This window comes from Aplidium turbinatum, chromosome 12, assembly GCF_918807975.1.
Source record: "Aplidium turbinatum chromosome 12, kaAplTurb1.1, whole genome shotgun sequence".
Taxonomy (NCBI): domain Eukaryota; kingdom Metazoa; phylum Chordata; class Ascidiacea; order Aplousobranchia; family Polyclinidae; genus Aplidium; species Aplidium turbinatum.
Genome location: NC_137483.1, coordinates 4774945 through 4919123, shown reverse-complemented (window position 1 = coordinate 4919123; position 144179 = coordinate 4774945). Strand labels below are relative to the sequence as shown.

Below are 144179 nucleotides of genomic sequence, written 5' to 3'. Positions count from 1 at the left end.
TAGCGTGTACCTATGGTACCAATTTCATGTATCGTCGTGTTTATTCTTATTGCTGTTCATTCTTTGCAAGCCCTTTGTATTTACGTATTAACTTAAACGTGAGTGATTCAAAAAATTTGTATATCATGTGTTTTTATTCATTGGCTCACAATTGTCGTCATTTCTTTTTAGTTATGCCATGTCAGACTGTCATAACTAGGGGCCGCTATGTTCCCGACAATTTTCACCAAATCAAACGTCATATAAAAACCGTTCAAGTCTACTGAATATTACGTCATGGAAATTCCTAAAGAATGTGCCAAAATTGCACCATCGTTCATAAGACCTGTTTGGACCTGTTTGGGCCTGTTTAAACAGGAAATATTACATCAGCTTAAACACCTGTTGGAATGACTTCATAATTGTCTTTCATTTATTGCGTCACAGTTACTTTCTACGTGAATTTGAGATATTGATATCTATTCTGGTCATTCGTAAAATGATTGTTTGAAAGTTGGCCGCACATTTAACTGTTGGCTTAGTGCTTGCTAGCTGGACAAAGGTTCCGTCTTTTATCCAATTAATCTGTATTGTAGTGACAGTTTTTTTAGAGGTGTAGGCGTTACACCTATTTTCGATAGCCTCGGGCTAATTTTACTGGAATACACTGTTTGAATAGACGTTTCGAAAGTGTGTTTATTTTTGGGTCATTGCATGCAGACGAACGGATTTGGGAATCTTACGTTACAATTTTCCCACGAAGAGATTATGGTTTACCGCTGTGACCACTCCCTTATGGCGCGGAGAACTTCCGGAAAAAGTCGTCCCCGTGGAAGCTGATGTCGCCACATAAATTCATCAAGATACCCAGGTATCATGTGCCTTGTGGTGCCACCCATTCTTTTAAATTTCCGTTTACAATTCAGCCACAGGTTTTCAATGTGGTTCGTATGAACCCCTGTGGCCGAAACATAATGATGGTGATGGTTGTCCGTTTGGTGGCGATATCCAAGATCTAAAAAAATACGAAAGCAACTTTAAATAAATTTCAGCGCAAAATGCTTGCTGCAACGGTTTCCAAATAGAAATAACAAAAACATGTTAAATTGGTAAATTTATTTTTAGTGGATGCATAATTCTTTTGACATGAGCCATCGTGCGTTTTGAAAAGGAGCTTTGCAGTTTAGTGGCGAGGTAAGTTGATTGTTTTTTCTTATCCCAAAGTAACTTTAATGGGTTAACTGTTGTCAACAGTTTCTACACTATGAATAAGTTGTATCAAGTGGGACCTGGCATGACAGTTTAAGCCATATGGTTGGGTCTGATGCTATCACAACAGAAAAGTACACATTGTACTGTGATATGTCTTCAGACAAGCTAAACACAAACTGGTGGTTAAATGAGCAATGGGACTGTGCAAGCAATCATTTAATTGGTTGTCGTTTAATGTTTTTATCATTGCAAATAAACTTTTGATAATGGTTTGAATTTGGTCAAGTTTAGGTGGCCACCAGATGGAGCTAGTAGTATTTTGGGACTTGGTATTAACTTAGTTGGTTAGATCTATGCTTGTGCTTTTCAACGATCGCAAATCTGTTGAAATTGAGCAAGAAATGAATAAATGGGAGACAATTAATTATCGTGATCTCAAACGCAAGAAGAAGAATCGTGATCAGGCAGGGCGTAAACTGGAAGACGATCGATTCGCCATTGAAATGCATTGGGCAAAAGCTTCGTTGGGGGGCTGTCTTCGAACAACGATTGCGCGCATATTGAATAAGATATAAAAATGAAAGTTAGCTCTTCAATAAACAGTAACATGTTCTTTTAATTGGTTGTCGTTTAATGTTTTTGTCATTGCAAATAAACTTTTGATAATGGTTTGAATTTGGTCAAGCTTAGGTGGCCACCAGATAGAGCTAGTAGTATTTTGGGACTTGGTATTAATTTAGTCGGTTAGATCTATGCTTGTGCTTTTCAACGATAGCAAATCTGTTGAAATTGAGCAAGAAATGAATAAATGGGAGACATTTAATTGTCGTGATCACGCAGGGCGTGAACTAGAAGACGATCGATTCGCCATTGAAATGCATTGTGCAAAAGCTTCGTTGGGGGGCTGTCTTCGAACAACGATTGCTCATATATTAAATAAAGTATAAAAATAAAAGTTAGCCCTTCAATAAACAGTAACATGTTCTTTTAATTGGTTGTCGTTTAATGTGTTTATCATTGCAAATAAACTTTTGATAATGGTTTGAATTTGGTCAAGTTTAGGTGGCCACCAGATGGAGCTAGTAGTATTTTGGGACTTGGTATTAACTTAGTTAGTTAGATCTATGCTTGTGCTTTTCAACGATAGCAAATCTGTTAAAATTGAGCAAGAAATGAATAAATGGGAAACAATTAATTATCGTGATCTTAAACGCAAGAAGAAGAATCGTGATCAGGCAGGGCGTAAACTGGAAGACGATCGATTCGCCATTGAAATGCATTGGGCAAAAGCTTCGTTGGGGGGCTGTCTTCGAACAACGATTGCGCGCATATTGAATAAGATATAAAAATGAAAGTTAGCACTTCAATAAACAGTAACATGTTCTTTTAATTGGTTGTCGTTTAATGTTTTTATCACTGCAAATAAACTTTTGATAATGGTTTGAATTTGGTCAAGTTTAAGTGGCCACCAGATGGAGCTAGTAGTATTTTGGGACTTGGTATTAACTTAGTTAGTTAGATCTATGCTTGTGCTTTTCAACGATTGCAAATTTCTTTAAATTGAACAACAAATCAATAAATGGGAGACAATTTCCTTCTGGTGTGTTTCTTTGCATTTCCACCCCGCACTTCCTCCTTCATAATAGTCCATTCCAATGTGTGTGACGTCATCATTTAGTCTGGTTGACCAACAGGGCGTCTTGTGGAAGAGCACCGGCCGTTGTTTACAAAGCTACCATTGATAACGGCCCGAAGGTCCTTAATTACATTGGTTGTTGTGAAACTACTTTTAAAAAACGTTTTTCCAACCATAAATGTACCTTTAATGATAGTTCTAAACGAAACAGCACCGAACTATCTAAGGCAGTTTGGGACCTTAAGGACAAGGGTGTTGATCCTAAAATATCTTGGTCCATCCACAGCTATGCTCGACCTTACAGTGGAGGTGGTCGTAATAATTGTGGCCTATGTTTGGCTGAAAAGCTGGCCATTCTGAAGGCTGATAGTGGCCACCTTTTGAACAAGCGTTCCGAACTGGTGGGTAAATGTCGTCATAGAAACAAATTTAAACTCAAGTACTTCAAAATAAAATAAATTCCTTTTGATTTTCACAGGTTATTTTTAAAAAAAATTTCATTTGATTTTTACAGGTTATAAATCTCATTTAATTTTCACAGGTTTATAAACAGATTTTATTTCATTTATTCAGGTTGCTACAGGTTGCATCATCACAGTTCCTTGTGATTTTCACAGGTTATAGTTTTGAAAAAATTAAATTTCATTTGATTCTTACAGGTTATAAATCTCATTTAGTTTTTACAGGTTTTTAAACAAACAATTTCCATTTATTTTTTTCAGATTACTACGGGTTGCATTGATCATCAAACTGCATTTGCTTTTTTGTGATGTCATAGAGGTTGCCATCATGTTGCTTGGTTTTCAGATGGACAAATCCATTGAAACTTTGTAGTAATGGATGAAGGTAGCCCTTAGTAATTCTGAGGTTTTTTTACTGCAGATTGGATTACGGTTATAATATTTAATATCTTTTCAGGAAGTACAGGTTTAAAAGGTTTTTTTTGCAGATTAAATTACAGTTGTAATTATTTAATATCTTTTCAGGAATTATCGATTCTTTACTTTTTTGCATGTTTTTGCAGACCTTCTGATGATCCGTTAGGTGAAACAATTTGTAAAGGCTTCAGATAGTAATAACTATATTTGATTTAATTTGCTCTGCTTTGCTTTTTTGCTTAGCATTGAGCACTTTTTTGTAGTATTGATAGTTTTCATTGTTTTAATTCTGCTCCTGGCACTGAGTCAGTTGAGCACTTTATTTTGATACTACCATCCAGTTATTATGAATCTGGAAAAGATTAACTACGGTTATTCTTTAAAAAACATTGCTATCCCAAGTAAGGATCGATATTTGAAGACGATGTTAGGTAAGATTGAAAATTTTATTAAACGTTTACGTTGGAAGGCCTATTTTTTCGATCTTAACCAGCAGGATGTTTCTCAGTCTGAGCATTTTAATAACTTTGGCTTTACGACTGAAAGAACACCTCCACAGCATGGTGCTTTGATACCATTTGAGAATGGTCTATACGAGATGGTTCGTAATATTAAGTTCAAACCCATTTACAATTCTTTTCAGAGAAAACTAACTAATGACATTAAGAACATTATTAACTCTCCGGATCTGTTGATATCAGCAGATAAAACTACTAACTTGTACAAAGTTAAAACCCAGGATTATAAAAAATTACTTAATGATAATGTATCGGCAAAATACAAAAAGGTGAATCCTGCTATCAGTGACACAATCAATACTGAGGCTAAAAAGATTGCCAAGGCGTTAAAGGTTGATGATCGGGTTGAAAAAGTATCAAGCAACCCAGCGTTTATTACACTAAAAGATCATAAACCTAACTTTACATCGAACCCTAAATGCAGGTTGATTAACCCTTCCAAGTCCCAGATTGGCCGTATAAGTAAACAATACTTGGACTCTATTAACGTAACCATCCGTGATGCATCACGACTGAATCAATGGAAAAACACAGACTCTGTGTTATCCTGGTTTAAGGCTATTCCATCTAAACGTCAATGCACCTTTTTGAAATTTGACATTGTTGATTTTTACCCATCCATTACGGAGGAGCTTTTGTGTAAAGCAATTGAGTTTGCCAAACCATTTATGGATTTGGATGATTGTATCATACAAACAATTTTCCATGCTAGGAAATCGTTGCTTTTTGATGGTGGTGAAACTTGGGCTAAGAAAGATGGTTTGTTCGATGTTACAATGGGCTCATTTGATGGTGCTGAGATTTGTGAGTTGGTCGGCTTGTTTCTTTTGAACGAACTTTCTGCTATTGTTGACAGAGACATGCTTGGGTTATATCGTGATGATGGTCTGGCTATTTTGCGTAATTTATCTGGCCCTAAAGTTAATAGTTTGAGAAAAAATGTCATTCAATTATTTAAACAACATGGCTTAAATATTACTGTGGATACTGGTCTAATTGAAACTGATTTTCTTGACGTCACTTTGAATTTGCTATCTGGTAAATTCTGGCCTTATCGAAAACCCAATAATGATCCCATTTACATCCATGCCCAGTCCAATCACCCACCCAACATTAAGAAACAAATCCCGACTATGATTGCTAAGCGATTGTCCGCCACATCATTTGGCCAATATGAATTTGATAAGACCGCATCTGTTTATAATGATGCCCTATTGAAAAGTGGTTTTGCGGAGAGAGTTTGCTACAACCCTGCTAATAACTTACGAACATCTAGGAAAAGGAGTCGAAAAATTTTATGGTTTAACCCTCCTTTTAGCTTGCAGGTTGATAGCAATATTGGTAAGGAATTTTTCAAACTTGTTTCCATACACTTTCCGCCCCATCACAGATTGCATAAAATATTCAACCGTAACACTATTAAGCTGAGCTACAGTTGTACTCCGAATGTTGCAAGCATCATATCCTCCCACAATAAAGCAATATTGCAGACTGATAATGAACCATCGCAGCCTGGTTGCAATTGCAGGGTGAAGCCAGATTGTCCTTTGAATGGGCAATGCTTGCAGAAGGCCGTTGTTTACAAAGCTACCATTGATAACGGCCCGAAGGTCCTTAATTACATTGGTTGTTGTGAAACTACTTTTAAAAAACGTTTTTCCAACCATAAATGTACCTTTAATGATAGTTCTAAACGAAACAGCACCGAACTATCTAAGGCAGTTTGGGACCTTAAGGACAAGGGTGTTGATCCTAAAATATCTTGGTCCATTCACAGCTATGCTCGACCTTACAGTGGAGGTGGTCGTAATAATTGTGGCCTATGTTTGGCTGAAAAGCTGGCCATTCTGAAGGCTGATAGTGGCCACCTTTTGAACAAGCGTTCCGAACTGGTGGGTAAATGTCGTCATAGAAACAAATTTAAACTCAAGGACTTCAAAATAAAATAAATTCCTTTTGATTTTCACAGGTTATTTTTAAAAAAAATTTCATTTGATTTTTACAGGTTATAAATCTCATTTAATTTTCACAGGTTTATAAACAGATTTTATTTCATTTATTCAGGTTGCTACAGGTTGCATCATCACAGTTCCTTGTGATTTTCACAGGTTATAGTTTTGAAAAAATTAAATTTCATTTGATTCTTACAGGTTATAAATCTCATTTAGTTTTTACAGGTTTTTAAACAAACAATTTCCATTTATTTTTTTCAGATTACTACGGGTTGCATTGATCATCAAACTGCATTTGCTTTTTTGTGATGTCATAGAGGTTGCCATCATGTTGCTTGGTTTTCAGATGGACAAATCCATTGAAACTTTGTAGTAATGGATGAAGGTAGCCCTTAGTAATTCTGAGGTTTTTTTACTGCAGATTGGATTACGGTTATAATATTTAATATCTTTTCAGGAAGTACAGGTTTAAAAGGTTTTTTTTGCAGATTAAATTACAGTTGTAATTATTTAATATCTTTTCAGGAATTATCGATTCTTTACTTTTTTGCATGTTTTTGCAGACCTTCTGATGATCCGTTAGGTGAAACAATTTGTAAAGGCTTCAGATAGTAATAACTATATTTGATTTAATTTGCTCTGCTTTGCTTTTTTGCTTAGCATTGAGCACTTTTTTGTAGTATTGATAGTTTTCATTGTTTTAAATCAATAATATATATATATAATATAAAATCAAATATAGTTATTACTATCTGAAGCCTTTACAAATTGTTTCACCTGACGGATCATCAGAAGGTCTGCAAAAACATGCAAAAAAAGTAATGAATCGATAATTCCTGAAAAGATATTAAATATTACAACTGTAATTTAATCTGCAAAAAAAACCTTTAAACCTGTACTTCCTGAAAAGATATTAAATATTATAACTGTAATCCAATCTGCAGAAAAAAAACCTCAGAATTACTAAGGGCTACCTTCATCCATTACTACAAAGTTTCAATTAATTTGTCCATCTGGAAACCAAGCAACTTGATGGCAACCTCTATGACATCACAAAAAAGCAAAATGCAGTTTGATGATCAATGCAACCTGTAGTAATCTGAAAAAAATAAATGGAAATTGTTTGTTTAAAAACCTGTAAAAATTAAATGAGATTTATAACCTGTAAGAATCAAATGAAATTTAATTTTTTCAAAATTATAACCTGTGAAAATCACAAAGAATTGTGATGATGTAACCTGTAGTAATCTGAACAAATGAAATGAAATCTGTTTCTAAACCTGTGAAAATTAAATGAGATTTATAACCTGTAAAAATCAAATGAAATTTTTTTTTTAAATAACCTGTGAAAATCAAAAGGAATTTATTTTATTTTGAAGTACTTGAGTTTAAATTTGTTTCTATGTCGACATTTACCCACCATTTCGGAACGCTTGTTCAAAAGGTGGCCACTATCAGCCTTCAGAATGGCCAGCTTTTCAGCCAAACATAGGCCACAATTATTACGACCACCTCCACTATAAGGCCGAGCACAGCTGTGGATGGACCAAGTTATTTTAGGATCAACACCCTTGTCCTTAAGGTCCCAAACTGCCTTAGATAGTTCGGTGCTGTTTCGTTTAGACCTATCATTGAAGGTACATTTATGGTTGGAAAAACGTTTTTTAAAAGTAGTTTCACAACAACCAATGTAATTAAGGACCTTAGGGCCGTTATCAATGGTAGCTTTGTAAACAACGGCCTTCTGCAAGCATTGCCCATTCAAAAGACAATCTGGCTTCACCCTGCAATTACAACCAGGCTGCAATGGTTCATTATCAGTCTGCAATATTGCTTTATTGTGGGAAGATATGATGCTTGCAACATTCGGAGTACAACTGTAGCTCAGCTTAATAGTGTTACGGTTGAATATTTTATGCAATCTGTGATGGGGCGGAAAGTGTATGGAAACAAGTTTGAAAAATTCCTTACCAATATTGCTATCAACCTGCAAGCTAAAAGGAGGGTTAAACCATAAAATTTTCCGACTCCTTTTCCTAGATGTTCGTAAGTTATTAGCAGGGTTGTAGCAAACTCTCTCCGCAAAACCACTTTTCAATAGGGCATCATTATAAACAGATGCGGTCTTATCAAATTCATTTTGGCCAAATGATGTGGCGGACAATTGCTTTGCAATCATAATCGGGATTTGTCTCTTAATGTTGGGTGGGTGATTGGACTGGGCATGGATGTAAATGGGATCATTATTGGGTTTTCGATAAGGCCAGAATTTACCAGATAGCAAATTCAAAGTGACGTCAAGAAAATCAGTTTCAATTAGACCAGTATCCACAGTAATATTTAAGCCATGTTGTTTACATAATTGAATGACATTTTTTCTCAAACGATCAACTTTAGGACCAGATAAATTACGCAAAATAGGCACTTTCTCACCAAGCCCAAGTTTCACACTGACTACCAGTAGGCCTGTATTGGTTTCATGCTCGCAAATATATATTTGCTTTTCATCAAATATAGTTACTAGTCTCTAAAATCGTTACAGCCTATTTCACCCTAAAAGGGGCATCATCAAAAGGTCCTTATTCTAATATAAATATAATTCTATTTGAATAAGGATCTTCTGATGATCCCCCTTTTTAGGGTAAAACAGGCTGTAAGGGTTTTAGAGACTGATAACTAGCCTATATTTGATGCAATTCACTCTGCTTGGCATTTAAGCACTTTTGTAGTATTACTTTTTTTTGTTTTTTGTAATTAATCGTTTTTGTTGAAGGGCGCTAAAATTTTGCTGGTTCATGAAAGGGGCGTTGGGCCAAAAAAGGTTGAGAAACACTGGTCTAAACGAAACAGCACCGAGCTATCTAAGGCGGTTTGGGACCTTAAGGATAAGGGTGTTGACCCTAAAATAACTTGGTCCATCCACAGCTGTGCTCGGCCTTATAGTGGAGGTGGTCGTAACAATTGTGGCCTATGTTTGGCTGAAAAGCTGGCCATTCTGAAGGCTGATAGTGGCCACCTTTTGAACAAGCGTTCGGAACTGGTCGGCAAATGTCGTCATAGAAACAAATTTAAACTCAAGTACTTCAAAATAAAATAAATTTCTTTTGATTTTCACAGGTTTTTTTAAAAAAATTTCATTTGATTTTTACAGGCTATAAATCTCATTTAATTTTTACAGGTTTATAAACAGATTTTATTTCATTTGTTCGGGTTACTACAGGTTACATCATCACAATTCCTTGGGATTTTCACAGGTTATAATTTTGAAAAAATTAAATTTCATTTGATTTTTACAGGTTATAAATCTCATTTAATTTTTACAGGTTTAAAAACAATTTCCATTCATTTTGTTCAGATTACTACAGATTGCGCTGATCATCACATATGCATTTTGCTTCTTTGTGATGTCATAGATGTTGCCATCATGTTGTTTGGTTTCCATTGGGACAAATTGATTGAAGCTTTGTCGTGGCGGATGGATGTTGTCCTTAGTGATTCTGAGGTTTTTTTTCTGCAGATTGGATTACGGTTATAATATTTAATATTTTTTCAGGAATTCAGGTTTAGAGGTTTTTTTTGCAGATTAAATTACAGTTGCAATATTTAATATCTTCTCAGAAAGTACAGGTTTAGAGATTTTTTGGGCAGATTAAATTACAGTTGTAATATTTAATATCTTTTCAGAATTACCGATTCTTTATTGTTTGCATGTTTTTGTCAGACCTTCTGATGATCCGTTAGGTGAAACAATTTGTAAAGGATGATGAACTGTTTTATTTTGGTCAACGACGCACGAGTACAAAATAATTGACACGGCGAGAAGAACACAATAAACATAGCCAGGTCAGAGACTTTAAAGAACCGGCCTGCCACGCCCCGTGGAGGCGGGGAGCGGCGTGATTATGGGGTGGCGATGCACCCGGAAGGGAAATCCACCAGCTTAGGTCGCGGGGGCCAGGCTGGGGAGTCTAGGTACCTGTGGAAGGAAAGTGTGGATCGAGATTTTTGTGCGACTCGTCCGCAAAAGTTAGAATGGCGGAACGGGCCAGGGAGACGGGATTTGCTTTCTGCAAACGCAAAAAGGTCAGCTCACGACGGGCCGGGCGACAGAAGTTTTATAAAGCCAGGCAGCGCCCACGTCTCCATCACGTGACCGTAACACAGGTACGTTTGACTCCTATACCCGGTCTGCCCGTAGGCAGAGCGGATAAACTTTGGGGTCTCCCACGAGGAAGAGAAGCTTAGCTACAAGGACGATTTGAATACTCGTGGGAGACGAAAATTATTTAAAATCTGGAGCAAAGGCTCAATTAATTGGTGTAAAAAAAAAGATGGTAAGTGGGAATATATTGTATGCTTTACCTACCGAAAAAGTGTTGACGTTGAACCAACGAGCACGGATGTGCACTGGCCAGACGTTGAGGCAGGTTCGCCCAGATGGGTCGGGGGGACTAGCGATCGAAGCGTAGATATGACTAGGCTTCGTTACCAGGAAAAATATATAATAGTGGGATGAAACTTTGGAGGTTGCATCGAGTTGATCGGGAAATCATGATTATCGATGAGTTAAAAGCAACGCGAGGTTGATCCGAGCGGGAAAGAGCAGCATATCGGGAGAAGGTAGTGTGTGATAATCTAAAATATTGAAATATGAAAATACAGATCCAGTGTTGTTAATGATATTACGTCATTGATGATGATATGAGTCCATTCACGATATGCAATATATACTTAATTCATATACAGTGTATTGCTATTTTATTTTATTGATGATGATTGTATTCTTCATTGAGCTGCAGCATGCTGATGAAACGACAATTGTTTACAGGTAAATTGATAATGAAACAATGGATTTAACATACTATGACGTCACACAATTACTGGCGGGTTTTGAGGTTTGCTGTCTTGCGCGCTCGGATGCTTACTGCAGAGCTTCTGCTGTTGGGGAATTGAGCTTCTGATCGCTGGAATCGTCTTTTCTATGACGTAGCCCCTCCACGAGTGAGCCCGGCGTTCCAAGCTTTCCAGACACGGAGGGAACCTTCGATTGAGAGGGAGGCCACTTTTCTAGCCACCTCTGCTACCCCACGAGCAGGAACACCCAAGGCCGCCAAAGCCCGAGAGCTCAACGGAGCATAGCTCCCGAGAGAGCCTACGACGAACGGAAGTGACAGGACGTCCCTGCAAGGGCGCTTCCTGTCTTCCAATATGTTTACACATAACTCGCCGTACTTGTCGTGTTTCCTGTCGGCGGCTTTTCGAAGGGAATCCGCGCCGTAATCGAACGGGCAAGTGACGTCACATACAACCGTGACACCGTCAGGGCGTTGCAGGACAATGTCAGGGCGCAGATCAGCACCGCCCGCTTCCACGTGTTGTGGAACCGTACTATCTATGGTAAGCAAGGGTTGCCATTCGGCAGGTACATGCTTCACGATCTCCCACAATACCGAATTGTGTCGTTCCGTGACAACAGGCATCACGGTAGGGCAGTGATTCAATATATGAGGGAGAGTCTCTTCCGCTTTCCCACACGCGCGACATATGGCAGGTTTATATGGGTGGCCATGGCTTGGTTTTGATTTCAAGGGAAGTAGGTTTAGGCGGGCTTTATAAGCAAATGCACGGTTCGCGTGATCCAGGAGCTCCGGTCGCCGAGTCCAAGAATTCGAAAATCCGGACAGACAGTGGGCACTGACCGTCTTGCCTTGGTCAGGTTTGGATTCCCACCGTCTCCTCCACCACAAGTCATTGTGTTGGTGGAGGGTCGGAACCACTTTTTTTCTTAGGGGAGGGGTGATTTTGTAGCTCCCCGCGGTCAACTCAAGACCGCCATCCGGGCGTGCGGACCAACGTACATTTAGACGACGGGTAGCCGCCGGGACGCGGCCCCACAAGCTTTCGCCTGTTGGGCACGGTCGAGAACGGGCACCTTCAGGTGGGGGGTCCTTATTCAAGTAACTGGCTAGCTGGCACGGGGTAGGATCTGGAGTGCCGAACCTCAGACTGGCACAACGCCTAAGCTGCCCGAAAGCGATGGCAGAGACACGGTCGTCAGGAGACGTCAGCATCTTGAAGGCCTGGGCTATCAAAAGCGTGTCGCTTTCGCGACACAGATTCAACACACCAAAGCCCCCCAATGCAGGCTTACAGTAAAAGAAAGCGCTGCACGCCCACCTGGGAAGACGCCACGCCACCTTCAAACACTGCAATACCAGTCGATCGAGCTTCAGAAGCTCATACTGTCTGAAGCGCCGCACTCGCAGATGGTATGACGCGGACGGAAGAATGATAGAATTAAGTGCCAGAAGTTTCTGGCTTGGAGTAAGGAAAGATTTCATTAAAGAGGAAATGTGTTTCTCCAGGGTGGAGATGAAAGGTTGGGTAAGGGACGCATCCGAGGCGTAACCGGTTCGAGCGCCAAGATATTTGTACGTTTCGCCTTTGGGGATGACTCGGATTTCCTCCCCGGCTAGGGAGAAAGGTTCCGGGTCGACCCGCAGACGAGACGCCGACGCCTTCCTATAGAATAAGGTGCCACACTTGCGTGGGTTGAACCGTAGCCCGGACCAGGAAGAGAAGGGATCAGTAGTAGATAAGAGGGAGATCATCTGCTCGCGATCGGAAGAAACGAGACAGATGTCGTCCGCATATGCCATACAACGTACTTTGACGTCTTCTTTAGCAGGAAGGTTGTAGCCGCAATCCGTTTTGTCACGGACGCCCCTGAGGAGCACCTCGATGACCAAATTGAATAGCAGCCCAGACAACGGGCAGCCCTGACGGACTCCCCGCCCCACAGGGATACGGTCGGTTTCACCATTGCCACAGCGGACGGTGCAGGTGTTAGCGACGTATATGTCGGAGATGCACTCAATAAGGTCTGTATGGGCGTCGAAATGACGCAGGACCTCGGCTATGCATTCGTGCCGGACACTGCCAAAGGCGTTTCGAATGTCCAGAAACGCAACCGACACAGGCCTTTTGCGTGACTGTGCATCCGAGAGGATGGTGTCGAGCATGAACACATGCTCGTAGACGCCCTCCGTGGGCATGAATCCCTTTTGCTCTCGGCTGATAACATTCCCCTCCACCGCCCATCGCTGCAGGCGTCGGGCCAATACGGCGGCGTAAATCTTATATATGTTTCGGCAGATGGAGATGGGCCGCCAGTTGCTGACGTCGTGCAGATCACCCTCAGGGTCTTTGCATATGAGTGTGATCCTGCTGGTTCTCCACTGGTCCGGTACACGACGGTTGATCCGGCAGGTCTCGAAAAGGCTGGCCAAGAGTCCCCCTCTTGGGTCCAGGGTCTTCCAGAAACCGTAGGACAATCCGTCAGAACCAGGGGCGGAACCGACATCAAGCGACTGGAGGACCGCCTCCACCTCCCGGGCCGTAATGGGACCTTCACCGTCATCGATGAGGGAGAGGTTTACATTGCCATACTCGTAACGGTGGGCGTTCATCCACTCAGGCATCTGCGAGCAACTCCCAGCTTTAGGAGCGGCCATGTCACGTCGAAATCTCTCCTCAATTTCTTGAGGGGGAATTTCGCAGTGAAGGTCGCAGTTTTTTCCTTCAACGATCCGACGGACCGTTCCCTTCGCATCCCGCGAGAAGGCGGCTCGCAACTCCACTCCCCTACGATATCGGGCTCCGTTCCCGCGCGAACCCCTGCCGTCCGACCGAGGAGAACCCCCGTTCGAACGACGGCGAGCCGCGCGAGCCCGGGCGCCACGATTGAAGCGTGGTTTGCGAGGACGTGTCCTCTTGGGCGGCGAAGTGCCAGCGGTCCACTCTTCCAATTCAATGCAGAACTGGTCGAAATTTATGCCACCCGCTAAAGTAAGGTTCACTAAACTGCAAAGAGCCCGCCTGGAGCTCTTCGTCTTACTTTCCCTGACCGGTTCAACAGGGTCTTGGATGGATCGTTGAGTGTTGGGTGTGATGGACATCCCTGGGGTAGTCTGTGGGAGTCCGGGGTCATGCATGGCTTGGTTGCATGCCATGGTGTCGCTTCGGGGTCGAGTCAAGGTTTGGGAAGAGATAGTGGAATGGAATTCATTGTGGGTGGTTTGGGTAGGTGGGGTAAAGGGTCGGGCTTCGGCAGACAGCGTCGAGGTACAGGATTGTATAGGACAGATGGAAACAGGATTAAAAGATAAGGAGGAGTGAGATGGGTAGTGTTGGAGAGACTTGGAAGAAGAGGTCTGCATGGGCGGCTTGGAAGAGCTGATTGAGTCCCCAGCTTCAGCTCCGGTGGTAGCCGTCCGAGGCAGAGAAGATGGGCGCGAAGCCGGCTTGGATAAACCGAGCGAGTCCACTGCCACGGCTCCGGTGGAGGTCGGCTTGCGTAGAGGTGCATATAGAAAAGGATTCGCACTGACAGTAGGGCCGTAACCGTTCGTGGTTGGGCTATCAGGCGAGGAAGAGGAAAGAGATTTGCTGTTCGACGAGTCGGACGAGTCGGAAGAGTCCCCACTTTCCGACCCAGGTCCGGCCGAAGACAGGCGAGGAAGAAACAGCACATCTAGATCAGGCAAGCTGTCAGCATCAGCTGGGCTGAGCGAAGTCTTGCCTGAATGGGATAGAACAGTACGGAAAAGTTCTGGTATAAAGTCAGGTGGGGGGGGCAAAGTGGAAGTGCTTTCCAGGTCTTGGCGCCAGAAGACTTGAGAGCGGATGACAGAGGAAGAGGAAGGAAGGGATGACCCCTCGACCGATGCGCCTGCAGTCGAGGGCCGGCGCCTTCCATGCCTAACAACAGAGGCGTAGGAAGGCCCAGGCTTGGTCATCATAGGGGGCCTGGTTTGGCTCTCCGACGGCGTCGGGTCATTGCTCGGCCAGGGAAGGCAGGTTGGCAATTGAAGGCCCTTGGGGCAGGATGGCCAGTGCTCTAAGGCCCCATCCAGCTTGTAAGCTCGAGGGAGAACACGGCAGCACCTGCTACAGGTGATCAGGAACTCGGCGCGCGAACCATGGAATGCTCGCATATGGTCCTGATACGCCTGTACATCTCGGTAAGGTCGAGATGCCCTCCTGCAAGTGGAGAAAGGACAGAGAAGGGGGAATAGATTGGGGAGGGTGAGGCGAATAGGGCAGACGGACTGCAGTCTATTCGACCTCAGATATAGTGGAGCTGACTCGTGGCATGCGACAGGTAAGCCACTGTGTGGTGTGGGATCACGGATCGGACACTCGTCGCCACGACGAAGCAACGAGTTCGTGAAAGCAATAGAGTCTACCGGTGAGGCTTCACCATCTGGGTTGAGTGGGACTGAGTGCCCACTCACAGGAACCTGCTTCCTCGTCGGCCAGCCTAAACTAGTGGACTCAGCAGACGGGGAGGTAAAATCAACACCGGCCAGGTTATCTTGAAAAGTCTTTGAACCTGTGCGACTTAAATGGCGTGACATATTCAGTAGAAAATGTATAAATATAATATATAAAAAGTTGGTTAAGTTTAAGATGTTTCGGAATTTACAGCGACAGCTCAAAGTTTAGAAATTGAAAGTAACGGATTACAAAAATAAAGAACTACTGGCGGATTACAAGAGGGTTGAATCAGAGGTTACTACTTAAAATTTGATAATTATTTTTTTTTTACATAGACTCAACGTTACTAAATGCAATTAGAATTAGGCTTTGAATATCAGTTAATTACGGTACTGCAAATAAGTTTGATGAGCTAGGAGGTTAAAAAATGCTTTGAGAACAATTGACTAAAAAGTCAATTGTGACGTCACTACTGAAAACTTAAACCAACAAATAGGGTGACCCTTTGATTTGAAGTACGATTAGTTAGGATCGATATAAATAATTGTTCAAAAGACTTTAAAGATAAAGAGAGGATTATTGTTCAAATTATACGGTATAGAATATTAACAAGATAAGGTTATGATTCAAGTGAACACTTCAAGGAGAAAGGAAGTTATGGAAGATGCGTGTTTCAGATGCAAGAAAAGGAAGATTTGGCAGACAACTGGCAACACCAGATTACCAATGCAGGAGTTTGAATGCCGAGATTTCGAAAATTAACTGAACAAGGGTGTTCAAATTGGGCAAAAAAAGGATTTTCGGATGGATCCACTACTGCAACAGAGGCACAAGTCCACGAATTAACCAATTTAAGCAGCAAGATACTAACTGATTAGAATTAAGGTTAAAAATGAAACAACAAAGTGAAATGGAAAAATAGGCTAGGAATTAATTTAAAACTCGATAAAGCTAAATTTAGGTTAAATAATGAACATATAGCAATTACTGTAGTATACAATTAACACGACATCAATAATTACAGTTTTATATGATTCCTTTCTTGTGAAATGTTTTTCCTTTTCTTCTTAAACCTTGTTCTTCGGGGGAAAAGATAGGGATACCAAGCCCGGGCTGGAATTGCAGATCCCAGGGTTTGATTGGGGTGGAAATAGTTAACTAGGATGGGGGTGGGGATAAAAAAAAGGGGGGGGTTTTCAGAACTCACTTTTTCTTTAAATTCTTTCTTTTCTTGACTGAGATTTAGAACTAAGCATCCGCACGACAGAACGGTGATCTGAATCTAACTTTAAGCTTTCTTTGTAGCCTTTTCTTTATTTATTTCAGCACTTTCGCAATAAATCACCTGGTTCACTTACTAATCTCTTCACTTTTTCTTTAAATTCTTTCTTTAGTCTCCTCAGTTTTGTCATTGATTTGCAATATGAAGATGATGAACTGTTTTATTTTGATCAACGACGCACGAGTACAAAATAATTGACACGGCGAGAAGAACACAATAAACATAGCCAGGTCAGAGACTTTAAAGAACCGGCCTGCCACGCCCCGTGGAGGCGGGGAGCGGCGTGATTATGGGGTGGCGATGCACCCGGAAGGGAAGTCCACCAGCTTAGGTCGCGGGGGCCAGGCTGGGGAGTCTAGGTACCTGTGGAAGGAAAGTGTGGATCGAGAATTTTGTGCGACTCGTCCGCAAAAGTTAGAATGGCGGAACGGGCCAGGGAGACGGGCTTTGCTTTCTGCAAACGCAAAAAGGTCAGCTCACGACGGGCCGGGCGACAGAAGTTTTATAAAGCCAGGCAGCGCCCACGTCTCCATCACGTGACCGTAACACAGGTACGTTTAACTCCTATACCCGGTCTGCCCGTAGGCAGAGCGGATAAACTTTGGGGTCTCCCACGAGGAAGAGAAGCTTAGCTACAAGGACGATTTGAATACTCGTGGGAGACGAAAATTATATAAAATCTGGAGCAAGGGCTCAATTAATTGGTGTAAAAAAAAAGATGGTAAGTGGGAATATATTGTATGCTTTACCTACCGAAAAAGTGTTGACGTAGAACCAACGAGCACGGATGTGCACTGGCCAGACGTTGAGGCAGGTTCGCCCAGATGGGTCGGGGGGACTAGCGATCGAAGCGTAGATATGACTAGGCTACGTTACCAGGAAAAATATAGGATAGTGGGATGAAACTTTGGAGGTTGCATCGAGTTGATCAGGAAATCATGTTTGTCGATGAGTTAAAAGCAACGCGAGGTTGATCCGAGCGGGAAAGAGCAGCATATCGGGAGAAGGTAGTGTGTGATAATCTAAAATATTGAAATATGAAAATACAGATCCAGTGTTGTTAATGATATTACGTCATTGATAGATAATATGAGTCCATTCACGATATGCAATATATACTTTATTCATATATTGCTATTTTATTTTATTGATGATGATTGTATTCTTCATTGAGCTGCATCATGCTGATGAAACAACAATTGTTTACAGGTAAATTGATAATGAAACAATGGATTTAACATACTATGACGTCACACAATTACTGGTGGGTTTTGAGGTTTGCTGTCTTGCGCGCTCGGATGCTTACTGCAGAGCTTCTGTTGTTGGGGAATTGAGCTTCTGATCGCTGGAATCGTCTTTTCTATGACGTAGCCCCTCCACGAGTGAGCCCGGCGTTCCAAGCTTTCCAGACACGGAGGGAACCTTCGATTGAGAGGGAGGCCACTTTTCTAGCCACCTCTGCTACCCCACGAGCAGGAACACCCAAGGCCGCCAAAGCCCGAGAGCTCAACGGAGCATAGCTCCCGAGGGAGCCTACGACGAACGGAAGTGACAGGACGTCCCTGCAAGGGCGCTTCCTGTCTTCCAATATGTTTACACATAACTCGCCGTACTTGTCGTGTTTCCTGTCGGCGGCTTTTCGAAGGGAATCCGCGCCGTAATCGAACGGGCAAGTGACGTCACATACAACCGTGACACCGTCAGGGCGTTGCAGGACAATGTCAGGGCGCAGATCAGCACCGCCCGCTTCCACGTGTTGTGGAACCGTACTATCTATGGTAAGCAAGGGTTGCCATTCAGCAGGTACATGCTTCACGATCTCCCACAATACCGAATTGTGTCGTTCCGTGACAACAGGCATCACGGTAGGGCAGTGGTTCAATATATGAGGGAGAGTCTCTTCCGCTTTCCCACACGCGCGACATATGGCAGGTTTATATGGGTGGCCATGGCTTGGTTTTGATTTCAAGGGAAGTAGGTTTAGGCGGGCTTTATAAGCAAATGCACGGTTCGCGTGATCCAGGAGCTCCGGTCGCCGAGTCCAAGAGTTCGAAAATCCGGACAGACAGTGGGCACTGACCGTCTTGCCTTGGTCAGGTTTGGATTCCCACTGTCTCCTCCACCACAAGTCATTGTGTTGGTGGAGGGTCGGAACCACTTTTTTTCTTAGGGGAGGGGTGATTTTGGAGCTCCCCGCGGTCAACTCGAGACCGCCATCCGGGCGTGCGGACCAACGTACATTTAGACGACGGGTAGCCGCCGGGACGCGGCCCCACAAGCTTTCGCCTGTTGGGCACGGTCGAGAACGGGCACCTTCAGGGGGGGGGTCCTTATTCAAGTAACTGGCTAGCTGGCACGGGGTAGGATCTGGAGTGCCGAACCTCAGACTGGCACAACGCCTAAGCTGCCCGAAAGCGATGGCAGAGACACAGTCGTCAGGAGGCGTTAGCATCTTGAAGGCCTGGGCTATCGAAAGCGTGTCGCTTTCGCGACACAGATTCAACACACCAAAGCCCCCCAATGCAGGCTTACAGTAAAAGAAAGCGCTGCACGCCCACCTGGGAAGACGCCACGCCACCTTCAAACACTGCAATACCAGTCGATCGAGCTTCAGAAGCTCATACTGTCTGAAGCGCCGCACTCGCAGATGGTATGACGCGGACGGAAGAATGATAGCTGTTTTCAGTCTGCTGTTTTCTGTCTGATCGTAAATATACAGAAGTGAAGAGAGTAGCCTACGTCAGCTGGATAGAGTAATAACTATATTTGATATAATATATAACTGCAGACAGTGCACACCGTTTCGACATCCCGGTCTCATCAGTGCAGTAGTTACACTGGATAGAGTAATAACTATATTTGATATAATATATAACTGCAGACAGTGCACACCGTTTCGACCTCCCGGTCTCATCAGTGCAGTAGTTACACTGGAATAATGGCCATGAAGATATATATATCTCCATGTGACATTTTCCCATTTGTGGTACCTAATCAGTAACCAAAAATGGTACTACTGCCAACCTTGCCAAAGTGCTCAAACTGCAAGCAGTGAGCTTTGCGCAATGCATAGCAAGGTGCCTCCAGTAAAGTGCTCAATTGGCGTAAACCAAGAGCGTCAATAACTAATATATATATATATAATAATATATATGATATATATATATATATATATATATATAATAATATATATGATATAATATATATATATATATAAATAATAAAAAATATTTAAACATGATGGCATAAATGCTCCTTGCCTTCAAATCTAAAGCACATGATGCAATAATGTGATTTCTACTAAGGTAGCATCAACTTGGTATAGAAAATCAGCTGATGATACAACATCCAACTTGATCTTCTTCTTCTCTCGTATTGTCTCTATAGGCTATGTCAGGGCATCCGTTGGTTAGCCACTTAGCAACTTGATCTTGAATTAACCCTTTGAAGGTTGGGGGGGGGCTGTCAATTCAACTTTTTTGTATCAACAGTTGTATCTCTAAAACCACTGAGGCTGCGACTACGAGATTTCTTGACTTTTCCTAACTTTTATTCACCTCTATTGAGCTGAAATTTTGAGCGAATAAAGGTTATAAATTGAGAGATATAAGGCATTTCTCAGCACATCCTCTGAATTATTTCATATTCTATTGTTCAAAATTTTCCCACCAGCTGGATGAAAGCAATTAATTTGGCCCATGTCTCGTTAATCAAATGATTTAAATTGAAATTATGTAAAAAAAAATTAATCACAACGTTGCAATGCATGTTTTTCATTACTCTATCAAAAAATACCAAATAATTCAAACGTCATAAGTCACATCAACATTTCAACGTATATAAGCAGTTCTAAAATTCACATAGTTTTAATTTTCGGATATGCTCTGCATGAATAGTTTTACAAAGTGAATCCCAAATTTTGAAACCGTGCCTTAAAAAATAACAGAGATATCACTCTTAAAGCATAAGAAGAATCGACAGCCCCCCCCAAACTGAGCAAGACTCCAGGAGCCCAACCGCCTAAGGGTTAATGGATGATGCAACATTCAAGCAGCAACAGCCCTAGTAGTAGTGCATTATTTTATTGAGTTACGCAAGCATGTACTGTGAGCACCGGCGCCGAGTCCCGGGCGGGCGGGCCGTGCCCGCCGGACATTTCAAAAATTAAAAAAAAAATTAATGCAATTTTAAGTCCCAAAATTTCTGTAACCATCTGCCACCTTCTGATACTAGCCTACTTACCTTATTCGCAGGGTTAATTAAGTGATAAGTTTTCGTCAATTATTGCCATTGTTACATTCATGCAACGTTGATTCGTCGTTAAACGAGCAAAAGTGTCCGGCCGCACCGTTTGTCTCCACTCTGCCACTCGTAGCCCAGTGCTATAAATCAAGCAAATTGCGCAAACCTGCGAGGAACTTTATTCGTAGCAAAAGTCTGACCGCAATTTCCGCTGCTTTTACATTGTTTTAACATCGCCAGGTGTTAAATCGGTGTAAAAACTGTAGCATTGTTCTTCAAAGGAGTAATTTTCTGTCAAACGACGTTATCAATTAACTCTGCTGCCAAAATGCTCTCTTTTGTCGTCTCAATCATCACAGTTGCTTCTGTTACGTCACTGATTGTGCACACTTGTTGGTTTGGCCGGATGAAACCGTTGGTTGTCATTAGTTGCAATTTAGCTCTTTCGTTATATAACTGTTCTTATTGTAGATTCAATGTAAGCTCGGTTCAATAGCGCAGTTTATCGCTAGATGGCTTCTCGGGAGCTGAATTGCCGTTAACTCGCTTCTGCGTTGCATTATAACATCTTGTTTCTTATCTGTGCGCCCGCTCGGAGCGACTTATCGTTTGAACCCACCGATGCATTGTGTGTGTGTTATCGTGTTGTATCAACAATAGTAATGTAATTATGGAACTAGCACAGTATTGCAGTTTTCGTCTCGCAACCCGCACATACCAATCACAAAAAATATGCGGAACTGAATTACCAGGACCAGATGTTGTTGCGTACCAATTATATTTATTACTTGTTTCCAAATCGTGTTAGAGGAGACATAGACTTAAATGTAAAACTAGGCTAGCCCAACAACCTAGCAAAATCGCCCTTTTGAAAAACGCACAAAATAACCTTTATGACGTGACAGTATGTGTTTGCCCGCCCAGCTATTTTGAAAACTCGGCGCGTATGACTGTAAGTGAAAGGCACTTCATTGGTAAAAAGTATTTTTGAGGTGAAATAAGCATGAATCTACCTTTTTTTCATCTTTTTAAAAAAAAAACTAAAAAAACCCGGGCGGGTTGGGCTTTTTTAAAAAAACCCGGGTTTTTCTTGACATGACCTACATTGAAACCAACAAACTCATTTCAGTAAAGTAGGCTTTAATAAACTTAAAACGTGATTATCCTGCAATTGAAAACTAGCTTTAAAGAATGTTAGCAGAAAGTATTAAATGACAAACTAAAACAAGACTCTACTTAAAGTGCCAATTGCACTGCTACACTGTTAACTGAAAACTAGAGAATGAACCAACACGAAAGAAACCAAGAGAAGCCAAGCCAGGCAATCGGCAAACTCACACTGCGCTGTCGGCAAGAGAGGTGTGGTGCGTGACGACACGCGCTACACCACATTCTCCCCCGCCAAATAGATTTCGAAAAAGACCAGACAAGATGTTGACTCAGAAGCCATATCTTTCTGGTGACTTTCGAATTCTAGTAGAACGTCTCAAGATAGGTGTACTGTTGTCGGTAAACCCTTCATTAGTTGATGTGATCGGGTTTGTAATATCACAAGTAGGCCTATACTGTCTTTGCGAACGTCAGTAGTTAAATTCGAAGGAGCGTCTGTTGAAGGCGTGTTATAATCGTTTGTTAGTATGTTATGGATTTCAGGTTTTTCCGGCGCATTTAAGGTAAGATCCGTCGTTGTAGAAAGGCGTTCTTTTGCATCAGCCTCAGTTTGAGGAGAGGGTGGCAAATCCGAAACAGGCGCCTCTCTTCCACTTTGATATCGTACACGAGCATAAGTAGGATTCGCATTGAGTAATATTACCGGATCACAGACAGGTTCATCTTTATTACGCACAAAGCGTCGCAATAAAACTGTTTTACCGGAGTCCAAAAGCCACGAAGGCATCGCCATGCCATAGGCTACATGGCTCGTCGTGCAAATGAGAATAACCTCTCGTGGGGTGTTTGATTAGTCGAGACACATAGCAATGACCTAATAGAATGTAAAGGCTGTGGCAGGACTTTCTCCCAATCGTCCTCCAGAACATGGTGCGTTCTCAAAAGAAGTTTTATTGTTTTCCATACCGTTTGGTTTGTCCTTTCGCACTGTCCATTTCCTTGAGGATGGTAAGATGATGAGCAACTAGTAGCTATTCCACGCGTAGAAAGAAAATCTTTGATCTCTCGGCTAGTAAAAGCAGTTCCTCGATCGTTGTGGATGTAAGCAGGGAAACCAAACAGGCAAAATACGTTAGTTAAACAATCAATGACAGACTCGGAAGACATTCTTTTGCATGGAAACACAAATGGGTAGCGACTATATTCATCTACAATCATTCCCATGGGTGCGTAGCTTTGATAAGAGTTCCTCTTGGTGGTTTGTAAAAACGTGGTTTGAGTTCAGCACAAGTTTGGCATTGGTTGCAAAATGCTTTTGTCTCTTCGCTGGTGTACGGCAAGTTGCGGGATCGAATATTTAAGTGATACAATCTAACATATCCAGGATGTCCAAGTGATTCATGTAAAGAAAGCAAGTCTTTCCCAGGGCTCAGACTTGCAGACACTCTTGATACTGTATCAGGGGCTATGTTTTCTTTTCCGGGCTTGTGACGGATTTTGTAATGAAACTGGCTTAGCTCTAGACGCCACAACAAAATTTTGTTATTTTTGATTTTCCCACGGTTGCGTCTATCAAACATATACGAGATCGATTGCTGATTGGTGACAAGTGAAAAGGTGCGACCCTTTAAAAAATGGGCCCATTTTCGAACGGCTTCAATGATTGCTGTAGCTTCTTTTTCGATAGCCGGATACTTCTGTTCGGAGCTACTCAGGGTGCGGGACATAAAAGCGACAGGGCGACCGCCTTGGGAGAGGATTGCGGCTATAGCGTAGTCAGAAGCGTCACTTTCGATGTCGAAACTTAGGTCATCACGAATAGTTCCCAGACTAGCAGCCACCAATTCTTCCTTTAGTGTTTTAAAAGAATTCAAAGCATTTTTGTCCGAAGGTATAACAGCCTTTAAGAGTGGACCAGCCTTCAATGAAAATCTTTCAATCCATTTGGCATAGTATGCAAACATACCACAAATCCTTTTCAATTCTTTCAGAGTTTTGGAGGAGGCATTTCCAACAGTGGTCGGAGTCGTTCAGCGTCTGGTTTCTTTTGGTTGTGCGAGATTTGGTAGCCAAGTAAATTGATTGTAGATTGCCTAATGTTCGATTTGTCTTTATTAAAAGTAAATCCACTCTTCTCTGCAGCATCAAGCAAGGGATTCAAGTTTTCATCATGTTCTTGTGTAGTTTCCCCTGTAACGGTCAGATCATCTAAATAGGCGTAAACTTTCTTCGGATTGTATCTTTTGATGAAGTCATCCATAACTCTCTGAAAGGCAGCAACTCCATTTGTTACACCAAAAGGCAGTCTTTTGTATTGATACAAATGGCCGAGAGCTTCGAATGCTGTAAATGGTCTTTCTTCTTGCAAGAGGGAAACTTTGTGGTAAGCGGACCGAAGATCAAGAGAGCTGTAGATTTTATCCTTTGCAACCTTGTTGACAATGTCTTCAATTCGCGGAAGGGGATACGCGTCCAAAAGCGAGTCCAAAATCAGCAGCAGTGGCCGAGTGGTTAGCGCGTTGGGCTCGCAGTCGAGAACCTGCATGTTCGACTCCAGCCACTCGCACTTGCTGTTGTTTCTCTGGGCAAGAAACTTTACGATAATTGCCCCTACCCAGTGATCGATTTCGAGTAATGGGTAGTACCAAATTTAATTCATAAGTAGAGTAGATAACCGGAAACAGACATTGCAGTCGGCTGCAGCGTGGGTCAGGTGTACGTCGGAAGGCGTACACCGATGCATAGCGCTCAAGTCCGCTTTCCCGCAATGCAGGATAAAGATAATAAAACAAAACAAAAACAAAACAAAAGTGTAAAACGGTTGACGGTCTGTGAATAATCGATCACAAGGCGGCATTTATGTTGATTCCGGACAACAAGCACCTGCGATCTCCACGGAGATCTTGAAGGTTCAATTATGTCTTCGGCTAATAGCCTTTCCACCGCCTTTTCAATATATGCGACGTCATCTTTTGAATAAGAACGAGAAAGGGCTGCAACAGGTTTATAATTAGGTTGCATGTATTGGAAAAGACTTGGTGGATCCACGCGAGCTGAGGTAAGTGCTACGAGCTTCAGTGTTGCTGAGGAAATTACAAGCGGTTTTTCGGGGCCACAAAACTGAAAGGTGACTTTCTCGTGTTTTTGAAAGAAATTTTGGCTTAAAATCACATCAGCACAAGTGTATCAGCTTCGCGCACAGCGCCGTGGAGCGTGACGCTCGCGTTCTGATAAGATTCTCTTTTTTGTGAGTAAACGCGACCTGGCAACACTCAGTAGATTTTTGCAGGACGGTTTACTGTGGAATAATAATACAACGAACATAAATACATAAAACAACGAATTAAGCGGTTACCACCAAACATGCCAGTGCACTTACCAAACTTTTATGTGCTCCACACGTACTGATCACAATCATTGAATCACATGACAACTCACAGCCTAATTGTCTTGAAATACATGAATACAAAACAATTAGGCTAACTGTACAGTGCACTGAAACCGAACACACACGGATTTCACTAACAAAAACTACTGTACAATACGTTCACTATACACTTAAGAATTCCCTTACTACCTCAAATCGGCTGCTGATATTTACAAATAAAAAACTGCACATAAAAATATTAGCTAACTTGCTTACAAAACAATTCTGTCACGGTAAACTTCGGAAGGTTTCGCAACAGCAAACGACGACTAAAATGTGGTAACCGCAACTACGAAACAATAATAAAAAATAAAGGGCGTAAAATCTCATACACTCCCCCACCAAAATGGGGACTGCAGAATCAGTACACATTTTTACAAACACGATACACAAGATTTTACGATCACATACCGCATCACAATGACTAAACGACAGAGAAAGCGGATCGTGTAGCAAGAGCATTGCAATACAATAGAAAAAACGATGACATCAACACTACTCTTTAGCAGGAATTAGTACGGAGTACGGACAGTTTCACAATAGTTCGTTCACGTACACCCTTTTGTGTAAGTACAGAACAGCTACGAACGACGCCATGTTTATCATGATTAACACTAATTACTCTACCCAGAGGCTATCACTGTAGAATTTTGACGCGAATTCTACGTTAAAGAATATCTTTCTCACTGGCGCCAAACAGTGGATTGGATTATTATATGCGTCGCTCAGTTAATACGGTTATGCGCCTACAACAGACAGAAAAACAAGCCAAGTAGATTGAATCTGAACGTGGTCTTGAGTTCTGTTAGTTTATTGTGGCAGATAGGTTGCAAGATTACAAGTCAGAAGATCACAAGGTCACAAGATCACAAGTTGCAAGTCGAAGGTTCAGTCACATAGGTTGCAGGTCGCAAAGTCGGCCACAAGGTTGCAGGTCGCAAGGTCGTTTAACAAACTTAGTGGGCAGATATAGGCTACTTCAATTCTAGATAGAGCTGGTGATTATAGTTCAGACTCACCGAGACAGCAATCAGGGCTTGAAGTGATAATCCGTACAAACAATAATCCAATAATAATAGTCGTAACAGTCATACAGCAATTGATTCTACTAGTGCATCTTATTCAAATAGAATTCAAAATTTACAGTTAGTAAATGGTCAAGAAATATTTAACATAAAGTTTCTCAATTTATGCTTTAAGAGTTAAGATTTAAACATCTCGTTTTACCAAATGCAGCTAATACAAAACTCAAAGAGAATCGCTCGTCTATGCTTTCACAAGTAAACAGACTTCGCTTTGCTAAGCTTTTATGCTGATTGTAGCAAAACGCAGAGGATGTGCGTTATATGAAGACAACGATAAGAAAAAATACCTTCAATAATATGCCTTGGTTGAAGAAAGCAAGCGGATAACAATCGTTCGCTGACGTTCATACAACATCTTTCAAGGTGCGGCGAAAGCTTCGAAGAAATGTTGTGCTACACCAAGTATTTACAATTCACATACAGACAACGACATTTAGACGTTGAATTACCGTTGGCCGTGCTATGCCAACGTTTAAATGGATGATGAAAAACAACGATTAATTTTCAGCCCACAAGATGACATAAATTGTTTTTTAGAGCAATAGAAGTTAAAAATAGCATTTTAAAACAACACACTACAGAGATTCTGGTGCCGTTTCATGAGTCACAATCCCTGCAAGCCCAGTCTCTTGTCTAGAAACTGACAGCAATTATTTAACTTGTTTTTTCGGGAAGAATAAGGAATTGCTAAAAATGTAAATTGTTTTTGTACAATTCGATAGACAACTAACTCCGTGGAGAGAGATATATGGATTTAAGTAAACACAAGCTTTATGTCTGTAAAAGTAACGTAATAATTCTATCAACACGAAAACACGATTGACGTTTTAGAGGTTTTCTTAAAACAACAAAGAATAGAGTGGCTGCTACTTGACATGTTATTCAAGTCGATTATAAAATTAACAATCACACCTAGCGGAATCCTAACTAGCAATTAAAACAATGTCGCCCAGTACAGGAATTTGGCTTCAGATTATCCAATGGCTTAGGCCAACTCTCTGGGTTTAATTTTAAAAAGTGAGGGCCTTCCAACCACATACCAGGCTTTAACATGGCTTCAGCAGTGAGTCCACGAGAAGCTTGATCAGCTGGATTCAACTCTGTGGGGACATATCGCCAGTTGTATACACATGTATGTGCTTGAATTTTTGACAAACGATTTCGGGTGTAAACATGAAAACTTTTACAATCTGCCAACAAGCTACGCAACACTGCGGCAGAATCAGACCAAAACATACAGGTGCAATCATTTAACTGTAACTGGCGTTTAACGTTTTGCGCCATTCTTACGGCATCCAATGCAGCTTCAAGTTCAAGCTGTGGAATCGTGCGTTTCTCGGAGTCGGCTAAAAAGGATTTTGCAGTCACAATGTTACACTGAGCCCTTCCGTCCGAATATATTGCACGCAAATAGCAAACACAACCTCTGGTATTATTAGAAGCATCAGCGAATATGTGCAGTTGCTTCCCAACAATAGGCGTGTTGTCAGACTTCATCTCATAAAAACGTGGTATGCGTACATCACTCACTGTGCTAGACTTTGAACCCAAGTTTCCCATTTCTTGCTAATAGAAATGGGCACTCTTTCATCCCAGTCCAAAGCCAGCCTACATGTCTCACGAAACAACAATCGTGCGGCTAGAACTACTGGAACGACCAAACCTAAGGGGTCAAACAGGGAATTCATAATAGACAACATTGAACGTCGTGTCAGAATTCTATCAGGAGGGTTTACGGAAAAGCGAAAGTCATCATCAACTACATTCCAAACTATCCCTAACACTCTCTCTTGCTTGCCGGCAAAGTTCAATTCTTGCATAGGTTTCGGCGCATCTGGTTCTTGAAGGGAGTTAGTCACTTCATTACAAGTGGACACCCATTTTGTGAGATTGAAGCCGCTCAGATATAAGAGCTGTTTTGTATCACTGGCCAATTTTATAGCAGCATCTTTGTTGTTAGCGCCGGAAAGAAAATCGTCCACGTAAAAAGAATTCAACACGTTCTGTGCAACATTAGGGTCAAAAAATTTACCATACTCTCGAGCACATGTGCGCAAGCTAAAGGCGGCACAACGAGGCGATGAACGAGCACCAAACAAGTGCACTCGCATTCGATAAGGGACAGGATTTTGCTTGATGTCGCCATGAGGCCACCATAAGAATCTGAGAGCATCACGGTCTCGCACTGTCACTTTCACTTGGTGAAACATCGCTTGTATATCAGCAACAATTGCAACACGGTGGCTGCGAAACCTCATCAGCACACCTACCAAAGAATTGACAAGATCGGGACCTTTCATCAAATAATCATTTAAAGATTGATCATGTGATTTTGCAGCACAGTCAAACACAATGCGCGTCTTATCCGGCTTTTTTGGATTTATGACTGGGTGGTGTGGCAGATACCATGTTTTATTTTTGGTGTTAATTTCATTTTCAGGCACAATTTCAGCATGAGCTTTCTCAACGTAATCTTCCATCTGCTTCACATAACGTTTGCAAAGCTCATCATCTCGCAATAGCCGTTTTTTTTTTAATGTGGATAGACGTTTTTCAGCCATGCTTTTACTTTCAGGCATTTTAACGGCATCATTTTTCCAGGGAAGAGGTAGCTCATAATGCCCATCAGAATGGACAATATGGCGTTTCATCATGTCATGAGCAATTACATCTTCTTTTGAGTATTTCAACCCAAACTCTGCTGCTTCTTTGTTGTTACCAATCCATGTGAGCAAATCTTCAACATGGGGTATGTCATGTTCCAACGGTGAAGGATACATAGTTCCTTCATCATCAATTTTTTTTTTTTTTTTTGTTTGTTTTAAACCCAGAGAGTTGGCCTAAGCCATTGGATAATCTGAAGCCAAATTCCTGTACTGGGCGACATTGTTTTAATTGCTAGTTAGGATTCCGCTAGGTGTGATTGTTAATTTTATAATCGACTTGAATAACATGTCAAGTAGCAGCCACTCTATTCTTTGTTGTTTTAAGAAAATCTCTAAAACGTCAATCGTGTTTTCGTGTTGATAGAATTATTACGTTACTTTTACAGACATAAAGCTTGTGTTTACTTAAATCCATATATCTCTCTCCACGGAGTTAGTTGTCTATCGAATTGTACAAAAACAATTTACATTTTTAGCAATTCCTTATTCTTCCCGAAAAAACAAGTTAAATAATTGCTGTCAGTTTCTAGACAAGAGACTGGGCTTGCAGGGATTGTGACTCATGAAACGGCACCAGAATCTCTGTAGTGTGTTGTTTTAAAATGCTATTTTTAACTTCTATTGCTCTAAAAAACAATTTATGTCATCTTGTGGGCTGAAAATTAATCGTTGTTTTTCATCATCCATTTAAACGTTGGCATAGCACGGCCAACGGTAATTCAACGTCTAAATGTCGTTGTCTGTATGTGAATTGTAAATACTTGGTGTAGCACAACATTTCTTCGAAGCTTTCGCCGCACCTTGAAAGATGTTGTATGAACGTCAGCGAACGATTGTTATCCGCTTGCTTTCTTCAACCAAGGCATATTATTGAAGGTATTTTTTCTTATCGTTGTCTTCATATAACGCACATCCTCTGCGTTTTGCTACAATCAGCATAAAAGCTTAGCAAAGCGAAGTCTGTTTACTTGTGAAAGCATAGACGAGCGATTCTCTTTGAGTTTTGTATTAGCTGCATTTGGTAAAACGAGATGTTTAAATCTTAACTCTTAAAGCATAAATTGAGAAACTTTATGTTAAATATTTCTTGACCATTTACTAACTGTAAATTTTGAATTCTATTTGAATAAGATGCACTAGTAGAATCAATTGCTGTATGACTGTTACGACTATTATTATTGGATTATTGTTTGTACGGATTATCACTTCAAGCCCTGATTGCTGTCTCGGTGAGTCTGAACTATAATCACCAGCTCTATCTAGAATTGAAGTAGCCTATATCTGCCCACTAAGTTTGTTAAACGACCTTGCGACCTGCAACCTTGTGGCCGACTTTGCGACCTGCAACCTATGTGACTGAACATTCGACTTGCAACTTGTGATCTTGTGACCTTGTGATCTTCTGACTTGTAATCTTGCAACCTATCTGCCACAATAAACTAACAGAACTCAAGACCACGTTCAGATTCAATCTACTTGGCTTGTTTTTCTGTCTGTTGTAGGCGCATAACCGTATTAACTGAGCGACGCATATAATAATCCAATCCACTGTTTGGCGCCAGTGAGAAAGATATTCTTTAACGTAGAATTCGCGTCAAAATTCTACACGGTTTAACAAACTTAACCAGCAAATTCTCGCTTGGTTTTCTATCTTTTCTGCCTTCAAACGCGTTGTATGCTAAGAAGCGGAAAACTCTACAGCAAAATGGCCGCTGAAAATCTTTCTGATGCGGCCAAGCAATTAAGCGATTTCTATTTAGAAATCAACAACTTAATGAAAAGTTCCAATTGTGCAACAACAGTGCGTGCCCGGCTTCGTGACCTAGACAGGTTATTTAGCGCCCTGATGGATCTCTGCACTGACATGCCCGATGACACGCCTTTGCTCGAATCTTCCTCTCTTACAAAGGATGATTACATTCGAGGTAAAGGCGAGTTCATGGTCCAAGTCGATAGCTGGCTACAAGAACAGGACGAACACGAGAGTAGTCAGGCTCACTCCTTGCATCTTTTAAATGTCTCCCACCATTCGAAATCGGGCTCCAGAACTGGAAGCCGCAGAACGACGACAACAAGCTCCAACAGAAGCTCTAAGCAAAGGGCGTTGCAAGCTAAATTAGAACTTGCACGACTAGCAGTGCAGCATAATGAGCAGCGTCGTCTTGAAGAAGAGCGTGAGAGGCAACAAGAAGCACGTGAGAGGCAATCGAAACTGGAACAAGAAGAACGTGAAAGGCAATTAAAACTGGAACAAGAAGAGCGTGAGAGGCAACTCAAGCTGGAGAAAGCGAAATTGAAAGCAGACCGAGCCGCAGCCGAAGACCTTCGCCTTTTAGAAGCAGCTAGGGTCGAAGCAGATGTGTGGGAAGTAAATTCTCAGGAAGGTTCTGTAAGAAGCGTTCGTCACTTGTCAATTCCGCCCCAAGTCTCAAACCCTAAACAAATAATTAATGTTTCACAAAATCATGATAATTTGCGACCAAATGATCAAACTTTAGTTTTATCTCAACAAAATGAACGAAGCTATAATGATAATGTAACTCAAGAAAGAGCCAAAGTCACGTTTTCCACAAGCCCGTCACGCCCAAATAACTTCGAACTTAATGACGAACCCCACTTCGGACATCCAAGCTACAGTAGCCGGGATATGAGGTACTCAAACCCCGACATCGATGTTTCTCAATCTCGACGTATTAACCCATATCTTCTTCTTCGTTTGAACCTTGTTCTTCGCCACTTCAAGGGTCGAGGGGCTCTGCCTTTTACCACCCTTGGGCAGTGGCGGCGACGCGGTTTAAATGTTTGGGCAGGTGTCGAGCAGCCATTGAATTGATTCGTCATCCAGTTCACGCAGTCCACGCACACCATTTGGCGCATGGTAGATGGCGCAGTTACAGATGGTGTGGTCTGCGGTTTGTTCCTCCATGCCACACTCACAGATCGCGGATGGAGCCATCCCCCATTTGTGCATGTTGAAGCGAAATAGTCCGACGCCAGTACGAAGGCGGTTGAGCCGCACCCAGGCCTTCCTGGGCAAATGCATTCCGGTTGGATGGTGGCTGGTGTCGGAGATGAAACTTTGGAGTCTTGAGGAGTTCTTCTTCCACTCCGAGCTCCATTGGTGGTCCGCCCAGGTTGCCGCACTGATGGATTGGTCTTCAGCACTTTTCATCAGGAGTTGTGCGGCACGTACAAATGGGTGTCTCGATTTCAGTCGCCGAGGTTTCTCGTTCACAGACTCGTAGAGACTTGAGTAGAGTAAGTGGTTGGGGTTCGTAGCTCGACGAGAGAGAGACAAGATGGCTTCTTCACCCATATGAACTTCAGGCCGAAGTCAGCGAGCGACTACTTCCCAAGCCTGACATAAGAAAGTTTGAAGGAGACCCTATGGACTTTCGTGCCTTTCAACACCGGTTTGAAACTCATGTTGGCAGTTGGCTTCCCTCAGAAAAGAAGCTGTCATTTCTATTGCAACATTGCGGCAGGGGTGTTCAGGAACAAATCCAGCACTTTGCAGACTGTCCTGACCGCAGAAATAACTACCAGTTAGCAATAGAAGAACTTCGTCACAGGTATGGTGAGCCACATATTATAGCCCAGGCCTGTGAAGAAGTTCTTACTAACGTACCGAAATTTACGCGGTACGACCCAGAACGTCTCACAAAACTGTCTGTGCTGTTAAATCGCTGCAGTGCTTCTTTATTCCGAACGCCTGATGGCAAGGTGTCTGCCGTCAGCTTAGACAGCGTCAATTTTATCACGATGTTGGTGGAAAAATTGCCACACACCATGCAATTAGATTGGATAAAGAAATCATGTGTGATAATAGAAAACAATGAAGGCAAGAAACCACCTGGATTTCTTGACTTCGTAGCATTCATAGAAGAGAATTCTATGAATGCAAACTCCGTCTACGGTCGAAAGCTACTATCGAGTAATCCACACAAGTCCAGTGTACCACAATCTGGAAAAAATAAGGTATCTTCATTTAGCACTAACTTCGTACAAAACCCAAAACCTCCTTTAACTAAGCCTAACAAACGGCAGGAGGATTGGAAGTGTGCATGCTGCTTAGATGCCTTTCATAGTGTGTTTCGATGTAAAAAATTCCGTACTCTGTCTTATCGACAACGAGTACGCCTTGTCGAAGAAAAAGACTTATGTAAACAATGCCTAAGCCCAAACCATTTAAGTTCAGCGTGTACTTCAAGGTTTTCGTGCCAGATAGACCGTTGCGGAAGCAGACAACACAACACTCTCCTACATTCACCTAATCTTTCAGAGCAAGGTGCGTCAGGACCTGCAATACGGACAAAAGACGATACCTTCCGTCGCAATGACCACCATTGGAATTCTAAAGTTATGAGCGACCAATGGCACCGTAATCCTCGCAGTCGCCATGACAACACATTTGTAAAAGCGCCTAACTTCGCCGTGCGCTCAGAACCGGAAGAGCTGGCTAGCCAAAACTCGTACCTGGACATCGTTCCCGTAAAGGTAACTTGTGGCGAAAAAACTGTCGAAACCTATGCGCTGCTAGACTCTGGTTCTGACCGTACGTTCTGCGAAGAAGAATTAATAAAACTTCTGGATACCAAACCAGAGTGTGAGCGTAGTTTTGCTCTCCAGACGCTATCGTCTGAAAGTCCTCAACGTCTGGAAGCCCCCATCGTCTCCTTTATAGTGTCATCTTTAGATGAAAAACAAGACTTCGAGCTACAAGAAGTCGTAGTAGTCAACAAAATCCCTGTTGATCCGCAACTGAGCCCAAAGCCGAAAACGCTGCAAGCATATCAATATCTGCAAGGTATTGATTTGCCTGCAGTCGAAAATTGCTCAGTAATGTTATTGATTGGCAATAACTATGCAGTTACCCATCGATGTCTGGAAAGCAGATTCTCGCCACGTCCGAACGAAAGTCCAGATGCCATCCGCACTCCACTAGGTTGGCTTCTCCGTGGCTCACACTTCAAAGATGCCCCTTGTCCAAAGGAAAATAGCACAAGCCTTCTTGTTAGAGGCGTTAAGTGGCCCGTAGACACCGAAGACATCCAGGACTTAATCATAACCGACGAAGGAGAAACAATTTCACCTTCAGTCGACACAGACTTATTCGACATGGAAAGCCTTATGAAATTCTTGCAATCTCATAGAGAACTACAAGAATTTGGTTTTAAATTTTCTCGTGAGGACCCAATTGCCTACGACATGATGTGCAGACGGTTAACCCGCTCTGATGGTCACTATCAGCTGCCACTTTTATGGCGCAATGACTGTGCTAAGCTTCCTGACAGCCGCGAGATGGCGCAAAAGCGCCTGAAAAGCTTAAAGAAACGTCTGCTTGCAGACAATTCTCTTTTAGAAAAATACATTGATCAAATGGAGTCAAATCTAGAGAAGGGCTACACTGAAGAAATACCAGAAGACGACATCGACAACACTAATCGGAAATGGTATATACCGCATCACCCAGTTATCAACCCAAAAAAGCCAGACAAGGTACGTGTCGTGTTTGACTGGGCTGCTACCTCTCACAATCGATGTTTAAACGATTACCTCATGTCTGGTCCCGACCTAAACAATTCTTTGGTCGGTGCATTAATGCGATTTCGCAAGGGCCGAATTGCAATAGTCTCTGACATTGAAGCAATGTTTCACCAAGTAAAAGTTTCACCATGTGACCGCGATGCATTGCGTTTTTATTGGTGGAAGGGCAGCGATCTAACGCGTGAACCCACCGTGTACAGAACAAAGGTACACTTGTTTGGAGCAAAATGCTCTCCTTCTGTAGCAACATTCTGCTTGCGTGAAACCGCTCGAGAGCATGGAAAGTTGTTCGACCCTCATGTCGCTCAAACCTTACTGACGTCATTTTACGTCGATGATGCGCTGCTAACAGCTGAAAACGATGAAAGTGCATGTAAGCTCGTAAAAGACTTACGAGCAATCCTTGGCATGTCTGGGTTCAAACTAACAAAATGGCTATCCACCAGCGATAAGGTAATGAATTCTATCCCTGATGAAGAAAAGTCCAAATCGATAAAGAATCAGCTGCCTGGAGAAGGGCCAAAGCAACGCGTCCTGGGCATGGAATGGGACGTACAAACCGACGAATTTCGATTCAACGTAGAGCCGTCTACAAAACCATTGACTAAAAGGCAAGTGCTATCAGTAACAAATGCATTGTTTGATCCATTGGGATTAGTAGCCCCAGTAGTTCTTGAAGCTAGACTCATATACAGTGAACTTTGTCTAGCAAAGGTAGGGTGGGACGACCCTGCTGAACCAAATACTCTAAAAAGGTGGAGATCGTGGGAAAACACTTTAGAACGTCTAAAAGAGATTCGTATACCTCGCTGCTACAAGCTGAAGTCCACCACTGCGACCCCGGAAGTTCAACTCCACTTCTTCTCCGACGCTTCAACATTAGCTACGGGATCTGTGTGTTATCTACGTTCAATATTACCTGATTCAACCGTTCTTTGCAGTCTTGTTACAGGAAAATCCCTTCTACCCGGCGCTGGAAGACACACGATCCCGCGCCTAGAACTAGAAGCTGCTTTGGACACCGTCAACCTGGCTCGGACCGTTAAACAAGAGCTTGAGCTAAGTGATTGTCCATGCATTTTTTGGACAGATTCCATGATTGTCCTGCAAAGCTTGTACGCTGATACGAAACGTTTTCCAACCTTCACTCGCAATCGCCTGCAAAAAATTCTAGGTCATACCAAAGTGTACGACTGGCATCATGTACCAACGGCCCTCAACCCAGCAGATCAGGCGTCTCGAGGTATGACGGCTGAAGCCCTACTGGAATCTGGTCATTGGCTAAATGGGCCAGACTTTTTAAAGAAGCCGCCAACCGAATGGCCTCAACAATCCGTTAAGCCACCACAACACGACGATATCTACACCAAGTTTCAACCTGAACGGCGCCAGAAGGTAACTTCGTTCACTATTGGTACAAATAACAAATCTTCAACAGGAACTGATGTACTCATCTCCCACTTTTCGTCACTGCATCACCTAAAGCTTGCTACAGCATGGTTACTACGAGTCAAGGCTTACCTGCTTGCTCGAATACGTGGCGACGAAATCACTTCAAACCTCACCCAAAATCCGATCCAAGTGTCTGAACTCCAGTTTGCTGAAAATGAGTTAGTGCGTTACGAACAACGCCAAGCCTTTCCAGCATGGTTCTTGTCACTGCCAAAAGGACAACGACCAAAACAAACAAAGACTCAACTCGCGCCGATGGAGAAGTTAAACCCAATCCTGGACGGTAACACTCTTCGAGTCGGAGGTAGACTTGACAAGGCAAACTTACCTTACGAATCGAAACATCCGGCCATTCTTGCTCCGGGTCGACACCTAACGGATTTGATCATCGACTACTTTCACGCTGAAAAGCCGAAGCACTTTGGTGCATCTCACACAATTAAAAAATACCGCGTCATTGTTCCATTTGAAGGTGAGGACGAGAACGCCGTCTAGATCAAGATGATGAGATGCAAAAGGACGATAAATGAACTGCGGAGTTCCAGAACTTTTTTTGATGTATTGTAACTATTATTGTAACTAACTGTATGTGCTTATTGTAATATGTATATTGTATACTGTAGCCTAATGCCAAGCAATCCGAAGTCCAGCATTTTACTAATGGATTGATAAAATTTACTTTTCATGAGAAGAAGGCCTATATGCCCTTCTTCGGGCCGGGAGTGTGTTAATTTTATAATCGACTTGAATAACATGTCAAGTAGCAGCCACTCTATTCTTTGTTGTTTTAAGAAAACCTCTAAAACGTCAATCGTGTTTTCGTGTTGATAGAATTATTACGTTACTTTTACAGACATAAAGCTTGTGTTTACTTAAATCCATATATCTCTCTCCACGGAGTTAGTTGTCTATCGAATTGTACAAAAACAATTTACATTTTTAGCAATTCCTTATTCTTCCCGAAAAAACAAGTTAAATAATTGCTGTCAGTTTCTAGACAAGAGACTGGGCTTGCAGGGATTGTGACTCATGAAACGGCACCAGAATCTCTGTAGTGTGTTGTTTTAAAATGCTATTTTTAACTTCTATTGCTCTAAAAAACAATTTATGTCATCTTGTGGGCTGAAAATTAATCGTTGTTTTTCATCATCCATTTAAACGTTGGCATAGCACGGCCAACGGTAATTCAACGTCTAAATGTCGTTGTCTGTATGTGAATTGTAAATACTTGGTGTAGCACAACATTTCTTCGAAGCTTTCGCCGCACCTTGAAAGATGTTGTATGAACGTCAGCGAACGATTGTTATCCGCTTGCTTTCTTCAACCAAGGCATATTATTGAAGGTATTTTTTCTTATCGTTGTCTTCATATAACGCACATCCTCTGCGTTTTGCTACAATCAGCATAAAAGCTTAGCAAAGCGAAGTCTGTTTACTTGTGAAAGCATAGACGAGCGATTCTCTTTGAGTTTTGTATTAGCTGCATTTGGTAAAACGAGATGTTTAAATCTTAACTCTTAAAGCATAAATTGAGAAACTTTATGTTAAATATTTCTTGACCATTTACTAACTGTAAATTTTGAATTCTATTTGAATAAGATGCACTAGTAGAATCAATTGCTGTATGACTGTTACGACTATTATTATTGGATTATTGTTTGTACGGATTATCACTTCAAGCCCTGATTGCTGTCTCGGTGAGTCTGAACTATAATCACCAGCTCTATCTAGAATTGAAGTAGCCTATATCTGCCCACTAAGTTTGTTAAACGACCTTGCGACCTGCAACCTTGTGGCCGACTTTGCGACCTGCAACCTATGTGACTGAACCTTCGACTTGCAACTTGTGATCTTGTGACCTTGTGATCTTCTGACTTGTAATCTTGCAACCTATCTGCCACAATAAACTAACAGAACTCAAGACCACGTTCAGATTCAATCTACTTGGCTTGTTTTTCTGTCTGTTGTAGGCGCATAACCGTATTAACTGAGCGACGCATATAATAATCCAATCCACTGTTTGGCGCCAGTGAGAAAGATATTCTTTAACGTAGAATTCGCGTCAAAATTCTACAGTGATAGCCTCTGGGTAGAGTAATTAGTGTTAATCATGATAAACATGGCGTCGTTCGTAGCTGTTCTGTACTTACACAAAAGGGTGTACGTGAACGAACTATTGTGAAACTGTCCGTACTCCGTACTAATTCCTGCTAAAGAGTAGTGTTGATGTCATCGTTTTTTCTATTGTATTGCAATGCTCTTGCTACACGATCCGCTTTCTCTGTCGTTTAGTCATTGTGATGCGGTATGTGATCGTAAAATCTTGTGTATCGTGTTTGTAAAAATGTGTACTGATTCTGCAGTCCCCATTTTGGTGGGGGAGTGTATGAGATTTTACGCCCTTTATTTTTTATTATTGTTTCGTAGTTGCGGTTACCACATTTTAGTCGTCGTTTGCTGTTGCGAAACCTTCCGAAGTTTACCGTGACAGAATTGTTTTGTAAGCAAGTTAGCTAATATTTTTATGTGCAGTTTTTTATTTGTAAATATCAGCAGCCGATTTGAGGTAGTAAGGGAATTCTTAAGTGTATAGTGAACGTATTGTACAGTAGTTTTTGTTAGTGAAATCCGTGTGTGTTCGGTTTCAGTGCACTGTACAGTTAGCCTAATTGTTTTGTATTCATGTATTTCAAGACAATTAGGCTGTGAGTTGTCATGTGATTCAATGATTGTGATCAGTACGTGTGGAGCACATAAAAGTTTGGTAAGTGCACTGGCATGTTTGGTGGTAACCGCTTAATTCGTTGTTTTATGTATTTATGTTCGTTGTATTATTATTCCACAGTAAACCGTCCTGCAAAAATCTACTGAGTGTTGCCAGGTCGCGTTTACTCACAAAAAAGAGAATCTTATCAGAACGCGAGCGTCACGCTCCACGGCGCTGTGCGCGAAGCTGATACACTTGTGCTGATGTGATTTTAAGCCAAAATTTCTTTCAAAAACACGAGAAAGTCACCTTTCAGTTTTGTGGCCCCGAAAAACCGCTTGTAATTTCCTCAGCAACACTGAAGCTCGTAGCACTTACCTCAGCTCGCGTGGATCCACCAAGTCTTTTCCAATACATGCAACCTAATTATAAACCTGTTGCAGCCCTTTCTCGTTCTTATTCAAAAGATGACGTCGCATATATTGAAAAGGCGGTGGAAAGGCTATTAGCCGAAGACATAATTGAACCTTCAAGATCTCCGTGGAGATCGCAGGTGCTTGTTGTCCGGAATCAACATAAATGCCGCCTTGTGATCGATTATTCACAGACCGTCAACCGTTTTACACTTTTGTTTTGTTTTTGTTTTGTTTTATTATCTTTATCCTGCATTGCGGGAAAGCGGACTTGAGCGCTATGCATCGGTGTACGCCTTCCGACGTACACCTGACCCACGCTGCAGCCGACTGCAATGTCTGTTTCCGGTTATCTACTCTACTTATGAATTAAATTTGGTACTACCCATTACTCGAAATCGATCACTGGGTAGGGGCAATTATCGTAAAGTTTCTTGCCCAGAGAAACAACAGCAAGTGCGAGTGGCTGGAGTCGAACATGCAGGTTCTCGACTGCGAGCCCAACGCGCTAACCACTCGGCCACTGCTGCTGATTTTGGACTCGCTTTTGGACGCGTATCCCCTTCCGCGAATTGAAGACATTGTCAACAAGGTTGCAAAGGATAAAATCTACAGCTCTCTTGATCTTCGGTCCGCTTACCACAAAGTTTCCCTCTTGCAAGAAGAAAGACCATTTACAGCATTCGAAGCTCTCGGCCATTTGTATCAATACAAAAGACTGCCTTTTGGTGTAACAAATGGAGTTGCTGCCTTTCAGAGAGTTATGGATGACTTCATCAAAAGATACAATCCGAAGAAAGTTTACGCCTATTTAGATGATCTGACCGTTACAGGGGAAACTACACAAGAACATGATGAAAACTTGAATCCCTTGCTTGATGCTGCAGAGAAGAGTGGATTTACTTTTAATAAAGACAAATCGAACATTAGGCAATCTACAATCAATTTACTTGGCTACCAAATCTCGCACAACCAAAAGAAACCAGACGCTGAACGACTCCGACCACTGTTGGAAATGCCTCCTCCAAAACTCTGAAAGAATTGAAAAGGATTTGTGGTATGTTTGCATACTATGCCAAATGGATTGAAAGATTTTCATTGAAGGCTGGTCCACTCTTAAAGGCTGTTATACCTTCGGACAAAAATGCTTTGAATTCTTTTAAAACACTAAAGGAAGAATTGGTGGCTGCTAGTCTGGGAACTATTCGTGATGACCTAAGTTTCGACATCGAAAGTGACGCTTCTGACTACGCTATAGCCGCAATCCTCTCCCAAGGCGGTCGCCCTGTCGCTTTTATGTCCCGCACCCTGAGTAGCTCCGAACAGAAGTATCCGGCTATCGAAAAAGAAGCTACAGCAATCATTGAAGCCGTTCGAAAATGGGCCCATTTTTTAAAGGGTCGCACCTTTTCACTTGTCACCAATCAGCAATCGATCTCGTATATGTTTGATAGACGCAACCGTGGGAAAATCAAAAATAACAAAATTTTGTTGTGGCGTCTAGAGCTAAGCCAGTTTCATTACAAAATCCGTCACAAGCCCGGAAAAGAAAACATAGCCCCTGATACAGTATCAAGAGTGTCTGCAAGTCTGAGCCCTGGGAAAGACTTGCTTTCTTTACATGAATCACTTGGACATCCTGGATATGTTAGATTGTATCACTTAAATATTCGATCCCGCAACTTGCCGTACACCAGCGAAGAGACAAAAGCATTTTGCAACCAATGCCAAACTTGTGCTGAACTCAAACCACGTTTTTACAAACCACCAAGAGGAACTCTTATCAAAGCTACGCACCCATGGGAATGATTGTAGATGAATATAGTCGCTACCCATTTGTGTTTCCATGCAAAAGAATGTCTTCCGAGTCTGTCATTGATTGTTTAACTAACGTATTTTGCCTGTTTGGTTTCCCTGCTTACATCCACAACGATCGAGGAACTGCTTTTACTAGCCGAGAGATCAAAGATTTTCTTTCTACGCGTGGAATAGCTACTAGTTGCTCATCATCTTACCATCCTCAAGGAAATGGACAGTGCGAAAGGACAAACCAAACGGTATGGAAAACAATAAAACTTCTTTTGAGAACGCACCATGTTCTGGAGGACGATTGGGAGAAAGTCCTGCCACAGCCTTTACATTCTATTAGGTCATTGCTATGTGTCTCGACTAATCAAACACCCCACGAGAGGTTATTCTCATTTGCACGACGAGCCATGTAGCCTATGGCATGGCGATGCCTTCGTGGCTTTTGGACTCCGGTAAAACAGTTTTATTGCGACGCTTTGTGCGTAATAAAGATGAACCTGTCTGTGATCCGGTAATATTACTCAATGCGAATCCTACTTATGCTCGTGTACGATATCAAAGTGGAAGAGAGGCGCCTGTTTCGGATTTGCCACCCTCTCCTCAAACTGAGGCTGATGCAAAAGAACGCCTTTCTACAACGACGGATCTTACCTTAAATGCGCCGGAAAAACCTGAAATCCATAACATACTAACAAACGATTATAACACGCCTTCAACAGACGCTCCTTCGAATTTAACTACTGACGTTCGCAAAGACAGTATAGGCCTACTTGTGATATTACAAACCCGATCACATCAACTAATGAAGGGTTTACCGACAACAGTACACCTATCTTGAGACGTTCTACTAGAATTCGAAAGTCACCAGAAAGATATGGCTTCTGAGTCAACATCTTGTCTGGTCTTTTTCGAAATCTATTTGGCGGGGGAGAATGTGGTGTAGCGCGTGTCGTCACGCACCACACCTCTCTTGCCGACAGCGCAGTGTGAGTTTGCCGATTGCCTGGCTTGGCTTCTCTTGGTTTCTTTCGTGTTGGTTCATTCTCTAGTTTTCAGTTAACAGTGTAGCAGTGCAATTGGCACTTTAAGTAGAGTCTTGTTTTAGTTTGTCATTTAATACTTTCTGCTAACATTCTTTAAAGCTAGTTTTCAATTGCAGGATAATCACGTTTTAAGTTTATTAAAGCCTACTTTACTGAAATGAGTTTGTTGGTTTCAATGTAGGTCATGTCAAGAAAAACCCGGGTTTTTTTAAAAAAGCCCAACCCGCCCGGGTTTTTTTAGTTTTTTTTTTAAAAAGATGAAAAAAAGGTAGATTCATGCTTATTTCACCTCAAAAATACTTTTTACCAATGAAGTGCCTTTCACTTACAGTCATACGCGCCGAGTTTTCAAAATAGCTGGGCGGGCAAACACATACTGTCACGTCATAAAGGTTATTTTGTGCGTTTTTCAAAAGGGCGATTTTGCTAGGTTGTTGGGCTAGCCTAGTTTTACATTTAAGTCTATGTCTCCTCTAACACGATTTGGAAACAAGTAATAAATATAATTGGTACGCAACAACATCTGGTCCTGGTAATTCAGTTCCGCATATTTTTTGTGATTGGTATGTGCGGGTTGCGAGACGAAAACTGCAATACTGTGCTAGTTCCATAATTACATTACTATTGTTGATACAACACGATAACACACACACAATGCATCGGTGGGTTCAAACGATAAGTCGCTCCGAGCGGGCGCACAGATAAGAAACAAGATGTTATAATGCAACGCAGAAGCGAGTTAACGGCAATTCAGCTCCCGAGAAGCCATCTAGCGATAAACTGCGCTATTGAACCGAGCTTACATTGAATCTACAATAAGAACAGTTATATAACGAAAGAGCTAAATTGCAACTAATGACAACCAACGGTTTCATCCGGCCAAACCAACAAGTGTGCACAATCAGTGACGTAACAGAAGCAACTGTGATGATTGAGACGACAAAAGAGAGCATTTTGGCAGCAGAGTTAATTGATAACGTCGTTTGACAGAAAATTACTCCTTTGAAGAACAATGCTACAGTTTTTACACCGATTTAACACCTGGCGATGTTAAAACAATGTAAAAGCAGCGGAAATTGCGGTCAGACTTTTGCTACGAATAAAGTTCCTCGCAGGTTTGCGCAATTTGCTTGATTTATAGCACTGGGCTACGAGTGGCAGAGTGGAGACAAACGGTGCGGCCGGACACTTTTGCTCGTTTAACGACGAATCAACGTTGCATGAATGTAACAATGGCAATAATTGACGAAAACTTATCACTTAATTAACCCTGCGAATAAGGTAAGTAGGCTAGTATCAGAAGGTGGCAGATGGTTACAGAAATTTTGGGACTTAAAATTGCATTAATTTTTTTTTTAATTTTTGAAATGTCCGGCGGGCACGGCCCGCCCGCCCGGGACTCGGCGCCGGTGCTCACAGTACATGCTTGCGTAACTCAATAAAATAATGCACTACTACTAGGGCTGTTGCTGCTTGAATGTTGCATCATCCATTAATTCAAGATCAAGTTGCTAAGTGGCTAACCAACGGATGCCCTGACATAGCCTATAGAGACAATACGAGAGAAGAAGAAGATCAAGTTGGATGTTGTATCATCCGCTGATTTTCTATACCAAGTTGATGCTACCTTAGTAGAAATCACATTATTGCATCATGTGCTTTAGATTTGAAGGCAAGGAGCATTTATGCCATCATGTTTAAATATTTTTTATTATTTATATATATATATATATTATATCATATATATTATTATATATATATATATATATATATATATATATCATATATATTATTATATATATATATATTAGTTATTGACGCTCTTGGTTTACGCCAATTGAGCACTTTACTGGAGGCACCTTGCTATGCATTGCGCAAAGCTCACTGCTTGCAGTTTGAGCACTTTGGCAAGGTTGGCAGTAGTACCATTTTTGGTTACTGATTAGGTACCACAAATGGGAAAATGTCACATGGAGATATATATATCTTCATGGCCATTATTCCAGTGTAACTACTGCACTGATGAGACCGGGAGGTCGAAACGGTGTGCACTGTCTGCAGTTATATATTATATCAAATATAGTTATTACTCTATCCAGCTGACGTAGGCTACTCTCTTCACTTCTGTATATTTACGATCAGACAGAAAACAGCAGACTGAAAACAGCTATCATTCTTCCGTCCGCGTCATACCATCTGCGAGTGCGGCGCTTCAGACAGTATGAGCTTCTGAAGCTCGATCGACTGGTATTGCAGTGTTTGAAGGTGGCGTGGCGTCTTCCCAGGTGGGCGTGCAGCGCTTTCTTTTACTGTAAGCCTGCATTGGGGGGCTTTGGTGTGTTGAATCTGTGTCGCGAAAGCGACACGCTTTCGATAGCCCAGGCCTTCAAGATGCTAACGCCTCCTGACGACTGTGTCTCTGCCATCGCTTTCGGGCAGCTTAGGCGTTGTGCCAGTCTGAGGTTCGGCACTCCAGATCCTACCCCGTGCCAGCTAGCCAGTTACTTGAATAAGGACCCCCCCCCTGAAAGTGCCCGTTCTCGACCGTGCCCAACAGGCGAAAGCTTGTGGGGCCGCGTCCCGGCGGCTACCCGTCGTCTAAATGTACGTTGGTCCGCACGCCCGGATGGCGGTCTCGAGTTGACCGCGGGGAGCTCCAAAATCACCCCTCCCCTAAGAAAAAAAGTGGTTCCGACCCTCCACCAACACAATGACTTGTGGTGGAGGAAACAGTGGGAATCCAAACCTGACCAAGGCAAGACGGTCAGTGCCCACTGTCTGTCCGGATTTTCGAACTCTTGGACTCGGCGACCGGAGCTCCTGGATCACGCGAACCGTGCATTTGCTTATAAAGCCCGCCTAAACCTACTTCCCTTGAAATCAAAACCAAGCCATGGCCACCCATATAAACCTGCCATATGTCGCGCGTGTGGGAAAGCGGAAGAGACTCTCCCTCATATATTGAACCACTGCCCTACCGTGATGCCTGTTGTCACGGAACGACACAATTCAGTATTGTGGGAGATCGTGAAGCATGTACCTGCTGAATGGCAACCCTTGCTTACCATAGATAGTACGGTTCCACAACACGTGGAAGCGGGCGGTGCTGATCTGCGCCCTGACATTGTCCTGCAACGCCCTGACGGTGTCACGGTTGTATGTGACGTCACTTGCCCGTTCGATTACGGCGCGGATTCCCTTCGAAAAGCCGCCGACAGGAAACACGACAAGTACGGCGAGTTATGTGTAAACATATTGGAAGACAGGAAGCGCCCTTGCAGGGACGTCCTGTCACTTCCGTTCGTCGTAGGCTCTCTCGGGAGCTATGCTCCGTTGAGCTCTCGGGCTTTGGCGGCCTTGGGTGTTCCTGCTCGTGGGGTAGCAGAGGTGGCTAGAAAAGTGGCCTCCCTCTCAATCGAAGGTTCCCTCCGTGTCTGGAAAGCTTGGAACGCCGGGCTCACTCGTGGAGGGGCTACGTCATAGAAAAGACGATTCCAGCGATCAGAAGCTCAATTCCCCAACAACAGAAGCTCTGCAGTAAGCATCCGAGCGCGCAAGACAGCAAACCTCAAAACCCACCAGTAATTGTGTGACGTCATAGTATGTTAAATCCATTGTTTCATTATCAATTTACCTGTAAACAATTGTTGTTTCATCAGCATGATGCAGCTCAATGAAGAATACAATCATCATCAATAAAATAAAATAGCAATATATGAATAAAGTATATATTGCATATCGTGAATGGACTCATATTATCTATCAATGACGTAATATCATTAACAACACTGGATCTGTATTCTCATATTTCAATATTTTAGATTATCACACACTACCTTCTCCCGATATGCTGCTCTTTCCCGCTCGGATCAACCTCGCGTTGCTTTTAACTCATCGATAAACATGATTTCCTGATCAACTCGATGCAACCTCCAAAGTTTCATCCCACTATCCTATATTTTTCCTGGTAACGTAGCCTAGTCATATCTACGCTTCGATCGCTAGTCCCCCCGACCCATCTGGGCGAACCTGCCTCAACGTCTGGCCAGTGCACATCCGTGCTCGTTGGTTCTACGTCAACACTTTTTCGGTAGGTAAAGCATACAATATATTCCCACTTACCATCTTTTTTTTTACACCAATTAATTGAGCCCTTGCTCCAGATTTTATATAATTTTCGTCTCCCACGAGTATTCAAATCGTCCTTGTAGCTAAGCTTCTCTTCCTCGTGGGAGACCCCAAAGTTTATCCGCTCTGCCTACGGGCAGACCGGGTATAGGAGTCAAACGTACCTGTGTTACGGTCACGTGATGGAGACGTGGGCGCTGCCTGGCTTTATAAAACTTCTGTCGCCCGGCCCGTCGTGAGCTGACCTTTTTGCGTTTGCAGAAAGCAAATCCCGTCTCCCTGGCCCGTTCCGCCATTCTAACTTTTGCGGACGAGTCGCACAAAATTCTCGATCCACACTTTCCTTCCACAGGTACCTAGACTCCCCAGCCTGGCCCCCGCGACCTAAGCTGGTGGACTTCCCTTCCGGGTGCATCGCCACCCCATAATCACGCCGCTCCCCGCCTCCACGGGGCGTGGCAGGCCGGTTCTTTAAAGTCTCTGACCTGGCTATGTTTATTGTGTTCTTCTCGCCGTGTCAATTATTTTGTACTCGTGCGTCGTTGATCAAAATAAAACAGTTCATCATCTTCATATTGCAAATCAATGACAAAACTGAGGAGACTAAAGAAAGAATTTAAAGAAAAAGTGAAGACATTAGTAAGTGAACCAGGTGATTTATTGCGAAAGTGCTGAAATAAATAAAGAAAAGGCTACAAAGAAAGCTTAAAGTTAGATTCAGATCACCGTTCTGTCGTGCGGATGCTTAGTTCTAAATCTCAGTCAAGAAAAGAAAGAATTTAAAGAAAAAGTGAGTTCTGAAAACCCCCCCTTTTTTTTTATCCCCACCCCCATCCTAGTTAACTATTTCCACCCCAATCAAACCCTGGGATCTGCAATTCCAGCCCGGGCTTGGTATCCCTATCTTTTCCCCCGAAGAACAAGGTTTAAGAAGAAAAGGAAAAACATTTCACAAGAAAGGAATCATATAAAACTGTAATTATTGATGTCGTGTTAATTGTATACTACAGTAATTGCTATATGTTCATTATTTAACCTAAATTTAGCTTTATCGAGTTTTAAATTAATTCCTAGCCTATTTTTCCATTTCACTTTGTTGTTTCATTTTTAACCTTAATTCTAATCAGTTAGTATCTTGCTGCTTAAATTGGTTAATTCGTGGACTTGTGCCTCTGTTGCAGTAGTGGATCCATCCGAAAATCCTTTTTTTGCCCAATTTGAACACCCTTGTTCAGTTAATTTTCGAAATCTCGGCATTCAAACTCCTGCATTGGTAATCTAGTGTTGCCAGTTGTCTGCCAAATCTTCCTTTTCTTGCATCTGAAACACGCATCTTCCATAACTTCCTTTCTCCTTGAAGTGTTCACTTGAATCATAACCTTATCTTGTTAATATTCTATACCGTATAATTTGAACAATAATCCTCTCTTTATCTTTAAAGTCTTTTGAACAATTATTTATATCGATCCTAACTAATCGTACTTCAAATCAAAGGGTCACCCTATTTGTTGGTTTAAGTTTTCAGTAGTGACGTCACAATTGACTTTTTAGTCAATTGTTCTCAAAGCATTTTTTAACCTCCTAGCTCATCAAACTTATTTGCAGTACCGTAATTAACTGATATTCAAAGCCTAATTCTAATTGCATTTAGTAACGTTGAGTCTATGTAAAAAAAAATAATTATCAAATTTTAAGTAGTAACCTCTGATTCAACCCTCTTGTAATCCGCCAGTAGTTCTTTATTTTTGTAATCCGTTACTTTCAATTTCTAAACTTTGAGCTGTCGCTGTAAATTCCGAAACATCTTAAACTTAACCAACTTTTTATATATTATATTTATACATTTTCTACTGAATATGTCACGCCATTTAAGTCGCACAGGTTCAAAGACTTTTCAAGATAACCTGGCCGGTGTTGATTTTACCTCCCCGTCTGCTGAGTCCACTAGTTTAGGCTGGCCGACGAGGAAGCAGGTTCCTGTGAGTGGGCACTCAGTCCCACTCAACCCAGATGGTGAAGCCTCACCGGTAGACTCTATTGCTTTCACGAACTCGTTGCTTCGTCGTGGCGACGAGTGTCCGATCCGTGATCCCACACCACACAGTGGCTTACCTGTCGCATGCCACGAGTCAGCTCCACTATATCTGAGGTCGAATAGACTGCAGTCCGTCTGCCCTATTCGCCTCACCCTCCCCAATCTATTCCCCCTTCTCTGTCCTTTCTCCACTTGCAGGAGGGCATCTCGACCTTACCGAGATGTACAGGCGTATCAGGACCATATGCGAGCATTCCATGGTTCGCGCGCCGAGTTCCTGATCACCTGTAGCAGGTGCTGCCGTGTTCTCCCTCGAGCTTACAAGCTGGATGGGGCCTTAGAGCACTGGCGATCCTGCCCCAAGGGCCTTCAATTGCCAACCTGCCTTCCCTGGCCGAGCAATGACCCGACGCCGTCGGAGAGCCAAACCAGGCCCCCTATGATGACCAAGCCTGGGCCTTCCTACGCCTCTGTTGTTAGGCATGGAAGGCGCCGGCCCTCGACTGCAGGCGCATCGGTCGAGGGGTCATCCCTTCCTTCCTCTTCCTCTGTCATCCGCTCTCAAGTCTTCTGGCGCCAAGACCTGGAAAGCACTTCCACTTTGCCCCCCCCACCTGACTTTATACCAGAACTTTTCCGTACTGTTCTATCCCATTCAGGCAAGACTTCGCTCAGCCCAGCTGATGCTGACAGCTTGCCTGATCTAGATGTGCTGTTTCTTCCTCGCCTGTCTTCGGCCGGACCTGGGTCGGAAAGTGGGGACTCTTCCGACTCGTCCGACTCGTCGAACAGCAAATCTCTTTCCTCTTCCTCGCCTGATAGCCCAACCACGAACGGTTACGGCCCTACTGTCAGTGCGAATCCTTTTCTATATGCACCTCTACGCAAGCCGACCTCCACCGGAGCCGTGGCAGTGGACTCGCTCGGTTTATCCAAGCCGGCTTCGCGCCCATCTTCTCTGCCTCGGACGGCTACCACCGGAGCTGAAGCTGGGGACTCAATCAGCTCTTCCAAGCCGCCCATGCAGACCTCTTCTTCCAAGTCTCTCCAACACTACCCATCTCACTCCTCCTTATCTTTTAATCCTGTTTCCATCTGTCCTATACAATCCTGTACCTCGACGCTGTCTGCCGAAGCCCGACCCTTTACCCCACCTACCCAAACCACCCACAATGAATTCCATTCCACTATCTCTTCCCAAACCTTGACTCGACCCCGAAGCGACACCATGGCATGCAACCAAGCCATGCATGACCCCGGACTCCCACAGACTACCCCAGGGATGTCCATCACACCCAACACTCAACGATCCATCCAAGACCCTGTTGAACCGGTCAGGGAAAGTAAGACGAAGAGCTCCAGGCGGGCTCTTTGCAGTTTAGTGAACCTTACTTTAGCGGGTGGCATAAATTTCGACCAGTTCTGCATTGAATTGGAAGAGTGGACCGCTGGCACTTCGCCGCCCAAGAGGACACGTCCTCGCAAACCACGCTTCAATCGTGGCGCCCGGGCTCGCGCGGCTCGCCGTCGTTCGAACGGGGGTTCTCCTCGGTCGGACGGCAGGGGTTCGCGCGGGAACGGAGCCCGATATCGTAGGGGAGTGGAGTTGCGAGCCGCCTTCTCGCGGGATGCGAAGGGAACGGTCCGTCGGATCGTTGAAGGAAAAAACTGCGACCTTCACTGCGAAATTCCCCCTCAAGAAATTGAGGAGAGATTTCGACGTGACATGGCCGCTCCTAAAGCTGGGAGTTGCTCGCAGATGCCTGAGTGGATGAACGCCCACCGTTACGAGTATGGCAATGTAAACCTCTCCCTCATCGATGACGGTGAAGGTCCCATTACGGCCCGGGAGGTGGAGGCGGTCCTCCAGTCGCTTGATGTCGGTTCCGCCCCTGGTTCTGACGGATTGTCCTACGGTTTCTGGAAGACCCTGGACCCAAGAGGGGGACTCTTGGCCAGCCTTTTCGAGACCTGCCGGATCAACCGTCGTGTACCGGACCAGTGGAGAACCAGCAGGATCACACTCATATGCAAAGACCCTGAGGGTGATCTGCACGACGTCAGCAACTGGCGGCCCATCTCCATCTGCCGAAACATATATAAGATTTACGCCGCCGTATTGGCCCGACGCCTGCAGCGATGGGCGGTGGAGGGGAATGTTATCAGCCGAGAGCAAAAGGGATTCATGCCCACGGAGGGCGTCTACGAGCATGTGTTCATGCTCGACACCATCCTCTCGGATGCACAGTCACGCAAAAGGCCTGTGTCGGTTGCGTTTCTGGACATTCGAAACGCCTTTGGCAGTGTCCGGCACGAATGCATAGCCGAGGTCCTGCGTCATTTCGACGCCCCCACAGACCTTATTGAGTGCATCTCCGACATATACGTCGCTAACACCTGCACCGTCCGCTGTGGCAATGGTGAAACCGACCGTATCCCTGTGGGGCGGGGAGTCCGTCAGGGCTGCCCGTTGTCTGGGCTGCTATTCAATTTGGTCATCGAGGTGCTCCTCAGGGGCGTCCGTGACAAAACGGATTGCGGCTACAACCTTCCTGCTAAAGAAGACGTCAAAGTACGTTGTATGGCATGTGCGGACGACATCTGTCTCGTTTCTTCCGATCGCGAGCAGACGATCTCCCTCTTATCTACTACTGATCCCTTCTCTTCCTGGTCCGGGCTACGGTTCAACCCACGCAAGTGTGGCACCTTATTCTATAGGAAGGCGTCGGCGTCTCGTCTGCGGGTCGACCCGGAACCTTTCTCCCTAGCCGGGGAGGAAATCCGAGTCATCCCCAAAGGCGAAACGTACAAATATCTTGGCGCTCGAACCGGTTACGCCTCGGATGCGTCCCTTACCCAACCTTTCATCTCCACCCTGGAGAAACACATTTCCTCTTTAATGAAATCTTTCCTTACTCCAAGCCAGAAACTTCTGGCACTTAATTCTATCATTCTTCCGTCCGCGTCATACCATCTGCGAGTGCGGCGCTTCAGACAGTATGAGCTTCTGAAGCTCGATCGACTGGTATTGCAGTGTTTGAAGGTGGCGTGGCGTCTTCCCAGGTGGGCGTGCAGCGCTTTCTTTTACTGTAAGCCTGCATTGGGGGGCTTTGGTGTGTTGAATCTGTGTCGCGAAAGCGACACGCTTTTGATAGCCCAGGCCTTCAAGATGCTGACGTCTCCTGACGACCGTGTCTCTGCCATCGCTTTCGGGCAGCTTAGGCGTTGTGCCAGTCTGAGGTTCGGCACTCCAGATCCTACCCCGTGCCAGCTAGCCAGTTACTTGAATAAGGACCCCCCACCTGAAGGTGCCCGTTCTCGACCGTGCCCAACAGGCGAAAGCTTGTGGGGCCGCGTCCCGGCGGCTACCCGTCGTCTAAATGTACGTTGGTCCGCACGCCCGGATGGCGGTCTTGAGTTGACCGCGGAGAGCTCCAAAATCACCCCTCCCCTAAGAAAAAAAGTGGTTCCGACCCTCCACCAACACAATGACTTGTGGTGGAGGAGACAGTGGGAATCCAAACCTGACCAAGGCAAGACGGTCAGTGCCCACTGTCTGTCCGGATTTTCGAATTCTTGGACTCGGCGACCGGAGCTCCTGGATCACGCGAACCGTGCATTTGCTTATAAAGCCCGCCTAAACCTACTTCCCTTGAAATCAAAACCAAGCCATGGCCACCCATATAAACCTGCCATATGTCGCGCGTGTGGGAAAGCGGAAGAGACTCTCCCTCATATATTGAATCACTGCCCTACCGTGATGCCTGTTGTCACGGAACGACACAATTCAGTATTGTGGGAGATCGTGAAGCATGTACCTGCCGAATGGCAACCCTTGCTTACCATAGATAGTACGGTTCCACAACACGTGGAAGCGGGCGGTGCTGATCTGCGCCCTGACATTGTCCTGCAACGCCCTGACGGTGTCACGGTTGTATGTGACGTCACTTGCCCGTTCGATTACGGCGCGGATTCCCTTCGAAAAGCCGCCGACAGGAAACACGACAAGTACGGCGAGTTATGTGTAAACATATTGGAAGACAGGAAGCGCCCTTGCAGGGACGTCCTGTCACTTCCGTTCGTCGTAGGCTCCCTCGGGAGCTATGCTCCGTTGAGCTCTCGGGCTTTGGCGGCCTTGGGTGTTCCTGCTCGTGGGGTAGCAGAGGTGGCTAGAAAAGTGGCCTCCCTCTCAATCGAAGGTTCCCTCCGTGTCTGGAAAGCTTGGAACGCCGGGCTCACTCGTGGAGGGGCTACGTCATAGAAAAGACGATTCCAGCGATCAGAAGCTCAATTCCCCAACAGCAGAAGCTCTGCAGTAAGCATCCGAGCGCGCAAGACAGCAAACCTCAAAACCCGCCAGTAATTGTGTGACGTCATAGTATGTTAAATCCATTGTTTCATTACACTGGTCTACAAATTTCAACTTTTTTTTTCAGGTTTGGGTTTTGACAACTGATTTTGGCTAACTTTGGGGCGCTGAATCCGAAAATGAACTCAGATTTTCTCTATCACATCAAGTTTTCTTTCTATCGTTGCCATTATTAATGAAATTGACCAATTTTTACCCTTTTTAGTGCAGTAAAATGTCAAATATAATTATTTTCTGACAGCTATAAACTTTCAAACATAGAGATATTTTTACACTAAACTCATAAATTGGTTCAGATTTCCTTTAAAATAAAAAAAATTCCTGTTATGATAATAATCGTAATAGGACATAGTGGAGATTGGTAGCGTTGAGTTTTTCCATGCTGGCTTGAACTCCCTGTCTTGGCTTCTCAGGCGTTATCTGTGGGTCAGCTGCTATCTCTGTGCAGCAGGGTTACCAGATGTAAATTTGGCAAGGAGCCAACTGCACGTTCAAAAAGGGCCAAAAAAGAGCCAACTTTTTAAACAAGGGGCCAATTTCGTTTAATGCAACAATATAGAAGGGCTTCTTCTAGAAATGGGATTACCACAGTATGATGCAGACCAATGGAGACTTTTCATTGATAGCTCCAAACGAAGTTTGAAGTGTGTTCTACTTCACAATGGTAACGTGTACGGTTCTATTCCGATAGGACATTCGGTGACAATGAAAGAAGAGTATCAGAACATCAAAACCGTTCTTGAAAAGTTAAAGTACCACGAGCATGGTTGGCTCATCTGTGTAGATTTAAAAATGGTGAACTTTTTGCTGGGGCAACAAAGTGGCTACACCAAATACCCATGTTTCCTATGCTACTGGGACAGCAGGGCCAAGGATCAGCAATGGAACAAAGAAGAGTGACCTCCAAGGCTCACCTTGACACCTGGAGACAAAAATATCATACGTGATCAGTTAGTTGATATCAAAAAGATCCTCTTGCCTCCTCTTCACATCAAATTTGGTCTCATGAAACAATATGTAAAAGCTTTGGATCATGAAGGAGAGTGTTTTAAGTATATATGTTATGCTTTTCCTGGTCTCAGTGAAGAGAAAAAAAGAGCTGGGATTTTCAATGGACCACAAATCAGGCAATTGTTAAAGGATAAAAATTTTGTAAAATCAATGTTGCCATTCGAGGCTAAAGCTTGGAATGCTTTCGGTGCTGTTGTGAGAAATTTTTTGGGAAACAGAAAAGCAGAAAATTATAAAGATCTCTTAAGGGAGCTACTGCTTAGCTTTGAAGATTTGGGATGCAGGATGAGCATCAAAGTTCACTATTTGAAAAGCCATGCGGATGAGTTTCTAGAAAACCTTGAGAAAGTTAGTGAAGAACAGGGTGAACGTTTCCACCAGGATATTAAAATTATGCAGGAACGTTATCAAGGTCGGTGGGATTGTCATGATGACCGACTATTGTTGTAGTTTTAAAAGAGAAATTCCAGATGCTGCTCATAAAAGAAAGTCCCTCAAAAGAGCCTTTTTAAGCTTATAAGTGAAGAGTTCATATTTATGAAAGCTCTTTTTTTGACTGTTTCTGAACTCGCCCTGCCCAAGTCCCTTTGAGTCAATCTTTATTTTGGCACTTTGCTATTTTTGTGTGTGTCTTCAGAATTTCTGCACTCCATTGGAATGTCTATGTGCATATTGTGTGAACTGTAGGCTATAATTCAGATAATACCTTGTCACTGTCCTATCGACATGTTCGTCAGCATAATGTAGCGTTTGATGTTATTATGGTTGCTCTTTTGCATGCCTATTTTTTATTCCAAGGCATGAAATTTTAATAAAGACAACGCAAATTCGTGTGAATATAATATAGAATGCTTGTTTGTTAATTAAAGCTAGATTATTGCAGGTAAAACAGTGTTTATTGCATCAGAATTCCTTGTTTTGACAACAGAGGGGGGGCAAAAATTGATTTTTTTCAAAAATTAGGGATATTTCATATCTCAAAAACGTGATGTGATAGAGAAAATCTGAGTTCATTTTCGGATTCAGCGCCCCAAAATTAGCTAAAATGGGTTGTCAAAACCCAAACCTGAAATTTTGTGTAGACCAGTGTTATCAATTTACCTGTAAACAATTGTCGTTTCATCAGCATGCTGCAGCTCAATGAAGAATACAATCATCATCAATAAAATAAAATAGCAATACACTGTATATGAATTAAGTATATATTGCATATCGTGAATGGACTCATATCATCATCAATGACGTAATATCATTAACAACACTGGATCTGTATTTTCATATTTCAATATTTTAGATTATCACACACTACCTTCTCCCGATATGCTGCTCTTTCCCGCTCGGATCAACCTCGCGTTGCTTTTAACTCATCGATAATCATGATTTCCCGATCAACTCGATGCAACCTCCAAAGTTTCATCCCACTATTATATATTTTTCCTGGTAACGAAGCCTAGTCATATCTACGCTTCGATCGCTAGTCCCCCCGACCCATCTGGGCGAACCTGCCTCAACGTCTGGCCAGTGCACATCCGTGCTCGTTGGTTCAACGTCAACACTTTTTCGGTAGGTAAAGCATACAATATATTCCCACTTACCATCTTTTTTTTTACACCAATTAATTGAGCCTTTGCTCCAGATTTTAAATAATTTTCGTCTCCAACGAGTATTCAAATCGTCCTTGTAGCTAAGCTTCTCTTCCTCGTGGGAGACCCCAAAGTTTATCCGCTCTGCCTACGGGCAGACCGGGTATAGGAGTCAAACGTACCTGTGTTACGGTCACGTGATGGAGACGTGGGCGCTGCCTGGCTTTATAAAACTTCTGTCGCCCGGCCCGTCGTGAGCTGACCTTTTTGCGTTTGCAGAAAGCAAATCCCGTCTCCCTGGCCCGTTCCGCCATTCTAACTTTTGCGGACGAGTCGCACAAAAATCTCGATCCACACTTTCCTTCCACAGGTACCTAGACTCCCCAGCCTGGCCCCCGCGACCTAAGCTGGTGGACTTCCCTTCCGGGTGCATCGCCACCCCATAATCACGCCGCTCCCCGCCTCCACGGGGCGTGGCAGGCCGGTTCTTTAAAGTCTCTGACCTGGCTATGTTTATTGTGTTCTTCTCGCCGTGTCAATTATTTTGTACTCGTGCGTCGTTGACCAAAATAAAACAGTTCATCATCCTTTACAAATTGTTTCACCTAACGGATCATCAGAAGGTCTGACAAAAACATGCAAACAATAAAGAATCGGTAATTCTGAAAAGATATTAAATATTACAACTGTAATTTAATCTGCCCAAAAAATCTCTAAACCTGTACTTTCTGAGAAGATATTAAATATTGCAACTGTAATTTAATCTGCAAAAAAAACCTCTAAACCTGAATTCCTGAAAAAATATTAAATATTATAACCGTAATCCAATCTGCAGAAAAAAAACCTCAGAATCACTAAGGACAACATCCATCCGCCACGACAAAGCTTCAATCAATTTGTCCCAATGGAAACCAAACAACATGATGGCAACATCTATGACATCACAAAGAAGCAAAATGCATATGTGATGATCAGCGCAATCTGTAGTAATCTGAACAAAATGAATGGAAATTGTTTTTAAACCTGTAAAAATTAAATGAGATTTATAACCTGTAAAAATCAAATGAAATTTAATTTTTTCAAAATTATAACCTGTGAAAATCCCAAGGAATTGTGATGATGTAACCTGTAGTAACCCGAACAAATGAAATAAAATCTGTTTATAAACCTGTAAAAATTAAATGAGATTTATAGCCTGTAAAAATCAAATGAAATTTTTTTAAAAAAACCTGTGAAAATCAAAAGAAATTTATTTTATTTTGAAGTACTTGAGTTTAAATTTGTTTCTATGACGACATTTGCCGACCAGTTCCGAACGCTTGTTCAAAAGGTGGCCACTATCAGCCTTCAGAATGGCCAGCTTTTCAGCCAAACATAGGCCACAATTGTTACGACCACCTCCACTATAAGGCCGAGCACAGCTGTGGATGGACCAAGTTATTTTAGGGTCAACACCCTTATCCTTAAGGTCCCAAACCGCCTTAGATAGCTCGGTGCTGTTTCGTTTAGACCAGTGTTTCTCAACCTTTTTTGGCCCAACGCCCCTTTCATGAACCAGCAAAATTTTAGCGCCCCCCAACAAAAACGATTAATTACAAAAAACAAAAAAAAGTAATACTACAAAAGTGCTTAAATGCCAAGCAGAGTGAATTGCATCAAATATAGGCTAGTTATCAGTCTCTAAAACCCTTACAGCCTGTTTTACCCTAAAAAGGGGGATCATCAGAAGATCCTTATTCAAATAGAATTATATTTAAATTAGAATAAGGACCTTTTGATGATGCCCCTTTTAGGGTGAAATAGGCTGTAACGATTTTAGAGACTAGTAACTATATTTGATGAAAAGCAAATATATATTTGCGAGCATGAAACCAATACAGGCCTACTGGTAGTCAGTGTGAAACTTGGGCTTGGTGAGAAAGTGCCTATTTTGCGTAATTTATCTGGTCCTAAAGTTGATCGTTTGAGAAAAAATGTCATTCAATTATGTAAACAACATGGCTTAAATATTACTGTGGATACTGGTCTAATTGAAACTGATTTTCTTGACGTCACTTTGAATTTGCTATCTGGTAAATTCTGGCCTTATCGAAAACCCAATAATGATCCCATTTACATCCATGCCCAGTCCAATCACCCACCCAACATTAAGAGACAAATCCCGATTATGATTGCAAAGCAATTGTCCGCCACATCATTTGGCCAAAATGAATTTGATAAGACCGCATCTGTTTATAATGATGCCCTATTGAAAAGTGGTTTTGCGGAGAGAGTTTGCTACAACCCTGCTAATAACTTACGAACATCTAGGAAAAGGAGTCGGAAAATTTTATGGTTTAACCCTCCTTTTAGCTTGCAGGTTGATAGCAATATTGGTAAGGAATTTTTCAAACTTGTTTCCATACACTTTCCGCCCCATCACAGATTGCATAAAATATTTAACCGTAACACTATTAAGCTGAGCTACAGTTGTACTCCGAATGTTGCAAGCATCATATCTTCCCACAATAAAGCAATATTGCAGACTGATAATGAACCATTGCAGCCTGGTTGTAATTGCAGGGTGAAGCCAGATTGTCTTTTGAATGGGCAATGCTTGCAGAAGGCCGTTGTTTACAAAGCTACCATTGATAACGGCCCTAAGGTCCTTAATTACATTGGTTGTTGTGAAACTACTTTTAAAAAACGTTTTTCCAACCATAAATGTACCTTCAATGATAGGTCTAAACGAAACAGCACCGAACTATCTAAGGCAGTTTGGGACCTTAAGGACAAGGGTGTTGATCCTAAAATAACTTGGTCCATCCACAGCTGTGCTCGGCCTTATAGTGGAGGTGGTCGTAATAATTGTGGCCTATGTTTGGCTGAAAAGCTGGCCATTCTGAAGGCTGATAGTGGCCACCTTTTGAACAAGCGTTCCGAAATGGTGGGTAAATGTCGACATAGAAACAAATTTAAACTCAAGTACTTCAAAATAAAATAAATTCCTTTTGATTTTCACAGGTTATTTAAAAAAAAAATTTCATTTGATTTTTACAGGTTATAAATCTCATTTAATTTTCACAGGTTTAGAAACAGATTTCATTTCATTTGTTCAGATTACTACAGGTTACATCATCACAATTCTTTGTGATTTTCACAGGTTATAATTTTGAAAAAATTAAATTTCATTTGATTCTTACAGGTTATAAATCTCATTTAATTTTTACAGGTTTTTAAACAAACAATTTCCATTTATTTTTTTCAGATTACTACGGGTTGCATTGATCATCAAACTGCATTTTGCTTTTTTGTGATGTCATAGAGGTTGCCATCAAGTTGCTTGGTTTCCAGATGGACAAATTAATTGAAACTTTGTAGTAATGGATGAAGGTAGCCCTTAGTAATTCTGAGGTTTTTTTTCTGCAGATTGGATTACAGTTATAATATTTAATATCTTTTCAGGAAGTACAGGTTTAAAGGTTTTTTTTTGCAGATTAAATTACAGTTGTAATATTTAATATCTTTTCAGGAATTATCGATTCATTACTTTTTTTGCATGTTTTTGCAAACCTTCTGATGATCCGTCAGGTGAAACAATTTGTAAAGGCTTCAGATAGTAATAACTATATTTGATTTTATATTATATATATATATTATTGATTTAAAACAATGAAAACTATCAATACTACAAAAAAGTGCTCAATGCTAAGCAAAAAAGCAAAGCAGAGCAAATTAAATCAAATATAGTTATTACTATCTGAAGCCTTTACAAATTGTTTCACCTAACGGATCATCAGATGGTCTGCAAAAACATGCAAAAAAGTAAAGAATCGATAATTCCTGAAAAGATATTAAATAATTACAACTGTAATTTAATCTGCAAAAAAAACCTTTTAAACCTGTACTTCCTGAAAAGATATTAAATATTATAACCGTAATCCAATCTGCAGTAAAAAAACCTCAGAATTACTAAGGGCTACCTTCATCCATTACTACAAAGTTTCAATGGATTTGTCCATCTGAAAACCAAGCAACATGATGGCAACCTCTATGACATCACAAAAAAGCAAATGCAGTTTGATGATCAATGCAACCCGTAGTAATCTGAAAAAAATAAATGGAAATTGTTTGTTTAAAAACCTGTAAAAACTAAATGAGATTTATAACCTGTAAGAATCAAATGAAATTGAATTTTTTCAAAACTATAACCTGTGAAAATCACAAGGAACTGTGATGATGCAACCTGTAGCAACCTGAATAAATGAAATAAAATCTGTTTATAAACCTGTGAAAATTAAATGAGATTTATAACCTGTAAAAATCAAATGAAATTTTTTTTAAAAATAACCTGTGAAAATCAAAAGGAATTTATTTTATTTTGAAGTACTTGAGTTTAAATTTGTTTCTATGACGACATTTACCCACCAGTTCGGAACGCTTGTTCAAAAGGTGGCCACTATCAGCCTTCAGAATGGCCAGCTTTTCAGCCAAACATAGGCCACAATTATTACGACCACCTCCACTGTAAGGTCGAGCATAGCTGTGAATGGACCAAGATATTTTAGGATCAACACCCTTGTCCTTAAGGTCCCAAACTGCCTTAGATAGTTCGGTGCTGTTTCGTTTAGAACTATCATTAAAGGTACATTTATGGTTGGAAAAACGTTTTTTAAAAGTAGTTTCACAACAACCAATGTAATTAAGGACTTTCGGGCCGTTATCAATGGTAGCTTTGTAAACAACGGCCTTCTGCAAGCATTGCCCATTCAAAGGACAATCTGGCTTCACCCTGCAATTGCAACCAGGCTGCGATGGTTCATTATCAGTCTGCAATATTGCTTTATTGTGGGAGGATATGATGCTTGCAACATTCGGAGTACAACTGTAGCTCAGCTTAATAGTGTTACGGTTGAATATTTTATGCAATCTGTGATGGGGCGGAAAGTGTATGGAAACAAGTTTGAAAAATTCCTTACCAATATTGCTATCAACCTGCAAGCTAAAAGGAGGGTTAAACCATAAAATTTTTCGACTCCTTTTCCTAGATGTTCGTAAGTTATTAGCAGGGTTGTAGCAAACTCTCTCCGCAAAACCACTTTTCAATAGGGCATCATTATAAACAGATGCGGTCTTATCAAATTCATATTGGCCAAATGATGTGGCGGACAATCGCTTAGCAATCATAGTCGGGATTTGTTTCTTAATGTTGGGTGGGTGATTGGACTGGGCATGGATGTAAATGGGATCATTATTGGGTTTTCGATAGGGCCAGAATTTACCAGATAGCAAATTCAAAGTGACGTCAAGAAAATCAGTTTCAATTAGACCAGTATCCACAGTAATATTTAAGCCATGTTGTTTAAATAATTGAATGACATTTTTTCTCAAACTATTAACTTTAGGGCCAGATAAATTACGCAAAATAGCCAGACCATCATCACGATATAACCCAAGCATGTCTCTGTCAACAATAGCAGAAAGTTCGTTCAAAAGAAACAAGCCGACCAACTCACAAATCTCAGCACCATCAAATGAGCCCATTGTAACATCGAACAAACCATCTTTCTTAGCCCAAGTTTCACCACCATCAAAAAGCAACGATTTCCTAGCATGGAAAATTGTTTGTATGATACAATCATCCAAATCCATAAATGGTTTGGCAAACTCAATTGCTTTACACAAAAGCTCCTCCGTAATGGATGGGTAAAAATCAACAATGTCAAATTTCAAAAAGGTGCATTGACGTTTAGATGGAATAGCCTTAAACCAGGATAACACAGAGTCTGTGTTTTTCCATTGATTCAGTCGTGATGCATCACGGATGGTTACGTTAATAGAGTCCAAGTATTGTTTACTTATACGGCCAATCTGGGACTTGGAAGGGTTAATCAACCTGCATTTAGGGTTCGATGTAAAGTTAGGTTTATGATCTTTTAGTGTAATAAACGCTGGGTTGCTTGATACTTTTTCAACCCGATCATCAACCTTTAACGCCTTGGCAATCTTTTTAGCCTCAGTATTGATTGTGTCACTGATAGCAGGATTCACCTTTTTGTATTTTGCCGATACATTATCATTAAGTAATTTTTTATAATCCTGGGTTTTAACTTTGTACAAGTTAGTAGTTTTATCTGCTGATATCAACAGATCCGGAGAGTTAATAATGTTCTTAATGTCATTAGTTAGTTTTCTCTGAAAAGAATTGTAAATGGGTTTGAACTTAATATTACGAACCATCTCGTATAGACCATTCTCAAATGGTATCAAAGCACCATGCTGTGGAGGTGTTCTTTCAGTCGTAAAGCCAAAGTTATTAAAATGCTCAGACTGAGAAACATCCTGCTGGTTAAGATCGAAAAAATAGGCCTTCCAACGTAAACGTTTAATAAAATTTTCAATCATACCTAACATCGTCTTCAAATATCGATCCTTACTTGGGATAGCAATGTTTTTTAAAGAATAACCGTAGTTAATCTTTTCCAGATTCATAATAACTGGATGGTAGTATCAAAATAAAGTGCTCAACTGACTCAGTGCCAGGAGCAGAATTAAAACAATGAAAACTATCAATACTACAAAAAAGTGCTCAATGCTAAGCAAAAAAGCAAAGCAGAGCAAATTAAATCAAATATAGTTATTACTATCTGAAGCCTTTACAAATTGTTTCACCTAACGGATCATCAGAAGGTCTGCAAAAACATGCAAAAAAGTAAAGAATCGATAATTCCTGAAAAGATATTAAATAATTACAACTGTAATTTAATCTGCAAAAAAAACCTTTTAAACCTGTACTTCCTGAAAAGATATTAAATATTATAACCGTAATCCAATCTGCAGTAAAAAAACCTCAGAATTACTAAGGGCTACCTTCATCCATTACTACAAAGTTTCAATGGATTTGTCCATCTGAAAACCAAGCAACATGATGGCAACCTCTATGACATCACAAAAAAGCAAATGCAGTTTGATGATCAATGCAACCCGTAGTAATCTGAAAAAAATAAATGGAAATTGTTTGTTTAAAAACCTGTAAAAACTAAATGAGATTTATAACCTGTAAGAATCAAATGAAATTTAATTTTTTCAAAACTATAACCTGTGAAAATCACAAGGAACTGTGATGATGCAACCTGTAGCAACCTGAATAAATGAAATAAAATCTGTTTATAAACCTGTGAAAATTAAATGAGATTTATAACCTGTAAAAATCAAATGAAATTTTTTTTAAAAATAACCTGTGAAAATCAAAAGGAATTTATTTTATTTTGAAGTACTTGAGTTTAAATTTGTTTCTATGACGACATTTACCCACCAGTTCGGAACGCTTGTTCAAAAGGTGGCCACTATCAGCCTTCAGAATGGCCAGCTTTTCAGCCAAACATAGGCCACAATTATTACGACCACCTCCACTGTAAGGTCGAGCATAGCTGTGGATGGACCAAGATATTTTAGGATCAACACCCTTGTCCTTAAGGTCCCAAACTGCCTTAGATAGTTCGGTGCTGTTTCGTTTAGAACTATCATTAAAGGTACATTTATGGTTGGAAAAACGTTTTTTAAAAGTAGTTTCACAACAACCAATGTAATTAAGGACCTTCGGGCCGTTATCAATGGTAGCTTTGTAAACAACGGCCGGTGCTCTTCCACAAGACGCCCTGTTGGTCAACCAGACTAAATGATGACGTCACACACATTGGAATGGACTATTATGAAGGAGGAAGTGCGGGGTGGAAATGCAAAGAAACACACCAGAAGGAAATTGTCTCCCATTTATTGATTTGTTGTTCAATTTAAAGAAATTTGCAATCGTTGAAAAGCACAAGCATAGATCTAACTAACTAAGTTAATACCAAGTCCCAAAATACTACTAGCTCCATCTGGTGGCCACTTAAACTTGACCAAATTCAAACCATTATCAAAAGTTTATTTGCAGTGATAAAAACATTAAACGACAACCAATTAAAAGAACATGTTACTGTTTATTGAAGTGCTAACTTTCATTTTTATATCTTATTCAATATGCGCGCAATCGTTGTTCGAAGACAGCCCCCCAACGAAGCTTTTGCCCAATGCATTTCAATGGCGAATCGATCGTCTTCCAGTTTACGCCCTGCCTGATCACGATTCTTCTTCTTGCGTTTAAGATCACGATAATTAATTGTTTCCCATTTATTCATTTCTTGCTCAATTTTAACAGATTTGCTATCGTTAAAAAGCACAAGCATAGATCTAACTAACTAAGTTAATACCAAGTCCCAAAATACTACTAGCTCCATCTGGTGGCCACCTAAACTTGACCAAATTCAAACCATTATCAAAAGTTTATTTGCAATGATAAACACATTAAACGACAACCAATTAAAAGAACATGTTACTGTTTATTGAAGGGCTAACTTTTATTTTTATACTTTATTTAATATATGAGCAATCGTTGTTCGAAGACAGCCCCCCAACGAAGCTTTTGCACAATGCATTTCAATGGCGAATCGATCGTCTTCTAGTTCACGCCCTGCGTGATCACGACAATTAAATGTCTCCCATTTATTCATTTCTTGCTCAATTTCAACAGATTTGCTATCGTTGAAAAGCACAAGCATAGATCTAACCGACTAAATTAATACCAAGTCCCAAAATACTACTAGCTCTATCTGGTGGCCACCTAAGCTTGACCAAATTCAAACCATTATCAAAAGTTTATTTGCAATGATAAAAACATTAAACGACAACCAATTAAAAGAACATGTTACTGTTTATTGAAGGGCTAACTTTCATTTTTATATCTTATTCAATATGCGCGCAATCGTTGTTCGAAGACAGCCCCCCAACGAAGCTTTTGCCCAATGCATTTCAATGGCGAATCGATCGTCTTCCAGTTTACGCCCTGCCTGATCACGATTCTTCTTCTTGCGTTTGAGATCACGATAATTAATTGTCTCCCATTTATTCATTTCTTGCTCAATTTCAACAGATTTGCGATCGTTGAAAAGCACAAGCATAGATCTAACCAACTAAGTTAATACCAAGTCCCAAAATACTACTAGCTCCATCTGGTGGCCACCTAAACTTGACCAAATTCAAACCATTATCAAAAGTTTATTTGCAATGATAAAAACATTAAACGACAACCAATTAAATGATTGCTTGCACAGTCCCATTGCTCATTTAACCACCAGTTTGTGTTTAGCTTGTCTGAAGACATATCACAGTACAATGTGTACTTTTCTGTTGTGATAGCATCAGACCCAACCATATGGCTTAAACTGTCATGCCAGGTCCCACTTGATACAACTTATTCATAGTGTAGAAACTGTTGACAACAGTTAACCCATTAAAGTTACTTTGGGATAAGAAAAAACAATCAACTTACCTCGCCACTAAACTGCAAAGCTCCTTTTCAAAACGCACGATGGCTCATGTCAAAAGAATTATGCATCCACTAAAAATAAATTTACCAATTTAACATGTTTTTGTTATTTCTATTTGGAAACCGTTGCAGCAAGCATTTTACGCTGAAATTTATTTAAAGTTGCTTTCGTATTTTTTTAGATCTTGGATATCGCCACCAAACGGACAACCATCACCATCATTATGTTTCGGCCACAGGGGTTCATACGAACCACATTGAAAACCTGTGGCTGAATTGTAAACGGAAATTTAAAAGAATGGGTGGCACCACAAGGCACATGATACCTGGGTATCTTGATGAATTTATGTGGCGACATCAGTTTCCACGGGGACGACATTTTCCGGAAGTTCTCCGCGCCATAAGGGAGTGGTCACAGCGGTAAACCATAATCTCTTCGTGGGAAAATTGTAACGTAAGATTCCCAAATCCGTTCGTCTGCATGCAATGACCCAAAAATAAACACACTTTCGAAACGTCTATTCAAACAGTGTATTCCAGTAAAATTAGCCCGAGGCTATCGAAAATAGGTGTAACGCCTACACCTCTAAAAAAACTGTCACTACAATACAGATTAATTGGATAAAAGACGGAACCTTTGTCCAGCTAGCAAGCACTAAGCCAACAGTTAAATGTGCGGCCAACTTTCAAACAATCATTTTACGAATGACCAGAATAGATATCAATATCTCAAATTCACGTAGAAAGTAACTGTGACGCAATAAATGAAAGACAATTATGAAGTCATTCCAACAGGTGTTTAAGCTGATGTAATATTTCCTGTTTAAACAGGCCCAAACAGGTCCAAACAGGTCTTATGAACGATGGTGCAATTTTGGCACATTCTTTAGGAATTTCCATGACGTAATATTCAGTAGACTTGAACGGTTTTTATATGACGTTTGATTTGGTGAAAATTGTCGGGAACATAGCGGCCCCTAGTTATGACAGTCTGACATGGCATAACTAAAAAGAAATGACGACAATTGTGAGCCAATGAATAAAAACACATGATACACAAATTTTTTGAATCACTCACGTTTAAGTTAATACGTAAATACAAAGGGCTTGCAAAGAATGTACAGCAATAAGAATAAACACGACGATACATGAAATTGGTACCATAGGTACACGCTAAAATGACGCTATATACAATTGTTGCGATAATAACCGACTGTTCTGGGCTCAGACAAGTATCGGCCACCGCAGACAAAACCAGGCTCAAACCCTAACACTTAGGTGTTCTTTACGGGGGCGAGGCACGAAATATCCCTCAACACGTAGTCTACTTTCACTTTCCCCGTACTCTCATCATAGTTGCAGACGGCAACTTTGGCTCTACGAACCACAGGCTTCCCTTTCCTAATTTGTGGAACTACCTCATGCACCCTCCCAAGTTGATACTTCCCACGTTTACCAATGTCTTGGAGAGAACCTACCACTACAAGTTGACCAGGCTCCAAATTCTCGGCCATTTTTAGCCATTTTTTCCGGCCCTGAAGACCTGGCAAGTAAAAATCGATCCATTTACTCCAAAACTGCTGAGAAAGTGACAAATTGAACCGATAATCCCTTCTTAATTGGTCACGATCATGTGGTTGCCCAACAGCACAGTATGGGTCTAAGTATGGGGTCAAAAGTGAGGCAGGGGTGATGACAGTAAAATCCCTAGGGTCGTCACTCAAAGGTACCAAAGGGCGTTCGTTCACGATCCGAACGGCACTGCTGGAGTACGTAAGCAATTCAATGAAATTGGGCTTACGAATTGAAGAGTCCAAAATGTGAAAGAAGTATTTGGTCATATCGGCCACGAAACCAAATCTTTCAAGCCGAAATCTAGCCAAGACATCTGCCAGAGGGTTTAGCAAGTCAGACAAGTCAAGACAAGAAGACATTAAATCATTAACACAAGTTCCTCGAAATTCAGACTTGCCATAGTAAACAATGCGCTTTTTTAATTGTGACGTCACAAAGTATGGTAAATACCATTCAAATCCCTTGACATTTCCTGCTTCACCAGCACGCTCAATATAGCCATTAGATTTAAGATCTTTCATGGTGTCAGTAAGGAAATCACGAAGTTCAGGTTGTTTTAAAGCTTTCTTTCTTAAAGCAGCAGCTCTATCTGACGCCAACACAAATTTGTTAGGTAGATCAATATCTTCCTTCAACGGAACAGGTATCTCAAATCGACCATCTTTCAACTCAATATTCGGTTCGACAAGTTCTCTAGCCAAAATATCATTGCGAGACAATTCACAGGTTTCATTTTGCAAAGTCAAATCCTGAATGACTTTATTCAGGTCTGCTATTTCCATATCACGAGACTCAATTTTACGCTGAAAGCCAGAGATGACATCCGACTCTGAAGACGTCTGCACTCTGCACACTTTAGCAACGCTTTCAACTAAGGGTGACTTACCACCACAAGCCAACCAACCGAGAGGAGTGAGCAAAGCATGCGGTTCACTACGATTGTCACCAACACGCTCTTCTTTTGCCCACATCAAATAAGCGTTGTCATTGCCAATCAGTACATCTACAGTACTACAATCATTCAAATGAAACATATTCACGTCATGAAAATGACGGAAACCACTTAAATCTTGTTTATGAGGTAAAGTTTTAACATCGTCAGCCCAAGCTGGGTTAACCACCGAGGTTATATCACAAAACAGTTCATCAGTCTCTAACGACTGGATGTTGAGTTTAACAAGGTCAGCACAAGTAGGTTTCTGACCAGCCAGAGTATCCATTTTAAACGACGCTTTATCATACGGTTTAAGGCCAAGTTCGCACACCAAGTCACTCGAAACAAAGGTCAACTGCGAACCAGGATCATGCTGACAATACACCAACTTCGATTTGCCAGTCATTGGATTCAAAACACGAGCAGCAGTAACGCGGTTAAAGGCTGCTTTAACATTTCCAATCTTAACATTACGCACAGGAACTCTGGCACCAGCATCATCTTTACCGACCGAATCCAGAGAATCACGTGACGTCACATAAAAATCATGCAGAAGAAAATAGTGTTTCCTATCGTTGTTAGGCCCACACTGACGACAGTTGTTTGCATGATTACAGTCCTTAACCATATGCTGGCGCAAACAGTTCAAGCATTTTCCAGCTTTCACAATGACATCTCTCCGACCTTTAGGTGTCAAGCGCAAAAATTCTTTACAATTAGACAAAAAATGATATTCAACTTGACCACGTGACGAACAACAAAAACACGCCGGTATGTCACTATGTCTGGCCACACCGCCGCGCGGTGCGCCAACAGCAGTCGAGTACTGCGAACTCCCTGAAATCACATTATCATGGGGCTTTACCGACGTCTGCCTAACCGGACATGAAGGCAATTTTCCTTTGCCAAACTTTTTAAAATGCTGCGACTCACCAGAATCGCCCATTAGCATAATGCTAAAATCAGTCGACTTGCGCGTTTCCTCCCGTACTACAAAATCAAACAAACTCTGAAAGGTAGGTTCCTCAGTGCTACCATACTGATCACCTAAAAAGTCAAGATAACGCTGCTTAGCGTCAAACGGGAGTCGCTTAGCCAAATCCAAAACAAAACGTCCTTCTAATTTATCACGCTGACCATAAGCTTTCGCGTAAAGCAAACACTGCGACAATTCATCTTTAAACTCTTTCAAATCACTGGAAGAGATAGAAGTCAATTTGCTACCATAGCGATACTTTCTAATTTCTGGTTCTGCGAAAAGACCTCCACGAACTCCAAAACGTTGGGACAAGCGAGATAACGACATTTCTATCCTGTCTTCCTCTGACAAGCCAGGAGTGTCGGAAACCAAATTAGCAATCGTTTGTGCAGCTGTTCTAACCCATAGCTGCTTGCAACAAAGTCAAACGAGTTCCCTTAAAGGGCGAAGCTGCCATCAAGGCCATAACACGATTTTTAAAGAAGACAAATGGCATATTATTACCATCGTAACCAATCAAGGCCGCCTTATCGAAGAACGTCCTACTATTTTGGTATTCAAAAAAGCAATCCTGCTGTTGAGAACTCGATTTAGCGGGAGAAGACAAGCTATATCCCTTAAGGGGCTGAGTGGGCTCAGTCACATGCACAGCCTGATCACGATCCTCAAACACGTTAAAATCAGGAGACACGATACGCCTCTCACAACCACCTAAATTACGTGTAGCTGGGCGATCAAAAACTAGCGGCGCAGAAAACTTTGAAGGGGGCAAAGCATTACTGCTAATGGCGGCCCCGTGACCTGTACGCTCTGGGGGAGGAGTTCGGTTGTAATTTGCAGACCTTGGCTCTACAGCCTTCGGAAGACCCTTAGCCGCGGCCCCGAGACCTCCTGAAACAGCTGGAAAACATGTGGATTGTACAGGTCCACTTACAGATTGAACAGGCGTCTGGAAAAGGTTAGGTAAATTAAACTGTGATTGATGTTCACTTCTGGAATGCCTAGAAGATCCCTTCTTAGAGCTACGCCGGGAGCCCACCTCTGATCGATATTCAGCTAATGCCACTTCCTTACGTTGTTCAGCCCTCAACTGAGCGTCTTTGAGTGCGAACTCAGCAGCTCTCGCTTCGGCTTTAGCGGCAGCCTCAGTTCGTACGGCCTCAGCTCTCGCGGCGGCCTCAGCAGCTCTCGCTTCGGCCTCAGCTCTCGCGGCAGCCTCAGCTCGTATGGCCTCAGCTCTCGCGGCAGCTTCAGTTCGTATGGCCTCAGCTCTCATGGCAGCCTCAGCAGCTCTCGCTTCGGCTTCGGCTTGTATCTGGAGCTCCTCTCGTCTTAGCTGTAAGTTAATTTGTGCCACTATCCGTGACGAGCTCTCAGACATCCTAGTGCTTACATTTGAGGCGCTATCTTCAGGATGTATGTCAGCATCCAACCTATCTGAGAACTCACTTTCTTTTTGTTGGAAGTTATTTTTTAACGAGTTAAATTCGGGATCTACCCTATCACGAAGTTCTGCTAAGATTGCAGAGTTAAAAATTTTACTCAAGAGAGCATGGAAATGCCGTAATTCCTCTTCTAAAGTAGATAAGTTAGATCGAAAAATTAACAGTTCCTGCTTATCACTCAAAGAACCTAGGGCCACAGAAAGTTTCCCAATTTGAGTCAAAATATCCCGTCTAAGATGCCGGGCCTCTCGAACTGACTTAGCCTCATCGTTATTGGGTCCCTCCCCAGAATGGCCTGCCCGACCGCAAAGAACATCATCAGGCTTAAACTCAGTCGAGTCTACGGCGGTCGAGTCCTTGTCACCACCGAGTGTAGACATATTAAATGTTAGGGCTAAATTTAACAATTAAAAAATTAAGTTACACAAACACACAAAATTACAGTAGTTATAAAAAACTTAACTGCAAAGACCGTAAAAAATACAAAAAAGAATTTAAATGCACGATACCGTAGCTGTACGAGTATGTGAAGTCCAAACGTCCACAAAACTTGCTTGGATTCTTCCACTTGAATCTTCAAGCACAGATGGATTGCCTTTAATCTTCTTTCTTGCCAATGAATGTCAAAGTTATTTTTCTTCTGTACCAAACTGAGAAGAAATGTCTTTACTTTTTTGCTTAAAGTTCTTCAGTTGCCTACCGAGAAGAAATGTCTTTAATTTTCTTTGCTTCTTTAGACTACCAACCAATAAGATCTTCTTTTATTATTTCTTTGCTTCTAAGTGCTTCTTGGCCTACCAACTAACTAACTTCGTCTTTTATTTTTTATGCTTTTAGTGCTTCTTGGCCTACCAGCTAACAAGAACTCGTCTTTTATTTTTTATGGTCACAGCGGTAAACCATAATCTCTTCGTGGGAAAATTGTAACGTAAGATTCCCAAATCCGTTCGTCTGCATGCAATGACCCAAAAATAAACACACTTTCGAAACGTCTATTCAAACAGTGTATTCCAGTAAAATTAGCCAGAGGCTATCGAAAATAGGTGTAACGCCTACACCTCTAAAAAAACTGTCACTACAATACAGATTAATTGGATAAAAGACGGAACCTTTGTCCAGCTAGCAAGCACTAAGCCAACAGTTAAATGTGCGGCCAACTTTCAAACAATCATTTTACGAATGACCAGAATAGATATCAATATCTCAAATTCACGTAGAAAGTAACTGTGACGCAATAAATGAAAGACAATTATGAAGTCATTCCAACAGGTGTTTAAGCTGATGTAATATTTCCTGTTTAAACAGGCCCAAACAGGTCCAAACAGGTCTTATGAACGATGGTGCAATTTTGGCACATTCTTTAGGAATTTCCATGACGTAATATTCAGTAGACTTGAACGGTTTTTATATGACGTTTGATTTGGTGAAAATTGTCGAGAACAGGGAGTCCTACCCCTTACTGTAGCCGCCACATCGTCCATTTGCCAAAAAAACAGCCCTTTTCAGGGCTACCTAATGATAAAAAACAGTTGCTGCTAGGGGCGCCGGAACGATTTTTGACTGGGGGGGCAAGATTACGAAAAAAGGGCACTTTTGTTTACTGAAAGGCCAATTTTTTTTCAAGTTTTAAGATAAGACATAGCGATAATGACCATGTCAGCTCATTATGTATTGAGTAATGATAGCCTACAAGTGTCCGGTATACAAAGAAGGGCATCATGCTATTTTATAATGATGTAACCTACTGTCAAGCCTTAAAGCAGCCTGCGGCCATGGCCGCTACGTAGTGCTTGAATGAACCGCAGGTGCTACCTTCTCAATCGGCCAAGTTTGGCCGCCGGTCTCTCCTAGCCAATTATTTAATTTCGCAATACAATGATCGTGGATTAACTGTCGAAAACATGCAGTATCAAAGAGTGACGCAAAGTTAGATCAGCGCGTCATAATCGCCACTGTTGCATTGTGTGGGGAATATTTGTTATTGATGGAATATCCATCTGCGATCGCCAGCGCTGTAAGTCTTGTTTGTAATTCCCGACGTTTATTTTAACAAAGTCTTAATCCGAATTGCTAATTTACATCGGCTGGCAATATTGTCGTTTTTATGTCGATTCGATGTTGTCGGACATTGAACCGTTGTTAAAAAGGAGAACAAAGTTAGTTGACGTCAATGGGAAAACATTTTTTGATCATATTTTGCAAAAATTATGCTTCTTTTAGTAATGTACATCATTGAAATAGCTAAAACCTCAATTGCTAAGGCAACAGGATCAGATGTCAGTGGATTTAACAGAAAAAATATTTCGCACTTGCTAGTGCATCGTCAGTTCTGATAAAGGGCAGTTAAAGCCTACAAGTAATGCTTTAATCATTGAAATACTTATTTTATTACCTTGCCGTCATCGTCAACACATGTCGAACGTTGTTTTTCGTTGCTAAAAAGAATTCTAGGGGAGTAGCGAACTTTTATAAAATCAGCCACATTGGAGACACTCGTGCGAGTGTCGTTTGAATAGTACTGGATTACAATCCCGATAAAGCAGTTATTGCGTGGTGCAGCGATTCTATTTTAGGACGTCGCCCAGGCCCAGACTTCAACAACATTTTAGCATTGTTGCAAGTTTAATTCGATTTACTTGTGCTATCGTTATTTTTATTTTGTATTTTGGCCTCCAAGCACGCAGATTTGGCCGCCGAGAAGGAGCTCCCGTTAGGCCACGATGGCTGTCGAAAAAAAACGAGTTTTAAGGCCTGTACTGTGTTGCAAAATTTTGTGCCGTAAATATTATTTTGAGGCAAAAATGAAAGATTACAATTAGGCTAAAAGCGAATAGCAGAAATTGTTATATTGCAAAATGTGCAGTAGCTAACATGACTTTAAAAGGGCACCATTGCCCCCCCCGTCCCCCGCTTCCGGCGCCCCTGGTTGCTGCCCACATACTTTGTGATATTTATTCTATAACAAACAAACTAGGCTAACAAAAGTGCAATGTTAGATGAAACAAAATAATTTTTTTAACTTACGTTTGTAACGTGATTTTTGTGTGTCAACGTTTAAGGTTTGGACCTATGAATCATTTTGTTTACACACACGGATGCCTTTAGGAAAAAGACTTCGTGTGGTATTGAAAGAACACGAGAATGCAAGCCCAAGTCATTTCATTACGGTTTCGTTACTTACCTTTGATCCATATTTAAGCCTAGGTTTATTAGGCTTAGCCTAAGTGTTGTGAAAAAATTTCTTGGCTAAGCATTGAACAAAACATAAGTATCCGCACCCACTGTCTCGCTGGTTGTTGTTGCTTTTTATTATTTGCAGAGGTTTCTCCATCCAAATAGGAACAATTTTCTGACTCCTGCACTTAGAGCTGACATCACTTGCTTCCTCAACCGAGCTTTTCCAGTTGATGTCGACTGCGGGCCGAGTGACAATTCCACGACCTCCCAAAGGATCAAAGTTCTACACCGCTCTAGAGCACACATCGCTTTCCTATTGATCAGTGTTTGTTACATTACTTGATTCGGACAAGCCATTACACCACCAATTAGGCTATTTGTGTGCCTGATCCTAATCCTTTCTATGACTTTAGCATTTTTTCTATATAAATGGGAGACAATTAATCATCGCGATCACGCAATGTGAATCCAGACAGACGATCGATTCGTCATTGAAATGCATTGTGCAAAAGCTTCGTTGGGAGACTGTCTTCGAACAACGATTGCTCATGCATTAAACAAAGTATAAAAATGAAAATTAGCCCTTCAATAACCAGTAACATGTTCTTTTAATTGGTTGTCGTTTAATGTTTTTATCATTGCAAATAAACTTTTGATAATGGTTTGAATTTGGTCAAGTTTAGGTGGCCACCAGATGGAGCTAGTAGTATTTTTTGGGACTTGGTATTAATTTAGTTGGTTAGATCTATGCTTGTGCTTTTCAACGATAGCAAATCTGTTGAAATTGAGCAAGAAATGAATAAATGGGAGACAATTAATTATCGTGAACATGCAGGGCGTGAACTGGAAGACGATCGATTCGCCATTGATCACGCAGGGCGTGAACTGGAAGACGATCGATTCGCCATTGATCACGCAGGGCGTGAACTGGAAGACGATCGATTCGCCATTGATCACGCAGGGCGTGAACTGGAAGACGATCGATTCGCCATTGAAATGCATTGTGCAAAAGCTTCGTTGGAGGGCTGTCTTCGAACAACGATTGCTCCTATATTAAATGAGGTATAAAAATGAAAGTTAGCACTTCAATAAACAGTAACATGTTCTTTTAATTGGTTGTCGTTTAATGTTTTTATCATTGCAAATAAACTTTTGATAATGGTTTGAATTTGGTCAAGTTTAGGTGGCCACCAGATGGAGCTAGTAGTATTTTTTGGGACTTGGTATTAATTTAGTTGGTTAGATCTATGCTTGTGCTTTTCAATGATCGCAAATCTGTTGAAATTGAGCAAGAAATGAATAAATGGGAGACAATTAATTATCGTGATCTTAAACGCAAGAAGAAGAATCGTGATCAGGCAGGGCGTAAACTGGAAGACGATCGATTCGCCATTGAAATGCATTGGGCAAAAGCTTCGTCGGGGGGCTGTCTTCGAACAACGATTGCGCACATATTGAATAAGATATAAAAATGAAAGTTAGCTCTTCAATAAACAGTAACATGTTCTTTTAATTGGTTGTCGTTTAATGTTTTTATCATTGCAAATAAACTTTTGATAATGGTTTGAATTTGGTCAAGTTTAGGTGGCCACCAGATGGAGCTAGTAGTATTTTGGGACTTGGTATTAATTTAGTCGGTTAGATCTATGCTTGTGCTTTTCAACGATAGCAAATCTGTTGAAATTGAGCAAGAAATGAATAAATGGGAGACAATTAATTGTCGTGATCAGGCAGGGCGCGAACTGGAAGACGATCGATTCGCCATTGAAATGCATAGGGCAAAAGCTTTGTTGGGGGGCTGTCTTCGAACAACGATTGCTCATATATTAAATAAAGTATAAAAATGAAAGTTAGCCCTTCAATAAACAGTAACATGTTCTTTTAATTGGTTGTCGTTTAATGGGACTTGGTATTAATGGGACTTGGTATTATTAATTGGTTGTCGTTTAATGGGACTAATGGGACTCGTTTTGGGACTTGGTATTAACTTAGTTGGTTAGATCTATGCTTGTGCTTTTCAACGATAGCAAATCTGTTGAAATTGAGCAAGAAATGAATAAATGGGAGACAATTAATTATCGTGAACATGCAGGGCGTGAACTGGAAGACGATCGATTCGCCATTGAAATGCATTGGGCAAAAGCTTCGTTGGAGGGCTGTCTTCGAACAACGATTGCGCGCATATTGAATAAGATATAAAAATGAAAGTTAGCACTTCAATAAACAGTAACATGTTCTTTTAATTGGTTGTCGTTTAATGTGTTTATCACTGCAAATAAACTTTTGATAATGGTTTGAATTTGGTCAAGCTTAAGTGGCCACCAGATGGAGCTAGTAGTATTTTAAGACTTGGTAATAACTTAGTTGGTTAGATCTATGCTTGTGCTTTTCAACAATAGCAAATCTGTTGAAATTGAGCAAGAAATGAATAAATGGGAGACAATTAATTATCGTGATCTCAAACGCAAGAAGAAGAATCGTGATCAGGCAGGGCGTGAACTGGAAGACGATCGATTCGCCATTGAAATGCATTGGGCAAAAGCTTCGTTGGGGGCTTTCTTCGAACAACGATTGCGCGCATATTGAATAAGATATAAAAATGAATGTTAGCACTTCAATAAACAGTAACATGTTCTTTTAATTGTTGTCGTTTAATGTTTTTATCATTGCAAATAAACTTTTGATAATGGTTTGAATTTGGTCAAGTTTAGGTGGCCACCAGATGGAGCTAGTAGTATTTTGGGACTTGGTATTAACTTAGTTAGTTAGATCTATGCTTGTGCTTTTCAACGATTGCAAATTTCATTAAATTGAACAACAAATCAATAAATGGGAGACAATTTCCTTCTGGTGTGTTTCATTGCATTTCCACCCCGCACTTCCTCCTTCATAATAGTCCATTCCAATGTGTGTGACGTCATCATTTTGTCTGGTTGACCAACAGGGCGTCTTGTGGAAGAGCACCGGTTCATTATCAGTCTGCAATATTGCTTTATTGTGGGAGGATATGATGCTTGCAACATTCGGAGTACAACTGTAGCTCAGCTTAATAGTGTTACGGTTGAATATTTTATGCAATCTATGATGGGGCGGAAAGTGTATGGAAACAAGTTTGAAAAATTCCTTACCAATATTGCTATCAACCTGCAAGCTAAAAGGAGGGTTAAACCATAAAATTTTTCGACTCCTTTTCCTAGATGTTCGTAAGTTATTAGCAGGGTTGTAGCAAACTCTCTCCGCAAAACCACTTTTCAATAGGGTCAAACTATTTCAATTGATCATCAAACTGCATTTGCTTTTTTGTGATGTCATAGAGGTTGCCATCATGTTGCTTGGTTTTCAGATGGACAAATCCATTGAAACTTTGTAGTAATGGATGAAGGTAGCCCTTAGTAATTCTGAGGTTTTTTTACTGCAGATTGGATTACGGTTATAATATTTAATATCTTTTCAGGAAGTACAGGTTTAAAAGGTTTTTTTTGCAGATTAAATTACAGTTGTAATTATTTAATATCTTTTCAGGAATTATCGATTCTTTACTTTTTTGCATGTTTTTGCAGACCTTCTGATGATCCGTTAGGTGAAACAATTTGTAAAGGCTTCAGATAGTAATAACTATATTTGATTTAATTTGCTCTGCTTTGCTTTTTTGCTTAGCATTGAGCACTTTTTTGTAGTATTGATAGTTTTCATTGTAAAGACGTTGGCGTATGACAGGAGACTGTAAGCCATTTATGAAAGAATCCCGAATAAGCTGCTCTTTATACGTTTGGGCAGAAACGTCCCCAAAAGTGCAGTCCTTAGAGAGTAGTTTCAGCGCTCTAAGGTATTCCAAGACCGTTTCCCCACTGGCTTGTTTCGGCTGATTAGTAAATGCCTGGCGTAGACATTGTTCTTCTTCTTTACGTATGTTCTCTTGAGAGTGTCTACAATTGCATCATAATCGTCAACTTCCTCGACATAGAGGTATAGCCTACCTCTGGGGACAAGAAGCTACGTATTATTCTAGTTTTGTTGATATTAGGAGTTCCTTCATGGCGAACCTCTTCAAGTGTAGCGATGTAGTCAGTGACAGTCTGAAACCAGAACTTGAAAATGGTAGGAGCGTCAGCGGAGTTAGGATCAACTGAAAGGTTTTTAGGACAAGGAATATGTCTGTCCATCTTTCTGATACTTGCTTAAATAAGTTTATTAAATTGACATGACCTACATTGAAACCAACAAACTCATTTCAGTAAAGTAGGCTTTAATAAACTTAAAACGTGATTATCCTGCAATTGAAAACTAGCTTTAAAGAATGTTAGCAGAAAGTATTAAATGACAAACTATAACAAGACTTTACTTAAACTGCCAATTGCACTGCTACACTGTTAACTGAAAACTAGAGAATGAACCAACACGAAAGAAACCAAGAGAAGCCAAGCCAGGCAATCGGCAAACTCACACTGCGCTGTCGGCAAGAGAGATGTGGTGCGTGACGACACGCGCTACATCACATTTCTCAACCCTGGTTATCGGTATATATATTTCTATGAAATCTAAACATCATCCTTATCTATAGGCGCCGGGTTTTGAAAATCGCCGGGGGGGGAACTTTCTAGCCGACTGATTGCTTACATTCAAAATGCTGATGTTTGTTTGTCACCATTGATGTTTTTTGCGTCTATATGCCATTGCATATCGCCAAGCTTTATAATGTAGGCTCAGGCCTCGAAATTCACGGCGGACATGTCCGCCGTCACAGCATGTGATGTCTGCGGAAAGTACCATCTGAATGGGTCATATTTGTCCACCGAGAAATAACACAGGAACTAGCGATACAAATCGTCATTGCATAGCACGAACAACTGTTGCGATAATATAATTTCCAGCGCATTCTAGCGCGCATCTAGAAAATGTGAATACTGTGTCCCTTAGCTTCCATTCAAGGAGGATAACTTTCGATTTTTACGTTGCTTCAACGATTGATGACATTGAATCAGCGTAACAAAGGTGGATTCTTCGCTAAGAATCAATAGGAGTACAGGTACTTCTACAGTCTACTCTACACTAATCACGCGCAATTTAGTTCAAGTTTTACGTCACAATGTCTGGATTTGATCTCTGAGTAATAATGATACGGCAAGGTTGGTTACTAAATTAGATTATAGGAGTAGGCTATTACAGCAAGATGCAACAAAATTTGTTAAGTCTTGGTATTACAGTAAGAAAGAAAAGACCCAAGGAAAATTCATTTTCGCTCACATTACACGCAAAAATAAACTTAAAGAAAAAAGCCTGTGAAACTTTGCACAGCAGAAAATAGTAGCGATAGTGTAGAAATTTTCCGACTCATGCCCAGAGCATTGTGACGCAATAAGCCACACGACCTCGTTCGATGGAAGTTAATCAGTTATGTGACGTATTGACCAGCTACACGACGCTTTGACTCTTCAAGCGCAAGTCGTTGGTCTGATGAAAGCCTTTCAGACCCTTTCAGAGTGACTGTACTAAACTGTTAAAAAGCCTTCTAAAACCGTACTTATATAGTTCTGAAATAGCGAAGAATTATTATCAAGATAAAGTAATTAAGCATGACGATCGACGGCTAAAACTGGTGTGTCAGCCGTGAGACTTAATTTGTCCGCCGAGATAGCTGCTCAGACCGGACACGTTTGTCCGCCGTCAACAAAAACGAATTTCGAGGCCTGTAGGCTACTTCGAATTTAATGCTGGTCAGTGGTCACTTTGAACTTTAGCTCTTAATACGCGTAGATACTAAACTGAGCAAACCGCACCTCGTCATTGACACTCCCAAGAAAAGATAAAGCAGAAGACGGCACCATGCTGGCGTTTATCAGCTACCATACTTCTGTTTTTTTGTTATCTTAGGAGCAGCGCTCTTGTTGCAACAAGTAGATCTTTTAATTGAGATCGATCCGCAATGAAGGTCAAACTAACGCAAATGTAAATTTAGAAACATTTGATTTAGGATTTTTTTAAATAATTTGCGGAGGGGCAGCCCCCCGAGCTAAATTCACGGGGGGGCGCTGCCCCCTCCGCCCACCTGGAGTCGGCACCTATGTCCTCATCTGTTCAATCGATTTCAATCCTCGGTCACTCTATAAACCTTCTCTCTTCCCAGCTATCGATTCCTCACAAACTCCTTCAGCTCTTCCATGTCCATCCCGCTGTCATTTGTCACAGCATCGAGCGATCTTGTTTTGGGATGACCCTTCCTCCTCTGACCAAACAAACCACTGTCCAGTTTAATTTGATCAAAAATTTTTTTTTGTTTTTGCTGTCCAAGGATCCTTCTCCAACACTGTAATTCAAAAGCGTCAACCTTTTTTCTGTCTGCTTTGTTCATTGTTCATGTTTCATATCTGTAAGTTGTAATTAAAAATGTTATACCGGTACTTTTGATCAGCTTCTGTTTTGTTTCCGGTTTGACATCTTTGCTCTTTTAAATCCTATTCATTCCAACCAAAGCATTTCTTTCCAGTGTGATTGTTCTCTTTACCTCTGTTAAGATGTTAGAGTCCCAGCTTATTTTTGATCCTAAAAATATAGTCCATCACTGTTCAAATTTCTTTGTTGTCAACTTTGATATTTGTGTTATCTGCTTTTTTACTTATCATAATTTTTGTCGTTTTGAAGTTGAGTTGATTCATTTTACAAAGTTTTCTTTTATTTTGATGTAAAAATTAAATGTCAATCACTGACAATGTTTGCTTTTATACAAGACTCTACTTTTTGTATAAGAGGCCGAGTGGTTAGCGCGTTGGGCTCGCAGTCGAGAGAGTGCGTGTTCTACTCCAGCCACCCGCACTTGCTGTTGTTTCTCTGGGCAAGAAACTTTACGATAATTGCCTCTACCCAGTGATCGATTTCGAGTAATGGGTAGTACCAAATTTAAGTCATAAATAGAGTAGACAACCAGAAACAGACATTGCAGTCGGCTGCAGCGTGGGTCAGGTGTACGTCGGAAGACGTACACCGATGCATAGCGCTCAAGTCTGCTTTCCCGCAATGCAGAATAAAGATAATAAAACAAACAAACAGTGCAAAATGCAGAAACGCGAGAAAAAAGAAAAAATGCCGTTTACCGCGTCACGATCGCGTCACGCGAATACCGATGGGAAGTGGCTAGTATAGAAATTAGTGGATTGTTTTTTTTTTTGTTTGTTTTATTATCTTTATCCTGCATTCCGGGAAAGCGGACTTGAGCGCTATGCATCGGTGTACGCCTTCCGACGTAGGCCTACACCTGACCCACGCTGCAGCCGACTGCAACGCCTGTTTCCGGTTGTCTACTCTACTTATGACTTAAATTTGGTACTACCCATTACTCGAAATCGATCACTGGGTAGAGGCATTTATCGTAAAGTTTCTTGCCCAAAGAAACAACAGCAAGTGCGGGTGGCTGGAGTCGAACATGCAGGCTCTCGACTGCGAGCCCAACGCGCTAACCACTCGGCCTGCTGCCGACAAATCGACAATACTATAAAATTAAATCTTGTAGCCTACATGCACATCTTAAATTATTGCGGTGTTGCCCCTTTTTGTTTTTGTTGCGATATCTTATTTCCACAGTATCGTTTCTTTTTCGTTCCAAAGAAGAAAAATAAATTGAATTAAAAATGCGATGTTTGGAATGTCAAATCAAGATTGGAAAAACTGCCAGAACATTAATTTTTTTCGGCAACTCTATTTGTCATAACGACACATTTCTGTTGTTTGTTGGAGTTCCTCTTCTGTCAATTCTATTTTTTTCATGCCATTTTATTTTTTTCATTGACCTGTCCGGAACGAAAAAGATAGTGGTATCTACAATAAGCGATATATCACCACGCTAATGAACGGAAAAAGACGGCAAAACCTTAAAAGATTTGAAACGTTCCTGAAAGTGGTGGTGAAAATCAGTGGTGTAGCGTGACCAACTGACCATTGTTTGAGCGTTTACATTTTTCAAGAAAGGTACTTGTATATAAAATGCTGTGGATGCGGTTCAACCAAGCCACCACTACCTTTTTTTTTAAATTACAAGTAGGTTAAATTATATACTTGTAATTTTAAAAAAAGGTAGTGGTGGCTTGGTTGAACCGCATCGCGTTAAATTATATAGGCTACTTATAATTTGCTGAAGAAGTACGATAAACACCCAAATAATGGTCACGTTATGCCACTGGTGAAAATATTAAATGTGCCAACTTGATACCAACAAAATAAAAATTTTGATAATATGAACTGGCTCTTATAAAACATTCATAAAATCCGTGTTATCCTTTTACAGTCAACAAGTCTATTATTGTTGACAGCTGAAAATATTGAGTTCGCACCAAAGTCAGGAAGCAGGTTCAGTTCTTGTTTTGCAACAGGTTAATGATGTTTGATTAGCTGTGGCCTCCCACATGAAATTTATATTTCATCTGTAAGTTTTTTTCAATTCTGACATTCTTTTTAGACTTGGCACTTTACTTAATGTCAAATTTATTCATCATTTTTTTCTTTGTTTTTCTTACTTTGATAGAGCTTCGGTAGAGAGTTTGTCTTGTTGAACCAAAGGCATACGAAGCCGAGCAACGTTATCAAGTTTAGCATATTAATGTTTATTATATTTACAGAAACACAAAAAAAAAAAAAACGCAACAATTAAATGAACGTCTTCGATCTTGTGATATTGAAAACGTTCGTTTAATTTGTTGCGTAGTTTTTTTGTGTTTCTGTAAACATAATAAACATTAATATGTTAAACTTGATAACGTTGCTCGGCTTCGTATGTCTTACTTTGATCCTATAATTCCCCATAAGTCATGTTGAATTATATTATCTATAAGTTAAGTCAAATTTATACGTACCATAGAGGCCTTGTACACGTGCGGCTGGAGGCAAAGACTGGAGGCGATTGATTAAATATGACAGTTAGCAGAAACTGTGGTGTTTTCACTCAGTTTTCAGCTGTGGTTGTACTTTTATTGTATATAGCATAAAACAGGATTGAAAAGTGTTGTAATTTATTAAATAGGTATCACTTATCTTTGTATTAAGTTATTAACTCTTAGTGTTTTATAATTATCTTTCAAACTGTAAAAGATAACGTCGGAAACAAAATAATGGATCGTAGATATTTTCTTATCGCTCTTTTTTGCTTCATGGGTAAGTGTTACATGTGACCATTAAACTAGCATGATCAGTTTTTTACTTGACGCTCTTGGCTTATGCCGATTGAGCACTTTACTGGAGGCACCTTGCTATGCATTGCGCAAAGTTCACTGCTTGCAGTTTGAGCACTTTGGCAAGGTTGGCAGTAGTACCATTTTTGGTTACTGTTTAGGTACCACAAATGGGAAAATGTCACATGGAGGTATATAGATACATCTCCATTGCCATTATTCCGGTGTAACTACTGCACTAATGAGACCAGGAGGTCGAAACGGTGTGCACTAGGGTGGGGTGAACCAAAAATTTTGCTTTGTCTCGTTGATATTTCTTGTGGAACAACATAAAACGACTAGAAACCGAATTTGAGGAAATTTTGACCTTGGGAACCTACCCACTTTTTGGGTTGAAAATTCTGCCTTTTTCGAAAAATATGCGAAACATGCTCATGAAAATAGAACTTTAAAGACACTTTTTTTGGCTAGATCTTCAATATACTATTTTGCATTGCACTAATACTGACTTGGACTAGCTTCTAATACAAGTTTTTTTTAGGTTTTGAGATTCGATTGCTTTAATTTTTTTGCAAAAACATGCAATTTTTTCCAAAAATCGAATTGCCTACCATTGCATTTTAAAATCAGTTTTGGGAATATAAAATGATAGACATGCAAAATCAACTGGATTCAATAGTCACTAATTCAATTGTAACACAAATATACTAGCACTTGATTTTAGTGTTAACAGTATCTACAAATGTGCTTGGCTGTAGTGCGCCTCTGTGTCTGCAACAGGAATCAGATTCCTGGAAGCTATACCAGCACAGATGAATCCATGTCTTCTATCAAACCCACACACTTTGTGCGATGCATCAGTCACCAATTTCACAATTCTTTCTACTGATTGCGAGTGGTTTGAATAGCTTTTCACTTCTATTTTGCTTTCACGACATGAGATGATGTCATCAGATGTAACTGTGGTTGTGAAGATAGGTTCATAACATAAATATACGGTGATGTCGGAATAATGGTTGGCCTCATAATTTATCGTTGGAACAACAAACTTCCGAACGGATCTATCACCAATATTTGCCTCATTGCGAATTTTCATATAGCCATGACTGCATTTTCTCGAACTTCTCTGGAGTCGTCAGCAAGCATTGCCATTATCACATTTTCAGAGTGTGCTGCGGTCGTAGAAGTAACTACACTTCGTGCTGGGATGCAGAGTGCGAGCGCCTCTACCAATCTTTTGTTAGCTCTTCAGATGGTCAAACAACACCCTCAGCCGCCAAGGCTCTTCTGGAAAGACTCGATGCAAAAAGAAAAGAACGCTGGACAGAGACCATTCAATCTCTCGCACTCAAGCCGTACAGCGTGGAGCACACTCAATAGCCTAACCTTACGGGACGATCAAGACAATCACCCCGACAATGTCCCATTCCTGCTAATAAGATCGCATCGCAGGTAATAAAAAATGGGAGATATAAGCCGTGTGACCGTACCTCCAATCGGTTTGTTACCAAAGAAGTGACAAAGCTTTGGAAGATCAACACACCCAACCAGGAGAGCATTTCTAGCTCCTTCTCACGGAGCGAATTCAATGCTGCCCTCAAGCACCTAAAACCTGGTAAGGCCCCTGGTCCAGGTAGGATATGTCCAGAGCTTATCATGCAAGCTGGTTATGTTCTAAAGTCCTGGTTATGCGATTTCCTGTCGTCCTGCCTGCGCCGCCTCAAGATTCCTAAAGTATGGAGAAGATCTCTGGTCGTCGCAATCTCTAAGCCAAACAAACCACTAGATGATGCAAAGAGCTATCGCCCCATCTCCTAGCTCTGCATCCCTTTCAAGATCCTTGAGAGACTGATCTACGCCCGTGTCGAACCAATAATCGACCCACTGCTTCCCAAAGAACAAGCTGGTTTCCGACACGAAAGGTCAACTGCAGACCAAGTCACACTACTAACTCAGGATATTGAGGAGAATTTCTCGGCATAAAAGAAAGCGGGGGCTGTTTTTATCGACCTAACAGCAGCCTATGACACTGTTTGGCACCGTGGCCTAGTCTACAAGCTACTCCGCCTACTCCCTGACAGGCACATGGTCAAAATGATCATGGAACTCATCCACAACAGGAGTTTTATCCTTACCACCGGAAGCGGAAAACCAAGTAGACTGTGGCGACTCAAAAACGGTGTCCAACAGGGATCAGCCCTGGCTCCCCTTCTTTTCAACGTCTATACGCACGACCTACCATCAACAACATCTGACAAATATGCATATGCTGATGACTTGGCCATCTTGTACTCTGCGAAAGACTGGCAATCATTACAAACGACGTTGAGCCAAGACATGACGACCATATCTGGATACCTTCATCAATAGAAACTGAACGTGACCTGAAAGTGACCGTTAACGGCAAAATTCTGCCGCCCTGCCCAGAACCAACATACATTGGGGTTACACTTGACAGGTCACTCACATACCATTTACAGTCACTGTGCAAAAAGCTGACATCTCGCGTCGCCCTGCTGAGATTTCTGGTAGGCAAAACTTGGGGTGCAGGTGCTGACACCTTGCGCACTGCAACCCTGGCTCTGGTTCACTCCACTGCTGAATACTGCGCCCCTGCCTGGTGCCGCAGTACCCACACCCGCTTCATCGACAGCCCAATCAACGACGCATTGCGAACTGTGACTGAAGACTGAATGCCTGCGCCCAACTCCAACAGAGTAGCCTACTTACCAATCCTTGCAGGCATCCAACCTGCTGAGCTCCGCCGAAAGGGAGCCATCATACACCTGGCTCGCTTGGCAGGGGATCCTAACCACTTGCTCCATGCAAAACTCAACATCTCACCTCAGGAATCTCCCTGGCAACTAAAGTCAAGACACCCCTTTGTGCCAGCTGCTGTTGAATTACTATACATCCATTCAGCGATCATGCCATCAGCGCAGCACACTTCATGGAAGATACTTGGAAAGCAGCGTGGTGCGCCACCGACACCAAACTACATGGTTTTATACCCCACCCGGTGGCGCGCCCCCCTGGTAGGCCTATGGACCTGCTTCGGCCGACTTGGGTCAAGCTCAACAGAATCCGAACCGGAGTCTGTCGCTTCCATTCCAACATGCACGAGTGAGGTCTGGCTCCCTCATCGGCCTGCAAATGCGGTGCGAAGGAACAAACTGCTGACCATGTCGTTCTCGAATGTCCCATCTACAAGGCACCAAATGGAACGCATGGCATAGCAACGCTGGACGAATCTACACTCACCTGGCTCTCCACCACATGCCCTGAAATTTGATCTAGTCTCAAACGAAAGAAGAAGACCGTCTCTATCAAATTGTCAGACAATCACGAAAGGGTAAACGACTATTCGACGCAGAAACTATTGACTGCGGGAATTATTGGCCTATACAAAATTAGATACTGTAACTTTTGACTTTGGTAAATTTTTAGAAAAAATCCGATTTTTACACTTTTTGTGATTCATTTCCCTACTTTATTTTGCATCTATTGGCCCGATATTGGGAAAAACACATAAGTAAACTAATAGTTTTAGGTATAAAAGAAATATTACAATATTATATCAACTTTAAATAATGCGAAAAAAACTTTGAAATTTTAGAGATTTTTTGAAATATTATGAAATTTCAACTCAAAAAGTGGGTAGGTTCCTGTTGTTAAAAATCGCTGAAATTTTTTGTGTGATGTTTTCTCAAACCTCCACAAGAAATATCTGCGAGAGAATGCTCAAATCCAAAATTAGTACTTTTTCACCCCACCCTAGTGTGCACTGTCTGCAGTTATATATCGTCAGACTAATAAAATAATGGCGTAACTCACTTTTTGACGAAATTGAGATATTAGTGTTTTGTAGGTCCCTAAAATGTAGCGCATCTGCCACATAATTTTCTAAGACCTACGTTAACGGGAAAGCGGTATTTTCGTAAAAATGTCAAATGGCCTAACTCAAACGCATGACTTAGGCCATTTTACCAATCTTTTTAATCGTTTTCTGGAAGTAAAGCTTTCCTCTAACAGAGCAGATGGTCAGAAGACGACGATCTAAATTGTATAGAAATAGAGCTTCCACTTTATCACAAGTCAAGACGATTAATATAACACAAAATAATTATGTTTTTTCTATTCTATGTATCGTAATCTTAGCCATTTTCAAGTAACCACCCTACTTAAATCTATCTGTTTTCTCTCTGTTCCTTTGAGAAGCTTCATTTTTCTAGCACTCTGGTAGTGCGACTTATCACCTCACACTGTGATACTGTTCAGATCTTCTCAATGCGCCGTTTCTCGGAGTCTTCTCGCACCCATGGCAGGTTTTTGTAGCAAGTCATTGTTGGATACGGTACCTAATTAATTCTCAGCTTAATATCACACTTAGCGACTTCATAAGCTCGTTGCTGAGTTCTTCGCCATCATTCTTGAGTTTCACAGATGGGAGAAGGAGAACATAGGAAAACATAGATTTTAAAACGTTTGAATTGACTTTTATGTGTAGGTAGCTTAAATGTGCCAAAGTGGGAAAAGAGGAAAGTCACTTTTTGGCGAAATTTCTCAATGACTTGCCTACTGTAGATTCCCATTACTGTAGAAAGGTCACAATGTACAGAAAGAAGAAATTCTTGTACCCTGGAACTATACCATAACCCAACTTCATCGGCAATACAAAGAGCTTGCTTCTTCTTCTCTCGTTTGACCTGTAGTAGCTTAGATTGGCAATGCCTCATCGTGCAGCCATGATGCGGTAGTTGCGTCCAGTTGTCGAATACCAATGATTTCACTTGGGGGCCGTAAGATGGGACATTCGTGGAGTATGTGTTGCATTGTTTGTTCTGCCGCTCCGCAGACACATATCGGCGTATTATGCAACCCCCACCTAAGCAGATTAGCTCCAGTGCAGCCAACGTCACATCTGATCCTGTTCAATGTGACCCATGCCTTTCTTGAGAGGTCTGCTCCAGGAGGGATGGAGAGTGCTGGTATAACTGAAAACTGGGGAGGGATATGTGGCAGCTCGTTCCATTCCTGGGCCCATATCTCCATGCAGCTGAAGTTCTTATCCACAAGCTAAAGAGCTTGCTGAATCATCAGGAATACTACCATTGAGCACAGCCTTTTTTAGGGAAGTATTTCATAATGAGAACTTATACGTTTTCATCGTCGGCTCCAGCTCGTGTCCGAGCATTGGTTGATCTTCAAATTGAGTTTAGATGGTGATGTCGTATGTGGCTTTGGAGGCCCAGTCTGTGATGGAAAAGACGTGGGCAAAAGGCACTGGGAGACGATCATCATATATCCGCCGCCAATATGTGAAACCAGGCTGGAGGTTTCCAACTCTACCAAGCCTGTCCCCGTTACCCGTGATATCATCGCCATTGGGCTTTGCTTGGTCCAGGTCCAAATTGAAACAATTTAGGCCATTTGCTTGTATGTTTATATACGGTGGTCGTAACTACGCGAGGGCCACGCACACACTCTTGGCCAGCTCCATGTCCACTGCGGCCCAATAATATCGAAACGTGCAGCTTCAGGGGAACTGGTTGCGACGGGCTGCCGGGTGCTTTGTTCATACCACGTAAGGGTCAGTGCGACGTGTGTGTTTCATTCAAATACAGTGTTATTACCAAGAAACAATACGATGACTATATCAAGTTGAAGATTGAAGCTTGAGATGAGAAGACGAAGACAAAGAGTCCGCTAGCACAGTAAAATCCGTATGGACAATGGATTTACAGGCTCTACTTCTGTGTCCTAAAACTAAGGCAAGCAGTAGCCTATTTATGTAGCCTACTATAAAACCAAGCTGCAGGTACACAATTTTACACTATTCAATCTTGAATCAAAAGACGCTTATTGCTCTATTTGGAATGAAACAGAAAGTGATTTTCGCTGTGAAGTATTCGCTTTCTTGCAGTTTAATCATTTCGGGTGGGTAATTTGTGTAAGCCCCGGTCTGGAGGAGATAGTTATTTGGAGTGACGAGTGTGCATATCAAAATAGAAACTCTAATGTCTCTAGTGCCTAATGTACCCTTGCATGGAAGCATGGCATCACTATTACTCAGAAGGACCTCGTGGCTGGTCTCACTCAAATGGAGTGCGATAGCATGCACAGTACTATCAAGCGAAAATTGGTAAACAACATTTTTACGACGAGAGATTACGAAATTATCATCCAGAATGCCAGGATCAGACCGCATTCCAACAATGTACAGAGGATGCAACACAGTGATTTTATGACAATCGATGGATGATGCTTGTTGAGTATTAGGCCTGGAAAGAAAGCTGGAGATCCCACGGTTCATGATCTTAGAGGCCGAAATCATGAAAGCAGTGAAAAGGCATTGTACAAGGTCCCATTATGTGAGGCTGCACAGTGGGAGGATCTGCCACAGCGGTCAAAAACAAACTTAGACGACACTACATGGATTCCTATTTTTTCAAGCCATCTTCCAATCAAATTGAGGAAATACAATGATCTCGAATCTATGAAACATGTTATGCCAACATTGTGCCACTCCTTTTTTGATAATTTGCCTCATTACTGATAATTTATTCAGCTTGTCTTGCCAACTCTAAACTGTTTTTGGGTGAAATATGCAGTCTAGCATGAAATATAACTCCTATCGCTAGATTGGAGTTGCTATTAGGGATTTTTCCGTTAATTCTAGTCGTATTATCACTGTTATTATGTCACCGTTAAAAAACTCATATTGATAAAGTCAAAATATTAAATGGCCTAAGTCATGTCAGTGCATTCAGAAAATGGCCTAAGTCAGGGGTCACCAAATGGCGGCCCGCGGGCCGCATGCGGCCCGCCACGCTGTATCGCTGCGGCCCGCGGAAGGTATCAGCGTACAAGTATAACCAAAAATACTTTTTTTGAGGAGTTAAAGAGCACACAGGCAAAAAAATACTTTCCGAGAAGCATATTTTCGCTTTGCATACGATTCCACCGACCGACCAATCAGATTATAGTTCTAGGTGAGAGTTGCTTAAAGCTATTCCAATGCGATGTCCAGCCACACTGTCCCAGTGGTTGATTAAAACGTCTGTTTTCGAATTTCGAAAATGTCGAGCATAGGGTTGCTTATTTTAAGTTTGCAAATGTCATGTAAACACTAGTGTGCGTTTCACCGTTATTGTGTTTCACGACCAGTGTTCTCTTTATGCAAGTTTTTGTTGGCAAAATAGGTCGGTGTGCCAACTCAATTTATAATAAATTGGCCAAATTTAAAGACTTTTTCTGATTGTATTATGAAAATATTTAGCTTAGTAGGCTACTGCAAAATGTTTTTTTTTTTTTTTTTAAGAAATATGGAACGCTTCACGATTTCGCGTGTCATCCTTGCGCAGGGGCCATGCTGATCTTCTCTATCGTTCCAATTTTAGTATATCTACTGCCGAAGCAAGTTCTGCAAAATGTTGTTAATCAACAAATTCTTGCCACGCTGATAAGCACCGCAAGTGACAGTTGTCTGTAACAAAAGAAAGACGGTTTTATAGACTCTCACAAAAAGGATGAAAAAGCAACTCATTGCTTTTTTAAAGGGAAGACTGTTCATGAATTACGATAGAATTACAATTTTTGGGTGATTTCTACAAACATTTGTTTCATGGTGCCTGGTTTCTTTTTCCCTGTTATTGGAGCCTATTTTTCGCTGATATGTTTGTAGGTCACTATTGTTGCCTGTAGCCTATTGCGCAGGGTTGGCTGATTTAAATCAAATGATTTAAATCATTGATTTAAATCATGATTTAAATCAAACAATAAAAATCAAAAAAATCAATTAAAAAAATCAAATGATTTTTTATTTGCTAAAATAAAAATAAATACATCAACAAACGTTTCACTGCTTCTCTGTAATACAAAAGTTATATTTAAATACTTAAGGCTATGCATGTTTCGAAAGGCAACTTAGTTTACTTGGCAGTTCACAAACAGTGTTGTTCACTAAACATAGTTTTTGAGCAAGTTTTTTCCACTTTTGGTCTGGTTCAATCAGAAGTTCGAAATCGATTAAGCACTGCAAAAGCTGGCGAGCTTGTATTTATGTACAAACTTCTCAATGCAAAATAAACTGCAATTTTGTGTCATCTGAACTTTTATTGTTTTGGTATGGTACGTCGGTAACATAATTATATTACACAGTTAAACTTTCTTTGCAAAAAGTCTGGTTGTAGGCTATGCATCAGTTGAGTAACAAAGTAATGTGTGCTCAAACGTAAGGAAAGATTTTAGTGTAGTGAGATGACAGTCTGAGACGTACCTCAATCTCGATATGCACATTATGATTTAGTATAAAGCAACATATCACACCTACTTAAAAATATGTGCAATAGCGTGACGCGACAATTTATTGAAAGACAATTTATCGAACGACAGTTCATAGAACGACAGTTTATCGAAAGACAGTTCATCGAACGACAATTCATCGAAACGACAGTTCATCGAACGACTGTTTATCAAAACGACTGTTTATCGAAACGACAGTTTATCGAATGACGAAGCACATATGCAATGGAATAGTTAGGGGCTAGGGGATAACGGTCAGGGGCTAGGGTTACTGGTTAGTGCTTAGGGGTTAGGTTTTCGATTAACTGTCGTTCGGTAAATTGTCGTTCGATGAACTGTTGTTCGATTAACTGTCGTTTCGATAAACTGTCGTTCAATTAATTGTCGTTCGATAAACCGTCGTTTCGATAAACTGTCGTTCGATAAACTGTCGTAGTACCGTGCAATAGACACTAGACAGGCTAGCCTACAATGTGATAATAAAAATGATTAAACATTTGCAAAGCAAAGCCTTTCAATCAATCAAGGGGTTAAAAATAATTCTGCTATCTTACTAAAATGATCTCTTCCCCCAAGTAGACTCGACGCTTTTTTATATAAAAAAAATCAAAAAAATCTGATTTAAATCAAAAAAATCCGATTTAAATCAAAAAAATCCGATTTTTTTGATTTTTTTAAAAAAATCATGATTTTTTCCAACCCTGCGGTATTGCGATGTGTCAAACATTTCCTTGTTTACTAAAATTGTTAATTGCAAGATATCTTTTGTGAAGCGAAGTGACTACACCACTCTTGCTTGGCGATGAATATTCTGATGAAACCGCTCGCCTCGCTATAAGTGCGCAAAACAAGTGGCCTCGTTTATTAGGCATTGTTAAAAAAAGTCAAAAATGTTGTAAAAGGAGCTTGGCCTGGCAGTAGCGTTGTTCAATTAATTTTGTTGCTGCGGTATTCTAAAATAAATATGAACAACATGTAACGTTGAATACAAGGTACGAAATGCATTCTTTTTTAGCATAAGAGTCAACCTACCTAACATTTTATTAGTGCGGCCCGCCACAGCTCTCCTTAGTGCCAAAGTGGCCCGCATGCAAAAAAGGTTGGTGACCCCTGGCCTAAGTCATGTCAGCCCATTATGGGATGCAAAATGAAACAAATCAAAGTATACATGCTCATTGTACTTGCATCGACATGCTATTTTCGTTTAACTGTACAATAAATATGATGAAAACAACCGTGTAGACAGTTTTTTTCGATTATCTCAAAACAAGAAAAAATGAGTTACGCCATTATTTTATTAGTCTGACGATATATATATATATATATATATATACTGTAGTATTTTTTACTTAAAATAAAGTGTCCACTGCCCACAGTAAAGGTTTTTAGAATTTTATGCAATAATACATTTTTTGTATTGAACCAATAGGCTATGCGATTAGATAATTTGTTTATGAGTGAAAATTATGTTCATTTTAAAATTTTATTTAATCTACAGTTTTGAAGTTTTGTATCATAGTATTTAAGTTACGGACATGCTTCTAAGTTTACACGTCAAAGATTTGTGCAAACCTTTTGATGTTGCGCCATTATAGACCACATGCTAACTTAAAAACATGTTTTTAATTGTTTTTTATAGAAATTTTTTCACCTTGAATTACTGCATTTAGGTGCTTACTTCCAAGATGTGAATGCACAATCATTTAGTTCTCTGGAAAGTTGTAATTGCATGAACAATGTGTGTACCATCAGCTCTACGATCGTCCCATCAGCTAGTCTTCCATGGTCCTTCAATTGGGTTTTGTTCCCCAGTACAACTAATGTAAAGAATAATTTGTAGTTTTTCATGAACTGGTGTATGTAATGGATCAGGGGTCAGGAACAAATGGCTTACGAGCAATATAAATCTAAAGTTCAAAATGCCAAAGTTTTATCTTAACTTTTCATCTTAATTTAAAGCTGAGAATACCCTCAAAATGCACTAAATTAAATTTAATTCTTCGAATTTTCCTGGAGTCCCCCCAGAACCGCTGCTTTTTTTGCTTTTAAGGAAAATATGTCACTTTCACAACTCACCAGTTGCCACTACATGTTAGTTGTACTAAGCGTTAAACATATTTCATGGCTCTCACGGAAATACAGTTCCAAATGTGTACCTTTCACAGCTCGTTTAATTCAAAAGGTTCCCGACCCCTGCATTAGATGGTCAATTCTCTATTAGTTGGCATTTAAATTTAGATTATACTAACCATTAATGGGACAAATGATATTTTAATTTGTTTTGAAAAATGTGAGTGCTACTATTGTGTGAATATAGTGATTCATTGTTAATCATAGTACGGTAGTGTGAATAATCATCACAATGAATCAGTGAACCATGTTTTCTTTTAATCATAGGAATTAAGTGCTGAGGCGCCACACCACTCAAAAGTACCTCCATACTGAGCCATATTTAAGGCCAAAAGTGGGTCAAGTTAGCTGTAGGCCTGGGGCTAAGTTACTACATAAATCATACAAACTTTGCATTCCAAATTATACATTCCAAATTCCTTTCCAGTGTCTGGTGTTATCATAGTTGAACTGCTGACCATGTCGTTCTCGAATGTCCGATCTATAAGGTACCAAATGGAACGCATGGTATAGCAACGCTGGACGAAGCTACACTCACCTGGCTCTCCATCACCTGCCCTGAAATTTGATTTGATCTAGTCTCAAACGAAAGAAGAAGACAGCTGAATGATTGTATCAGTTTAATAGCTAAGCTGGTGCTGTTCCGGAGGTCATTCGCCTTACGCGCTGAGTCAAAACTGTTGTGTACACGTTTGTCGTTTAGACATAATTTGTTGTGTGCTCCAATGTCATGTAATTTTTTGTTAATTTAAATTCTGCATTCTACTTTTATGTTCTATGTAAAAATCTACTTTTAATCCTAGTTTGATAGGAAATGCAAAATAAATAAATTGGTGATGGTTTGAAGTCTGGCAGACAGGATAGGGGGACTTACTGGACAAGCTCCCTGAACACAGCAATTGTCTTTCGACAGCCTTGAGTGATGCTCCAGGTGCCAAGAATTTTTTGACTTCCATCACTTGGGAAGTTTTTGAGGTGGCATGTGGAGTTTTGTATGGAGCAAGTATTAGGGATCATACAGATAATATGCAACCATACAAACCACTGTATCGCATAATGGTCTTGATTTTCATGGATTGAAACACTGTTGCAATTCAACAGATTCCATGGTATTGGATGCAGCATTACGAGAGAGAGAGAGAGAAAGTAGTTGTATTTTATTAGTGGTCATGGTCACGTTATAGCATTTTTTTCGAGCAGTCAATGCTAGGTGAACATGGTGTGGTGCCACTGAATTCAGAAACATATGGATGTTCTCTTGATTTTGTACAGAAATGGACTAATCACAAGATAAAATATATATAATCAAACAATCCATCCATTTGTACACGTTTTTGTATCTTTACTTTCTAACTTTTTCGAGTAGTTGTTTTGACCCAACTATATTATTAGCATAATGATGCCATTTGACCTAAAGAGAATCACTCCCACCCATAAATCGGGATATTTTATAGTTCCAATATCACACTGTTTTTCATCAGCTGTGTGGCACACAGAAATGTACTTATAATTTATGTTTAAAATGTTTTCTTTTGAAAGGTAGTTTTAGGTGATTTTATTTTAACTTTTCTATTGTCTCTATTCCAACTCTTCCAGTATTGCAAACTTATGTTGTTAATTTAGTTGGTTTTACTGTTTTTGTCATTATTTTATTACTAAAATATCTATTGAATTTGATCCGAACCAAGTTTATTTATTTTGTACCACAGTAATATTATACTATGCATTATAATATATATCTTTTATTTTAGGTTGTTATAGCATCAGTAACCGTTAACACTGGTGGTGCGGCAACAACTATTACACCATCTAGTTTTGATCTTGGCGTATACACATTTCAGATAAGGTATGAAGTCTTTTTAACTGGTCTTGCTCTATTATTAAAGTTAAGACTTGTGTTGCTTCTTCGCCATCCCACCAAAATAATCTACCTTCACTTAGCATGTTTTTTTTAAAATTTTATTTAAAAATGCTGTTTTCACTTCATAAAATGTTTTAAACACAATCATTCGCATATGGTAGGCTACCGTATGACGAGAGCAATCACACGGTGTAGTAGGTGAAAACAACGTTGTTTGTACGCTACAATTGGCAGAAGTTGGATGTTCAAGTCAGGTTTCACGCTTAACCTGTCTTATTTATAAGTGTTGCCAGATAATGTTCAAAGTTTCAACAGAAAGGTCAATTTCAAGTACAGGTAACTGAAAGCTCCACCATTTCAACTTAAAATCCCTAATTTACAAGCAGAGATGGGCAAGATCACCAGTATTGGTGATCTTGAAGATCAAGATCACCAAGAATAGGTGATCTTGAAGATCAAGATCAAGATCACCAAACTAAGTGATCTTGAAGATCAAGATCAAGATCGTGATCTTGAAGATCAAGATCACTTTTTGTGTACTTGAAAAAAAATGAAGTTTTTGGTCAATGATGTTGCAAAAAATAGTTACTATACTGTATATAAGCAACCCGGGTAAAGGTATATAGTTGGTATTGCTAACTTTTACTTTTAACTACTCGATCGCTGGCCTAAGAATTGTAATGAGTTAGTGGCTGTTGCTATTAGGCCTATCAATTGTTGACGTAGTTTGCGTAGAATCGCAACGTCACCCCAAGGCCGAGGTTAATTACAATAGTAGCCTACTGAAAAAGCAATTAGTTTTATGCTTTTTATTTATAATAAATAAATAATAATAAAGTTTAACTGCATCATTTTTTACCAAATTTTTGTCTGGTTTATGTTGGAGTTTTTATTCGTGTTACTAAGTTGTTTTAACTTTCACTGTGTTATGTCAATGTTTATTGCACCATTTACCCATCTGGCAACCTTGATACTGTTGTCTGCTATCAAAAAAGTTCCAGAGGTTTGCGGTCAAACAAACCGCTCCATACTCAGACCGTAAACAAGTCTTAGTCTGGTTGATTTGCTGCAATAAACCACTTTACATGACCAAAGTCGGCTAGAGTCCAGATTTTTTAACACCGCCATTCTACACTTTTGAAACATCTAAAATTGGGTCAAAGAAAGCAAACATTTCTTTAAAATTCACACATGGAAATTGTGAACAAAGTTAAATCATTTTTTATTATACGTCAACATAAAGTACACGGAAGTTAACTTATTTATTATGACCAACACCGAAAACTTTTTCAATTTTGAAATGGCAACACTGACCAGATTAGATGGAGATTTTAAATCGTCTTTTGTTCGACACATACCAGATTAGCAGTGGCTTAATGTTAGTAGTCGCCACTAACTACTTTGTACAGTACAAGTTTTAAAAAAATGCCTCTATCTAGGAAGTAAAGTTTAATTTTAAAGTGATCTTGATCTTATTGTTCTTCAAGATCAAGATCACACAAAAAAAAGTGATCTTAGATCAAGATCAAGATCACCAAAAAAAAAGTGATCTTGAAGATCAAGATCAAGATCACGATCTTGATCTTCAAGATCACTTGTGATCTTCAAGATCAAGATCACGCCCATCTCTGTTTACAAGACCGCCCGAACTTAACCTGACAAGATTCCTTATGAACTCACCCATGCAATAGCGTATGTAATTGACTTATAAAACTAATAACTTGAAAATAAATTCCATATTCATCAATCATATCACTGACAGTTGACACTGAAAGGACATCATGAAAGATTGTTTTTCTCCTGATCCATGGCGATCTATACTACTGGCCTTCCCAACGTGGCAACAGCCAAACAATGTGGGGGCCTATTAAGTTTTGGCAACTAACAAATCATTAGGCGTAAAAAAGGCGTTTTTGCATGAATTATTGCTAAAAACTAATACTTCTGGATTAGAAAACGAATTTTTTAACATATATACTGAGTGTTTTGAAAGTTGGGTCACTCTTGATTTCGTGTACCTTGATTCTGTTGATATCTTGATTCTCATGGGTATTCTTCACATGTAGCTATTGTCCAGCTTTCTTGCCATTTATTTAATAATATTACATCTTAATTACTTTTTGGCATTGTATTTACAATTTTTAGGCTAAAAAACATTACTTCACCAATGAAAATTGCTGATTTCATGTTGTAACACTTATCTCAGTCGGTAAATTGAAATTTTGTATAGGTCCCCAGCCCCCCAGTCCCCACATTATTTGGCTGTTGCCACGTTGGGATGGCCAGTAGTATAGATCGCCATGTCCTGATCTCTTTACTTTGGTCATTGAGTTGGACATATTTTGTGTCTAAATCCATTGCTTTATTTATTTTGTAGTTTATGACGATTGTAGAATACCCAACATTGAGCCTCAACACACACCACTTTACGGCCTCCTTTACATCATCTATTCTCGTCAGTTATCAAAATCAATGATAATACTAATGGGTACAACAGAAAATTACTAAGCTACATTTTTGTTGCATCAAACCGATTTCTTGATAATAACAAAGATAAACTTTTTTTGAACAAAAAAGTTAAATCAGAAATCTTGGTATAAAGCAAAAATAAATGAAGCTGTGAACTGGCAGTCCTGAGAAGAATAGAAAGAGCAATGTTTGAGGTAAATACAAAGGAGAAAAAACTACCGGTACCGTAAGAATTGATGGATTGTATATGCTAAAGATGAAGGAGACTATAGACTTGACCAACAAATAGAGTAAGACGATGTGGGTACTGGGTAGCCTATGTGCTAGAGCAATTTTTTTTATGAACGTGTAGGGTTTTTACGCGTCTGAAGCCCCTAGTGTAGGGTTTTGCTTAACTTAGTTCCCCAGTGTAGGGTTTGGCTGTCTAGTTGTCGTAAATTTTGTTTATAAAAAGAAAATAAAAAGGAGAATTTACAAGAATATTGAGAGACTCTAAGTCTCTAATTAAAAAGGATAATAAAAAGGATAATTTAGGCTTCTGGCTGTCTAGTCTAGGGGTATGACTTCCTACAAAAACGCAAACGAATTAAATAGAATGAATCATTTTTTATTAAATCAAAGTTTCAAATTTGCTATTCGGGAATTGAAAAATATCTCTAATCAATATAATTTAGTGCGACCGGTGTCAGAAGAGCGACATTCCCCAGTCGTGAATTTAACCTTCTTGTTCTAAAGTTCAGTCCGTTCGCTTGCAAGTCTATTTTTTTGAATGCCAAGTCTGAGTGTTTGCATTTTTCAATTCCCCGCTTACTTCATAATATACCGGTAGAGCCTTTTCATCAATAATAGCTATCGTAAGAATCAAGGGAAACGCTATACCGGTTTCATAGTTATGTCGCATTAGAAATACAGATGTGTTGAGCTAGATTCCGTGTGAGTGGCGTTTGTTACAGGAAGCTTGACTTATGTTCTGTGAGAACATTAGGTTTTGAATTTGCAGCATTAAAATGCACTTTGCAATAATGATGAATTTCGGTTAAATGTTGAAATATAAATTTGTTATTTAAAAACATGGTACATGTTACACACTTCCCTCCTTACGGCAAAATAACAGATAAATAATATTACAATATCTCGGTTATACATGATGCAATAGTAGGTATAGGTGTGTGGTTGTAAGATATGTATTTTACAAAGAAAATTGACAATTGTAGGCTAACAATTGCTAGGGAAGACAGTTGACCCCCCTCCTTTCGTGGGATGAGGAGATTAAACGCACACAAGTTAATAAGTAGTCGATAACGTGATTGCAGGGATAACAGTCGTTTATCATAAGAGATAAGGCGATGTCTTAAGTTCCCTGGGAGCCATTTTGGCTTAGTAGGCTACGATATACAATAATTGCAGGACTGTAATAGGCTACAGTAATTGCGGTTACAGGGGTAACAGTAGTTTATCATAAGAGATAAGGCGATGTCGTATGTTCCCTGGAAGCCCTTTGGCTTAGAACGATATAGGCCTAGAGTAATTGCGGTTGCAGGGTAAACAATCGATTATCATAAGAGATAAGGTGATGTCTTAATTCCCTGGGAGCCCTTTTGGCTTGGTAGGCTACGATATAGGTTACAATAATTGCAGGACTGTAATAGGCTACAGTAGTTGCGGTTACAGGGGTAACAGTCGTTTATCATAAGAGATAAGGCGATGTCTTAAGCTCCCTGGGAGCCATTTTGGCTTATTTAGGCAAGGCTGCAGTGGCTTAACTAATGGCTTGGGTACAGTTTTACCTCTTGTCCAGGAGGGATGCAGTTTCACCTCATGCTCAGGAGGATTTATGGTTTGGCAGCTGCTACGTTGCTGCGTCATTCTTGAGTAAGTATTACGAATAAATGTAAAAATAAAATGCACAAATATCGTAGGCTGTATAGGCAGCTGAGTGTCCTTGATTGTTCATGCACCGCGTCCGGGGAGATAGGCTTGACACTCATGTGCTAACTAGACTGAGATGGCGTTCATACGAGTAATGTCTTTGAGGACCAGATATGCTATGTATACAGTTCAAGCATGTTGAGTTCGAGACTATGACAAGCAGTGCTGTTGAGCAGTTCAGTTTATGTCTGTTGACGGATAATGAGCACGACATGGGAGTGGCCAGCTTGTAAGGTCGCAAGCTGTAAAGCAGACGTCTTGGGCAGCTGAATGCTGGATAGACAGTGCAACTGTAGTGCAAGTCTGTGTATCTCAAATAGCAGTGCTTCTTGTGTGAAGAAGGCTTGAGTGCGTAACAATGCAACTACGCGTGGTGTCGCAATGTAGCAGTGGACATGGGATTGACCGTGTTGAAAGGTAACGATGCAGCTTCGGTGCATGTTGGCGGCTATGAGGTTAGCCGAGTTGACGTCTGCGCAGAGCTTCTTTAAGTAAAGGCATCTCTGAATAGAGGCATCTCACGTGGAGGTAAGTTGATGGGGGCCACAGTGTGGTGGCGATAGAGAATTCTGTCGTGTCATCCGTCATAGTGCTGTAGTCTCTCAAGGTCTCTCGCATCTCATCTAACTTAGCAGCAACAGTGTGGTGAGGGGTGCATCTGAAAAAAAGCGATACAGAGTAGCATCCGCAAGATACATGTAATAACTAAGGTACGTACATGGTAGTATAACACAATAACAAAAAATATAGCATAAAATTGTTGAAACCACTAGGCGACATGATTTAGTCATGGTAGCAAATGCCAGCTGATGAGGTTCTAGAAGCTGTTCAAGTGTGAAAACAGGCAGGAAAAATTGATAGACTGATGTAAGTGTGTAGGCTAAAATGTGATACAATACAGGGGATGCAATGTCAGTGAATGAGCGAAGTCGTTGAGAACGAATAGCTTAGTTAACGTAGGCTAGGTGAAATGATGAGCACCTAAAATTGTAATAAAATGCAGTGAAAAACAGGTGGTGATGCGATATCAGTGAATGAACAATGTCAGTGAGACATGGCGTAGTTTAAAGTACGGTATGTAAAAGCGGTAAATAATAGCATAGGGTGAATGGAAATACTACGTAACATGACAGTGTCATAGCGTAGGCTAAGCTTACGGCTAATAGGGTGTATGTAACAGGAAACAGTACTGGTTCAATAGAACATACCGAGATAAAATCGTTAGGTCTAAAGCGGCTAGTATGTGTTTTAGTGGTTAATCAACGTTTGAACGACGTGTGATGAATGGTGCTGTTTAATCGATCTAAGTAAGCTACGTGGCAGCGCTTTTGCGTTATCAAGAGATAAGAGAATTTACATGGCCAAATGCCAACCAAGCCTTTACACACAAAGTTCCATATTCAGGGTAAATAACTGTGCATATACTGCAATTCCAAAAAAAAAAAAAAACAGCGGCTAAAATAACTAAACAAAGTTTCTCAAATCATGTTAGCTCCTAATAATACTAAAAAAATGGGGGGAACGATAACAACCTTATGTGTCCAGGCGGTTTCGCATGATTTCCCTTATCCTTTGCTCCAGAAGTTGCACGAACTGATTGCTTCAGCTGAGAACGTAAGTTATAAGGGTACCAAAGTGTTTCCTAGCCGGAGTAAAAAGACGCACAAAAATTACGATGGTTGCTTGGGAGCGAAACCACAACGCTTTGCAGAGCGGTGCCTGCACGTCTGTATAAAATAAGATTGGGACGAGGTGTCCTGCAATCTGCGATGCCGAGTAAGGCAAAATAAAAGGAATATGAGCTAAAAATTCAAGTTACATTTGACACTGCAATTTTTCAACAAAAAATTACATGGTTATGTTTCCCTGAAAAGGCAACTTGTTGGTAATTATTAATCAGTTAATCTAATTATTCTAATGTGAACGTCTAAAAATATTACAACTGGCAAATGGCGCTTCGGTATGTAAATAAATTGTTGACATCGGCGTCTAAATGGGCTGTCTGCCGCTGAACAATTCGCTTTATTACTTTCCATGAGCAAACAACAAAAATCAGTTACGTTTGACAAGCAATAAATTGCCGGCGTTGCGCTTAAAAAGTACAGTAGGCTACACAAAATTTATTGTCGAACTAACGTGTGAAATGTTATCAAGTAACATGTTTTTCAAATATACTTATCAGTACGTGCTTTTTTTACCTCAGAAATAAAACATTGTAGCATAGCGTACTTACCAGATTTTTTTATACCTAGTTTGGAGAAAAATCTCTCTAAACTTACTTGTCTGAGTGTCACCAATGTGGTAGGCTAATATTTATATTACATATGTTAAATTAAAGGTTTAATAAGTTAATTATATTAAGACTGTCTGACTACCTGATAAATATTCTGTCTAATTTGGCTACACTAAAAATTTTTTCACAAACTAAAATTTTTTTACTTTGTTTGGACGAGCCCCCAGTGTAGGGTTTTTAGCTTTCTTAAGTCCCCTAGTGTAGGGTTTTGCTGTCTAGTTGTCGTAAATTTTGTTTATAAAAAGAAAATAAAAAGGAGAATTTACAAAAATATTGAGAGACTCTAAGTCTCTAATTAAAAAGGATAATTTAGGCTTCTGGCTGTCTAGTCTAGGGGTATGACTTCCTACAAAAAAGCAAACGAATTAAATAGAATGAATCATTTTTTATTAAATCAAAGTTTCAAATTTGCTATTCGAAAATTGAAAAATATCTCTAATCAATATAATTTAGTGCGACCGGTGTCAGAAGAGCGACATTCCCCAGTCGTGAATTTAACCTTCTTGTTCTAAAGTTCAGTCCGTTCGCTTGCAAGTCTATTTTTTTGAATGCCAAGTCTGAGTGTTTGCATTTTTCAATTCCCCGCTTACTTCATAATATACCGGTAGAGCCTTTTCATCAATAATAGCTATCGTAAGAATCAAGGGAAACGCTATACCGGTTTCATAGTTATGTCGCATTAGAAATACAGATGTGTTGAGCTAGATTCCGTGTGAGTGGCGTTTGTTACAGGAAGCTTGACTTATGTTCTGTGAGAACGTTAGGTTTTGAATTTGCAGCATTGAAATGCACTTTGCAATAATGATGAATTTCGGTTAAATGTTAAAATATAAATTTGTTATTTAAAAACATGGTACATGTTACAAACGCATCAATTTTAGATTTCAATGCAAAATATTGATGTTTTCTCCTAGGAGAGACAAATTAAATTCGTTAAGTTTTTCAAGCAAATGTGACATTTGACATACTGTAATTTGAAAAGCTAGATGTTATTGAGAAAATGATGGGCCAAGACTGAATTTCATTCTGTTGAAAAAATCACAATTTTCAACGTTATTTGGCTAGCCTTTTTAAAGCTTTGACTTTTGAAAACCACCTCACTTTACGATGCAGTAAAAGAGTTTTTAACTCCGATTCCATTTTACTTCATAAATTTTTAAAAATACGGGCAGCCTATTGAGTGCTCGACTCTTAAAGGCATATTCAATGAAATTTTCAAACTGGAATTAAGCATTAAAATGCGTAAACTGAACACTCAAGAATACATTTTTAAAAAAATTACCGAAAAAAAAATGTTTTCAAGGGCGCTGGCAAGGCCCAAAGTCCAATGTTTCATTTATTTTTTTCAAAATGACCAAAAAGTGGAAACACTGCTAGAGTATACGTCATAAATGCCAAGAGCTCCAGCAATATCAAAAGTGTTTTCGCGCGCTGGGTTGCTAAGTTCGGACATGTTGCGTTCAAAGGAGTTTTGCAGGATATTGTTTTACACGTTTTTTAAGTTTCTAGGATATTTCGTTGAGTAATAGTAGCAATGTTACGAGAAAGGTGAGGTACGGTAGTATAAATCTAGTAGCATTGCTAAAAATTAAATGTCCATAAAATCAATATTGCATCATAGTTTGACTATTGTAGAAACAATATTGCATCATAGCAAATACTATGCCTGACTTTTGTGTTGTGCTTGGCTGTGACACGACAGCATTGCATAAAGTTAGTATGTTTGGGTTTCCCAAAGACAGTACACAAAAAAAGGAAATGGAATAAATTTGTCAACACCACAACTTGTCATTGGAGTGGACCAAAACCACACCACAGAATTTGTAGTCTGCATTTTCAAGAAGCAGACTTCAAAAATTTTCTTCAATTCCAAATGGGATATGCCAAAAGACTTGACTTGAAACCCGGTGCATGTCCATCTTAAATCTTTCCTTCTCCACCAGAAACTAGTACAACAGCTGAAAGATCACATTTGACTTCTTTCTGGCGACCAGCTTATAGAAGACGCCAAGTTAATGAAGTAATGTTGATTTTATGGTTTATTGTATTTATTTAGAATTACAGTATTAGGTTTTGATAACCTGTACGGTACCCCAGGGCCTAATTTACAACATGGCCATTAACCTAGTGCAGCGGTTCCAACCTGTGGGTCGCGACCCCAACTGGGGTCGCCTGACAATTTGCCTGGGGTCACCTGAGGCCTTCTGAAAAGTTTAGAATTTCATTAGTTTAGAAACTTTGCCACAAGAATTCCAGATACAATGAAAAGCGTTGTAAGTGTCGTGAATTTTGTAAAAGCTAGTGCTTTAAACAGCCGCCTATTTTCAAAAGTTTGCAGTGAATTGGATACATCCAGTAATGTTCTGTTATTTCACACTAGTGTGAGATGGTTGTCCAGAGGCAAAGTTTGGAAACGTGTTTTTGATCTTCGTGATGAATTAAAAACATTTTTTAATCAAAAATTTAAACCACAGTTTGAAGCACTTTTCGGCGACAAAAACCAACTTCACAAAATTGCTTAAATTGCTTGGTGTCAAACTCGTATGTTTACTTTGTCATTCTGTACTTGTTTGCGCCAGCAGCAAAAAATAAAATTGAATGAAATGAGTTCACTTTAGGCCTATAACATCATTAAAAACAGAGTGAAATAGTTCACCAGGCATTTGATAATTAAAGTAACTTGCGTTCTTCTAGGCTACTAGGTTACCAGAAGAACGCAACCTAGTATGGTAGCCTATAGTCACCAGAAGAACGCAAGTTACTTTAATTATAACATCATTATTGTATGCGTGGTTTATATAGTTGTCAATTTTTAGGTGCTTTAGGTTACTATAAATGTTTTGTGTCATATTGGAGAATTTCTGCCTCTTGGTTTCCAATACGAAGAGGAAGATAGTACGGTGGTTGAAGTGAAAGTGATGATGAAGAACAAAGTATGCTAGAACCTGAACCCTATTGTTTTGAGCCTGAGTACACAGAGGCAGACATCAATCAGCTTTACCTTGCTGATGTGACTGACGTTTCTCAGCAGGAGGATCGAGTGGGGAACACCAATGGGTAAGCAAATTTAGATATTTGACAACATATACTGCATTTGTTTAGCTTTACTTAACATAAAATAATTAAATCACCAACCGTAGCGGGATAAGTGCTCACTGCTCAGCTTTGCATTGTATTTCCCTATGGGTTTGTAAGGCCTTGAACCTACAACACAACACATCATTGTACAAAATGCTGTACAACACAGCTGCCGCAAAACGACCTATCAAAAATTTTACACATTTTGAGGTGTGTTGAGCACCACACCATATTAACCTAATTATTTCACCTAATGGCTTATGATTCACAATAAGTAGACAATGGGCCATTTACACCAGTATAAAGTAAGCTAAAAAGGCAAATGTGATCCCATACTTGATTCAACTTCAAGTGTTGGGTATGAGAAGATAGGTACTCATTGTGCTAAGCCTTTGGCACTAAGAAAGTAGGGTGGCCAGTTCCTTTCTCTCAGCCGCCTTTCCTGCAGCAATTATGCCCACCCAATTTATTACACCCTAGCTAGAGGTGAGCGATGTTATCAACAACCAGCTGAAGCTGGGAGTCGAACCAGGTTTGGTTGGTTTTGAATCTTTATCCTCGGACTAACAAAGCCTTGATAGGTTATTCCTGGTAGTTTCGCGTACATGTAGATTGTAGAGGGTCTGCTACAATTCGGTGAGTCCAATTCTTATCCGTTACACCATCCCTCTGCGCCAAAGTAGGCTACAAGGTGTAAAATGAAAAAAATTCACTGACAGTGCAACCTCTACGACACCACAACAATGCAGTTTGTAAACAATTTTAACTTTGTGAACAATTTTGACAATTTTTGATCTAACGCTACAATTTTGATAAATTTTTCACTTTTTTTGACAAGTAAAAAAGTAATCACCCTAATTATTACCAATTTTGTATCAACAGGTGTTCATGTTGTCACTGTGTGGCAATGGATGAGCAACATCAAGCTTTGTGCTACTGTGAGATGGATACAGCACGGATGAAAGACATGCTAGATGGACAATTGGACATGCATGATTACATTTACTCTGCTTGTTTGTTAATATATGGCGCTGTTGAAACAAAATAAATTGACTTGACTTGCTATCGCCTTATTTGTTTCCAAGTTATCAATTCCGTTCAGTAAAAATAAAGTAAAAAAGAATTTTTTTTAGGTTAAATTAAAATGGCCTTAGTAATATGTAAGTCTGCACCGAGTGAAAAATGCACTAAACTATGAAAAGCAATTCAGTGTCCTGTTAAATCTACATAAAATCGCTCATTTTGTTGGTCCAAGAAATGTAGGCTATGTGATCAGAAATCCTATGTAATGTGATCCTATGTAAAATCATGTGTATGCCATTTCTTTGAATGCAGTATTTGAACTAGACAAAACATTATTTAATTCTCCAAGTATAAAAACTACCGCTTGTAATCATAGAAACTCTGGTTAATGAGAGAATACATACAGTTAAATCGCCCGCAGTAAGAAATATTGCTCGATCAGCTTTTATGACGTAGGCTGTACAGTCGCACGCTTCGCTGCTCACGCAAATTCCCGTTTTGACAGCTCTGACAAAACCGCGCGCGCAATGGTGGTCAGACCGCAATGGGGCAAAATTTTATTGAAAATCGTTTTATGGTAGCATGTTAAACACAAAGAACATGGAAAGTCGCCAAGTCAGGTTTTTCCTTTAGTATCCCTTTAATAAAGTTAATAACTGTCACAGCATCTCGCACAGAAGTGCTAATATGCAGCACCTTGTGCAAATTGTTATACTTTCTGCGACCCCTGAAGTTCGTTACGCGACCCCCAGTTTGGGAAGCCCTGTTCTAGAGGAAAGAAGAAAAATTTCTCTGAAAGGCATTATCTTTGAAGATGGATGGGAAGATGAAGCAGTGACGTCACAAAAACGTGAAAAGAGCAGGTGAAGAATAAGGTAGATAAGATCGGACTGAAGAAAGATGATTGCGAGGGACAGAATGAGATGGAAAAATGGGTGAAGATGATAGCTGCGAGAAAAGAATCGCCCACCTCCAATAGTGGGAACAAAACCGAATTTGAATGACAATGAAGATACCAACTACCACCCGTTTGCGCCGCTGCGCGTAGCCTACAATAAATTCTAATTATTTAGCGTTGATTATGGCAACTTTTAAGCAGAGAAAGCTTGATTTTATTCTTGCTGCCAGCTTGATATTGCAACTGACAGCATTAAATGTTGAGCATTGTCACAAAATCCGATTTTACTCTTTTATTCTGAGCCTTACACGACATCGATTTGAGGCGTTATCGAGTTTTTTTACCAACGTTTTTGTTTTACAGGTTCAAACATTCTTTATACTGTGTATATAAAAATTTTAAACTGTACAATTTAAAATTGTTTTTAAGAGAAAAAAACTTCATAGAGCGTTTTGTATTTACCGCAGTATTGTATTATAAATTTCCTTATGCTAATATTTATCTTCTTTTCCAACAGCAACACTCCTGACTCAGGAGTTGTCTCACCGAACAATTTTGTATCAACTATAACTACCCCTGTCGTGGATGGCTATTGTTCAAATGGTGGACCTGTGATTGGGATTTCAGGATCTGCATCAGTTACGTGTCTACCATGTAAGTAATGCTGATGACTTTGGCTGTTTATCAAGATTATTTACTTTTCCAGTAGCTCTCATGCAATAGTAAAAGCAGTTTTAATGCTTCACTGATGCGCGAAGTTTGGTGATGCACTAAAACGCTTTTGTAACGAGAAAACTTTTTCCATGGGCATTCATGAGGAAAACTTTCCATCAGGTAACAGCTACATCACAGTAGGTTCATTTTTGATGAGTTTATTGATTTCATTCACCGTTGTGGAATTTTTTCAGAATTTTCAATTCAATGCTAGGTTTTATGGCAGCATCAAGACACAAAACTATTTTGTTCTTTTCAGCATGTGACTTCCCTATGGATTTCAACGAAACTGTTTCTCGCAGCTTAAGCTCCTTGTATTGTGGGGCCCAGACACCTTTGCAATCTTCACAACTCTTATGTGGCGAATTGGTTACCTTGTCGTGCCCTCCTGGTCAGGCCAGCATAAACTCATCATGTCTAGAGTCCGGAAGCCTAAGCTTGTCGGCTTGTGCGGGTGAGATATTGAGTTGAAATAAATGGAACAAATTATCAAAATTGAGCGATTTCTGTTGAACCATGATATTTCAACAGTGAACAAAATTTTTTATTGATAATTATGGCGAATTCATGTATATATACCAAAGGCAGGCAAGACACAACAATACCACAGGGTTGAGCATTACAACAGTATATTTTACACATTTACAAATAGTTTAACAGTCAAACATTTTCGGCTTAACTTAAGCCCTCATCAGGAATCTGCAAATATTGATAAAATACAATAAATTTCAACTTCTTTGAAGGTAACTAACTAGCTGGCAAGAAACACGCAACGATTAAAAGCAATAGTGTGGAAAACATACATTCCGTCTGGGTTCATGTACAATTGCACACTAATGCAAAAAGTAAACAATTGCACATTCACGCATAGTGAAGAACACTAGGTCTAAAATATATAAGTCAACCGTAAAAATGCCAAGGCAATTTTGCCAAGTCAAAATTCAGATCTGGCTAAAAACGCCCTTAACCAACGAACCAGCCATCCGTAAAATAACTCTAACAGCAAACCATGTCGGCTACAGTGTGTTTTTACCTTTTTTGGGTCTTGTCAGCATGACGTAGCCAACAAGGGAAGACGATCTGAACAAAAGCCTCTGCAAACCAAGTCAAGCTTATTTAAAATGACCTTTTCCCAAAAATCTTTAACTGATTCTGCAATCAAAAGAACGGGAGAAATAACAAACTATAAATGAAGTTGTTTTTTTTTCGCTGTTTTAGACGAAATGAACTGGGCTGCAAACTTGTTTGAACCGTTGGCTTGCTTGAAACTTAAAAAACTGCCAACCTTGCCAAAGTACTCAAACTGCAAGCAGTGAGCTTTGCGCAATGCACACATACATACATACATACACTTAAGGTCCGCATCGTATTATGCAGTATGCACGTCTTAAACCATCGTGATTTTACCCCCTTTTGTTTTTATTGTTGTAATCTATTTTAACTGTATCGTTTCTTTTGCATTCGTCAAAAGAATTTATACTCGCGATAACCAAACATCCAACTATTGTTCTTGAATGTAACAATAAATACGCTATTGCCGGATATCAGGAAAATAAGATGCTGTATTTACACTAACCTTACCATTTCCTCGATGTTTGCTGCTGTTCTGGTTTAAGTTCAACTATTTTTGGTTTGTTTCAGCCGTTACTCCATCATTTCGTCCAGACCAGATGGCCATTGTCGTCCTGAACGTCCTTCTCGTCGTCGTGCTCGTCATCGCTTTCATATGGGCGCTTAGTAAGTGTTGTTGTTGTTTTCATTTTGTCCTGAATGTGTGTCCACTTCATCCACTTACTTACGTGCGAAAATGGTTTTTCTACTCTCGTCAACATAAAGACAAAATCTAGAAACAAACTTGACTGTAAAGCCGATCTGAAATGTGCTTTATCTGCTACTAGCCTAATCCTCGAATTAAACATTTGGTATCCAAAAACAGTTTCATCCTTCGCACTAATGCAACTTACCTGGAAACGAATTGCTGTTCTGCTTAATGTTTTTTGATTTTAAAACAAGGTGGGACGCGAATTTTGTTATAATTGTAAAACGGAGGCCTGTCTCAAAAATACAATTTGGGTAGAGAGGTAACTCTTTTAAACCATAAACAAACATAACTCAGCAACAACACTACATTTAACATTATAAAAAACAAAAAACAAAAAGCGAACGTTTTCGGCTAGTCATACGTTTTCGGCTAGTCATACTAGTCATACATACATTCTTATAGGCTTGAAAAGGGCTGTATGACTAGCCGAAAACGTTCGCTTTTTGTTTTTTGTTTTTTATAATGTTAAATGTAGTGTTGTTGCTGAGTTATGTCTGTCTCAAAAAGTTTACGAACCACTGGTTTAGAGCGTTTTCGTTCATTTTGCCGGTTTTGTTGCTTGTCTCTTCGAGTAACTTTTTCCGAATTTTTTTTTTGGTCTTAGCATCTTTTGGACAGTCCACTCTCCACTCCAGCGCTCCTTCAGATTCCTCATCACTCCTCAGAACATGCCCAATTAGTATTAAAACAATAACGATCAGATATAATGATTAATAAAAATAAAAAAAATAAAAATATAATTATAAAATTAAAATGAAAGCAATACAAAATGATAATTTAATATAAAATACATTTTAATGCAAATACAAGAACGTTAATTTTCTTCGTATATTTCTATGTATTAAGCAATAACCTGATGCAATATAATTATTAATTTAAAAATATAATTATCGCTTTAACTTTTCAGTGAACCGACAATAGTGAGCCATTTTACAGAGGAGAGTTTATACCTGGTACTTATGCCGGTTTGTATAAAAAGGACTTTTTTGACTGTAAAACATTTTGTACAATGGTATTGTTTTTGATGTTTTCATGTAGTTTTTCTTTATAATTATCTGATAGTGACGAAAGCTTGTCAAGTAGTAGGCTAGTGCTTTTTATCATTGACCATTAGTTTGTGCTGTATTTTTGTTGAATCATTTTTGAAATTAGTAGGGCCGGAAAGTCAACGCTCAAACGTGAACCATTTTCTTTATTTACACGCAGTTTTTATCAAAATGGATTACAATGTTCCTTTTATATAAAAATTACTAGGCTATCCGTAACTAATGAGACATTGTCAGAGAATAGTATTTGCCTCAGCTATCAGTAATCGATGCTATCATGATTTTATTCAGTTTTAATCGGCTTTCTTCAACTGTTTGCTTCATGCAACTTTTCAAATTTCGATAAATGTGATAAAAATATTAATATTCGTATTACCTCAAGTAATGATCAGCATACGATGAATTGAGTGTTGGTTTACGTGTGTGACTAAATAAGGTTTTGCTGTTTTTCTTGTTGAAGTTAAAATCGTGTCAAGTTACTTTTTCAATAGATATATTGATCAAGAGGAAATATTAACGAAAGTATTTAATAAGTAATAATAGAAGTACTGTTAAGTATGATATATTTTCGCCAACAACAACATCTTGCATGGTTGAAATATAGGCTACGTAACTGTGCGCCGTGCTTTGATGAATTGTAGAAACATAAGTTCATCATTTGCTTCATGTTCAACGTCTAACAAGGATTGTGTTTTATTGTTTGATAATTATTGCATGTCTGTTGCTACTTGTTGCTTTACCTATATACGTTTAAAACTTTTCTAACTTAACTACCTTTCATATACTACAAAGGTATTTTTATGTTTAAAATCGCATAAAGCAGGCCCTAACTTACACTGAAGAAAACTACATCGCTTTTTCCATCTTAACGCTTTTAACTGTTTTGCAAAATTGTGTTTTTTAATTTCACCTGTTGTTATAACTTTTTACCGTATCCTATGATATTTTTAGCAGTGGATGGTAAAAGTAAAAAGTGCTCACTCAAATTGACAAGGGCAGGATCATAGGATTACACGGCATCGATAACTTTTGTGTGGTCAAAAACTACACATGACGTGGTTCATTCGTTGAACTAACGTATGTGTCGCTGAAAATCGAGTATTATCAGTAGAGACTAATGCAGCATTGGTAACCTACTCTCCATGCGTTGATTCGTTTTCTTTAATGTTGTGGCATTTCTACAACGTTGTAGTTACATATTGTTTGGAATTTGTGTAGCTAATTGTGTGTAGTTTTTGAACCGTTATTTAACTTAAACTTGAACTTTTTCATGCTATGACCTTCTGGCTACCATTTCACTTTGAGTCAACAATGCTCGTAGCGTACATCCATCATGCTGAAATTTCCGCAATCCCATGCAAACATTGTTCAGCTTTGGCTTATGGCTTTGTGACCGAGTTGTGAGAGCTCTTGTCTCGAAGTGACATCAGTTCGAAGCTTATTGGGAGCACTAAGTTGTGTCGATGGCAAGTTGTGTCAATGGCGACTTAATCTTACCAGATACTCAAAGGTTTGCATGAAAATGGGCATTTTTACCATCCCGTACACTTAATCTAAATCTTCAACCAACCGGCATATAAGCATTTCTTTCTCACATTCTATCCATCGCATGAGATGAATTAGTAGGAATTGTTTGGTCATTTTATCATATATGCATGTGTGCGTTGTATTTCTGACAAGGTTTAAATTGTTTTTCTATATTTTGTAGCGTTGACTTATTTGATAGCACGAAATGTTTGCAAAACATCAGTTGTTGTCATTTTGATTAGTTTCTATTTTAAAAAACGTGTCACTCTCTGCATTTAAGATCTATGCCTACCTTCGCCTTCAGAAAAATACGAACAATATATTTCAAGTGGTTAGGCTTCAAACAACCACGATAGGGGAAGGGAAGGTAATTTGATACACTTTTAACATTTTTGCCTGTTAACTGAAAATTACGTGACACAAACTATTGATTTTAAGCTGAAATGAAAGTCTGATCCCTTACACACTTTTTAAAAACATTTTCACTTTTCTATTTTTGTTACTTTTTTTTAATTAAAATTTCAAAAACGTCACTCAAATGTATCAATTTACCTTCCACGGAAGGTAAATTGATACACCCGGAAGGTAATTTGATACAGTAAAACTAATACAGAAATCCCCTTTGACAACAAAGCAATAAATGAAAATTTAAAACGCGGTTGGCTTGCTTGGGTGCAAGGATGACTGTTGAGACCTAGTGTGCGGCAAAGCTTCTGCAGCGGGATGGACATGGGAAGGATCATTGGCTGGAGTTCTTATTCAAGGGGGGTGCTTTGCGCTTTTCTCATTTTTTGAAAGCAGATAGCGTGTAGGCCTACGAAAGCCCATATAATGGTTGTTTCCCAAAGTAGCAGGTCATGTTAACAAAGAATAACTTATTTAAATCAACTAGATCAATAACAACATTTATTACAGTCACAAAAAGAATTTAATATACTGTATCAATTTACCTTCTCTACATGTATCAATTTACCTTTTTCAAAAAAAGTTATAAAATTCTGATTTTTGTATGCTTGGATGCACATTGCAGAAAAAACGTGACATGCCCTTGAAGCCTTATTAATGAACTGTCAAATGAGTTTGGTTTCATCTTTCAGAAACTTTTCTTTAATTTTCCAGACGAAAATAATCATGAGTTAAAATTTTTACGAAAATACTTAAAAAGCACACTATTACAATTTTATGCCATAAAAGCACGAGTTAGCTGCATGGTGCAATTTTTGTAGGCATTATTTTCACAGATCTTCCACCTAATGACAGTATTTTTGACTAATATTTTTTGTACATTTCTGTAGGGGGGGTGTATCAAATTACCTTCCGTATCAAATTACCTTCCCTTCCCCTACGTTACTGTTGAAACAAACTGTGCCCTGAAGTGTATTTATCATAGGCCCACCATCGGTGGCGGCTGGTGCTGTTTGTGAGCAGTGGGGCTGCAAACGATTTCGCAGGGGAGTCTGTCTCCCTCCAGAAAAATTTGAAAAATCGCATGAAATTTGGTGCGTTCTGAGCATGTTTTTACCCCAAATTTTGAAAAAATGCATTCAAACTTTGTTGAAAAGTTGATGTATTCCTAAGCTGTATTCAAAAAAAAAACTAACAGTACCGGTAGGCTATTGCTTTGGAGACAAACTTTACTAGTATTGAGCTTACTCTTGACTAGCCTAGCCGTTGCATACAATGTTCAAGTGATTTTGAGATGCCCTAGCACTTCTTATAACCTGTTGAATACCCTAACTCTACAGCTAACACTTCTACATTCATGGCTCATCGCTACTCTGCGAAATAAAATCTATAACTTTAAAAAGTCCGTAAAGTTAGTCGGTTAGGTGGGGCTGTTTTCCATGCAGCCCCAACAGATTCAAAAATTGCTGTAAAATACCAAAAGAGGTGGAGCTTCAAGGATAAATTTTAGCCAATCAGAGCGCTTGAAATCCAGAAAATCAGGCTGCAAAGAAGTTTGCCCAAAATCCGTGTTGCCAAACGAAACTTTTAATATTTTAATTTTCGATCCGCAATTCTTAAGTTAAAAAGTAACCGGGTCAGCCAAACACAGAGGAAAACATATTTTCCTTCTTCTCTTTCTTTCAGATGGGACTGCAGCCCCATGGCACGAGCCGCCAATGCCTACCATATTTTCATCACCCAAAAAGAGGACATGTTTAGTGAGCAAGTAAAATGCCAGTGGATTTTTACGTTTAAACAATTTTTACATCTTAGATAATTATATACTATATAGCCTAGGCCTATGTAGCAAAAGTGACAAATAAAAAACATAACACATTTATTTGTCAGATTCAGTCAATGAACATTTTGCTGTTCATTTAATTTTTTCCACAGAAAACATGCGTTTTACATTTGCATTTTGAGCCATAGCTTATTGCGGATGAAGAATTGCTCGATTTTTAACAATTCTTTTAAAAAAATCTATGGTTCTGCAATATTTGAACTATTCTGTCCATTTTCGAATGTGTCATCATTTAAACAAAGCTAATGCAAGCTAGCTATCAGGTTTAAGACGCCTTTGCACTAGCTTTGGTATAGATCAGGGCTAGGCTACTCAACTGGCGGACTGCGGTCCGAATCCGGACCTTCTGGGTGTTGATGGTGGACCTCGGGCTTCCGGAAGAATAACCTCATTGCCACATTTTATGGCCTCTTTAAACAGATTTCAATTATAGAAAAGCAATTTTTTGTGATTGTCCAAGGAGCTGGGGGCTTCGCCCCCAGACCCCCCAACGCTTTGCCGTCTTCTCTGATGTGCGATCCACACAGCTACACTACAAAGAAACACAATACATTTTTTCCTTTTTTATTTCTTTGTTCGTGTCAGACAAAAATCCAAGTCGTGTCACATAGGCTACTACCTGAAAAGTGTTTCTGTGCTCGTAGGCTACTGGTTGGTAACACTTTTCTTAAACAAGGATAGCCTACTTCTGCCACAGCTCACAGAAAACATAGCCTACTTTTCCTTTTTGATTGAATCTTTATCCTCGGACTGGGAAAACTTCTTGCAGAGCTTGATCCTGGCAGTGTCGCATACTTGTAGAGGGTTTGAATCATTGACGCAGGCCCGGTCGCAAAATTTTTTTCCCACAAACCACGTGGTTTCGTCTTTTGCCTTGTATTCGTGAGGACATCGGTTCGACGCCCATCGAAGTCATTTTTCTTTACATTAATTTTTGCGGTGCACAAAAGCTTTTCATAAAAAGTAGGGTTAATGGGTTAGGGTTAATTCTTAATCAATTCGGAAAATCTTACTTTTAGACTAGTAATCAGAATCAATTTCTTTTCTCAACTTTTTTAAACTTGACGAGCCTATATAGGAGGTGTGTTCCCAGGTTACGTTTTTTTTTTCAAGTTCAATGTTTAGATTTGAACCTGGAGGGCAAAAATCGGTAAAAACAGTTACACTCGCCGCGCGGTAACCAGCAGTAATGGCTACACTTACAGAAATATGCACATGATGGTACAAAAAGTTCGTGGGAAAAAAGTTTTCGCGGCCCGGTCACCGAGATTGAAAGAGTGAAGTTTCCGATTGTTGAAGTCTTGTTGGCGGGGAACTATTCCATCCATTATATAGGCTAGATGCCGCTGAATGGAGAGCAGTCCTTAACGTGCGTTGGTCAAGCGCACACCCTGAGAGTCGAACCAGCGCCGCTTGATCTAGAAGCTTCTTCGTTCCAGAAGTCACGCGCTAACCAACTGAGCTATCGGGGCGGGTTGGCATTTGGTATCGTTGCTTAGCCTTATTTAGCTTTTGCCAAGGCCGCATAAAATAAGTTTAAACCTTGTAGAAAATAGAAAAAAAAAAGGACATTTGAGCATTTTCAAGTGTCCTCGGAGGACAATGCATTTTTTTATGAAAAAAGAGAACATATGGTAGCCCTAATTTATCACCACCAGTAGCGTTGACAGGGAAGGGGCACTATTAAACCCGGGCCGGGATGATTTTAGGTGCCCGGAAACTTGAAGAAACCACAGCGTACTCTTAGGATGCAGTGCGTTTATCTTAAATGTGTCTTGATTTAAGTCCCGAAGATCTCATTGATACCGCGCCCAAATTATCTTCTAGGTCAGTGTTTCTTAACCGGGGGTGCTAGCACTCCTTGGGGGTGCTGGAATAGACTGTAGGGGGTGCTAAATGCATGCAGTATATCAAAAAATGCCATTTTACTTTTTTCCATTTTTTTGTCTTTCTGCCAGTATCAGCAGTTGTCATATCAATGATTGCTGTTTCGAAGTAGCCTACATGGTTTGCTGTTATTGTAGTCATCTCCCAGTCAAGTACCGTACTCAAATTGATCCTGAGTAGATTGTGCGAACTTACTTGGTGGGTGCTTTGTTGTAATATTGTCGCTCACCTTTCGCTTCTAGAAATCCCCATGGAAAAATACGTTCCCACAAATCACTCATATTCAGAGTGGATACAGCAGCCCTTCTTGGCAGACATGAGTGATGTTAATAGATTAAAGAAGGAGCTGATTGACATGCAGGTGAATCAGAGTTGCCGGACAAAATTTTGTCCTTCCGCTTGCTGATTTCTGGTGTGATCAGTTGACGCAGTAGCGTATTCTCCATGCATGCAAAGCATGCACTGCATGCCTTACAATTCTGATGAAATCAGAAATCTTTCAAAAACAACGAATTCATGCGTAGAAATTGAAAACGTTAATAGCAGAACCACCTCGCTCTCTTAATTTCAATATTCGAAACAACTGTTTGTTTTCAAAATTTGGAAACTTTGCTGACCCTGGCAACTCTGCATGCTGAGACGAGCTCAGCATGCGTTGATATTACAATTTGCCTATTCGCCGCTCTTTTACAACAGCGTAGAGCAGGGGTCACCAAATGGCGGCCCGCCACGCTGTATCGCTGCGGCCCGCGGAAGGTATCAGCGTACAAGTATAACCAAAAATACTTTTCTTGAGGAGTTAAAGAGCACGAAGGCAAAAAATACTTTCCGGGAAGCATATTTTCGCTTTGCATACGATTCCACCGACCTACCAATCAGATTATAGTTCTAGATGGGGGTTGCTTAAAGTTATTTCCAATGCGATGTCCAGCCACACTGTTCCAGTGGTTGATTAAAACGTCTGTTTTCGAATTTCGAAATTGTCTGTGAGCAAAAGGTTGCTTATTTTAAGCTTGCAAATGTCATGTAAACACTAGTGTGCGTTTCACCGTTATTGTCAGTGGCGTACGCAGGATTTTCTCAAGGGGGGGGGGGGGGGGCATTGAGAGTAGCGTAGCCAAGAATTTTGAAAGGGGAGGTTTTGACGACCGGCGGGCGAAGCCCGACGGCATTTTCGCTTAAGACGACACCCAGCGGCGGGGGGTCTGGAGGGCCTCCCCCAGAAAATTTTGAAAAATTACTTTGAATTTGGTGCATTCTGAGAGCGTTTTCAACAAAAATGTGGGTATGAATATTCCTGTAAAATGGTGCTGTCAGGTGGCATAGCAAAAGGATAAGATCATGTTTTCTTCGGCATTTTTCGGAAATAAAGCTAAGTCTCTATGTTTTCTTGTTGTTAATTCCTGGCTGAGATGTTTGGTATTGGCAAAACTCGCTCTTTTAATGCAGTTTTGTTTAAAATTAGGCAAGTTTTTTTTAGACTGAAACTATCATTCCCAAGCATAAAGAGACTGAAAGCATCATTCTCAATATCGTGACGTCACACGCGTGCCAAAGGGGGGTTGTAACCCTCAAGGCCCAACCCCCCCCCCCCCCTTGGCTATGCCACTGGCCATTGATATCCCTAGTTTAGACTTTATCCATTTCTCTCTCACTAATCACTATAATAGGCTTACAGAACACTATGCTACATTGGCATACCTGGGGTGGGGTAGGTGGATTGGGCTATGTATTTCGTATTGGCTTAGTCTATAAAACAACATTGTTACAGTAATTGCTTTGACAGAGCAATGCAAAACATATTAAATGCCTTAATCTACGTCGTTAACTACTAAAACATTTTTAAGGGGGGGGGCATGGCCCAATGCCCCCCCCTGCGTACGCCACTGGTTATTGTGTTTCACGAGCAGTGTTCTCTTTATGCAAGGTTTTGTTGGAAAATTAGGTCTGTGTGCCAACTCAATTTATAATAAATTGGCAAAATATTATATATGAATTTAAAGACTTTTTTCTGATTGTATTATGAAAATATTTAGCTTAGTATTGCAAAATGTTTTTTTTTAAAGAAATATGAAACGCTTCATGATTTTGCGTGTCATCCTTGCGCAGGAGCCATGCTAATCTTCTCTGTATCGTTCCAATTTTAGTATATGTTCTGCCGAAGCAAGTCCTGCAAAATGTTGTTAATCAACAATTCTTGCCACGCTGATAAGCACCGCAAGTGACAGTTGTCAATAATCAAAGAAAGACGGTTTTATAGACTCTCACAAAAAGGATAAAAACCAGCTCATTGCTTTTTTAGAGGGAAGACTGTTCAAGAATTACGATAGAATTACAATTTTTCGGTGATTTCTACAAGCGTTTGTTTCATGGTTGCCTGGTTTCTTTTTCCCTGTTATTGGAGCCTATTTTTCGCTGATATGTTTGCAGGTCACTATTGTTGCCTATATTGCGATGTGTCAAACATTTCCTTGTTTACTGAAATTGCTAATTGCAAGATATCTTTTGTGAAGCGAAGTGACAACTCCACTCTTGCTTGGCGATGAATATTCTGATTTTTTTATTTGTCGTATCCAGGTTTACACCTGGTAGTTGAAGATTTAGATTAAGTGGACGGGAAGGTAAGGAAGCCAATCTGGGTACGAAATGCGTTCTTTTCTAGCATAAGAGTCAACCTACCTAACATTTTATTAGTGCGGCCCGCCACAGCTCTCCTTAGTGCCAAAGTGGCCCGCATGCAAAAAAGGTTGGTGACCCCTGGCGTAGAGCAAATGGAACCAAGGCATGCATATTTGAAATTGCATGCAGTGCTTAGTAGTCTTAAAAGTATGTCTCAACCCTTTTATGTAATAACCCAAAGTAATAACCTGCAATAGGACAATATTGTGAGCACATTTTTCTGCCGATTTGAGAAGGTGGTTAATTCGTAGTGACAAAATGTCGTGCGGCTAGATTGGGAGCACAATTTTCTGCCGATTTGAGCGGGTAATAACGGTTGATTTGAACCAGGAAGAGACAAAGTGTAGTTCGGCTAGATTGTGAGCACATTTTTCTACCGATTTGAGCGGGCGGTTGATTTGAACCAGGAAGTGACAAAGTGTAGTTCGGCTAGATTGTGAGTACATTTTTCTGCCGATTTTTCTGCCAATGACCCGCTCATTTAAGGAGGATGAAACTCTACCTCAATCACCAATCGATTTGTTTAGTGATAAATTTTGGAGTGTTGATTAATCGTGTCAATAAATATTATACCGTCGTTGTTGTGTTCTGTATTCTCGAAATATACCACACACAAATTGTCAACAGTTTGTTTTATTGCACTGCACAAGCGAAGAAATTGTAAGCGAAGTTACACAGCAATTAAATCCTTTTTATTGATCCAAGTGTTGAATTCAGGTGGATAACCCAACCATTTCACTTGTACTTGTTTATTCCTTCCTCGTTTTCGTTCTCCGACAATAGCTTCAATTAGATACTCATCATCATTCTTTATGACTTTTTGAAGTTCTTGAGGGTAAAAACGACTTTGGAGTTCTTCGTTGTTGTAGTCTTTTAGTGTGTAAAGAGTAGGATTTCCAATCAAGCGTTTCGAAACGTTAAAAATTTCTTCAGTAAAGTTAGGCATATAACCTTTCTCAAACAGTTGCTTCACCTTGCTGATGCGAACCTTATCTCCAACCTGAAATTTGGAACCTTTATGGGGTCGTTGCTTTCCATATAGAACTTGCCAAACTTCTTCTTGATTGTGTTCATTAACCGAGGCTGGAGTCCGTTTAATTGAGCGATGATAACTGTGATTGTAGCTCCACAATAAATCATTCAGAATATTAATGTAGGTTAGAGTGTTTTTCGCGGTGAAGTATCGCCACATCTTTGTTTTTAACGTTCTGTTGAATCTTTCTACAATGCTAGCTTTAGTCTCATTTCTTGTTGTGAAAAAATGTATGTTGTTCTCTTTTAGAAAAGCTTGAAATAGACGATTGGTGAATTCTTTCCCTTCATCGGTTTGTAGACTATCGCATTTTCGATCTTGGATGATGTGAGAGAAAGCTTCTACTAGGCTCTTTCCAGTTTTATCTTTCAAAGGAACAGCAAAGGCTTATTTTGAAAGCACATCAATACATGTCAACAAATATTTATAATCTTTGTTGTATTTTTTCAGCTTTGACAAATCACACAGGTCTGCTTGAAACTGTTGGTTGATGCTTCCAACAATCACTTGCCTTCTCGTGAATTTTCTTTTGATTGGTTTATGTAATGTGTAGGCGTCTTGTCCCATTAACCATTCTTTCACTTTCTTTATAGGCTTTTTTGAACTTTTTTGCAAAGCACTGACTCCACCAAAACTCCCAGGGTTACGGGGGTTGTAGTAAATTTCCTTTAAAGACATGTTTTAATATGGTGACCAAACGAGTTGTTTCAATTTCTGTTCAGTATTTTTTCTCCTTGATCGTCTAGGTGTTGTTTTAGGTTTGGTTTGCTTTTGTACTCGTCCCAGAGAGCTGCTTGGTACAGAAGGGTGCAATTAGTCCCACCGTTCTTTATTTCCAACTAGCGTTTGTGGGGTGTTGATCTGTTTTAAAGCGTTTCCAAATTCTCTCCAACCTATCGGTTCAAAATTTTTTCTTTTTCTTAATACATCATTGATTAAATCCAGTACATTTGAACCAGAGAGTAATTTATCCTTTATTTTCACCTCGCCCAACTCATTCCAGCTTATGGTGTCAGAGCTTTTCATTAATTGAAGAAGATCTTGAGCTGATTTTCGTTTTGAATTTGGGACGCTATCCAATATTCTCAGCTCAATTGGTGGAGTGGTTGTATGGTTTGATTTTGGTAGTTCTTCTTCAACTCGAATCCGGATTGGTTGATTTCTCTTTTCTTGGTAGGTTAAGTAACGTTGCGAAACTTGCTGATATAATTTCGCTTTTTCATCGTCCGGTGAATCACTGCTTAAGATGGTATTCATTTCCTCGTCTAAATTTGAAAGCATTTTTGAGGTGGGGTTGGAGGCAGGGTTGTTCAAAACTCGGGGATCAACCAAAACCATCTTTTTTGCATGCATCATCACTTCCTTGTGAAAAGACTTGTTATAGCAGGAATGACAGCCCCAATGAGTGGTGCAGCCGTGGCCGAGTGGTTAGCGCGTTGGGCTCGCAGTCGAGAGCCTGCATGTTCGACTCCAGCCACCCGCACTTGCTGTTGTTTCTCTGGGCAAGAAACTTAACGATAATTGCCTATACCTAGTGATCGATTTCGAGTAATGGGTAGTACCAAATTTAAGTCATAAGTAGAGTAGACAACCGGAAACAGACATTGCCGTCGGCTGCAGCGTGGGTCAGGTGTATGTCGGAAGGCGTACACCGATGCATAGCGCTCAAGTCCGCTTTCCCGCAATGCAGGATAAAGATAAACAAACAAACAAACAAACAATTAAACTTCCGAGAAAACCACCGTTTTGTAAAATTTTCCTTTTTTTTGGAAAGTGCTGTGCGTTTGCTTGCAAGAGTTCTCAAGTTCTTTCTATGACGAAAGAGTTTTTGCTTCTGGTTTGGTGTGAGAGTCACGTTCCCTTTTAAAATTTTGAGAGCGCACTCACAGAAAGTATTTACCAAGTCTTTGTCCGCGCTTTTGATGATTGCCTTCCGTAAACTGGGTTTCGCTTTTGTAAGAACGTGAAACGTTCTAGCGTGACGTCTAACCCTCGCTGACATCATGAGAAAATGAATCGAAAAGTGTTCACTCTGCTCTTTTTATCACTTTGGAACATAAACAGTTTGTTGCTCCCCAGAAAAAATAGACGTTCTTAATCGTAAATTATCCGGTGTGCCTTGCTTGAGGTCAACAAGTAAATATCCGTGTGGTGGAGCTGTTGCATCACAAAACGCTTCAACCATGAATTTCGACTTTGAAGGGTACATTTGGCTTGCTAAATGTCGAATCTGTGTGACATCGCGTGGGTTTTTGAAAAGAACCAAGTAATGAGCATTTAAGCTCACAGTCCTATGACCCTTTCCTTTATGAAATAAGTTTTGCACAATGTGGATCACGCTTAAATTTTTATGGTGAGACTTCTTAGTAAAAATTTCAGAAATCGCTTCATCGTGGTTTCCCATCAAATCATCAATGATGAGCAGTGTTCTTTTAGAAGTATCAAGTCCGGACAGATCTGGAAGCCCCTCAACAAACTCCACATTCTTTATAGTTTCGTATAATGGTTGCCATTCTGAAAAGCACCATATCACTCTGTCTGGGGGAGGGTTGACTAAATGAGATGATTCTTTAATAAATTTGCTTGTAAAGAAGGATTTTCCAGACCCACTTGGACCTGCTATTAAGCAACTGAACGGGTGCTTCCAGCGCGAATCCATTACTATAACTGTCAAAATTTTTCATAACAACACAATATAAATCACATTCGAAAGACTTTTATTTTGCGCTCAATATCTTGTCTACAAATAGGACACGTTGTTAAAGCAAAACCACAAGACGTACAACAGCATAAATGAGCACATGGTAAAAAGAACGTATCAACATGAGCAGTCAGACAGACACTACACTCTCCTCTGTCATGAACTTCTTCAATGTCTTCTCTCGGACTCTGTGCTCTGAAATCCGAAAGTCCCGTGGTTTTCTGTTGTGGTATGACTTGTCCTCTCATCAAAACCTCCCCAGCCGAAGTGTCCATGTGAATCAAATTCATGATTCTTCGTGTTAGATTAGAGATGTGTGGGTTTCGAATCCGCAATCGCTCTATAGAAGGAGTTTGAGAAACCACTTGGTAAACATATTCAGGGCCTTTACAGCATAGTATGTACTCGCATAAAGGAAAGTGCCTTGCATGCTCCTCCCAAGGGTTATCAGTCACAAGCCAATTCTTCAATCTCCACTGCAATACCAACATTTTGTACGATCGCGATCTCCAGTGTAATATAAACCAGCTTCTGCGAGGGAGAGACAAGAAGGGCTAACGCCATGACTGAACCAAGCTCTTCCACCTCTATAAAATGTTTGCAAGCGATCTCCTACATGGCGCATAGACGGATAGCCGGGTTCTTGACATGCAAATACCTCTCGATTGTCGGTTTCACCAGTGCTCGTCATGATTTTATTTTTCTATACAGTTACTGCCTTTTATAGACTACCACCACTTTTTTTCTTTCATTTTATTTTTCAACACTTTATCAAGCGGAATAATCAAACATCACATTTCGATTTTTATCAACCTCCAACACATTATCAAACTCAGCATATACAATAACATTGATAGAATGGGCAAGGGCGTCAGCGAACTTAACATCCAAACGAAGTGTGCCGTGCCTCACAAGATCAAAGTGACCACCATCACTCAAATCTGGGCTTAAATCAAAAACAAATAGAGAATAACCCTTGGCATAATCGGTGTAGTCAATACAATTGCCCAAATCTTTAAAAAAAGATCCTGTTCCAGTGAAAAGGGTGCTGTACGAACGAACATACTGTGGTGGGTCAGAGAATTTTGGAGTTAGAGGCTTTGAAGGAATCTGTTCTCCATTCAAATACAACGATAAAAAATTGATATTGAAATGTTCAAAATGAAATGGGTTTTGATCGTAAGCACCATTATAATCCGTATTTTTAACAAACCCAATCACAACACGTTTCGGCATCTGACCCATGAAAACATTCTCATGCGTTGAACTCATATCTCCACGTGGAATACTAAACGTTTTAGTAACAACACAACGAATAGGATATTTGGCATTTGAAACTTGCAATGCTTTTGTATGTCCTGTGATGACAGCTGGGCTTAAATTCACTTGTCGAATAAAGAGAGATACTTCTTTTATGACAGTTTTAAACTCGGCATCAGCAGCTGCCATCAAATTGAAAGCATGTTTAGAACGAATGAGACGCAATTTCATATTAACACCACTCAGTAAATATCGGTTTTGAAAGAAAACGTCCAAATGAAGTTTTCCCAGCATTCCGACTTGACGGCTAGTGGCAGTCAAGCCTTTTCTTTTTGTGAAACCGGTATTGTGCTGATCAAGATCTGACATGTGTGATGGGGTATCTTTACTCCACATTGATGAGGAGAGTTGAGAGTCTTTGGCAGCTGGTCCAAAGCTGAGTAATGTCTCGAGATAAGATCTATAGGGATAAGTGTTGTCTGAAGCTGTAATGAGTTTATCATTGAGATAAAGATCCACTTGAGAAAACATTGAATGCATCCAATAATTTGTACCAGCCACAGCCGCCTGTGCGGCTATATTCGTCCCATCTCCTTTAACGATTTGCGCTTTCACAAAAAGCATGGAATTGGACAAATCAAAATAAGTGTTTCCAGAGGAATTCACGTTAAATTCAATAGAACCGCGTTCAGATATGTTGTTTAATGGTTGAAATTCTATCCATTTTCCATCTTCAACGCTTGTTTGCGTCAGATTCACACTGAAAAGATTCAACTCTGACTTCAAACACTCACAAGACAACGGATGAACTAACGCCATTTAAGAAAATATATCTCTTGCTTTCCTCTTTGCTTTCTTTGATTTGAATGTCTTTGAGGGTCGCTTGCGCTTTTTATTTGTGTGATTCATCATGGAGTGAAGAAGGCTAGAGCCAGCTTCTCTACTTCTTTTCACCACTGCCTGCTTTGCGTTTTTTCCTTCTAAAACATCTCCTAGAAACTCTGAGCCGGAACGGATTGCTTGATGGGCAATGGCTTTTCCTGTCTTTTTGAGGAAGGGCATCACCATTTTTGCAGCTGAAGAGAATATATTTGCAAGACCATGACCTCGTTGAAATTTGGCTCCATGAAACACCGGGAGACCGTTTCCCGCTTGATCAATAAAATATTTTTCATAAGATACTGGATCAGACTGATGCATCATGTTGTTTTCTGAGATGAACAATCACGACAACACGTCCTGGAAGGAATGGCATCTTTTCTCCAGTGTCTGTTCTTAAATCCAATTCTATGATATCAAAACTTTTGTGTTGTAATGGGTAGTACTGCGCTTTTTCATATTGTTTTGATGCACATTCTCCCCATTTTCGATCAAGTGGAATCACACGCAGAAGCGGGGCATAAACACCTCCAACCATGCTTGGTTTAAGCAAATCACAATAAACATACATTGAATATAAACCCGACTTGAGGTTCACAGGGTTTTCGAGTGTGTGGTTCCCAGGTAAGAGAAAATTTCCAGCGATACCAAGTATTGTGCACAAGCGCGGAGAGAAACGGATGGTGGTTCGTTCCATGATTTCAATTGTAAGTTTTCTTGTTAAATTATTATAATAATAAGCTTGAAATACGTGACCTGGTTGCACGCAAAGAGCATCAATATCATCATGCAAAACTCCTCTGTCAATTGTTGACCGATAAATTTGCTGGCTTAACGCATTCAAAATCGAAACAAGCTGTTTAGGATCATAGTGTCCATCAGGGAGAGCGGGGTGAAACTGTTCACCCATGCAATTTATCACCATAGTGCAGGATTTTGCAGAGATGTTGTTGAAGTTGATTGGGAAGTGGATTTCTGATAAACCCATCTCCCATCCCCCTTCCAGTCGCACTTGATGGGGAAGCTTCACTTTGAAGTTTGCGAGTGTGTTGTCTGGAAATTCATTCATGGACGCATTCGAAGGGAGAGTAATATACATTTTCACTTGATGACTGGATTCGGTAACAAATAACCTAAGCAAGAGCTGAGCAGGGAAATCCAAAGATCTTTTTGTTCAACATTAGTCGAGAGATTATAAATGCTTGCTATGATGACAGCATACACAATGATAACTTGTAAATGAACACAATTTCGTTGCGTGGAACTTTTTTTCCAAACAAACCCCAAGATCTCTCAGAGGATGGACGTTCACTCTCTTCAGGATTCATTTTCCTTCTGAAATATAAATAGCCTGGCATTTGCTTATAAAACACGATTGAACCGTGAAGTGATAAACTTTTTTGCCAGTTCATCGTTCTTTGATAAATCATCAGAGTAGATTTTCAAGATCTCTTTCAACTTATACCCTCTTGCAGATAGCATACCGAACAGCAAAACGTGATGTCCGCAAGATGTCGCCATTAAACCTTGCACTGTCTGTTCATTAAACTCGGTTGAGATTGCGTTTATTCGGAGGAAGAGATAGATTTCTCGATACATTGGATGGAGTCCTAAAGGATCAAAATAAGTCGCTTTGTGGTTTTCATCAATGAAAATCCCTACCCAATGTGAGCCAGGTTGATCGGACCTGTCAAGATTGATAACACAGAAGCTAGGGTTTTTAAAGTCAACTTCAATCAATTGATCCCTCGCGAAAACTCTTTTAAAGACTGTCCTTGCATATGGATCGGTCTGTAAAACATTTGCCAGTTGCTGAGTATCCATGATTCATTTATGATACTAATTCAAAAAAACACAACAACATTTCTCTTTATGTAGCACTTAAACGTGCTACAGCAAAAGTTGTTGACATCGCCAGGACTTTCAATGTGAAGCATGAAATTGGATTCAATCCTCACTTAAGACGAGCTTCATTATCTGTTCGCGTTGGAAGAAAAGCGTTTCATCCTGAACAACTATGCAAAGTCGCGAAAAAGCTAATTGTGAAACAACCGTTTTTTGCTTTCCCCTCCACCAAAAATATCTTACAAATTTTATACTGGAGCAAAGAAGAATATTTAAATTATTGTCCTCATAGCGAGCATATCCAGCGTGTGAAAGAGGAGCTCCTACCTCAACAAATTGATTTGAATTTTAACAGTGGGAAAGTTTACGCGCCAGCTGCCTATCTCTCTTATATTATCGACGGTAAAGTGAATGTGAAGGTTTATCATGAAGCGTATCCCTTGCCAACTCCAGAAGACCAACACCAACTACAAGAAATTTTTAAATATTTAAAAGTCCTAAAGGATCAATCACCAAGTGCTTTTCGACCTCAAAAACGAATCAAGTTAGATTCTATTCTGTGATTGTTTTGTACAATTTGTCAATAAAGTATGATTGAAACTGCACTGTCTTGTTTCTTTTGTCAGTCAGCACATAAGTTTTATTAGAAAACAAGATTTCCAGTAAAAAAAACACAGCAAAAAAACTTAAAACACAGTAAAAAAAAAAAAGTCGTAAAGCACGTACACAAAGAAACATACACAGATTATATAGATAACGGTAAAGTAGTGACATCATCAGAACAAACGACACGTTTCGCATAAAAATATGCCAATCCTTTTTTAGTTTGATGATACGTGTAAATTTTGTTGTCTCTGATACGAAAGGAAACATTAACCCCTTGGCCACTTTCATGTGAACTCAATACATTTAGATAGGAATTTTTGTCAAATTTGTTTTTTGTAGTACTCAAACCTTTAGAGACTTGCTTGTCCACAGCACCAAAGCAATAATATGTTTTAGAACACAATCCCACAAAACCTGTACCGGCCCATTCTTCCTTAAACAAACCAGGAGTACGCGTATCAAATTTTTGTTGGGCAATACAACATTCCTGGGGAACAAATTCACTGCCATTACACTTCATTGAAAAGAAATCTGCTCATGTACAGGACAGGCAATAGATGGAAACCAAAGATGATAACAACTAAAAAACTCAAAACGCTTTTCGGGCTTCACGACTTGTTCCAATGATGAAGCAGATAAAGCAAAATACAACGAGTCAGTGTCCATTTCGAGACACTGAAAATCACTCCGATCAACAAATTTATCTAAGAAGTCGTAATAAAACTCTAGCATTCTGAGTTTGGCATAACCGTAGACAAAAAATCCAATTTGGAGGGGGAGGTCAAACTTGATGGATTTTTTAAAACTTTCTACTTCAAACAGATTTTCATGGACAGGGTTCAAATGATGAAAAAAGGGTTTATTAATTTCTTTTGCCACTGTGTCACTATCAAAAAACTTAATTTTCTTATGTTTTTGTTTGTTGGTGATTGTTTTACCATAAGCCGAGTTTCCCCACAATTTAAATGTATCAGCCAAGATTTTCTTGTCAGGATTAGAATCACCTCTTCGCCTTGCATCGGATACCTGGTCTGCAAATTTTTGAAAGCATTTGTTTGGTTGGAATTGAATGACTTCGTAGATTTTTTTAACAACAAGGCCGTGTTCTAAATACCATTTTACCAAGGGTGTGATCAACAAAATTTTCGAACCAAAATAACTTGAAATGAGCATGCGTCTTGGCTTGGATAAAATTTGATTTTTTTCTGCAAACTCCTGCATGTATTCGCCTATGTCTTCTCTAGAAACTTCAACGTTTTTAAAAATAGGGCAAAATTCAGAAAAATGTTTTTTTAGATTGTCAGGAGTCTCAATATCACATAAAACAAGACCGAATAATGTCCCATCTAAAATGGAAGAAAGAAATGTGTCCTGAGTCATATTGTACATCGGTTTAAGCACATTCAGAGTTTTCAAAAATTGTTTCACACTGCACACTTTTTTTTGCACAAGCCACTCACATTCATACATTTGCACCACACGATAACCTAGATCCTGCAAATATTTACAATTTTTTTCTGTATTTTCCCTGAGTTGTTCCATCGAAAGTCCATTACAAGAGTTTGTGTCCTTCATTAACCCTGTAGAACGATCGATGTTAAGCCGACACGAGTGTCCATGCCAAAAGCATCCCTGGAATTGGTACATGGTTTGAGATTCTTTACAGAATCCATCCACAAAGAGTTTTCCAACTTTGATTTCCCCACCATTAAAATCATGCTGAATATAGCAACCTTCTTGAAAAGAAACAAATTCCAACCATTCCATGGCAAGGTAGCCGTACTTGTGAGAACAAATGGGTTTAAAATTCTCAGCCTCCTTATAGCGGATGAATCGACCTGTAGGAGCTGGTTGAGCTATCGATCCCAAGTAAAGCGCGTTTGCATCCAGACCAAGAACACTTTAGCATAATTTAGCATTGTCACCGAATTCATGCTCTCGAAGTCGCGTGACACCTTTCTCGTGGTGGCGATGAAAAATAATAGAAGGACCACCAACAATATTACTCTTTAACAGTTCATGGATATCTTTGTTCTTTTCATCTATTAATGAAAAATTGACACCACGCTCGAGAGTAGAAAATAGATACTTTAGAGTTAACCCAGGAACAGAAAGTCCATCTTTAAAGAGATCTAAAGATTTTGATTTATAAAATTGAAAGCACTTTTCAATGGCAATTAAAAACGGAACAACATCTAAATTATTATAATACACTAAAAAATCTTTCATAGTTTTCATTCTTTTTTCTTTCCAAGTTTTTTGACATAGTGAATAGTCTTCATCCGATATGTTACAACCTTTCAGGTGACTGTAAAAACATTCGTGCTCTGGAAGAAACGTTTGATTTAACTGTGACAAGTCTGTTAACCACTCGTAAAGAAAAAAAAAAATTGGTTTTCTCCACTCCATAAGCTTTAATAAATTTGTCATAAGAAAATCCAGGCGCAATATAATTCATTATGTCAAGAAATTTAAAATTTTCCGTTTTAATACACATGTAATTATTGTTTCGCTTCACGACAAACTCAATGTCTTTCTGGATCTGGCTAAAAAATTCTCTCTTCACCAAATTCAAATCGTAGCGACCACCATTGAACCCAATAACTGGCATTTCTTTCAAGTACAAGCGAAAACGTGCTGTTAATTTTTTGAAAGGTTTGTTTTTTGGGTCTTTTTCATCTGTTGAGCATCGATTTTCAAGTTCTTGAAACACATAACTAAATTTATCGACAAGAATCTGATATGCAGCAGCTGAAATTTCACCTAAATAGTCTAACTTTTTTTCTCACAAGATCGTTCACATCACCTTCATCCACAAAACACACAGGATTTTCAAACCCACGTACATTACTGCACACACTCACAGAACAAGCTTTATGTTCCGCTTCCCAATGAATCGTGTCAGAATTGTTTGGTAATTGATCTTTTGAAAAAAGGCACTCGAAATCATACGTAGCCCTATAGGGGAAATAACGTTGATTTTTAGGAACAATTATATTAACATCCTCCAAACGTTCAAAAATGGTTTTAGGAATGTTGTACACCCCACCTACAAATTTGTTTTTGACATTCTCGTCGCATGTTTTCGTATGTCTGTTAAATGTGAACCTCTGGGCCCAAATTTTTTGACACTTTGGACACACAAATGTTTTGGAGTACAGGGATAAATTGCAAATATAACTAAAATGGTTATCATACAAGTTTAAATACATAGTTTCAGAAAAGCGATTGGCACTTCGTTGAACTAAAGAAGCAACAATTTGTTCTTTTTTTTCTAACTTGTATACGGAAATATTGATTTGAAATAATTTTTCGATTTTATCTAAATCAAATAATGACACACCTGAAAATTGAATCGGATCAACATTAAATTTCGAGCAATAAACATGAAACTTTTCCTTTGCTACTTTTTCTAAGTTATGAGGTATAGAACCAGCTTGCAAGGCCAAGCAACGAAACAGACACAAGTGATCAGTATAATCCCGGCCAGTCTGTTCACTTTTTATAAGTGCATTTAAACCAAAATTGTTTAAAATAAAATCAGGTAATGCTAGCGAATGACCAATGGGATGATTTGGTAACTTGTTAACATAAAAGCAAACATTTGTGACATTAACAACAGTCCAGCTTGAATCAGGGCGTTGAAGTCGTGCAAATTCCCAAATATCTTGATGTATAACGTTTTTTAGAAAATCATCGAAATCATGCGAGTTTGAAATTAAAGGAGAAATTTGTAGAACACGGTCCGCTCCGTGCGATGGGTGAAAAAACCTCAGATCGCCATGAACACGGTGACGTAAAATAAACCCGAAACTATAATTAATTTTAAAAGCAGAATTTTGTGATTGAAATATGACACGTCGGAATTCGTCTCTTCGTGACAGCAAATCATTATTGTTTAATGCAAAATTAAACCGATCTTGCACTCTTTGGTGTGTGATGTGTTTGGCATGGATGCTTCCTGAATGTCGCCTCAAAAACTGTCTGCAATACAAACCCTCTTGAAAATGTTTGACAAAAAAATTAACAACTAGACCAAGTGAAGCATAGTGTTAAACAGATTAAAATTTAACAACAACTCACTGAATATCCTGTTCTGCAGGGGGTTGTTCAGCACCATTTCGATTATCCAAAATCTGCGACCATTGTATATCTCTAAAAAAAAATTTGACTATAATTCTGACCAACATGTTGCTATTTTGTTAAAAAAATCATCACACAAATCAGTGATAGAAAAGTTGTTTGAATGTCTACTAAAAATTATTATTATTGTTCAACACAATCAGACCATATAAAACAGAAAATGCTTGAAAGCTTCTATTAAAAAAACATTTGAAATGCTATTCAACCGATATGTTGCTATTGTTTCAAGACCATCACCATGTAAAAGATAATATGTTAACATTCAACTTACCCCCATAAATCAGGGTTTTTCAAGTCTTGTTCGACTTCGTGTTGTGCTTCCCAATTAATGTCTCTACAAAGGAAAGTAAAGTTTCAAAAAAAATCCCTGTTTTGTAATCATTTTAACTAACTCCAAACTAAACAGTTTAGAAATAATTTTGCTTTGAATTTGTTCATTTTGTAACACTTTTAATTTACATTCTCAATTTTAAATGAGATCTTATTGCAGAATTCTTACCCCCATAAGTTTGGATTCATCAATTCCTCAATTTCATTCTCTCTGGGGACCTTTTCCCTTTCATTGTTATTGCCTTCGACCACTCTGAAATTGTAATCAGTCAGACAACTAAAATTAAACAATTACTTGATTCCCTTCAACCACTCTGAAATTGTAATCAGTCAAACAACTAAAATTAAACAATTTCATAATTACGTGAACAATCAAACTCACTTGTGAAACCTCCGCTCATGTCGATTTCTTGACACCCCTTGCGAAAACGTCCTTGCACAAAACCTACAAGCATAACGAATGCTTCTATGTTTTCGCATATGCAATCATCTCCCAGTCTTTGACTTGAATTGGGCATGGCATATTTCACAATTATACATTTTGCTATGTTTTTTTCTTATCAACCTGAAAAAATATTCAGTTCATAATCGAAATAGTAGACATAACTTCCTGCTAGTTCAAACAGAACTTTTCATAACTCGACTGGCTCCTCAAGCATAAACCTCATAAACTTTGGTGCGAACTCTGATTAGCCTGCAGTTAAAGCTATTGAGGATAACAATGTGACGTCATGAGCAAGTATTTCTTTCGTGTTTATATACAAATATCAGAGTAAAAAAAAGGTAGAGTGATGTCATGCGATCAACAAATGATAAATCCAGAAAAATGTACTCACAATATTGTCCCAAAAAAAAAATCCGTTCACAATGCGCAGGAAGTTCAAAATGAGCTGAACCCAGAAAAATATGCTCACAATCTAGCCGAACTACACTTTGTTACTTCCTGGTTCAAATCAACCGTTATTACCCGCTCAAATCGGCAGAAAATTGTGCTCCCAATCTAGCCGCACGACATTTTGTCACTACAAATTAACCACCTTCTCAAATCGGCAGAAAAATGTGCTCACAATATTGTCCTATTGCAGGTTATTACTTTGGGTTATTACATAAAAGGGTTGAGACATACTTTTAAGACTACTGTGCTTCCACTTTTACAAAGCTAGATTACCACTTGTATTACCACATTTGTCCTCAGATTACCACATTTTTTACTATGATTTTTTATCCGATCTTAACCGTATTTCGACTTACTTTTACATTAACACAGTGACTATTTTACCCACTTGTTGCCATAGTTACTATCAGGTGTTGTCAGAGTTAGGATTAAAGTTAGTAAGGGTTAAGGTAAGACTTAGGAATAAGGTTAGGGCTTTGATCTTTACCCAGAACTAAAATTTTTTCTAAAATGCAAGTTTTTGTTTTCAACAGCTTTAAACTTTTTTCAAATTACGACAGAATTCCTTATCCGGCAACGCTATTATTTGGTTATATTTACACTATATAGTGTAAAATAAGGCCCAAAACAACTACCGTACTCAGTTTATTAACAGAACGTCCAAATTAAGAAAGCAACTAGTACTAGTAGCTAAGCCAGGAATTTTGAAAGGGGGGGTTTTGACGGCCGCCGGCCTCTTCGCCAAAGGCGACACCCAGCGGCGGGGGATCTTTGGGGCCTCCCCAGAAAATTTTGAAAAGTTACTTTAAATTTGGTGCATTCTGAGAGCATTTTCAACAAAAGTGTGGGTATAAATATTCCTGTAAAATGGTGCTGTCTGGTGGCATAGCAAAAGAATAAGATCATGTTTTCTTAGTAATTTTTCGGTAATAAAGCTAATTCTCTATGTTTTCTTGTTGCTAATTCCTGGCTGAGATATTTGAATGTTTATCATTCGAAAAACTCGCTCTTTTAATGCAGTTTCGTTTAAAATTAGGCAAACTTTGTTTTAGAGACGTAGAGAGTAGAGACTGAAAGCATCATTCTCAATATCGTGACGTCACACGCGTGCCAAAGGGGGGTTGTAACCCCCCCCTGGCTACGCCACTGCAAAGTACTGTACTTGACACCGCAGCTAGAATCTGAAAGACATATTGACTATGAATATGATCACATGGTCACCCTACCTTCAAAGTCAAAAGTCAGGACGCATTCCAAAATCAAAACCGAAAACAGCGGAACATGCTAATCACATGCTATTATAAGTAGTTTTTTGCATATCTGTTCGATTTTAGGGGACAACAGTTAAAATGCTCTTATTTATTGATAATATTTTATGTCAAATTTTCAAAATTTATAATTTCCACATTTTGGCAACATTTCCACACAAAATTTCCATATTACCACATTTTTACCACACATTTTTCATTACCACATTTTTACCACAAGCATGATGAAAATTCCACAATTGTGGTAATTACCACAAAAGTGGAAGCGCTGATTGCATGCAAAGCAAAAGTCACGATCTCGAGACAGGGTTGCCAGATTGGTCTTTTTAGGGCCAAATTTCAGAAATTCAGGGTTTTTAAAAAGTGCTTGGCTGGACTATTTCAGTTTGGACGCTTGGTCTTTTTTAGTTTTCCGATTGGCATTTGTTTGGCATTTTTTCTTTTGGTCTTCATAGTTTAAGTCCTTGCGGTTTTCTACTGTAGATAGTATGACATACTTGAGACCTAAGCACAGTAGTTTAAAAGATCATGAAGAAAACGGGTCGGGTGTATGCTGAAGGCCATACACGTACCGCTGCATAGCGCTTCAAGTCCGCTTTCCTGCAATGCATGATAAAGATATAAAGTTAAGACATTGGATTCATGGTGCCTTCCAAACCTCATTTTTTGCAAAACAGCTCAAACAATTATCAATAGGTTTGTTTTGTTTTTCATATGTTTACCCTGCATTGCGGGAAAGCGGACTTGAGCGCTATGCATCGGTGTACGCCTTCCGACGTACACCTGACCCACGCTGCAGCCGACGGCAATGTCTGTTTCCGGTTGTCTACTCTACTTATGACTTAAATTTGGTACTACCCATTACTCGAAATCGATCACTGGGTAGAGGCAATTATCGTAAAGTTTCTTGCCCAGAGAAACAACAGCAAGTGCGGGTGGCTTGAGTCGAACATGCAGGCTCTCGACTGCGAGCCCAACGCGCTAACCACTCGGCCATTGCTGCCGACTTGGTTAGCGCGTCACTTCTGGAACGAAGAAACTTCAAGATCAACAGCGGCGCTGGTTCGACTCTCGGGGTGTGCGCTTGAGCAACGCACGTTAAGGACTGCTCTCCATTCAGCGGCATCCAATGGATGGAATAATTCACCAGCAACAAGGCTTCAACAATCGGAAACTTCACTCTGTCAATCTCGGTGACCGAGCCTGCGTCAGTGATTCAAAGCCTCTACATGCGAAACTGCCAGGATTAAGCTCTGCAAGAAGCTTTCCCAGTCTGAGGATAAAGATTCAATCAATCAATCAGCAAAGTCAGGCTCAGATTGCAAGAAAAGCTATAAAACGTAAAGCAAATTTGAAAAATTTTCCTGGGGGAGGCATGCCCCCAGACCCCCCTACACTGGCTATGACCCTCTTTCCATTGCATGCCTACGAAAATCAACCAGGATACGCCACTGGTTGACAGCATATCCTGCATTGGCACGAGCAGCATTGGAATTGATCGTTCTATTTCCGACTACCTACCTGTGTGAAAAGGCGTTCTCCACCATGCTCCAAATCAAAACAATTGGCCGGAGCCGCCTTCAACACGGGTTGCTCCACGATATGAGAGTGGCTTTGACCAACATAAAGCCTCGAATAGAAAAATTGGTTATACATAAGTGTTCCCGACAATTTTCACCAAATCAAACGTCATATAAAAACCGTTCAAGTCTACTGAATATTACGTCATGGAAATTCCTAAAGCATGTGCCAAAATTGCACCAGCGTTCATAAGACTTGTGTCAAACTTGTTTGGACTTGTTTGGGCCTGTTTAAACAGGAAATATTACATCAGCTTTAAACACCTGTTGGAATGACTTCATAATTGTCTTTCATTTATTGCGTCACAGTTACTTTCTACGTGAATTTGAGATATTGATATCTATTCTGGTCATTCGTAAAATGATTGTTTGAAAGTTGGCCGCACATTTAACTGTTGGCTTAGTGCTTGCTAGCTGGACAAAAGTTCCGTCTTTTATCCAAGTAATCTGTTGTGTAGTGACAGTTTAAGTGGTGTAGGCGTTGCACCCCCTCGTTTTCGGTAGCCTCGGGCTAATTTTACAGGAATACACTGTTTGAAAAGAAGTTCAAGTGTGTGTTTCTTCGGTCATTATATACAGACGAACGGATTAGGGAACTTTATGTTAAAATTTTCCCAAGAAGAGATTATGGTTTACCGCTGTGACCAATAAGCAACAACAGAAATCACATTGATACATGTGTAACTAGTTACCCAGCTGGGTAACTTAAGTATGCTTAAGTTTGTCCATATTCTTTCACTATTTTCGGATTTTCCTATTTCTTTTATCACCAATGACGACAGTAGTTGTGAAGAATAAACAAGATGATCAATTTGTACATCGCTTTCCTTTCAATAGTGCAGGACAAAGTTTAATGGCGACGCCGAAATTTTAACATGCTTTTTGATCGCTTACGGTATATTGTTTTGAAGTTTTTTTGTAGCCTAACAAACTGTGCTGTTGTTTCAAGAGAGTTGATTCACTGATTCACTGGGGGGGAAGAACAAGCACCTTCTCGTGGTCCCTCCCGTCAGTACCATATCTTTGAGAAAAGATATGCGAAACGAAGCTTGTCACACTCGAGCAAACCAGGCCCAGGTTCAGCCCAGGGTGGATAGGGAAACGCCCTTCTCAGGGCGCGGCAGCTCCTCTGTCGAAAAGTACCGACGACCCACCGTACTGCAGCTGAACACCGAGGGCATTACTGCCAGCAAGCTCAGCATCATCGAGTATCTGGCCACAAAACATCAGGCCCTCGTTATTCTCCTCCAGGAGACCCACTGCACATCTGTGGATAAGTTGGTATTACCCAACTTCACACTCGCAGGCGCAACCATCAGCAGGAAACACGGCCTCGCCACGTTTGTCCATGAGCAACTGAGCTGGACGCCAATAGACCAGTCCAGTGCCCAATCGGAGATAGAGTGGTTATGCATCGACATATCAGGCTATCACATCATCAATGTCTATAAGCCACCACCCTCACGCTTAACACCAACAGCCATCCCAGTGTTCCCCCAACCCAGCCTCTATGCTGGCGATTTTAATTGCCACCACGTCGACTGGGGCTACAACACCACCAACACCGACGGAGAAAGCCTGGCCTCATGGTCAGCCAATAACAACCTCACCCTACTGCACGATCCCAAGGATGCAGCGAGCTTCTTCTCCGGACGCTGGAACACTGGTACAAACCCCGATCTGGCTTTCGCAAGTGATGACCCCGATAATTGCCAACCGGACAGACGTGTGCTAGAGAAGTTCCCCAGGTCCCAACATCGACCCTCGATTATCACGGCTCCAACGCTCATAATGCCTGTCCCGAGCAAGCCTGTTAATCGATGGAACTTCAGAATGGCTAACTGGGAGTACTACAGCCTCCTCACCAATGAAGCCACACAGTATCTCCCATCCCCTCACACCAACAACGTGGAAGAAGCCTACCAGGACTTTTGTGATGCAATAACATCAGCGGCAAAACAATCCATCTCCCGCGGCCGACGAAAGACCTACATACCGTGCTGGGACAAGGAGTGCGAAAGCCTCTACTCCGACTTCCTCCACGCCCCTCAGGGCAATGACACCAACAGCTCAGCCACAGCTCTGCTGGCAAGGCTGGACTCAAAGAGGAAGGAGCGCTGGACAGAAGCCGTTGAATCAATCGACTTCACGCACTCCAGCCGCATAGCATGGAGTACACTGAACAACCTAACTGGCAGATCACGTGCCTCTCGTCAACAATGTCCCGTTTCAGCAAATTCCATCGCCTCACAACTTGTGGAGAACGGGAAATACAAATCGAGAGACCGTGAATCCGATAGATCCGTCTTGCAAGAAATGACGGACCTCTGGAGGGTAACAACCCCAGACGGGGACAACATCTCGGGTGAGTTCACCCCGGAAGAATTTTCCGCCGCCCTCCAGCGCATAAAGCCAGGTAAAGCCCCGGGCCCTGACCACCTATGCCCGGAGTTGATACTCCATGCTGCTGCCTCCTTAAAGTCCTGGTTAAAAGACTTCCTTTCCTGCTGTTTGCGCCACCTGAGAATTCCCAGAATCTGGAGAAGAGCCCTTGTGGTTGCAGTCCCTAAGCCGAAGAAGCCCCCAGGGGACCCGAAGAGTTACCGTCCAATCTCACTGCTCTGCATCCCCTTCAAGATCCTCGAGAGACTCATCTACGCCCGTGTCGAACCAATAATAGATCCGCAGCTCCCCCGTGAACAAGCTGGTTTCCGACACGGACGATCAACCGTAGATCAGGTCACACTTATGACCCAAGACATTGAGGACAGCTTCTCAGCTAAGAAGAAGGCTGGCGCCGTGTTTGTTGATCTCACGGCTGCCTATGACACCGTATGGCATAGCGGCCTTACCTGCAAGTTACTCCGTCTGCTCCCTGACAGACACATGGTCCATATGATGATGGAACTTGTGCAAAACCGCAGTTTTACCCTCACAACCGGTAGCGGTCGTCGAAGCAGACTACGCCGACTTAAAAACGGCGTCCCACAGGGCTCAGTCTTGGCTCCTCTCCTGTTCAACATATACACCTACGACTTGCCCCCCACCATCTCCAGGAAATATGCTTACGCAGACGACCTGGCACTCCTGCACTCAGCAGGAAACTGGCAGTCAGTGGAGAGGAACCTCAGCCAAGACATGCAAACACTATCAGCGTACCTCCAGAAATGGAAGCTACAGCTCAGCAAGTCAAAGACAGTGTCGGCGGCCTTCCACATTAACAACCGGGAGGCACAGCGTGAGGTAAACATCAAGATTGATGGGGAACGCCTGCCCTACTGTGCCGAACCTACATACCTCGGCATAACCCTGGACAGGTCACTCACGTACCGCCGGCACTTGAAGTCACTGCGCAAAAAACTATCTACACGCGTCGCACTTTTGAGGCGATTGGCGGGTTCCGGCTGGGGAGCTGGTGCTAAAACTCTTCGTACAGCTACCCTAGCCCTTGTTCATTCCACCGCTGAGTACTGCGCGCCGGTCTGGTGTCGTAGTTCTCACACCCACCAGATTGATACCGCCATCAACGACGCACTGCGTACTGTGACTGGATGCCTGCGTCCCACTCCAACGGACTGTCTACCCATCCTAGCAGGCATCCAACCCGCTGAGCTACGCCGTAAAGGAGCCACGATTTCTCTCGCTCGCCGCGCTTTGGACCCCGACCATCTCCTCCATGCAACACTCAAGAGACCACCACCTATAAAGCAGCGGTTGAAATCAAGACGCCCCTTTGTGCCTGCCGCACAACAACTCCTTAAGAACGCAGAAGAACTTGATTTAAGTGCGGCACACTGGACGAACCACATGTGGAACACGGAGTGGCAAAATCACACCTCCACGCTCCGTGACTTCATACCCGACGCCGATCCCCGTCCACCAGGGATGTCCCTCGCAAGGCTTGCGTGGGTCAGGCTTAACCGCCTGCGAACTGGCGTCGGCCGCTTTCGTTCGGACATGCACAAGTGGGGCCTGGCTCCTTCATCAGAATGCGAGTGTGGTGCCACGGAACAGACCGCAGACCATGTCATCCACCACTGCCTAATCCACCGGCCTCCACACGGTGCGCATGGTCTGAGAATCCTGGACGACGAAACTGCTGAGTGGCTGAAGATTTCCTGCCCTCCAATCTAGCCTGGAAACATCGCTCATACGCCATCATCATCATCATTCACTGACATAACCATATTATGGTTATAATTGAATTTCTGTTGGTGAATGAAAGCCAAATATCAAATCCTGAATCAACTTCGTTAAAACAACTGCACAGTTTGTTAAACAACAAGAGACTTCATTAAAAAATATATCGCCAGCGATATGAAGGCATGTCAAAATTTCGGCCTCTACTAAACTTTTGGTCGGCACTGTAGTAGTCTTATGTCAACGATAGTTAGGGGGTGCTAGACTGTTCAGGCCTGTTAGAGTCAGAAAAGGTTAAGAAACACTGTTCTAGGTGGTCCTGATCACCGCTACAGTAGCTTTTCATTTTGCATTATCATTTTTTTAAAAGGAAGATGGTCTGTGTTCTTTCATCATAAAGGCGATGTTGTTTCTAAAAAAACGGAAAGGCATAAAAGGCTAAGTAATAATGCAACGTGCAAGAATTCAGTTTGTCTGGAGGCCGATCCACTAACCTTTATTGCAGTCAGAATCGCTAGTAGGACTATCTATGCCAAAAAATCTCTATATTTAAAGAATGGAAGCAGAAACTGAAAACCGAACCCAATATCCCAGCATTGTTTGTTTGGAGTGTAGGTTAATATGCTAGCCTACCTTTCCCTAATTATGTTTTTGACTGTTCCAAACACATATGAAGTCCGACGCTATCTGCCGCAGTTTTCTTTCCTTCGGTAAAAGCCGTTAAAAGAGTCTTTCTACTTTTACAATCTACCCCGATTATGACCTGACACCCAGGTGACGCCACAGCATGCAAAGAAACCACGAATGACTCCGGAGTCACACAGATTCCCACACACACTTCGCCGTCATTCAAACGCAGATTCTCTTCGGTGGGGCGAGTATTGGCGCGAGATAAAAGCCCGATATCTATAGTAGGAGCGAAAACTTGCGAGCCACCTTCTTGCGGCACGCGAAGAGAACGGTCCGCGGATCGTTGAAGGCAAAAATAGGGACCGTCATGACGAAAACCCACCTCAAGGAATTGAGGAGAGATTTCGCTGCGACATGACAGCTTTTGAAGCTGAGAGTTGCCCGCAGATGCTTGAACGTCCACTGGTACGAACATGACAACCAGGGCCTCCGAGAGAAATCATAACTGGTCGGGAAACAATACGAAAAATGGGCCCCCAAAACAATTTCTAGCAAAAATAAAAGCAACAAAGTTATATTATGCATTTTATCATATTTTTTATGCTGAACTTGGCCTACTTTCCTCAGTGTGAACTTGAATTTCTTTGAAGTTTTACAGCGTACCGTTATGAAAAGAAACTACTTTCAATATGAAACTCAACTACACTTGCTGCAAAATTACCATCGTTTCTCACTATTTTGTCTAGAAAAATTGTAGTGGGCCTATAATCGTATGGTGTGTAGCCTACATCGCATATGCGGTGCTTTTGACGCTTTAATCCGTGTTTAAAAACATCGTCACATGCGTGTATGCTACTGCTCCATTTCCGCCTCTGATGTTGGTGGATGGGCAATCCTTGACCTGGTGATTGACTTCCTGAATGTTAGATTCGTAGTGTGAGCATTCAGGGCTGCTGAGAGTAAAGGAGAATGGGGTTGGTTGAATCATTTTAAGGTTTTATTCCGCTTGTGGGCGCCACAGACTAGGGATCATGGTGAAAATTGGTCTGCTGATACTTGGACATACACTCTACCAGATGAAAATGGTTTCATATAGATACTACAAAGCAGTAAAAATTGATGCCAATTTCAAAAAAGGTACTATTTTTTGAGACAACGGGGTTGGTTGAATCACATGGTGGGGTTAGTTGAATAATTCATAAAATCATTTAAAAAAATTCTTTGTTGTGTTGTATATCATAACACATTATTTCGAATAACTACAAACTAACTTAATGGCAAAATATTTATAGCATTCCACAAAAACAAGCAAAATAGTTTAACATATTTTGTGCAGATAAACAGCCCATCTGTACAGAGCTCATGAGCCCATTACGATACATTTCAAGGAAATCAACAAAGAACTAGCCATCTACCAGACGATGTCCGGCCAGAAAGTGAACCAGGGAAAGACCCAGATCCTGGCGTCCAAACCTGACCTGGCCCAAAGAGCTCAGCAACTCTTTCCAGAAGCTGCGATCTTGAACAACGTCAAGATCCTGGGCATCTGGCTAGGCACAAACAAAACACAACTTGACAAGATGAACTGGCAGACCGCCATCAAGAAAACTCAAACGATCGCCAACATCCACAAACCACGAAGACTCTCCCTCTATGGAAAGATCTCCATCATCAACACTCTCTTGGTACCCGTCACTCTGCATCTGAGTAGAGTCCTGATGCCAACACAACAACACATCAAAGAACTCAACAAAATCCTTTTCAACTTCCTCTGGTATCCTTCACCATTCGAACAGCTCCAGAGAAGCAAGACGTTTCCTCCTGTCAAAGATGGAGGCATCAACATGGTGGACATCCAATCAAAATTTCAAACAAGCCGCATCGACAGAATTCGCCACCTCTTCTCACTAGAAGACGCCACCGAAATCTGGCACGAATGGGCCATGTTCAATTTGAGCTACAGAATGAGACACATTAATCCTCATCTGTTCTCCAACAGCATTCCGCATGCCCCAAATCCAAACGAAATGTATGCGGACATCTTCAAGTCCTTTTGCAAACTCAAAGGCTTGAAACACGACTGGGAAAATACTTCCTACAAAAATATCTATCTCAATCTGAAAACGCAATATGAAAAGAAAATTGACAAGATTGATCAAAACGGAAAGAAGATTCCTTGGAATGAGATCCTCTTGAAAAACAAGGGAATCAAATTCCTCCTTCCACCTTACCTATCCTCCATGTCCTTTCGGATTGCACATGGAGGATACAAATGGGGAGACTTTAATAGATCAATACATTCCGACAGAATAACAAATTGCAAATTCTGCAGAAAACCAGAAGACAATGTTGCTCACGTCCTCACCAAATGCTCTTTTGCGCTAGGAATATGGGAGCGCCTGAAACAACAATATCTTGGCCTAACCAAAGAAGACATGGAGATAACAAAAGACATGATCCTCTACAACCAAATCCCTGACGGACAGAACAACTCGATTCTTTTGACCATAATGAATGTCGCCAAGCACACCATCATCCAAAAGAAGATATCTCTGGACATCGGCGACACATATATACAGGACACAAAACGGTCCACCATTCAAGCCCTGTGGGTGATCATGACAAAAACGAAAGACATAACACAAAAACATAACATTCCTTTGTCATCTGACATTTCTACTCCTTCTAAACCTCCTCCTACGGTCAGAAGAAAAAAGAACCAGTCGTGATCCACTCTTCAACCGCCCTCTCAGTCGTCCTCGGTGGTAGGGATGACTGATTGCAGCGGTGGATCTCACTAGCACAGTACGGTCGTAGATCATCTTTGAAGAAGCTTAGACAGCCAAGGGCGTAACAACCCACCTTTAACCCGTCCCTCTCACTCATCTGCAACGGCCTGATGCCGGAAGAGTGATTGCAGCGGGAGATCTTTAACCGTCCCTCTCCGTTGTCCCACTCGCCATGGGATGACAGGATTGCAGCGGCCCATTCCAAGATGACTCTGGGGTCAGCGAAAGCTACCCTCCCTCTGGCCGCTCCTCTCTGGCATCTCCGCCAAATGAGATGTCAGACTGCAGTGGCCCGTTTTCTACAAACATGTGCCCTTCTTCAAGCGGGAAAAAAGAAGATACACACACACACAAACAAACTCAAATAAAATAAAAATTAACTCTCTACCAAAACGCGCTAGTTCTCAATGCTTGACCCGCCATCTCCTAATCTGCTCCAAGATCAGCAAGAGAAAGGTCGAAACAGGAAGATCAGCTTGAGGCAGCCACTAACCAAACATTTACATCCACAGATTACCATCTACCGCAGTAGGTCCCTTCGGTCGGAGTAAGTCCCTCGCCTCCCTGGTAGGTATTTTCCATGTAAGTATGGTGTGCCTGCTGAGTGTTTGGGTGTGTGGACGGCTCCCGGAGCGGACGCACTAATGATGAGACAGGAAACAAATCCATTCTATATGGAAAGTTTGTAAACCTGCAAGATGTAGTGGTGGTATCCATCTTGAACTCTGAGCGTTGCGCGAAAAAAAAAAAAAAAAAAAAAAAAAAAGAAGATACATTTCACCTAAGCTTCTCTGTCAACACTCTTATTGTAATTTTCTCCACATTGGTTGCATAGCCATGCTCTTTCATCTGCAGTAGCTGCTGAACCTCTTTTTCTTGTGATTGAATCTTGCTCTTCTTTTGAGGCTTCTTAGCAGTCCTATGCTCAATTGCTTCTTTTTCTGGCGTGTACGTCAGTAGCCTATCGCACACTTGAGGCGTTTTCTTCCTCCATTTCTTTTACCTGTTTTGACAGGGGCCTTGGGGAACGCACGTACCATTTCAGGGCTGAATGGCATTGAATTAACTCCGGGACTTGTCAATACGAGTCTTTTCCGACATGAATGAGAGGTTGAAGGTGTATTGACCGGTTCCTCATCGCTTGTGGCGGCCAACAGGCCTTGCATCTCAGAAATTGAGCTTTCGTTCGAGGCTGGTGGCTCATCAGCAACGCCAATGCTCTGTGACATCACAGCCGTTTGAATATGATCACATTGGTTAGTGGATTCATTTGGCGGATTATTTGACTCATCTCTGATTAATGATTTCATCAGGTTAAATTATAACGGGGTTGTTTGAATCACGTGATTCAACCAACCCCACCAAGATATCACAGAAAATAAGAGTAAAAGCTATTTTACACTGAGTTTGAACTTGGCCGTCATTACTGATTTCTTAACACTTAGCTGACTGGCTACAAAAATAACTTCCACCTTCTCATCTGCACACTATCTAACTAACGCTAAACAAAAAATACTAACAACACTGAAATGTTACAAACAGCTATAAAATATGGGGGTACTCAAAAACGCCAACTAAACACCAACTTCGAAACTCGTGCGTTGCAGCATGCTGAAATGATGGCCATGCCTTGCGAAACAAGTCATCTGATTCAGTTCAATAATTTTAGTCTCAGCGCAGTCGACCGTGATTCAACCAACCCCCGATTCAACCAACCCCCGATTCAACCAACCCCACTCTCCCCTACCCCATCTATGTAGAGTTTTGAGTAGTGCGGGTGTGTTTGCTGATGATCCTGTTAACTGTTACCCATTCTTGTCTGTTGTGTAAAATCCTGGAAGAGACGTTGTTTGGTCAGTGATAACGTGTCCTCCCCTTAAAAAGTCTGCGTACCAGGCCAGTATTGGTTCCAAACATGGTGTGAATCAAAATTGTTGTAGGTAGTAATTCTAGTATAGCCTAGAATCTAGGCCCTAGATTGAAGAAAAATTTGTGAGTACACAATACGCTGCAGGCAATAACAATATAGCTCAACAAAGCATTCAATCCAGTCCTGACCTTTAGCAATGCAAAGTTACGGATCACAGCATCAAAATGCAACGTCTGGTTTGGTGCACAACATGTAGGCTAGGCCTACTGGCTGTTCAATCGGTTTTGATTCATGGTTTACAAGCAATTCTTTACAAATTTCAATCTTTT

At 40.6% G+C, this 144179-nt stretch overlaps 4 protein-coding genes, 1 long non-coding RNA gene, 1 other non-coding gene and 2 pseudogenes across 6 annotated transcripts; 2 read left to right on the top strand and 6 right to left on the bottom strand.

Moving 5' to 3' along the window:
• Positions 1–28126: 28126 nt before the first annotated feature.
• Positions 28127–29380, bottom strand: LOC145781325 (uncharacterized). The gene has a single exon (XM_082593101.1). The coding sequence runs from the start codon at positions 29378–29380 to the stop codon at positions 28127–28129; it is 1254 nt and encodes a 417-aa protein (XP_082449227.1).
• Positions 29381–81823: 52443 nt separating this feature from the next.
• Positions 81824–113561, top strand: LOC145780891 (uncharacterized). Its single transcript, XM_082592545.1, has 7 exons — positions 81824–81956; positions 91948–92099; positions 94159–94253; positions 106476–106612; positions 106932–107126; positions 108314–108409; positions 109402–113561. Exons 1-7 carry the CDS (start codon positions 81914–81916, stop codon positions 109413–109415), a joined length of 732 nt encoding a protein of 243 aa, XP_082448671.1. The 5' UTR covers positions 81824–81913; the 3' UTR covers positions 109416–113561.
• LOC145781471 (U6 spliceosomal RNA) lies at positions 89293–89393 on the bottom strand (annotated as a pseudogene).
• LOC145780892 (uncharacterized) lies at positions 103808–106468 on the top strand. The gene is made up of 2 exons (XR_014290680.1): positions 103808–104016; positions 104920–106468. It is a non-coding gene; the product is annotated as an uncharacterized LOC145780892 (long non-coding RNA).
• A 3705-nt stretch (positions 113562–117266) lies between the features above and the next one.
• On the bottom strand, positions 117267–117371 carry LOC145781459 (U6 spliceosomal RNA). The gene has a single exon (XR_014290752.1). It is a non-coding gene; the product is annotated as a U6 spliceosomal RNA (small nuclear RNA).
• A 1180-nt stretch (positions 117372–118551) lies between these two features.
• Positions 118552–119592, bottom strand: LOC145781324 (uncharacterized). The gene is made up of 2 exons (XM_082593100.1): positions 119379–119592; positions 118552–119279 (listed from the first exon to the last, which is right to left on the bottom strand). The coding sequence occupies exons 1-2, from the start codon at positions 119590–119592 to the stop codon at positions 118552–118554; spliced, it is 942 nt and encodes a 313-aa protein (XP_082449226.1).
• A 2794-nt stretch (positions 119593–122386) lies between these two features.
• On the bottom strand, positions 122387–123694 carry LOC145781322 (uncharacterized protein F54H12.2-like). The gene has a single exon (XM_082593098.1). The coding sequence runs from the start codon at positions 123692–123694 to the stop codon at positions 122387–122389; it is 1308 nt and encodes a 435-aa protein (XP_082449224.1).
• A 2650-nt stretch (positions 123695–126344) lies between these two features.
• LOC145781321 (uncharacterized) lies at positions 126345–131196 on the bottom strand (annotated as a pseudogene).
• Positions 131197–144179: the final 12983 nt, after the last annotated feature.

Coding starts and splice junctions, on each gene's coding strand:
- LOC145781322 (XM_082593098.1), bottom strand. CDS start 123,694: ATGGCGTTAGTTCATCCGTTGTCTTGTGAGTGTTTGAAGTCAGAGTTG.
- LOC145781324 (XM_082593100.1), bottom strand. CDS start 119,592: ATGTCTTTAAAGGAAATTTACTACAACCCCCGTAACCCTGGGAGTTTT. Junction 119,280..119,378: donor ACAGTTTCAAGCAGACCTGT/GTGATTTGTCAA, acceptor TTCCTTTGAAAG/ATAAAACTGGAAAGAGCCTA.
- LOC145781325 (XM_082593101.1), bottom strand. CDS start 29,380: ATGTATCCTTCACCGTTGGAACATGACATACCCCATGTTGAAGATTTG.
- LOC145780891 (XM_082592545.1), top strand. CDS start 81,914: ATGGATCGTAGATATTTTCTTATCGCTCTTTTTTGCTTCATGG. Junction 94,254..106,475: donor GTATACACATTTCAGATAAG/GTATGAAGTCTT, acceptor CTTTTCCAACAG/CAACACTCCTGACTCAGGAG. Junction 106,613..106,931: donor ATCAGTTACGTGTCTACCAT/GTAAGTAATGCT, acceptor TGTTCTTTTCAG/CATGTGACTTCCCTATGGAT.